This window comes from Scyliorhinus torazame, chromosome 5 (assembly GCF_047496885.1).
Source record: "Scyliorhinus torazame isolate Kashiwa2021f chromosome 5, sScyTor2.1, whole genome shotgun sequence".
NCBI classification, from domain to species: domain Eukaryota; kingdom Metazoa; phylum Chordata; class Chondrichthyes; order Carcharhiniformes; family Scyliorhinidae; genus Scyliorhinus; species Scyliorhinus torazame.
The window spans coordinates 74515561-74659739 of record NC_092711.1 but is presented as its reverse complement, the minus strand read 5'-3'; the positions used below and the strand labels follow the sequence as shown (position 1 = coordinate 74659739).

Sequence of the window (144179 nt, the reverse complement as noted above, 5' to 3'; positions counted from 1 at the left end):
CCGAACCTTTGTCCTAGATTAATCATAGATTATCATTGAATTTACAGTGCAGAAGGAGGCCATTCGGCCCCTTGAGTCTGCACCAGCTCTTGGAAAGAGCACCCTACCCAAACTCAACACCTCCACCCACCACCAAGGGCAATTTGGACATTAAGGGCAATTTATCATTGGCCAATTCACCTAACCCGCACATCTTTGGACTGTGGGAGGAAACCGGAGCACCCGGAGGAAACCCACGCAGACACGGGGAGGACGTGCAGACTCCGCACAGACAATGACCCAAGCTGGAATCGAACCTGGGACCATGGATCTGTGAAGCAATTGTGCTATCCACAATGCTACCGTGCTGCCCTTAAGAACAAATAAATCTACACTATATCATTTTCCCGTAATCCATGTACCTATCCAACAGCTGCTTGAAGGTCCCTAATGTTTCCGACTCAACTACTTCCACAGGCAGTGCATTCCATGCCCCCACTACTCTCTGGGTAAAGAACCTACCTCTGATATCCCTCCTATATCTTCCACCTTTCACCTTAAATTTATGTCCCCTTGTAATGGTGTGTTCCACCTGGGGAAAAAGTCTCTGACTGTCTACTCTATCTATTCCCCTGATCATCTTATAAACCTCTATCAAGTCGCCCCTCATCCTTCTCCGCTCTAATGAGAAAAGGCCTAGCACCCTCAACCTTTCCTCGTAAGACCTACTCTCCATTCCAGGCAACATCCTGGTAAATCTTCTTTGCACCTTTTCCAGAGCTTCCACATCCTTCCTAAAATGAGGCGACCAGAACTGTACACAGTACTCCAAATGTGGCCTTACCAAGGTTTTGTACAGCTGCATCATTACCTCATGGCTCTTAAATTCAATCCCTCTGTTAATGAACGCGAGCACACCATAGGCCTTCTTCACAGCTCTATCCACTTGAGTGGCAACTTTCAAAGATGTATGAACATAGACCCCAAGGTCTCTCTGCTCCTCCACAATGCCAAGAACTCTACCGTTAACCCTGTATTCCGCATTCATATTTGTCCTTCCAAAATGGACAACCTCACACTTTTCAGGGTTAAACTCCATCTGCCACTTCTCAGCCCAGCTCTGCATCCTATCTATGTCTCTTTGCAGCCGACAACAGCCCTCCTTACTATCCACAACTCCACCAATCTTCGTATCGTCTGCAAATTTACTGACCCACCCTTCAACTCCCTCATCCAAGTCATTAATGAAAATCACAAACAGCAGAGGACCCAGAACTGATCCCTGCGGTACACCACTGGTAACTGGGATCCAGGCTGAATATTTGCCATCCACCACCACTCTCTGACTTCTATCGGTTAGCCAGTTCGTTATCCAACTGGCCAAATTTCCCACTATCCCATGCCTCCTTACTTTGTGCAGAAGCCTACCATGGGGAACTTTATCAAATGCCTTACTAAAATCCATGTACACTACATCCACTGCTTTACCTTCATCCACATGCTTGGTCACCTCCTCAAAGAATTCAATAAGATTTGTAAGGCAAGACCTACCCCTCACAAATCCGTGCTGACTATCCCTAATCAAGCAGTGTCTTTCCAGATGCTCAGAAATCCTATCCTTCAGTACCCTTTCCATTACTTTGCCTACCACCGAAGTAAGACTAACTGGCCTGTAATTCCCAGGGTTATCCCTAGTTCCTTTTTTGAACAGGGGCACGACATTCGCCACTCTCCAATCCCCTGGTACCACCCCTGTTGACAGTGAGGACGAAAAGATAATTGCCAACGGCTCTGCAATTTCATCTCTTGCTTCCCATAGAATCCTTGGATATATCCCGTCAGGCCCGGGGGACTTGTCTATCCTCAAGTTTTTCAAAATGCCCAACACATCTTCCTTCCTAACAAGTATTTCCTCGAGCTTACCAATCTGTTTCACACTGTCCTCTCCAACAATATCGCCCCTCTCATTTGTAAATACAGAAGAAAAGTACTCATTCAAGACCTCTCCTATCTCTTCAGACTCAATACACAATCTCCCGCTACCGTCCTTGATCGGACCTACCCTCGCTCTAGTCATTCTCATATTTCTCACATATGTGTAAAAGGCCTTGGGGTTTTCCTTGATCCTACCCGCCAAAGATTGTTCATGCCCTCTCTTAGCTCTCCTAATCCCTTTCTTCAGTTCCCTCCTGGCTATCTTGTATCCCTCCAATGCCCTGTCTGAACCTTGTTTCCTCAGCCTTACATAAGTCACCTTTTTCCTCTTAACAAGACATTCAACCTCTCTTGTCAACCATGGTTCCCTCACTCGACCATCTCTTCCCTGCCTGACAGGGACATACATATCAAGGACACGTAGCACCTGTTCCTTGAACAAGTTCCACATTTCACTTGTGTCCTTCCCTGCCAGCCTATGTTCCCAACTTATGCACTTCAATTCTTGTCTGACAACATCGTATTTACCCTTCCCCCAATTGTAAACCTTGCCCTGTTGCACGTACCTATCCCTCTCCATTACTAAAGTGAAAGTCACAGAATTGTGGTCACTATCTCCAAAATGCTCCCCCACTAACAAATCTATCACTTGCCCTGGTTCATTACCCAGTACTAAATCCAATATTGCCCCTCCTCTGGTTGGACAATCTACATACTGTGTTAGAAAAGCTTCCTGGACACACTGCACAAACACCACCCCATCCAAACTATTTGATCTAAAGAGTTTCCACTCAATATTTGGGAAGTTAAAGTCGCCCATGACTACTACCCTATGACTTCTGCACCTTTCCAAAATCTGTTTCCCAATCTGTTCCTCCACATCTCTGCTACTATTGGGGGGCCTATAGAAAACTCCTAACAAGGTGACTGCTCCTTTCCTATTTCTGACTTCAACCCATACTACCTCAATAGGGTGATACTCCTCGAACTGCCTTTCTGCAGCTGTTATACTATCTCTAATTAATAATGCCACCCCCCCACCTCTTTTACCACCCTCCCTAATCTTATTGAAACATCTATAACCAGGGACCTCCAACAACCATTTCTGCCCCTCTTCTATCCAAGTTTCCGTGATGGCCACCACATCGTAGTCCCAAGTACCGATCCATGCCTTAAGTTCACCCACCTTATTCCTGATGCTTCTTGCGTTGAAGTATACACACTTCAACCCATCTCCGTGCCTGCAAATACTCTCCTTTGTCAGTGTTCCCTTCCCCACTGCCTCATTACAAGCTTTGGCGTCCTGAATATCGGCTACCTTAGTTGCTGGACTACAAATCCGGTTCCCATTCCCCTGCCAAATTAGTTTAAACCCTCCCGAAGAGTACTAGCAAACCTCCCTCCCAGGATATTGGTGCCCCTCTGGTTCAGGTGCAACCCGTCCGGCTTGTACAGGTCCCACCTTCCCCAGAATGCGCTCCAATTATCCAAATACCTGAAGCCCTCCCTCCTACACCATTCCTGCAGCCACGTGTTCAACTGCACTCTCTCTCTATTCCTAGCCTCGCTATCACGTGGCACCGGCAACAAACCAGAGATGACAACTCTGTCTGTCCTGGCTTTCAACTTCCAGCCTAACTCCCTAAACTTGTTTATTACCTCCACACCCCTTTTCCTACCTATGTCGTTGGTACCAATGTGCACCACGACTTCTGGCTGCTCCCCCTCCCCCTTAAGGATCCTGAAGACACGATCCGAGACATCCCTGGCCCTGGCACCCGGGAGGCAACATACCTTCCGGGAGTCTCGCTCGTGACCACAGAATCTCCTATCTATTCCCCTAACCATTGAATCTCCTACAACTATTGCTTTTCTATTCTCCCCCCTTCCCTTCTGAGCCCCAGAGCCAGACTCAGTGCCAGAGACCTGGCCGCTAGGGCCTTCCCCCGGTAGGTCATCCCCCCCAACAGCATCCAAAACGGTATACTTGTTTTGAAGGGGAACGGCCACGAGGGATCCCTGCACTGTCGGCCTGTTTGTTTTTTTCCCCCTGACTGTAACCCAGCTATTCTTGTCCTGTACCTTGGGTGTGGTTACCTCCCTGTAACTCTTCTCAATCACCCCCTCTGCCTCCCGGATGATCCGAAGTTCATCCAGCTTCAGCTCCAGTTCCCTAACACGGTCTTTGAGGAGCTGAAGTTGGGTGCACTTCCCGCAGGTATAGTCAGCGGGGACACCGGTGGTATCCCTCACCACCCACATCCTACAGGAGGAGCATGTAACTGGCCTAGCCTCCATCCCCTCTTACCTTACAGAATATAGCTGCTGTGTGGACTAACTAGATCTCCGCCCTCCGACTCTGCTCCCAGTCAGCTACACTTCCTGTAAACTCCTGGCTCTCTTCGCACTCTTTGCGGAAATGTCGGAAACAAAATGAAAGGAGCACCTTACTCCCTCCTCACCTAACTCCCTCGGTCACCAAACTCTCACTATCGCACTCAAAAATCACCAAATTCAGCACTCAGTGCAAACAAAGTCTGCACTGTAGGGGATCACTTTTATACTGTGAATCTAGCCTCTGAAAAACTGGCCTAATCCAATTAACTAATTAACAAGCTCCAGCTGCAAGTGCCTAGAAGTAGAAGCCTGTTTAAAGCTGATTGAAAATTCACCTTCTTCTAAACCAAACAGCAACTTTTAAGTTAATTAACTAAATAAAAGAAAGACTAAACTTTAGATAAAAATGAAGCCTTATACTCCCTCGGTCACCAAACTCTCACTATCGCACTCAAAAATCACCAAATTCAGCACTCAGTGCAAACATGGCGGGGTTTATAAAGCTAGAGCGGATTAAGTTCGTCCTAAGGGGGTCGGCTCAAGGGTTCACCAGGCGGTGGCAACCGTTCGTCGAATACCTCGCAGAAAGATAGACGGAATGGAAAAAAGAAGGCAGCAGCAGCAGCCCAGGATCGGGGGGGGGGGGGGGGGTGGGGGGAGGGGGGGGAGGAGGAACCAGAAGGACTCTCAGGGTTGTTAATATATACTGTATAATATGTATAGGTCGTTGCTACAGATAATTATATATTGGACTGTTAAATTATATTTTTGGAGAGTGTTACTTGTGACAAGGCAGTTGCCAATTAGGGCTAGTTTTCATTTTTGTTATTTATTATTTATTCATTTTTTGTTTATAAAATAGGTCATTGTTATTTGTGTTGTTATAATATTGTGCAAAGGATGCACAATGTACTGTGTTGGTTGACCAAAGATTTTCAATAAAACATTTATTTTAAAAAAAAGGAGGGTCTGAGGACAATCTTTTTCACCCAGAGTGTGGTGGGAGTCTGGAACTCGCAGCCTGAAAGGATGGCAGAGGCCGGAACCATCACAATATTTAAACGCTTTTAGATGAACTCTTGGAACAACACAGCTCACAAGGCTACGGACCAAGTGCTGGAAAGTAGGATTGAAATAATAAGAACAATCTTTATTATCACAAGTAGGCTGACATTAACACTGCTATGGAGTTACTGTGAGAAGCCCCTAGTCGCCACATTCCAGCGCCTGTTCGGGTACACGGAAGGAGAATTTAAAATGTCCAATTCACCTAAGAGCATGTCTTTCAGAACTTGTGGGAGGAAAGTGGAGCACCCGGAGGACACCCGCGCAGACACGGGGAGAACGTGTAGATTCCACACAGACAGTGACCAAATCAGGAACCAAACCTGGAACCCTAGCGCTGTGAAGCAACAGTGCTAACCACTGTGCTACCTTCGCGCACAATAGATAGATAGGTGTTTGATGGTCGGCATAGACGCGATTGGCCGGTGGGCCTCTTTCTGCGCTGTTAAACTTTGACTCTCGTATCTTCTCCATTAAGTTATCGACTACGGTACTTCAGTATTCATTCCGAGCTACAGCAGAGGCTTTCGCCACTGGATTATGGACCTTACAATTCTCAACCCTCCACCTGAAAACCAGAATTTTCTGATTCCAGAGGGACAGTAAGAGTGACACACCGCTAAGCTGATGAAAGTGAATTAATGCGAGGATGTTTAACGTGTTTTTACTGTTTCAGGTAACCCACGAACGTGGTGAAAGGACATAGAAGAACCTTCTTCAGCTCCTCTCGGAACTTGGTCTGGGCCACCGCATAGATGAAGACGTTGTTACAGGAACTGACTAACTGGAGCATGTTGGCTGTCTCCTGCAGGATGTATCGTGGGTCTTTGAAATTCAAGCTAGTGCGGTAGCCCTCACCTGTAATCCGCACGTAAAGGAAATGCCCGACATATGTGACCCACAGGAGGAGGAAGCTGAGCGAGATGGCGAAGAGCAGGACAATGGACTTCTTACGATTGGCCATCTCTGCGTCCTTGTGACTTTCAGCTCCCCGAAGCCTCCTGCGGGCTCTGCTGGCAATTAGGATGTGCCTTACAGTCAGGACGTTAAGAAGCAGGATGAGGAGAAACGGCAGAAATGGGGTTAAGATGTGGTCCAGCCAGTCATAGGCCTGCCAGGCGGGCAAAGTGTAATAGCTGGACTTAACGGCACAGAACCAGGGCACCCCGTTCACAATGTATAAGGGCTGGTAAGTGAAGTAGAAAGGGACGTTCCTGGCACAGCTCAGGCAACAGACTATTCCTATAACCGACAATGCAGTTTTCTTGGTGCAGTATCTGGTCTTCAGGCTCTGCCAACAGATGGCCACAAAACGGTCAAGAGTAAATGCCACTGTCAGCCAGACTGAGCCATCCCGGGAAAAATAGACCAGTACAGTGCTGAATATGCATGCGCGGGTAGTGGACAGGACACTCTTCTGAAAGTAGATGCGGCCAATTCGGTTGAGGATTATGGCGGTGATGATAACGAGGGTGTCACTCACTGCTATCGCCACGAGGTAGTAGGTGATGCATTTGGATAGTCCGCACCGTCCTCTGCATAATATTACGATGGTCACCAAGTTGGCTGTGAGAGATTAAAAGAGACGGTTTACCCTAGCAGACTCCAAACACCAGCTACTGCATCATCCCATTTGTTACTGGAACCATCCTTATCCTTTGCTTTTCCAACGCCAGACTCCAAATAAGGAAAAGTTTTTGGCAATTATTCAATATTCAATACAGGATTCAACAGATGTCAGAATTATCATGCGCAGAAGGAGGCCGTTCGGCCCATCGAGTCTGCACCGGCTTTTGGAAAGAGCACCCTACCCAAGGTCAACACCTCCACTCTATCCCCATATCCCAGTAACCCCACCCAACACTAAGGGCAATTTTGGACACAAAGGGCAATTTATCATGGCCAATCCACCTAACCTGCACATCTTTGGACTATGGGAGGAAACCGGAGCACCCGGAGGAAACCCACGCACACAGGGGAGGTTGTGCGGACTCCGCACAGTCAGTAATCCAAGCCGGAATCGAACCTGGGACCCTGGAGCTGTGAAGCAATTGTGCTATCCACAATGCTACCGTGCTGCCCATAAAAAGAATAGGAGGAGTGGCAATCAGTCCCATTCAAAACTAATCGCTATGGTCATCCAGTCAATCCCTGGAGATGGTGATCACATTTGTTGGAGCTGCCCTTATTCAGACAATTCCCACCCACCCATCAGCCCTACTGGCTTCCACTCAGGCAATCTCGCGGTTTAACTAATATCTCCCTTCTAATTTTAAAATCTGTCCATCATCTCACTCTACCCGATTCGTTTAACATGCTACAGCTATCTGAGATCACAGGATGCTTCCAGGTCTTGATTTTTGCAGATTTTAGCCTCTGCAGCTGTATCGATTAAGCCTTTAGCTGCCGAGACCCTAATCCCTGAAATTCTCTAAATGGCAAAATTTCTCCTTTTTGCTGTAGGAAAATCCTTAGAAACTAAACTCATTGAGAAAATGTATGTCAAATATCTCCTTTGGTCGTCCGGTATGAAAATAAATTGTTAAAGTTACTTTGAAGCATCCCCACTATCCGTACCGGAGTGTCTAAAGGGATAAATACATCATCTTCTCAAGTAAAAACTCGAGTGAACAATAAATGCTGAACTTGCCATTATTACGCGCATACAGTTAATGATTAAAATTGTAACCACCCGAAATGTACAATACTTAACATCACAGACAAAACGCATAATATATTAAAAATCTTGAATCTCCACATACCTCATTTAAAGGGTTCCGGGCGGTATGGGGGAGCAGACATGCGGCGAGTTCTCTCTCAAAGGGTCGGTGCAGCCTAAATGGGTCAAATGGCCTCATTCTCTACTGCACGGATTCTATTTGATACTCATATGTGGGATTTTGCAACTAATTCCTCAAACCTCTATAACAATGAGTGTGGCCGAGTACTACCCCACTGCACAGTAATGCCGTAACCTACCAGCCTCCCCGAACAGGCGCCGGGATGTGGCGACTAGGGGCTTTCCACAGTAACTTTATTTGAAGCCTACTTGTGACAATAAGCGATTTTCATTTCATTTTCATTTCATGATTACAAACTGCTGGAGGTCCCACTGTAGATTTGTAGAATCAATAAATGAATGTTCGATTACAATTAATCTAATTCAGCCATTATATTGTGATCATTCATCTTCTGATGCTACAGTAAGATCAGCGCATGAAGTGCATGCACTTTGTAAGTTTTACCCTGCACAACACTTAAACATTAGATCACATTTGACTACATTAGGATGGAACCAATTGTTCAGCCATATAACCGGTTAATATTCCTGCAAAGCCATTGGTTTCAAGTATTTTAGCAATCTGATTAACTATGTTTCTCCATGGACAGCATAATAATGTGAGTGATATTTTGTAATTCTCCATTGCGCAAGTGCACATAAAGGGAAATAATTCACGGTAATACGCGTAATATTATCCATATTTATGTTGGAACCAGTTGGACGTCCCCTACACTCAGACATCGCTCAATACCGGAGAAAAGAAATATTCCGATCCTGAAAAGAAAGGGAGATTTACATGAACAAGAAAGCTATTTTAAATCTATCACTTACCAGGCGCACCAATGGCAGCGAGAATGGGATCGGAAATTGCAAAGAAGAGGCCATTCGCTGGTCCATGCATCGTCTCTCAGAAACGGCAGGAATTACCCAAGCTGCAAATTTAGCTCTGCGGCGGATTCAAAGCGTCTCTCATTTATTCTGAATGAGAGTCTCCGGAGGGATAATTAAGGTGGAGCCTGCACCTTGGCTCCGGGCCAGTGAAATAACATATTCACTTACGGTTTCAGGCTTTCTAATTAGGAACGGGCATGATTCCATTCTGTAACAGTCTGACTGGTGGCGATATAACCTGAGGGTCACCACATCTCAGGAGAGGGGCTAGGTTGAGAAGGTGGGATCTTCATGAATGACCTCAGCCGGCATGGGAATTGAACCCACACTGTTAACGTCGCTCCGCATCACAGCCGCTTCGGCAATTGAGCTAAGCAACTCCATTATACACTTAGGCGAAGGTATTTGCCGATGGAAGATATTGAGCTGGGCTCCGATCTCAAATTCAAAAACCGTCTCTTCCGATATCTGCTAGGTGGCCAATTATTTCGTACATTTAGGTGTCAGATTAGTTCGTGCATTATGCTTTCATACTGCAGTATTTAAGGCTTCCCTGCTCCCTAAATATTTTAAATAGTTTGACAGATGAACTATCTGAAATCACGATTTTCGTTTTATAATAGCTCTTCTCCCGCTGTCACACACAGTGAACACAGATGGATTTCACGGAAATGATAAATAGCAACTGAAGTTAATATGCCATGTTTCTTTTAACAAGCAATAGAATACACCCGTATCTATGTTTACAAACAACACGGGAAATTAATTCCACATCACATCATTTATCATGCACATGTATTTTATTGTTTTGAACAAAATAACTGTCATCCTGCATTTTCTGTTTTATTTTCCAGCAGCAAACATTAGCCCTTAAACGCTTTGTTTTAGAGGACGTGCGTAAAGAGAATATGGAGGAATGAGCTTAATGAAAGTCAATGAAGCGAAATCAATTTAACGGCAAGCGGATCTGTGTTCACTCTGACCTTGTTCTCTCAATAGAAAGCACATTAGGGTTTGGGTACAACCACTTTGCTCGGATAGGCCCAATTCTTTTAGGGGCAGGAGCTACATTTGCCCATGCAACAAGGTAAATTACGAACATCATCCGAGTGATTCCAGGAGTTGAGGCAGTTCCTGGAATTTCAAGGGTTAAAATATGAACTAATACAGCGAGAAAATCCAGCCTTCCCTAATATTCTAAAGTGTTAATAAAATATTCGACGTTCAGTCAATCTTGAAATGTAAGAAATGCGTTAGGGACTATACGAACAAAAAGCTCCCACAAAACGTAACGTGATTATTTCAGTGACGATGCTGAAGCGCTGAGAATGGGCCCCGGACGCTTCGGAAAGACCCTCTGGTATGGAATCTTTTGCAGAATAGAGCTGCCTGCCCCTCGGAATAGGGTCTGAACCGAAATGTGGCAACTCCATCTGTCCAGCACGTCCTCAGTGCTGACACCCAAAAGCAGCCTGGATTGTGGGCTGAAGTCTATGGACTGAGAATTGAACCTACAAATTTGTAATTCAGAACGAAGAACTAACTCAGTCTGAGCATGAACAGACACTCGCAAAGGAACGCAGGTTTCTTTGGACTGGGGAGAACGCCCGTGGCTGTTCAAAAACTAAGATGATCTCTGTGTAGCGAGAGATGTGTTTTAAACTACTGTGATCTTCAACCCGCAGAAATAGAGAGCCGTGTCCCGGATTTCGCTCGAGCGATCGTTGAAGGAAACCTGTTTTCTGCGTTAGTCTGACCGGCCTTGAATCTTCCCTTAGCCAAATCCGCGTCAGTTTTCCTATTATCCCGATACAGAATAAAACTCGAAACCTGGTTTGTGTGCTGACTGTGCCAATACAGATCGGGGTTACCGAGCTTTGTTGTGATTGGATTGGATTGATTTATTGTCACTTATACCGAGATGGAATGAAAAGCATTGTTCTGCGTAATTACAGTCTATCACACTATTTTGTCAGTCACGGAGAGGGTTGCCTCAGTTTCCCGAAATAAACATGAACTGTGGGTTGTGGCAGAAAGGCCAGGATAGCTACAACACTGTCATCTACCAGGCAATGTGGAAAAATGCCCAGCTGTGTGCTGTACACAGAAACAGGACCGGTCCAACCTAGCCAATTACGCCCTATCAGTCGACTCACCGTCGTCAGCAAAGTGAAGGAAGGAGTCACCAACAGTGTTATCAGAGGGGCACTTGGATTTGAATTTGGATTTGTTTATTGTCACGTGTTCAGAGATACAGTGAAAAGTATTTTTCTGCGAGCAGCTCAAACAGATCATTTAGTACATGAAAGGAAAAGAAAATGCATAATAGGGCAACACAAGGTGCACAATGTAAAAACATAGTCACCGGCATCAGGTGAAGCACAGAGGAGTGTAGTATTAATCAGGTCAGTCCAATAGTGGGCCGTTGAGAAGTCTGGTAACAGCGGGGAAGAAGCTGTTTTCAATCTGTTTGTGCGTGTTCTCAGACTTTTGTATCTCCTGCCCGATGGAAGAAGTTGGAAGAGTGAGTAAGCCGGGTGGGAGGGGTCCTTGATAATGCTGCCCACTTTTCCCAGGCAGAAGGAGGTGTAGACAGAGTCAATGGATGGGAGGCAGGTTCGTGTGATGGACTGGGCGGCTTCACGACTCTCTGAAATTTCTTGCGGTCTTGGGCCGAGCAGTTGCCATACCAGGCTGTGATGCAGCCAGATAGGATGCTTTCTATGGTGCATCTGTAAAAGGTGGTAAGAGTCAGTGTGGACATGCCAAATTTCCTTAGTTCCGGAGTTGCCGAATTTCCTTAGTTTCACTTACTCAGCAATAACCGGCTCACGGGCGCTCAGTATGAATTCCAGGGTTCCTCAGCTCCTGACCTCATTGAAGCTTTGGTTCAACCATGGACAAAAGAATTGAATGCCAGAGGTGAGGTGAGAGTGACTGCCCTTGACATCAAAGCAGCATTTGACCGAATATGGCATCAAGGACTCCTATTTAAACTGGAGTCAATAGGAATCGGGGGGTAAATATCCGCTGGTTGTAGTCATGCCTGCAACAAGAAGATGGTTGTGGTGGTTGGAGGTAAATCATCTCAGTTCCAGAACATTACTGCAGGAGTACCTCGGTGTAGTGTCCTAGGCCCAACCATCTTCAGTTGACTCATCAACGATCTTACTTCCATCATCAAGTCAGAAGTGAGGATGTTTGCGAATGATGAACAATGTTCACCACCATTCGCGACTCCTCAGATAATGAAGCGTCCATATCCAAAGTACAGCAAGACCTGGACAATATGTAAGCTTGGCTGACAAGAGGCAAGTTACATTCGCGCCACACAAGTGCCAGGTAATGACCAGCTCCTACAAGAGAGTATCTCTGCTGTTGTAGCTCCACGTTCATTTTGCTTTCCCCGATGCCTATGTTCATGTATTTACATTGTGCATTTATCGTTTTTCGTCCATGGAATGATCTGCCTGGTCGATAGGCAGAACAATACTTTTCACTGTACCTCGATACACGTGTCCATAAATCGAAATCTAACCATCACTCCATTACATTCAGTGGCATTACCATCGCTAAATTCCACACAATCAATATTCTGGGGATCGCCATTGGTCAGAAACTGAACTGGACTAGCCATATTATTACATAGAAAATAGAAGCAGGAGTAGGTCATTCGGCCTTTGGCTACTAGGGCAGGTCAATGGTGAGGAATTGGATGGCTAGTAACACCTCCGGGGCCCCCGAAACCTGTCCACAAACTACAAGGCACAAGTTAGGTGTGTAATGGAATACTCTCCACTTGACGGGTGGAATGCAGCTCCAATAACAATCAAGAATCTCGACCACCTCGGACAAAGCAGTGTGCTTGATTTTCCCCACCCTTCCACAAACATTCAAACTCTCCACCACCGATGAGCAGTGGCAGCGGTGCGTGCTATCTACAAGGTGCACTGCAGGAACGTGCCAAGGTTCCTTAGACAGCACCGTCCAAACCTACGACCACTACCATCTAATGGGCAACAGCAGCAGAGATCTGTGAACCCCACCACCTAGAGATCCTCTCCAAGTCATTCACAACCCTCACTTGGAAATATATCGCCGTTCCTTCACTGTCGCTGGCGCAAATTCCTGGATTGCCTACCCTAACAGCACAGTGGGTGTGCCTGCAGCTCAGGGACTGCAGTGGTTCAGAAAGGCAACTCACCACCACCTTCTGCAGGGCAACTAGGGATGGGAACTAAATGCTGGCCTAACCAGCGACGCCCACTTCCCGTAAAGGAATTTTTTAAAAACACTTCATTGTAAACAGAAGCAGGGCATGGCCATGCCTATACTGCATAATATTGCAATATAACAAACGTTTCATACTACACTAGGTCCTATGCTAGGTGATGCTGTCAGCCCAAGCCTGGGTATTGTCCAGGGCTAGCTGTATTTTGGACATGGACTGCTTCATTATCGGAAGAGTCGTGAATGATGCTGAACATTGTGCAGTCTTCTGCAAACATCCCCACTTCTGCTTTTATGATGGAAGGGAGGTCCTTGATGAAGCAGTAGAAGGAGGTTGGGCCTAGGACACTACTCTGAGGATCTCCTTCAGTGATATCCTGGAGCTGAGATGATTGAGCTCCAACCACCACAGCCATGTTCATTTAACATCAGACCGTGGGCTGGATTCTCCAGTCCCCCAGCCGCGTGTTTCTCGGTGGCGCGCCATTTGCCGCGGTGAGATTCTATCTTCCTGCCGCTTATCAATGGAATTTCCCATTGAAGTCACCCCACACCGCCTGGAAACCCCGTGGGCGTGGTTGCGATGGCGGCGGGAACAGAGAATCGCAATATCCCTGTTTATATTACACAATGCGTGCCTCTGTTTATATTACACTGCACTCTGTCTCTGTTGATATTACACTGGAGACGACAACGCCTCTGATTCTTGCAGGAAGGTGTTTTCATAATGAAACTACATGTAAAAGGGAAACCTCGGCCTCCTCACGAACATGTTTCTGCGTTGCACTGAAAATCTCTGTAAAATCTGATCTATTTACATGTGCTGCTTCTAGCAATTTTCACTCGGCATAAGAGGGGCACAAGTAACTTAGAAGAATCTGCTCATCCACTTGAATGCCGGGGATGCTTTTCTGTCCTTACGCACGGCCAGTTTCTTCGTAAATAACTTTCTACCTTCTCATTTACAAATTCTCACAATTTTGTGGACATTTAAAAATTCTTGGGCCAGTATTCGTTGTCCATCGGCAAATTATTGATGCTCTGGTGTCACATGCCGGTAGGCCAATCAAGGACGACATATTTTCTTCCCTCAATAGATGAATGAACCAAATGTTTTTGAATGTTAAGCGACAATGTTTTCATGGTTGGTCATCATTAGACTTTTAATTCCAGATTTTTATTCAATTCACATTTCACCATTTGCTACAATAGAATTCGAGCCTAAGTCCCCAAACCATTAACCTGGTTCTCTGGACCAGCGACAATACCACGATGGCACTGCCTCCCTTTATAGAACCATAGAAACCCTACAGTGCAGAAAGTGGCCATTCGATCCATCGAGTCTGTACCGAACTGCTGAAAGAGCGCACCACCCAGGCCTACTCCTCCACCCCAACCTCGTAACCCTACCTAATCTGCACATCCCTGAATACTAAGGGGCAATTTTAGCACGGCAAATCCACCTAACCTACACGACTCTGGAAGAAAACTGGAGCACCCGGAGGAAACCCAAGCAGACATAAGGAGAAAGTACAAACATCCACACAGACAATCATCCAAGCCCAGAATCTAACCCAGGTCCCCTGCGCTGTGAGGCAGCAGTTTTAACATGTTTAGTGCAGACTTATGAATGATTTTCGATGATGTCTGGGGCCTGTAGCAGAAGGTGTTCACCACCAATTAGCGACAATGGTTTTATAGACATTTGAATGAGAGGAAAGCCAATTTTGTTGAACACAGGTCATGCCCAGTACTATCGGGAAAGTATTGAAATGAAATGAAAAGAAAATCGCTTATTGTCACAAGTAGGCTTCAAATGAAGTTACTGTGAAAAGCCCCTAGTCGCCACATTTCGGCGCCTGTTTAAGGAGGCTGGTATGGGAATAGAACCGTGTGGCAGGTCTGACTTGGTCTGCTTTAAAAGCCAGCTATTTAGCCCAGTGTGCTAACAATGTTGGTACTACACAGTGCTTTTTTCTCATTCATAAGACGTTTGAACACATTTTTACCTCTAATGACGTCAGGCTATTGTTTGAATTCCTATTGATTCTGTCCCAGTAAATGCTGGACTTTATAATGTGTATTTTCATATTTCACTTGATCGGATCTGTTTCATTTTAATTAGACTAGGCCCTGGTTCAATTACGACTGTACTAGATCGCGTATCAGTTCGCCTTACATTGGACCCCTTCTCTGGTGTATTTGCACTAGCATGTGACACATTAATTTTTGCGTGAGAACACGTCTCCCTGTAAATTTTGGTAGGCCTTCTCTGTAATTACTTCGATTGTCATTGTTTGCATTGGGGACGAACCAGCGTCAGTTATGACTCCAGTTGACATCAGCTAGACCAGGTTTTAGATTTTAATGCCGTAAATTATGTTTCAGTTATTACACGCAAGGCTGATTGCTTTATTAGTGTACCTGGTTGTGTCTCGAGTGATAGGAGAGTCGACTCTGTTCCTGTTGATTCTGTCTCAGAGCGCGAATATTTGTAGATTTATCTTGGCCCTGCAGTACTTATTAGTGGACTAACTCCTCACTGTTTATAATTCTTGAGGCCCTGCCCAGTTACTGGTGTATTAGACTCTATCTCTGATCTCATTACACAAAATCCCACCGCTGCTTCATAACACTAGATTATGTCCTGCATATTACATTACACCATTCAACTGTTTATATCAGTCTACTTCTATCTCAGTTGTTCGCAAATTACCTCTGTAGCTTTGACACACAACTCTGACTTCGTTTTTTGTGCACTGGAATATTTTCAGTTTTTTTAAAGATTCGGCCTTGCTTCTGATTCTACGACAGTAGAGAATGTCTCCATTTCTATTATACTGGATCCTGACTCAGGAATTATTTCATGGATGATTTGCCGTTGTTGTCTATGCATCAAGTCTCTCTATCTAACGTTACACGATGACCGTGTTTTTTCTCTATGCCCCGTGTCCGCTTATATTGCATTAGACCATATCTCACTTATTGGCAAGGTAAGATAATGCCTTTACATAATACGTAATATTAATCTTTATCAGTGTCAGAAGTATATTTACATTAACACTGCAATGAAGTTACTGTGAACATCCCCTAGTCGCCACACCCTGGCGTTGGGGTACACTGAGGGAGAATTAAAAATGTCCAATGCACCTAACAGATACGTCTTTCGGGACTGTGGGAGGAAATCAGAGCACCCGGAGGAAACCCACACAGACACGGGAGAACCTGGCGACTCCACACAGACAGTGACCCAAGTCGGGAATCGAACCCGGGACCTTGGCACAGTGAAGCAACAATGCGAACCACTGTGCTACTGTGCAGGCGTGTATCATTTCATATTTATCTGGTCCCTGATTGCTCGTATTCATTTCCATGATTTTTCACGTTAAATTCTGTACCTGTTATTACTGCCCGAAATAAAAACTAAACCCTTCCCTCCCACGTGTCAGTTATTTCTGCACTAAACCATGCCCTCACCGAGAATGGATAGGATTCTGAAAGTTCTCCCACTTATAATACCCTGGAACCTGACGCCGTCTAGATTATGTTTCCTTTTTAAGTTATTGCTTCACTGAATCACAGCCACTGTGACTTTAAGACCTTTGGGAGGGGTGGGTGGGGGAGCAGAGTGAAGGACACAGGATAATAATTGATGACGTGGAAACGGATATCGTGGATTGGAGTTGTTTGTTTATTGTCATGTGTACCGAGGTACAGTGAAAAGTATTTGTCTGCGTGCAGCTCAAACAGATCATTTGTACATGAAAAGAAAATACCTAATAGGGCAACACAAGGTACGCAATGAAAATTCATGGGCACTGGCATCGGGTGAAGCATACAGGAGTGTAGTATTAATCAGGTCAGTCCGTAAGAGGGTCGGAGTTTAGGAGTCTGGTAACAGCGGGGAAGAAGCTGTTTTTGAATCTGTTCGTGTGTGTTCTCTTTTGTATTTTCTGCCTGATGGAAGAAGTTGGAAGAGTGAGTAAGCCGTGTGGGAGGGGTCTTTGATTATGCTGCCCACTTTCACAAGGCAGCAGGAGGTGTAGATGGAGTCAATGGATGGGATGTGGGTTGGTGTGAAAGACTGGGCTGTGTTCACGACTCTCTGAAGTTCCTTGTGGTCTTGTGCCGAGCAGTTGCCATACCAGGCTGTGATGCAGCCAGATAGGATGCTTTCTATGGTGCACCTGTAAAGTTAGTGTGAAACATGCTGAAGAGCAGCAAGTGTCTCATTCTTTTCCAAGCAAGGGAAATGACAAATCAAGTCTGAGCAAACACTCCACGACATGTTGATGTAGTACCATTTCATCATCGCTTGCACAATTTGTCATACCCTCTGTCTTTATATCAGCATCGTCTGTTGATTTCTGCATTGAGCATTGAACAATACATGGCAGAAGCTGGTGGGTATCTGCTCGTGACCCTCGGACTGGTTTAATCCAACTGAATATGACTTACAGCCAGGATTACTTGCTGGGGAAATGTTCAATGTGATTTCATTTAAAGTGAACGTCATGAAATATGAACAGCAATTACATTTGGAATAAAATTAAATCTTGAATCTAACAGGTGAATTTAGCTATTTATCTCTGTGGACATCAATTCAATTATGGACAATTTTCACACACACACACTGGCCGAAGGGCCTGTTCCTGTGCTTTATTGTATACACACACACACACACTGGCCGAAGGGCCTGTTCCTGTGCTTCATTGTACACACACACACACACACTGGCCGAAGGGCCTGTTCCTGTGCTTCATTGTACACACACACTGGCCGAAGGACCTGCTCCTGTGCTTTATTGTATACACACACACACACACACACACACTGGCCGAAGGGTCTGCTCCTGTTCTGCATTGTATACACACACACACACACACTGGCCGAAGGGTCTGTTCCTGTTCTGTATTGTATACACACACACACACACTGGCCGAAGGACCTGCTCCTGTGCTTTATTGTACACACACACACACACACACTGGCCGAAGGGCCTGCTCCTGTGCTTTATTGTATACTCACACACACACTGGCCGAACGGCCTGTTCCTGTGCTGTATTGGACACACACACACTGGCCAAAGGCCTGTTGCTGTGCTGTATTGTATACACATACACAAACACACAGACACACACACACACTGGCCGAAGGGCCTGCTCCTGTGCTTTATTGTATACACACACACACACACACTGGCCGAAGGGCCTGCTCCTGTGCTTTATTGTATACACACACACACACTGGCCGAACGGCCTGTTCCTGTGCTGTATTGGACACACACACAGGCCGAAGGCCTGTTGCTGTGCTGTATTGTATACACATACACAAACACACAGACACACACACACACTGAACGCAGGCTGAACTCTGCACCCTGGCTACCTCCGAGGCGCTGTAGCATCTGACGTGAGGTGGAGTTGGACATTAAAGCCCCTATGCTTCCCTCACTGCGCCCTGGTCCATTTTCCTCCCTTAAGCACGATCAGTAATTGACAGTTTGCTCTTTTGCTAAATAAGGTGAACAAATCAGCCACGTTAATCAGCAATTCGCTGTAATTTAGATCTTTGGATCTCTGGCCGAAATTTATGAAGGTTGTCCATCAGTGGAATTGATAGATTAAAGCCAGCATGCATTTTTTCACTACCATGCTTGATTTTATTTTTGACATGAAAGAAGAGATGATTAATTAGGGTAAAGTTGTTGATGTGGTGTTAACGGACTCCCAAAAGGCATTTGTTAAAGCGTCAAACAACAAACGTGTGAGTAAAGTTGGAGCTAAGGGAGCAAAAGTGACTGTAACAATATGGATACAAAACCAACTGAATGATAGAATGCAAAGAGTGGTGATGAAGGATTGCTTATTGGAGTAAGGATTGGAGTGAAGTTGCCCAGGGACCTGCGTTGAAACCCTTGCTCTTTCTGATATGTATTCCAGTCAAGACCTTGGTGTAGAGGGCGCATATTCTAAATGTTCAGATGATACAGAATTTGTAATGCAGCCTGTCATGATCGCAGTCTAGAACTTAAAAGGAACATAGGCAGGTTGCTGCAATGGTAGGGAAGGGGACATATTACATTGTAAGCAGATATATGCCAAGATGTTGCAGAACTACCGAAGAAATTCGAGAACCAACGGATCAATTCTAACCCCTAGAGTCTTGCTGTAGATGGTGGTGGACAATTAAACAACTCACTGGCGGAGGAGGCGCCACAGATATCCCCATACTCAATGCTGGAGGAGTCCAGCACATCTGTGCAAAAGTCAAGACTGAAGAATTCACAGCAATCTTCAGCCAGAGGTGCCGTGTGGATGATCCATCTCGGAGCTCCACAGCATCACAAATGTCAGTCTTCAGCCAATACAACTCACTCCATATATCAAGAAACGACTGAAGGCACAGGATACTGACAGTAAGAACTATGGGCCCTGGCCCTGGCAATATCCCAGCAATAGTACTGAAGACTTGTGCTCCAGAACTTGCTGCAGCCCCAGCTAACGTGTTCCAGTACAGCTATAACACTGGCATCTACCCGGCAATGTGGAATACTGCCCAGTTTTGTCCTGTATGCAAGAAACAGGACAAATCCAATCCAACGAATTACTGCCCTATTGGTGTACTCCCCATCATCAGCAAGGCGATGGAAGGACTCATCCACAGTGCTATCAAGCGGCACTTACTCAGCAATAACCTGCTCATGGACACACGGTTTGAGTTTCGCCAGGATCACTCAGCTCCTGACCTCATTGCAGCCTTTGTTAAAACACGGGCAAAAGAACTGAATGCCAGAGGTAAGATGAGAATGACTGCCCTTGACATCAAGGCAGCATTTAACCGAGTACGGCATCAAGGAGTGCTAGCAAAACTGGAGTCAATGGGAATCAGGGGAAAACACTCTCCTCTGGTTGGTGTTATACCTGGCACAAAGGAAGATGATTGTGGTTGCTGGAGATCACTTATCCCAGCTCCTGAACATTATTGCAGGAGTTCCTCAGGACAGTTTTCTAGACCATCTTCCACTATTTTATCAATGACTTGTCTCCCAGCATAAGATCAGAAGTGGGGATGATCACAGTATTCAGCACTATTCGTGGCTCCTCAGATAATGAAGCAGTAAATGCAGACAATACCCAGGTTTGGGCTGACAAGTGGAAAACCTCGCGCCACACACGTGCCAGACAATAACCATCTCATACAAGAGAGGATCTAACCATCGGCCTTGGTGTTCAATGGCATGACCATCGGTGCCACCCCCGTAATCAGTACCCTGTGGCTACCATTGATCAGAAACTGAACTGGACTAGTCATATTAATACTGTGGCTACCAGAGCAAGTCGAAGGCTAGGAATCCTACGGCGAGGAACTCACTTCCTAACGCCCGAAAGCCTGCAGACCATCTACAAGGCACACATCAGGAGTGCAATTCAATGCTCTCCACTTTCCTGGATGAGGAAAGGTCCAAAAACACTCCAGAAGTTCGACACCATCCAGGAAAAAGCAGTCCACTCGATTTTCAGCCCTTCCACAAATATTCAATCCCTCCACCACCGACGAACAGTGGCAGCCGTGCGTACCATTTACAAGCTGCATTTTCGGAAATTGCCATGGTTTCTTAGGCAGCACCTTCCAAACCCAGAACTACTGCCACCTAGAAGGACAACAGCAGTAGAGACGTGGGAACCCCTCTACCTGGAGTTTCTCCTCTACGTCACTCACCACCTCGACTTGGAAACATTGGATTGGGTTGGTTTAGTTTATTGTCACGTGTACCGAGATATAGTATTGTCCTGTGTACAGTCCTGAGAGATCATGCCGTACATGAAAAGAAAATACAATGGGAAAAACATAAAATACACAATGTAAATGCATAGACATAGGCATCAGGTGAAGCATACTGGAGTGTAGTCCTGCTCTGTAGAGAAGATGTGTGAAGAGATCAGATCAGTCCATAAATCCAGCAGTCCATAAGAGGCTCCTTTAGGATACATCGCTGTTCCTTCACTCTTCCTGGGACAAACTCCTAGAACCCCTTCCCCAACAGCACTGTTGGTGTAACTGCACCTCAGGGACTTCAGCGATTCAAGAAGGTAACTCACCACCACCTTGTGAATGGCAAATAGGGATGGGCAATAAATGCTGGCCCAGCCAGCGACACACACATCCCGTAAATGAATAAAAAAGGGTCGTGCAGTAATATAATTACCAGGTTAGCAATCCAGAGGCCCGAATCAATGCTCTGGAGAAACAAATTCAAATTACACAACGGCAACCTGTGGCATTTCAATTAATTAAATTAATAAATAGGAAATAAAATTGCTTGTGTCATTAATGATAATCTTCAAACGGCCGAAATTTAGTCATCACCCATCTGGTTCATTAATGCCCTTCGGGAGACGAGATATTCCCTCTTTAACCGGTCTGTCCTACATGTGACTGTGAAAGTTCCGCGCAAGCCACTTAATTTAATCGAAGCTGCAACAGAAAGGCAAACTCGATTAAAACCGACCGAAGTGCAAGTTTTCACAAAGATGATTCACAAGCGCCTTTTCAGAATGGACTACTAATGCTGACTTTCGCCTCTGCCGTTCCCGCCGGCACGGTACTCCACCAGCCCCTTGGTGGTGGCGGCCCTGAGAGTCTGGGGCAATGGTGGAAACATGTTGGAGCAGTGGGAGCATCGGCCTGGTCTCCAATCTGCAATAATCATCGGTTTGCCCCAGGGAGGCTGGATGGAGGGTTTCGGAGATGGCAAAGAGCAGGGATCGAAAGGATGGGAGACATGTTTATAGAGGGGAGTTTTCCCAGCCTGAGGGAGTTGGAGGAAAATTTTGAATTGACGGGAGTGAATGAGTTTAGGTACCTGCAGGCACGGGACTTCCCACACAGGCAGGTCACAACCTTCCCGCTCCTACTACCCTGGGGGATACAGGACACGGTAGTTCCCAGGGTATGGGTGGGAGAAAGGAGGGTATCGGACATTTATAAAGAACTCACGGGATCAGAGGAAACGCAGAACGAGGAGCTCAAACACAAATGGGAAGAAGAGTTAGGAGGAGAGATAGACGATGGTCTCTGGGTGGACGCGTTGTGTAGAGTCAACGCATCCACAACATGTGCCAGGCTCAGCCTGGACGTTCTCCGGGCACACATAACATTGGTACTTTGGGGTAGAAGACAGGTGTGCAAGGTGTGCCGGAGGACCAGCGAACCATGTCCATATGTTCTGGACGTGCCCGAAGCTTAGGGTGTTCTGGCAGGGGTTTGCAGACATCGTGTCCAAGTTGTTAAAAACAAGGGTGCATCGAGTCCAGAGGTGGCAATTTTCGGAGTCTCTGAAGATCCGGGAATCCAGGAGGAGAAAGAGGCAGATATTCTGGCCTTTGCCCCCCTGGTAGCCCGGAGACGGAGACTATTAGCTTGGAGGGACACAAATCCCACGAAGTCGGAGACCTGGCTAACTGACATGGCTCGCTTTCTCTGCCTGGAGAAAATCAAGTTCGCCCTGAGAGGGTTAATGTTGGGGATCGCCTGGAGGTGGCAGCCGTTCGTCGACTTCTTTTGGGAAAATTAACTGGCTAGGGTCCAGTTTCGTTTAGATTAGTGTGTAAGAAAGGTGGGACCTGTGGGGGAGGAATACGGCCTTTGCACTATGTTTATATTTGTATGAACACTGTTTCTTCTGTTATTGTTATAAAATCATAAATACCTCAATAAAATGTTTATTTAAAAAAATTAATGGTGACTTTGTCAGTGATGCTAATGATCCTTTTTCGGAATATAAACAGTGCATAGTACTGCGGATTTGGGCAGTGAGCACCAGCCGAGAGAGAAACGAATTCACTTTTCATGTGGATGACCAGTTACAAAATCTCATTGATATGAATCTAAAGCGCAGGGCTGACCTCCAGAGTATCCTAAACCAATATGCATTCTTCAGCTAAAATCACAGATTAGCTGGCCATTTATCATATTTCTGTTTGTGGGAGCTTGTTGTCCGCAAATTACCTGCTGTACTTCCAACATTACAGCAGTTTCTAAATTCTTACAAAGTAGATCAGTGAGTTTTAAGTGTTTTGGAATGACTTACTGTCGGGTAAAGCGTCCCATTGATGCAAGTTCTTTCTAAATGTTAACATTTTAAAATGCAAGTAGTGAAACGTTGGAAACTCTGAGATTAATGTGATTTTAGGTCACTTCACTGACTGATGATTTCAGTTATCCAGTTCAAATGAGTAAAATCTTCAATCAGATTAACCTTCTGTGGTATACCAGCCTGTTAAAAGAAGCTTTATTGATTGTGATATCTGAACTTTCATATTGAATTCTTAATTTAAATGATTTTTTACATTTGAATTAAATAACATGTGTTCCAACGGACGTTCAAGAAGTCTCTATTCATTTTGAACCAACTGACAGTATTCTTAAAATAAATCGCTATTTTGAGTTGAAAATAATCAATAACATACCGTATCTATCTGGTTTTGCTACCATGCACACTTTATTGTAACCACGTAGTTGCTTATGTAAATAAATACAGGAACATAAGCCCAGAATAGATTGCGGCCTGACAAAAACACAATAAATATTTCCCAATTAACACAGCAGAGAAATGGCTTCAAACATTCAGATAAATTAACGGATTCCAGTAGTGAGAGTTTTTGGATATTATATGACAGTTATATGAGCGAAAAGTCACATTGATACCTTTGTTCAGAATTAAGAAAAATTATCTTTAAATGTTCGAAATATAATGACACGTAAAATGTGTTTGTGCAGTTTTCCTATGTCCCATCTCTCTGTGTCTTTCTCCTATGTGGTTCTCTGCCTTGTCTCCCCACGGTGGATCATTGACTTTAATCCACAACATGAACTCAAAATCTAGCCAATGTATACTCATTAGCGTCTAACTACGTAGATCTAATTCGATGAATTGTAATCTGTAGAGGGAGCTCGACAGTAAAATGTGCCTTGACAAACCTTGTAGTGTTTGATGGAACTTTAGAGGAAACTCTACTTCGCATATGAGCTGGATTGTACCTATTGGCGAGGATTTGATGTGGCAGTAGCACAGGAAGTTTCCCTGGCACTGACCCTACTGTACCCACCCTTGGAGGGTTTAATTGAAGAGTATAGAGGAAGCTTTATTCTGTATTTAACCTCCACTGCACCAGCCCTCCGCAGTTTCCATATGACTGTCACAGCTGAGAAACGGAGTAAATCTCCCTCTACACAGTCATATGGAAACTGCGGAGGGCTGGTGCAGCGGAGGTTAAATACAGAATAAAGCTTCCTCTACATTGAGAGTGAGAACAGCATGTGTCAGGCCTATCTGCGATACATCCATCAAAACCATTCATTGATTCCACGAACAAAATATTTCGGCATTGATGTATTGTTCATTCGAGCATCAACATTGTCATTCCTTTCTGTGTGATGTGGGGGCAGACAGTGGCACAGTATTGATGATATTGGTCTGGTAATCCAAAGGCCGAGGTCAATGATCTGGCATAAGGCAGCTGGTGGAATATGAATAAATCTGGAATACATGGTAATGGTGAACTTGGAAACACATCTGCTTCACCAGTGAAGAAAATTTGCCATTCTTTGCTGGTGTCCCTGACATGTAACTCCAGGAGGACAGCAATGTGACTGACTCTGCAACGTCTACTAATATGACCCAGCAAACCACCCACCTCAAGAGCAACTGGGGACAGGCGATAGATGCCAATCTTCCCAGAGACGCCCTAAATCCCATGGACGAAACAAGGGGAAAACACAAATATCCATGTTTATCTATTGCAAAATGTATCCTGTCTGATAGTCTGCCTTTATTTATTTCTATACATCCATCACAATGTTATGAGATATTGGAGAGATCTTCCAACAGTTTCTGTTGCCAACATGGTGTCAAAGAAGCTGGATAACTCTCCTTTCCTGAGAGATGGGAACAGTTCACATAAGACACAATTCAAAACATTGAAAATGATCTCCAGTGTTGTTGCTGGGTGAGTTTGTCTATAAATAGTCTTCATTGAAAATACTGAGAGTTTGAAGTTGGCTTGCAGCACCGAGGAACCCATGTATTTTGTTTACTGCAAAAAACCACCAGATGCTTCCTTTTCATGAGACTGCCTGGCTTCAGTCAGCTGGATTGCTGCCAAATACTGTGAGACAGATCCGCGTCAATATGAATGGACAAAGTGGGATTCAGCCACGACGAATAAATGTTGTATTCGCACCTGAAGGACACATTTTAAATGTTATTTCACAAAGATAATTATTTTTAGTGAATGCCCTGTTCAACGTGAGATTAAAAACAATCCTAAAATAGTAAACGAAGACTATGGTGTTTAATTTGTATCCTTTCCAAGTAAAATTCATTCAAGTTATTAAAGACGGTTATTCCGAACTTCATGAAGTGCGAGAGAATGAAGCGGATGCTCCCATACACAGTATCTAATGGGGTCAGTGGGATGGCAAAAATACATTTATATTAAATTAAAAGAGAATCATAGTATCGTCTGGAATATTCTCGGAGTTGTTGACTTCATTTAAACGGAGGCGTCTCTTATACCTGATCAGCACCGTGTTCTGTACAGTTTAATTTGTGCTGATTTCCATTATTATTTAACAGTCCCTCTCATTGCTGCCAATGAGTGGAGAAATGACCAGTTCATGACCTGCTTCAGTGGAAGATAAAACATTTATTCTTGAGTTATTTTATAATATTCCGCAAAATCCTGATATCCTGTGTTCCCAACACCAGTGAATGTTAGACAGCCGGTGGCCAGTAAAATTAGCGGCAATGATTTGGATGCTGAAGGAGAACTTTGCTGATCGCCGTATCCGTTCTGATTCATTAACTTTTCTGTCCAATGCTGATGCCAATTTTATGGTTCTCTGACCACTCACAGTGCAGTAACGAGGCAAACGGATTTCTTTTCCCGCTAATGTTTACAGGACTGTCTTCATCTCAGGAGAATTTCGAGAAATGCCAGAAGAAATATTGCATAATGTGAGAATTCCTTCATACCCACTGTCCCACATTGTACAGTGATAGGCACCCACACTGGAAATAGAATCACTTTGTTCATCCCGTGCATTTAGTTACAGAAACGGATAACAATTCCTCTGGCAGTTGATACTTTATTGTTGTAATGGGATAGAGACCTGAAGTGGTCCAAATCAGACTGACAGGCGATTCGTTCCCTGATACTATCATTTAATCTGTTGATGTTAATCCCCTTATATTGGCGTGTAGAAATAAAGGGGCTTAATTTACAATGAAATTAGTTTTTATTAGCAAATTCTCAGATGTAATTTTGCCACTAGGAAGAGGAGAGATATTACAAGGAATCCATTCAGACAAATAAATATTCCGATACAGATAAAATGTCAGTTTTAATCATAACCTATTGTAAATCTCTGAGTCCATTCTGTTGGGGGTGTGGAAGGTGGGACGTGGATCGAGTGTGGAAATCCGCCCCTTCTGCCGGGTATTTAAATGCCGCTCACTGGGACCCGAATCCAACAGTCCGGGAGCGGGTTTGTTCACTGAGTTCCTGACACAACCATTTCCCCCAAATGACCAGAAGGATGAGGTGGGCCATTTCTCTCAGTTTGTTGCTGACTTTCTTATCCCGTGAGTAGTTTTTATTGTCCAAGTCTCTCACTGTTACTGTCTCAGTGTTAGTCTGTCTCTAGAATGTTCCAGAGTCACCAATCATTTCACCAGCATTAATCCTCGGGCTTTTTGATATATTTTTACAGGTGTCCAGTCGGATGTTGTGTTGACTCAGCCGGAGGCAGAGACCGGGCGTCCCGGAGGCTCCCTGAGACTGACTTGCAAAGCCAGCGGGTTCAGTGTAGGCGGCTTCAGCCTTCACTGGGTCCGTTTCGTCCCCGGACAGGGTTTACAGTGGTTGCTTTACTACTATACTGCATCCAACAATTACTACGCCCCAGGGATTGAGAACCGATTTACTGCGTCCAAAGACCTTTCAAAGAACATCTTCGCTTTGGACATACGGAATCTGAAGACCAAAGACATCGCCATCTATTACTGTTCATGGCAGCCGACAACACACTGGGGTGGCGAATACTGGGGACAAGGCACCATGGTGACAGTCACGGCAGGTCAGATTCTTACATTTATTTATGCCTATTCACAAAGCTGTTGCCATTATTCCATGTTTCTGGTTATGTTCCGAATTAAATAGTTTGTTGGCGAGCGGGCTCCTTGAATTCCAGGTTGAGGTTTTATTGGACCGGGCATTTGTTTTGTTTGGAAAAATATGCATAATAGAAAAAAACAGCTGCGTCTCCATGAAACGTGTTTCAGCCGCACGGGAACACATTGGTTAACACTGTTGCTACACAGCTCCAGCGTCCCAGGTTCGAGTCCCTGCTTGGGTCACTGTCTGTGTGGAGTGCACGTTCTCCCTCTGTCTGCGCGGGTTTCCTCCGGTTGCTCAGGTTTCCACCCACTAGTCCCGAAAGACGTGCTGTTAGGTAATTTGGACATTCTGATTTCGCCCTCTGTGTACCCGAACAGGCGCCGGAGTGTGGCGACTCGGGCCTTTTCAGAGTAATTTCAGTGCAGTGCTAATGTAAGCCTACTTGTGACAATAAAGATTATTAATTGCGTGATTTGATATTTTTCTGCGGTGGAGAACATGTGACTGCGTTACTTTGAATAAGTCACATTTGTGAAACCATTTTGCGTTTCTGACTTGCTCCTGCATTGTTTCAACTCCGTGACATTGTGCGGTTAAACGTTAAGGGGTTGCATGAACTACTTCAAGCACGATTGTAGGCAGAAAACAGGCAGACGTTAAAATTAAAAATTAACATTTTCAGATATTTTGGTGCATTTATTTAATATTGTGACAATTGCAGTTTAAATAAAGACAGGGTTTACGATGCTCGTTCAGAACATACTTTGTAACTGGGGTCACAAATTACTTAATTAACAAGTTCATCAAATGGAGAGTAAAATTAATGTAATTCAAACAACTAGAATGAGCCACTATCTCTCCGTATGGAATAAAGGTGCTGTGAAATTAATATCATTATCATCAATCCCCTTTCACAATGCTGCTGTGTACTGAGCACAAACAACATGAACGGAAAACTTCAAGTTGTAAGTATTTTTTTATTATCCCTGCAAATATTTCAATAAGACATTCTGATTCCAACCAGTGTTCAGTTTCACAAGCGATTTTGAAGTAATTGTTATAGCCCTGGCTAAAACAAATAAATGAACGTTCGCCTTTACTGACATAGGAGTTTTATATTGCATTTTGGCAATATATGCATCCGGTTATGATATTCTTTGTGCGCAGCCGCAACTATATTATCCCATCAAATTTATGTGTACTTTGATAGTGAGATAATTCTAATTAACCTAATCTTAGACAGTTTTGTGAAAGTATTGTTAATAATTATGTTATGTTAATAGTTGGAGGGTGTATTTGCATATGGCTAGAGATTTGCAAGTAAAACTTGAAAGTGAGCGAATTATTTTAAATCAAAAGCCTGACAATAGCATCGAATCTGAAAGCTATACCGTCTCCTATAACTGTGCTGCACACAGGAAAGAATCAGAGCTGAAAAACTGATGATATCTGAACTGTATGGTTAGGTCTTTACTAAATATTACATTGAACAAGGAAATTGCACCTGCACTTTCTCGCAAATGACCTGAATGAATTGTTCCCAAGTTTTACATTCTTCAGTTTAATAATATATTTATTAACATATTTCCGGCAATTGTGTGAATTGTAGGAGTAATTTTGAAAAATTGCCTGAGTTATTAAATCCAGGCAGTACCGTTACCGCTCACAAACTGCGGATATATATAGGCCCAGGCAGTTTCTGATCAATAAAATTTCTGCCTGCCGTTTATATCACAGGCATTTTTTTATATTCACTCCTGTAATAATATAAATAGTTACGATTTACGACAATATTTAAATATGAGAGTCTTGTTTTGTCAACCAGCTGATATTACAGCCCATGAACCGTCCGTGCGAAGTGGCCCACGCAAAATTAGGAACTACTTAAAATAGTCCACTCAAATGCATCATGTAAACCACTTACAGAGAATTGATTGAGGTTATGGTACATGAACATCTTTACGAATATTTTAGTATTTACAAGTTTGTCGGTAAAAAAGGCCAGTTATAGGTATTGTCCATTTTAAATTCTTAAAATGTGATTAGATTTAAATAAAAATGACATATTTGCCGCAATGTTTCCCTCTGTTAATTTTATTTGTATTGCTTAACAAAGGTTAAGTGACATATTAATTCATGGGGCTGGTTTAGCACAGGGCTAATTACACGGCGCTGGTTTAGCACAGGGCTAAATCGCAGGCTTTGCAAGCAGACCAAGGCAGGCCAGCAGCGCGGTTCAATTCCCGTACCAGCCTCCCCGAACAGGCGCAGGAATGTGGCGACAAGGGGCTTTTCACAGTAAATTCATTTGAAGCCTACTTGTGTCAATAAGCGATTTTCATTTCAATTCAGATTACCCCAATTATTTCACAACGTATTAGGCAGAAACATATTTTAAAATGTCAAAATTATTTTTTATTATTGAGTACAAATCTGTTAACAAGCAAATTGACTGTAACCATAATAATTCTACATACAACTCATTCTACATACATGTGATCGCCTACAACTGAGTCATTTCAGTGAGCTCATGGTCCCGGCCGTTGGGATTCACTCTTCCCGCTGGCGGCGCACCCCGCCGGTGGCTTTCCCGACGGAGTGGGGTGGCTTCAATTGGAAACCCCATTGGCAAGTGGCAGGAGGAGAGAATCCCCCCACCAATGAACGGTGCGCCACCGAGCAAACGTTTCTCTTGGATGGGACAAACCAGTCCCAGATCTCAACGGTTATGAAGAATGTTTAATTGCATCCAAAATGAATTGAGAAAACAACACATGTATTTCGTCAACTGTAAGATGCTCAGTGAGGGGCTTTGCCTTGATTTCTTTGTTGGTTACATTCCGTTATTACTCGCCAACGCTAAGGGCATTCAAATGGTCATTGGATAGACATATGGACGATAAGGGAATAGTGTAGATGGGCTTTAGAGTGATTTCACAGGTCGGCGCAACATCGAGGGCCGAAGGGCCTGTACTACGCTGTAATGTTCGGTTAGGAAATTATTATCTCAAACCTGTGGAGCATGTGTTTTGAATATGAATGCTTCCCAGTTTGTGCGTTGCTTCCCCTGTCACTGCGTGCCTTTTGAGAACATCAAATTATCCCCAATCTGCAAAACATGATATGCTCATATTCAGGGAAACTAAATCTTTGTTTTTTCAAGATTGAATTTCAAAGGCGTTATTATTGTAGTAAATGGATCATTGATCAAACAGAGTCACACAGTTTGAATGAAATTGACAGGTTGAACGTATTTAACTGCTGGAAACTCGATTGTAGCACTGCATGTGTCTGTTGAGTTCTGTGCGCATGGTCACTGTGTTGTACCAGGAATCTTGCTGACAGTTTGTAAACCTTCCGCTTCCTTCTCCTGTATTTCAAGGCGTGAAATCGGATTCATTTCTTCAAAAAGTATGTATGATCAATGTGAAAGTTCGACTACATATTTAATTATATGCCTCAGAAATCGGACTCCAGACAGACCGGGAAAATCACACAAAATCGAGGGCCGAGCAAAGGAGATTAGATCGATTTGTAACCAATAATATTGGGACTGTTGGATTACGCAATTTGAAGTGAATTTTACTCTACATTTAACTTTTGCTCCTAGTGTTTTCTTAATGAGATAAGACCATAAGACATAGGAGCGGTAGTAAGGCCATTCGGCCCATCGAGTCCACTCCACCATTCAATCATGGCTGATTTCAACTCCATTTACCCGCTCTCTCTCCATAGCCCTTAATTCCTCGAGAAATCAAGAATTTATCAACTTCTGTCTTAAAGACACTCAACGTCCCGGCCTCCACTGCCCTCTGTGGCAATGAATTCCACAGACCCACCACTCTCTGGCTGAAGAAAATTCTCCTCATCTCTGTTCTAAAGTGACTCCCTTTTATTCTAAGGCTGTGCCCCCGGGTCCTAGTCTCCCCTGTTAATGGAAACAACTTCCCAACATCCACCCTATCTAAGCCATTCATTATCTTGTAAGTTTCTATTAGATCTCCCCTCAACCTTCTAAACTCCAATGAATATAATCCCAGGATCCTCAGACGTTCATCGTATGTTAGGCCTACCATTCCTGGGGTCATCCGTGTGAATCTCCGCTGGACCCGCTCCAGTGCCAGTATGTCCTTCCTGAGGTGTGGGGCCCAAAATTGCTCACAGTATTCTAAATGGGGCCTAACTAATGCTTTATAAAGCTTCAGAAGTACATCCCTGCTTTTCTATTCCAAGCCTCTTGAGATGAATGAAAACATTGCATTTGCTTTCTTAATTACGGACTCAACCTGCAAGTTTACCTTTAGAGAATCCTGGACTAGGACTCCCAAGTCCCTTTGTACTTCAGCATTATGAATTTTGTCACCGTTTAGAAAATAGTCCATGCCTCTATTCTTTTTTCCAAAGTGCAAGACCTCGCACTTGCCCACGTTGAATTTCATCAGCCATTTCTTGGACCCCTCTCCTAAACTGTCTAAATCTTTCTGCAGCCGCCCCACCTCCTCCATACTACCTGCCCCTCCACCTATCTTTGTATCATCGGCAAACTTAGCCAGAATGCCCCCAGTCCCGTCATCTAGATCGTTAATATACAAAGAGAACAGCTGTGGCCCCAACACTGAACCCTGCGGGACATCACTCGTCACCGGTTGCCATTCCGAAAAAGAACCTTTTATCCCAACCCTCTGCCTTCTGCCTGACAGCCAATCGTCAATCCATGTTAGTACCTTGCCTCGAATACCATGGGCCCTTATTTTACTCAGCAGTCTCCCATGAGGCACCTTATCAAAGGCCTTTTGGAAGTCAAGATAGATAACATCCATTGGCTCGCCTTGGTCTAACCTATTTGTTATCTCTTCAAAGAACTCTAACAGGTTTGTCAGGCACGACCTCCCCTTACTAAATCCATGCTGACTTGTCCTAATCTGACCCTGCACATCCAAGAATTTAGAAATCTCATCCTTAACAATGGATTCTAGAATCTTGCCAACAACCGAGGTTAGGCTAATTGGCCTATAATTTTCCACCTTTTTCCTTGTTCCCTTCTTTAACAAGGGGGTTACAACAGCGATTTTCCAATCCTCTGGGACTTTCCCTGACTCCAGTGACTTTTGAAAGATCATAACTAACGCCTCCACTATTTCTTCAGCTACCTCCTTTAGAACTCTAGGATGTAGTCCATCTGGGCCCGGAGATTTATCAATTTTTAGACCTCTTAGTTTCTCTAGCACTTTCTCCTTTGTGATGGCTACCATATTCAACTCTGCCCCCTGACTCTCCGGAATTGTTGGGATATTACTCATGTCTTCTACTGTGAAGACTGACGCAAAGTACTTATTTAGTTCCTCAGCTATTTCCTTGTCTCCCATCACAAAATTACCAGCGTCATTTTGGAGCGGCCCAATGTCAATTTTTGCCTCCCATTTGTTTTTAATGTATTTAAAGAAACTTTTACTATCATTCCTAATGTTACTGGCTAGCCTACCTTCATATTTGATCCTCTCTTTCCTTATTTCTCTCTTTGTTATCCTCTGTTTGTTTTTGTAGCCTTCCCAATCTTCTGACTTCCCACTACTCTTTGCCACATTATAGGCTTTCTCTTTTGCTTTGATGCATTCCCTAACTTCCTTTGTCAGCCATGGCTGCCTAATCCCCCCTCTGATAACCTTTCTTTTCTTTGGGATGAACCTCTGTACTGTGTCCTCAATTACTCCCAGAAACTCCTGCCATTGCTGTTCTACTGTCTTTCCCACTAGGCTCTGTTCCCAGTCGATTTTTGTCAGTTCCTCCCTCATGCCCCTGTAATTACCTTTATTTAACTGTAACACCTTTACATCTGATTCTACCTTCTTTCTTTCAAATTGGAGATTGAATTCGACCATATTATGATCACTGCCTCCTAAGTGCTCCCTTACTTTAAGATCTTTAATCAAGTCTGGCTCATTACATAACACTAAGTCCAGAATGGCCTGTTCCCTCGTGGGCTCCATCACAAGCTGTTCCAAAAAGCCCTCCTGTAAACATTCAATGAATTCCCTTTCCTTGGGTCCACTGGCAGCATTATTTACCCAGTCCACCTGCATATTGAAGTTCCCCATGATCACTGTGACCTTGCCTTTCTGACATGCACTTTCTGTTTCGTGGTGCATTTTGTGCCCCCGGTCCTAGCCACTGTTAGGAGGCCTGTACATAACTCCCATTATGGTTTTTTTGCCTTTGTGGTTCCTCAACTCTACCCACACAGACTCCACATCATCTGACCCTATGTCATTTAGTGCTATTGATTTATTTTCATTCCTAATTAACAAGGCAACCCCGCCCCCTCTGCCCACCTCCCTGTCTTTTCGATAGGTTGTGAATCCCTGGATGTTTAAATGCCAGTCCTGAACCCCCTGCAACCATGTCTCTGTGATGCCTACCACATCATACCTGCCAGTCACAATCTGAGCCACAAGCTCATCTACCTTGTTCCGTACACTGCGCGCATTTAAATATAGCACCTTTAATTCTCTATTGACCGTCCCTTTTTGTTTTCTTAGTGTGGTGGACCTTGGTTTACTGAGCCTTTCCATACACTGTGTCATATTTTGTGGGATGGGGACTATCGTAACCTCTCCTGAGTTTTGTCTTTTTGTGCTTTTTTGTATTCCTAAGCAGCTACGCTTCCCACTGATTACTTCACCTCTTGGTTCCCTGACTTTCCCTTCCCCCCCCCCCCCAATCTTTAGTTTAAAGTCCTATTGACCACCCTATTTATTCTTTTCGCCAGAACACTAGTCCCAAATCGGTTCAGGTGGAGACCATCCCAACGGTATAGGTCCTACCTGTCCCAAAACTGATGCCAGTGTCCCATGAAAAGGAACCCCTCTTTCCCACACCACTCTTTCAGCCACGTGTTAACTTCCTTGATTCTTGCCTCCCTATGCCAATTTGCACGTGGCTCGGGCAGTAATCCGGAGATTATGACCCTTGAGGACCTGTTTTTTAATTTGAATCCTAGCTCTTTATAATCTCTAAACAGGTCCTCTTTCCTAGACTTGCCTATGTTGTTGGTACCGACATGGACCACAACAACTGGATCCTCCCCCTCCCTCTCCAGTATCCTTTCAAGCCGGTCAGAGATGTCCCGCACCCTAGCACCGGGCAGGCAACATACCATGTGGGATTCTTTATCCTGCTCACAAAGGATACTATCTATCCCCCTGATAATAGAATCCCTTACAACTACAACTTGCCTATTTACTCCCTCCCCTTGAATGGCCTGCTGAACCATGGTGCCTTGGTCAGCTGACTCATCCTTCCTGCAGCCCTGTTCGCCATCCACACAGGGAGCAAGTGCCTCATACCTGTTGGACAGAGTCAAGGGCTGAGGCTCCTGAGTTCCTGACTGCTGGTTCCCTTTACCTGCCTGACTTGCAGTCACACCCTGCTGTCCCTGGCCACTGGCAGGATTTAAACTACTTATTCTGACAGGTGTGACTGCCTCCTGAAACACAGTGTCCAGGTAAGTCTCCCCCTCCCGGATGTGCCTCAGTGTTTGAAGCTCAGACTCCAGCTCATCAACTCTGAGCCGGAGCTCTTCGAGCAGCCAACACTTACTGCAGATGTGGTCGCTGCAGCTCGCAATGGGATCTGCCAGCTCCCACATCAAGCAGCTCAAGCACATCACCTGACCAGCTAATTAATTAATTAGTTTAATTTAAGTTTATGAGTTTAGCTGTGTTTTTTTTTAGTTTGGGGCAGATTTGCTATCAACCACTCAGATCACAGCTTCCCTCTGACGTCACTTTTGGAAAAAAAAACTGGAAAACAGGAAGTTACCGTTAGGTTTTTATACTCACAGAGACTGCTCCTCCTCCTCCGAACGGCTCCCGAAATTAGGCCCGAAGAAAGAGAGAGAACAAAACAGTCGGGAAAAAGCACCTTCTCCCACTCTTCACCGAATTACCTCACTGCACCAAATTACCAAATTCTCACTTGGTCTGTATCTCTCTCACTCAGGCTGTGACTCCTTGACCTGCGCAATGCTTACTAATGTGTGCTTTCTGTCTGTCTTTTATACAGACTTTAGGATGACTCACACTAAAACTTCAAAGAGAAGAAAACAATGTGTACCGTTGTGCCCCTAAACAGGCATCAGGTGACTGCCAGGTAACTGCCTCTCAGCAATTAGGGTGGGGGCAGCTTCAGCCAATCTACACTAATCTACACTGCACTTTTAACTGAAAAACAGCAAAATTAGACTTACCACTTACCTTTCCTGGTTACCTCACTGCACCAAATTACCAAATTCTCACTCGGTCTGTATCTCTCTCACTCAGGCTGTGACACCTTGACCTGCGCAATGCTCAGGTGCATAAGGAGTGAACAGACTGCATGAAAAAGTATATATTGATCTAAGCTTCGATGGCAAGGCCAGCATTTTGTGCGCTTTCCAAGTTTAGTTTCAGAAAGTATCATTGAATCCTATAGCGTCTATAGAATCCGTTCAGTACAAAAGAAGGCCATTCGGATCATCGAAAGTGTAGTTACCCTCTTAAAGGCCCACTACCCGACCTATCCCCCGAACACCGTAACCCCACCTAGCCTGCTCATGGTTGGAATGTGGTGGAACCGCGGAGCACCTGGAGGAGTCGCATTCTTAAACCGCTGAAGACAATGTGTATCAGTACTCTCAGAGTAATGTTCGGAAGCGAATTGCATGATTATCCCCAGTAACAGTGAAGAAATGGTTATATAGTTGCAAATCATGATAATTGTGGCTTGGAGGGGAATTGCAGGTTACGCTATCGTCAGCAGGAGCCATTTCACTTTCGGCTGGTGGAGGGACATGGGTTGGGAAGGAGCTGTGTCGAGTCGCTGTTGAACATCAAGCAAGAGACATTGCTCCTATGCACCGGAGGTAGAGAGAGTGAGTTTTTCAGGTGGTGGTTGTGGTACCAATTTTGCTGGCTACTTTGTCCTTGACAGCGTCGAATTTATTGAATGTTGTTGGATCGGCATCCATAGAGGCATATGGAATTTATTCAATCGTTGCCCCCCTTTGTGTCTTCTAGATGATGGTCGGTTTTGGCATAAAATTGTTGAGTTGCTCCGGGAGTTGGCGTTTTGATGGTGGATGGAGGCGGAGAGACAGGACTTGGGGGCGGTAGGGTAGTCAGAGGCAGTGGAGTCAGGAGAGGTCTTTACTCCATAATTGTCCTCTGCCTGACCTGCGCGTCTTCTCCCCACAGAATGAAAACACATTTAATCAGCTTCTAACTAAATAAGTGTGTTCGTAAACATAAATTCTCCCATTAGCCCAGTGCAATAATTCACTTTAATTGATTTTAACAATCTTTCTGAAAAATGAACATGCATGCATTTTACTGAACTAATAATGTTTTGACATTTGAGTATCAAATAATCATTCAATGACAGCGACCTGACTTTGAACGCAATTTTGTATTACTTTCAGGAAGTGAGAGTAACGCTCCAGCGAGCGGCGTCTGTTCTTGTCTGATAGGAAGCTGCAAGTTATTTTCACTCCCGAAATAGAGAATGATTAGCCTCCCATGCCAAATAACCAACGCAATAAACTTTTGTTTCTAATTATTCTTTCATTCTATTCTTTTAAATTGTTCACAGACAGAAGTAACTGGACCGAGGTGCAAGTATCTCACTAGGCCACCATACAGAGTATGAAGCCACAGAACTACATTTCTGTCACATATTTCAAGTGCTGAATTTAGTCTATAATCGGCTGTTCCATCATAAATCTAATTCCTTGAGTGCATTCCATTGACTCAGTCCCCTCAGATTAATCAGATCCCTTTATTTTAACTTAAGTTTCCATTCTTCCAAACAATATAAAGATATCAAAGAGCTGTGAGAAATTATTAAACCTTTTCTCCCATCAAATGAGAAAGTATGTGTCCAATGAGTCCTGCAGACTGGTAGAATTGTGTCATAGATAACTGAGTAATTTGGCTCACCATGCCCATTTTGACTCTAAAATAGTTCCAATTTGGACCCACAACTCGTAAATCTGTTAATTACTTGACATATCAAACCACTTTATTCATTCCAGATGTAGCGAACAGAGACAGACACAATGATCTGGATGATCTTCCCATATGCAGTAACCACTCTATAATTTTAAATGCAACATCTTCTGACTGGAGCAAAACACGTTCTGCATCACCCCGTATTTCCTAATTATTTTGTCAATTGTTTTCTTTTGATAACCAGCAGAAAGAGTTTCTCCTCAACTATTATATTAACAATATCTCATCATTTTGATCATATCTATCCAATAACCCCATAAGACACACGGTTCGAACGAGAACAAGTTAGCTGGTGTAATATCTCTATAAAATAGAACTCTCTCACACGTGACATCACCTTAGTACATCCTCTCCGTATTCTCCACAGGGATTTGACCATCTCCCTAAAATGGTGGTCAGAAGTTTTCAGAGGATAGTGTAGCCTGGTCAGTGCTTGAAAAACTTCATCATGAATTTCGCCTTGTCCGTGCTCCTATTTACAAGACCAAGTCTTCCATTCGCTTTTCAAGCCACCTTAACAACCTTCCCTGCTGCTTTCAAAAATGTTGTCAATGTGCATCCCTCTAATTCGCCACACTGACAATAATTAGTCATCCTTGATATTTCATAATGTAGAGTGTGATTACCGAATAACTCAGGTATATTAATTATCCACAAAAAACAGAAGTGTAAGTTGACCATATCAACACACTAGATGATTTCGTTCTTTTCTCTATGTAACCCATTGACGTCTACTCGAATTATGACGTTTAACGAGTGCACACGTTGATGTATACAGAAAATGTCTGCCCTGTGAGCAAACAGAAACAACTGGTAAAATAAATAATAGGGAGGACTTAGGAAGTTAGATTGTAAAATGAAATAGACTATTTAAACAATGGTGTTTTATATTTTCGACCGATGGAATTGTGCTCAATTAGTAGCATTAATTGGGTTGTCGGGGAAGGGGTGCGGGGCGAGCAAACATGAGATAGACATTCAGTAGATCTGTATAGAGAATGTATGGGAGATAAGGACTCTTTTTCAGAAGGAAATAGATAAACTAGATTAAATGACTATTCACACAAAAATCCAATTCCAGGTATTGAGGTTTGTAAAATTATCCCTTGCAACGCCAATGTCAAATTATACATTTATATGTGAAAGGAGTCATCAACCAGTTATTTCAAACATCCATTACTGTCACGAGAACAAAGAAAATTCGGATGAAATCTGTTGGAGATGTTTTGGACAACAGAAAGGGGTTCTTCTTACTGGAATTCAAGAAGTTATTTCCCCAAATCAGATGTTGGTATACAAAATACATTGTGTTGAAATAAACATGGAAACATTTAAGGGCGAAAGGATTACAATTTCTAAACGCTTGGTTGTTAGGACCGGCTATGGCCTGTCAAAAAGTAAGTGGAATGTATAATACTTTGGTAAAATTGAACTTTTGAAAAGGAAGATCAAAGGCATGATCAACTAAATAGCTTTTGTCCCAGACATTATATTTCATAATTTACAATGCTGTTATTCTTTATGAGCATGCAGTGATTTGTTTTAAATATGTGATAACTTGTATGACTATGAGTAACATCTGTAATGAAGAAAAGTAAACCGATCCAAATTAAAACATTTTTTCCTCTGAAATCAATAGTGAGCTGCAATTGTATGACCACTGCAATGTAGTACTACGCCCCAAACATTTTCCTCGATCTTGATGAGAGATGACCTAACCAGAGTAATATAATGAGAAGTTATGGCAGTTCTCCAAAAGCTTTGACCAAGAGGAATGTTTACGGCAACTTTTAAAATGGAATGACAGATGAAATTTAATATCAAGAATGGGAAAATCTGTGCGGATGTCAGGAGGCTGGTAGTAAATGTATGTCGGAGGTGTTCAATGGACAAAATGTGGAACAGTCTAAAACGAAAATATTTGGGGAGTTAAGTGAGTTTCTCAACAGCAAACAAGATCTGAAGAAAATCGACGATTCAATGTTTCGAATTCACTCGGGAAAGCAATCTCATGGTCAGAACGCACCTTTCGGAATCATGGCCTTCATTTTCTGCAAGACTGGAATTATTTGAAGGTGTTTTACACTTGGTCTCACAACCCACTTTAGCACAAAGGGCACTGCAGGTCATGATTAGAAAATGTTGGAATTGCTTTATCTTGTCCTCAGGTTTAGAGTTGTAGGGCAATTTTATAAGTATTCATTGCCAAGCAGTGGAGTTATTATTTTTTGAGGGTGATGGGGGTTGGAGTGGACAGGTGTCAATTTCAATAAGGCCAGTTTCCAATGCAACAACCTGACGACGAGAAAACACTTTGTTGTTCACGAAAATGTAAATATTTTTGAAATGGTAGTTGCAATATTTGGAAAATGTTCTGCTCTTCTATTTTAATCCAACGAAGTCCATGTCATTCAGCTAAAATCAACATGTTTTTAAATGTGTTCGAGGCAGAGAAAGTGAACATGTGAAGAACAATGCATAATGGAACTGATGAAAATTCAAATGCGGATGTAGACATTAGTGTCAAAATAATGGAATAGGGCAGCACAGTGGCGCAGTGGTTAGCATTGCTGCCTCGTGGCGCCGAGGTCTCAGGTTCGATACCGGCGCTGGGTCACTGTCCGTGTGGAGTTTGCACATTCTCCTCGTGATTGCGTGTGTTTCGCCCCCACAACCCAAAAATGTGCAGGGGAGGTGGATTGGCCACGCTAAATTGCCCCTTAAGTGGAAAAAATGAAGTGGGTAATCTAAAATTTTTTTTAATGGAATAAATGTATAACTATAGCCTAATTTTAAGTTGTTTGGTTACTAATTAAGGGCAAATAATAGGATCTGACATGGTCAATCCGTCTTTCTTTTCCAGCGACACCGTCTCCGCCCACTCTCTACAGCCTGGTCTCCTCCTGCCAGCAACGTAACACCGACGGCTCTGTGACCTACGGCTGTTTGGCGATGGACTATTCCCCAGAAATCACCAGCCTTACCTGGAAGAAAGATGGGCAGCTGATCACCACTGGATTGAAGACTTATCCGGCAGTGAGAAACGTAAAGGGAACCTACACCCTGAGCAGCCAGTTAACCATCACCGAGTCAGAGGGGAGATGCAGCAAAATCAGCTGTGAGGTTCGACACAGCGGCTCAGACAAGAGCATTGAAATGAAATGTAAGTGTTGTGGAAACAGTACAAAATAGGAAATCTATGAATACCTTGTATAAGGTCTTGGTTATAACGCGGTTATAGTAATCAGTATGTCCTGATGCCAGGAAAATCCAGGTTAGAGTCTGTTGACCACAAAAAACTGGAATGTATAACAGCTCATTTTATTTATTCTGAATTTCGTCTACAAGAAATATCTAACACTTGTTTTTGAAGGTCCTAAAAATGACAAACCTCCAAATCTTGTCCTCACTGTGAGTTCCAATGAAGAAATCACACGCACTAAATTTGCAACCATCGTCTGTTCAATCATTGATTTCCGTCCAAAGTCAATGACGGTGAAGTGGCTGAAGAATGGACAACCCATGGCTTCAGGATTTGTCACCTCTCCCGCCTGTGAAGTGAACGGGAACTTCTCGGCGAGCAGTCGGTTGACAGTCGCCGCTGGGGACTGGTTCAGCAAAGCGGCCTATACCTGCCAGGTCACCCATAAAGGGCTCACACAAAGTCGGAATATCGGCACATCTGAAGGTAAGAGATACAAACCGAGGAAATATTGATCATTCTATGCTGCGATGTTAAGCATAATGCAGAATTTAATTAAGCTACAACAACTTCTAATTTACTTTCATGTTCTTTGTGCTTCACTCTGATGTAAGAGCTGTATTAGATTGCTGAACATTCAGGATTTAATCACATCAGCAAAGACATGTTCCCTCTAGTTTGACGTAATTTAGTGGCCGAGTTTCAATCATTATTAACTTGCCTGGATAATGCAGCTCCAACGACACTCGAAGCTTGACACCATCCAGGACAAAAGAGGCCGCTTGATTTGCACCCTGTTCACAAACATTCAGTTCCCCCACCGCCGACATAGAACAGCAGCCGTATTTAGAATATGCATGATGCAGTTTGCACATTCTCGCCGTGTCTGCGTGGGTTTCAACTCTACAACCCAAGGATGTGCTGATTAGGTGGATTTGCCACGCTAAATTACCCTTGAAAAGATTTTTTTTAAATAATCTACAAGATGCACTGTAGGAACTTACCGTGCCTCTGTTAACAGAACCTTCAAATCCCACGACCGCTACCATCGTGAAGGACAAGTGCAGCAGGATGACTACCTTCTGGAATTTGCCCTCCAAGTCACTCACCATTTTAATTCAGAAGAACGGATGACTGCACAATTCAGCACCATTCGTGACTTTCAGATAATGAAGCAGTTCATGTCCAAATGCAACAAGACCAGAACAATATCCAGTATGGGCTGACAAGTGGCAAGTTGCATTCGCGACCATCTCCTACAAGAGAGGATGGAACCACCTTTCTTGACGTTCAATGGCATTATCAGCACTGAATCCCTCGCAATCAACATTCTGGGAGTTACCATTGAATCCCACAGTGAGCAACTTACCTCCTGATTCCCCAAAGCCTGTCCACCATTTACAAGCCACAAATGAGGAGTGTAAAGTAATACTGTCCACATGCCTGGATGAGTTCAGCTCCAACAGCACTCAAGAAGCTCGACACCATCCAGGACAAAGCAGCCCGCTTGATTGATCCTCCTTCCACAAACATTCAAACCCTCTACCACCGAAGAACAGTGGCAGCCGTGTGTACCATCTACAAGATGCACTGCAGTAACTCACCAAGGTTCCTCAGAAAGCACCATACAAACCCACAACCACTGCCATTTAGAAGGACAAGAGCAGCAGATACCTGGGAACCTCACCACCTGGAGGTTCCCCTCCAAGTCACTCACAACCCTGACTTGGAAATATATCGGCGCTCCTTCACTGCCGCTGGGGCAAAATCCTGAACTTCCTCCATAACAGCACAGTGGATGTACTTACACCTCAGGGACTGCAGCGGTTCAAGGCAACTCAACACCACCCTCTGCAGGGCAACTAGAAATGGGCAATAAATTCTGACCTAACCAACGACGCCCACATCACGTAAATGAATAAAAAAAGAACATCTCGACCTCGAAATTTCTCACCATCCCTTCACTGTTGCTGGGGCAAAATTCTGGAATTCCCTCCATAATAAGACTGGGGATATCTACACCACATGGACTACAGTGGTGCAAGAAGGCAGCTGACCTCCACCTCTCAAGATAAATAATGGATAGGCAATAAATGCTGGCCTAGCCAGAGACGCCGACATCCCGTTGATTTCTGGAACCGTTTACTGGTAACAGCTTCTGTTCAAAGCCTTGGAAAGTGCATTTCTAAAATGGGTGTTGCGTACTGACCAAGCTGGTGTACCATTGTGTATTGAAGAATTAAGGAATTGTTAAGGGTTGATACATCGAGGTTGTTATAGTTTCCTTTAGAAAGTGAAGGCTGAATACTGCTGTCCTGATTCTAAAGATGGAACTTGGGTTGATTTTAATTTGTCATTCACAGAGCCTGCCCCTTGCACTGATGTCTCAGTAACAATACTGCCACCACCAATAGAACAGGTCTTACTGGAGGCGACTGTAACCTTAACCTGTGTCATTTCGAATACTCCTTATGGAGTCAACGTGTCCTGGAGCCAAGAGAAGAAGCTGCTGAAATCAGGGATTGCTGAACAGCCTGGGGCAGATGCTGAGAGTGTGGTCAGCAAATTAAACATCTCGACGCAAGCCTGGCTGAGTGGGGCTGTGTTTGACTGCGAGGTGAGCCATCAGGATCTGCCAACGCCCTTAAAAAAATCCATCCACAAAGAAGAAGGTGAGATTGAAGCAAAGGCCTGTCCCTTATATTTAGTGTTTAATGGACCACATTGGTAATTGTTACTTCCAATAACGAAATCCTCCGAAAGCGCAGATCATAGATTTAAGGAGAAATTGGATAAGTGAACGAATGAGAAAGGAACAGGAGGATTTAACACTGTAACAAATAAGGTGTCGAACCTGAACAGAAGCATCGAGCAGTTGAGCCGAATGGCCTGTTTCTATGCTTTAATTGCGATTCAATTGTCATAGAAATACAGTAAATTGGAGCAGGGGGAGGCGGCAATTGGGCCATTCATTATGATCATGGCTGATCACCCAATTCAGTAATCTGTGCTGGCTTTCCCCCAATGTCGTTTGATCCTTTTAGAGCCATACCTGACATTGTCTCGATAATATGCAGCGTCTTGGCTTCAACTGCTTCCTATTGCAGCGAATAACACTGTCTTACCACTCTCTGGGTGAAACAAGGTTTCCTCCTTTCATCCTAAAAGGTGCCTTAGACTATGACTCTGCTTGTGAACAACCCACCATCGGGAATATCCCTCATGCATCTACGCTGCCTAGTCCTATTGGGATTTTATAGGTTTCCATGAGATGCCCCCCTCATTCTTCTGACCTCCAGCGGATATAGAGCATAGAACATACAGTGCAGAAGGAGGCCATTCGGTCCATCGAGTCTGCACCGACTCACTTAAGCCCTCACTTCCACCCTATCCCCGTAACCAATAACCCCTCCTAACCTTTTTTTGGATACTAAGGGCAATTTAGCATGGCCAATCTACCTAACCTGCACGTCTTTGGACTGTGGGAGGAAACCGGAGCACCTGGAGGAAACCCACGCAGACGTGGGGAGAACGTGCAGACTCCGCACAGACAGTGGCCCAGCAGGGAATCGAACCTGGGACCCTGGCGCTGTGAAGCCACAGTGCTTACCACTATGCTACAGTGCTGCCCTATAATCCTAAATGACTCTACCTCTCTTCATACATCAGTCCTACCAGCCCAGGAATCAGTCTGGTAAACTGTATCTGTGCTCCCTCTACAGCATGGAAATCTTTGCTCAGATCAGGAGACCAAAACTGCACAGACTATTCCAAATGTTCCCCCGCCAAAGAACTGTAGAATTGCAGCAAGACATCTCTGCTCCTGTACTCGAATCCTCTCGCGGTAAAGGCCAACATAGCATTTGCCTTCTTCAGCGCCTGATCACTTGCATGCTTACCTTCAGCGCCTGGTATACGAGAACACCCAGATCTCGTTGCACATGTCTCTCTCTTAATTTATAGCCATTCAGATCATAATCTGCCGTCCTGTTTTTGCTATCAAATTGGATAGCTTCATGTTTATCCACACTGCACTTCATGTGCCATGCATTGTCAACTCACTTAGCTTGTCCAAATCACATTGACGCATCTCTGTATCCTTCTCACAGCCTACCCTCCCACACAGCTCGGTGTCATCTGCAAGTTTGGAGATATTGAATTTATTTCCCTCATCAAAACCATGAATATTTATTGTAAATATCTGGGCTGCAAGCACCGATCCCTATAGTTCGCCAAATGTCACTGTCTGCCATTTGGGAAAATTCAATCCTATTCTGTTCTTGGTTCCCAAACAGTTTTATATCCATCTCAATATACTAACCCCAAATCGATGCGCTTTAATTCTATACACGAATATTTTATATGGACTTCGTTGAAAACCTTTGTAAAATCTAAACGAAGCGCAGACACTTGCTCCCCCTCAATAACTGTACTCACTGCATCCTCAAAGGATTCCAGTAGAATTGTCAAGCACAAATTCCATTTCGTAAATCCATGCTCACTGTCCGATTCTGCACTGTTTTTCAAATCCACTGCTACAAACTCTTCGATACATAGAAACGTGCATAGAAAATAAAAGCAGGAGGAGGCCATTTGGCCCTTCGAGCCAGCTCCCCCATTCATTGTGATCATGACTGATCATCACGTCCAATACCCTGATCCTGCCTTACCCTATATCCCTTTGCCCCAAGAGGTATATCTAATAACTTCTTGAAATTACACAACAATTTGGCCTCAACTACTTTCTGCGGTAATGAATTCCGCAGATTCAGCACTCTCTGGGTGATGAAATGTCTCCTCACCTCAGCCCTCAAAAGGTTTATCCCTTATCCTCAAACTATGACCACTAGTCCTGGACTCATGCACCATCGGGAACTTTCTTTCCAAATCTACACTGTCAAATCTTGTTAATATTTTGTAGGTTTCAATGAGATCTTCTAACCTCCCTTGAATTTCATCCTAACTGACTTAACTCTCTCCTCGTATGACATCGCCATCCCAGCAATGATCTCGGTGAACCTTTGCTGCACTCCTCCATAGCAAGTACATCCTTGCTCAGATAAGGACACCAAAACGGCAAACAAAACCCCAGGTTTGGCCTCAGCAAGGCCCTAAACAATTTCAGTAAATCATCTATACTCCTGTACTCAAATCCTCTCGCTATGAAGGACAACGTAACATTTGCCTTCTTTACTGCCTCCTGTACCTGCGGACTTACTTTCAGCGACTGATAATGGGTCGAGAACTTGCATCAATGCCGACGTCAAGCCGACTGGTCAATAATTCTCTTTTCTATTTACATCCCTATGTAAGTAGTGGGGTTACATTAACTACCATCTAATCTGGAAATGCGTGGCATGGTAGCACAGTGGTTAGCACTGCTTCTTCACAGCGCCAGTGTCTCAGGTTCGATTCCCGGCTTCGGTCACTGTTTGGAAGTTTTCCTCGTGTCTGCGTGGGTTTCCTCCGGGTTCTCCAGTTTCCTCCGACAAATCCCGAAAGACGTGCTTGTTAGGTGAATTGGAAATTCTGAATTCTCCCTCAGTGTACCCGAACAGGCACCGGAGTGTGGCGACTAGGGGCTTTTCACAGTAACTTCATTGTAGTGTTAATGTCAGCCTAACTTGTGACACTAATAAAAGATTATATGATTATTATATTAAAAACTGTTCCAGAGACAATTGAATATTGGAAGGTGACAACTAATACACCTACCGCTTCTAGGGTCACTTCCTTCAACATTCTCGGATGTACATTATCAGGCCCGGTGTCTATATGGACCATCAATCCTATCAATTTACCTAAAACCATTTATCTACTCATGTTAATTTTCTTCAGTTCCTCCCACCCACCAGACCCTGTGTTCCCCAACATATCTGGTATGTTATTTGTATCCTCCGTTGTGAATGCAGAACCAACGCATTAATTTAGTTGGTCAGCCAGTCCTTTGTTCCCAATTATAAATCCCTCTGTTTTTGACTATAAGGGAACTACATTTATCTTCACCAATTTTTTTCGCGTCACATACCTGTCGAACGTTTTACAGTCAGTGTGTATGTTCCCCGTAAACTTACTCTCGTCCTCTGTTAAGCTCTCCTGAATCAAACTGTTGGTTCTCTTTTGCGGAATTCTAAACTGCTCCTGGTTCTCAGGTCTGTTGTTTTTCCTGGCCCATTTGTATGCCACTTCCTTGGATCTAATACCATCACTGATTCCGTTGTACACCACCGTTTGGTCATCTTTCTCCTTTTACTTTGCGCCAGACAGGAGTAACGAATTGTTGCAACCACCCTACGCTCTTAGAATATTAGCCATTTCCTATCCACCGTCATTCCTTTAAGTAACGTTTCCCAATGTCTTATAGCTAACTGGCGCCTCATACCATCCACGTTTCCTTCATTAAAGTTCAGGACCCTATTCTCAAACTCAACTACGTCACTCTCCATCCAGATGCAAAATTCTATCATTTTATGGTCGCTCATCCCCAAGGCGTCTCGCACAACTATATTTCAAATTATTCCTTTCATGTTACACAACATCGATTCTAGAATTATCTGCTCTCAAGTTGGTGGTTCAACGTATTGGTTCAGAAAACCATCCTGGATATATTCCAGGAATTCCTCTACAGTCCGATGGTCCTTTTTGATCCTGTTCGTAGATTTCTCTGCCTGTCACTTTTCTTATTCCCCTGACTGTTGTTAGTTCTTGTTCATGATTCCCCCTTCTCTAACTACTTGCATATATTCCCACACCCTTGTCATTTTAGTTTCAGCCCTCCCCAACCACGCTAGAAAATGCTCCCCCAAGGACATTGGTTCTGTCCTGCCCATTTGTAACCCATCCAGTTTGTCCTGATCCCACCTCCTCCGGAACCGCCCCGAAGTCCACAGCATCTTAAACCCTCCCACTCGCGCCATATTGTCAGCCATTTATTCATCCTATATATCCGGATATTTCGACGATGACAAGCACATGGCACTATTATTGATCCTGAGATCACCATCTTTCAAAGGCTAGTTCTCAACTTTTTACGTAACCCCTATATTTTGATTTTTAGGACGTCATGCATTTTTGTACTTATGTCGTTTGTGTCAATATGTACCGTGACCACTAGCTGTTGACCCAGAATGTTCTGTAAATGCTCCTGGACATTCTTGACCCGAGCACCAGGGAGGCAATACCTTGCTGAATTCGCGTTTGCGGCCACAGAAATGCCTACCTATTGCCTTCCCTTGAAAGACAGAATTCCCGATAGCTATTGCACTTCCACACTTCTTACTCCTCCTCTGTGCAGCGGAGCCAACTGAGGGGTAATGGATTTGGCTGTTGCCCTGTTACCCAGAGAGGTAATTCTCCTCAACCGTATCCAAAGTGGTACGTCAGTTTTTATGGGGAATGGCCACAGAATGAACTACCTGTCTAGTCCCTTTGCTCTTGATGTTGGTTACCCATTCCGTTCCTGCCCGTGGAGCCTGTGCTTGCGGTGTGACCACCTCGCTATTCGCGCTATCCACTTCACTCTCCGCCTTAAGGATGCACCACAGTGTCCCCAGCCGCCTCTTGGTCTCCGAACCCAGATTTCCAGGAGCTGAAGCTGGAGGCACTTCCTGCTCACATGCTAGCCCCTGGCAATGGAAATGTCCCCAGCTTCCCACGTGGAGCACAAGGAGAAAACCCACGCCATTGGTTCTTCTGCTAAGACCTTTAAATGAAACCTTTCGTGGATGCTTGATGTCAGACAATAACCATTATTCTCGGGCACTTCTCTACTGGTCCACGTTGCTACATACTATTTCCCTTATAACCACAAAAAGTCCTCACAAACTATAAGTGATAAAAACAGTAAATATTTACCCGACGTTACCCACTACTTACCAACTGCTCTCCCTTTAGCCTCTATTGTTGCAGCAGGGTCAGGCCATTCTCTGAATATTTTTTTTAAATTAGAAAGCAAACACAAAATATGAAAAAGGCAGCACTTTCCTCTCTGCATCGAATTCCCACTGTGCTCCTAATTCCCGATACCCACACTCACCCTGGCTGTGTCTCGTACTGAAATAGAACTGAGTTATGATGAGATGACTCATTGACCAATAGCAATCATGGTCAACTGACTCACTCGTTAGGTCTCATATGATTGGCAGATAACTGTCACCAACTCTCTGTTTCCAGAGAGACGGACTGCACCCGCCCATACACCGGGCTGGATAACAGGACAAACAGCAAAGAGGGACATAAAAACATGTTAAACTGAGGGCACTGCACATTCCTTTCACACCTAGCCACCTGCTCCAATGTCTCTGGAATTATTATTTAAAAAAAAACATTTATTGTATTTTTTCTGCAGCGCAAATTCCGCGGGAACCGTCCGTCTCTGTCCTCCTGCCCTCGGCTGAAGACGTCTCCGCTCAGAGATTCGTCTCCCTCAGCTGCTTAGTGAGAGGTTTCTCCCCCCGAGAGATCTTCGTCAAGTGGACCGTCAATGACAAGCCGGTGAATCCCGGGAACTACAAGAACACCGAGGTGATGGCGGAGAACGGCAATAGCTCCTTCTTCATGTACAGCCTGTTATCCATTGCAGCGGAGGAGTGGGCCAGCGGCGCTTCTTACTCCTGTGTGGTGGGACATGAAGCCATCCCCTTGAAGATCATCAACAGAACGGTTGATAAATCCAGCGGTAAACCCAGTTTTGTGAACATTTCCCTTGCATTGATGGACACCGTTAATTCATGTCAATGAGATTCAATCAGACACATTTCGAATCTTAAATAAAATGCAATAAAGGCCTTTCTTTTAAAACTGAGCTATATGCACAATCGCTCACTTAATCCTGTGTAAATATGTCACGGAAAGAATTCTCTGCCTGAAGTCGGAAATTCACCTTCCTCTGGCACAAGTTTTACATCCACCGCTCCCAGTTCAGATACACCACAGATTAGAGATGTATTGGAATTCATTCATTACATGATTCCACAGAGTATTTTCTGTAACATTCCTCCTGCTGAATTCGGACAATTTTCTATTACTGAGAGACAGCTGCAGCAAATTGAAATGCTGGTGTCCCTGGTTCGTTCATTATCTATCACTCAGAATTGGGGTCAGTTTAGCATCGTGTGCCTAATGGGAATGGAGTGATGGCCAGATGGGAACACGTTCTGCTCCTCATCAAAGAGAGTAGAAGCGTTAATTTGTTAACCCTCTGCTCCAAACTGGAGAGGATAATTGACGCTGCAACCTCGAATCCCAACTCAGGCAGCAGAGAGAGCGCAAGGATGGATTGTTAAGGGGCAGCACGGTAGCATTGTGGATAGCACAATTGCTTCACAGCTCCAGGGTCCCAGGTTCGATTCCGGCTTGGGTCACTGTCTGTGTGGAGTCTGCACATCCTCCCCGTGTGTGCGTGGGTTTCCTCCGGGTGCTCTGGTTTCCTCCCACAATCCAAAGATGTGCGGGTTAGGTGGATTGGCCATGCGAAATTGCCCATAGTGTCCAAAATTGCCCTTAGTGTTGGGTGTAGTTACTGGGTTAGGATGGAGGTGTGGACCTTGGGTGGGGTGCTCTTTCTAAGAGCCGGTGCAGACTCGATGGGCCGAATGGTCTCCTTCTGCACTGTAAATTCTATGAAAATTAACCCAGTGCATTAACACTTCCTTGATCGGGGTCAGGGGCGTTGACAGCAATTATCAACCCATTGTAATCACATTTCTCCATCAGAGTGACGAAGAAGGGCAAATGTTTACACAATGTTTTTCGAATTCCCTACGAAGGAGTTAATCATTTAACTCGCATTCTGCACCAGAGGGAGGGGAAAGGACAATTATTACTGAAGGAGACAAACACTCCCTCGATACATAATCGGCTTCTAGCTCACTATGCGGCCGACGATCCCAACCTTTCCACTTGTGTTGGAGATGTTCATATTTAAACATTCCAGAAATTTTGCAAAATCTTATCACAGATAATCATATTCCAACCGGTTGAACTCCAATAGTCTATCCTCCAGGGCGTTTTCACAGTTCTGTGATTTATGTTTCCAAAGCTAGTCCTGTGATTATTTTGGGATATTTCAGCAGATGTCATATTGCATCTCTCAAATAACGCACTTTTGCACAGAGCTGTGAATACTATTCCCTACAATGCACGCCACCAGGACCAGGCATTGCTATTGGTGAAACTTGTAGCAAAAAATCAAAAACACGCACATGCAAACACACGCACAAACACAACCGCAGATAATATGCCATCACAAGCATGCACGCATGCAGGGACCCACAAAGGTAAACATTAACAAATGCACTTGCAAACCCGAACGAACACAATAACGTAGACATGAAGACAAATACTATCTTGGGAAATGAACACATATATGGACACGAAGAGGCACACACAGCGACATGCATTTAATCGATAAACTAACATTAACAAATTCACAGTGACACACATAGGCGCAGATGTTAACAGACATGCAGAAGCACACAAATATATATGGCAAAAACAGACGTTACCACATAAGTCCAAGGGGCGGCACAAATTGCCACAGTGGTTAGCATTGCTGCCTCACAGCGCCAGGGCTATGGCCTTGCATGACTGTCTGTGGGAATTTGCACATTCTCTCCTTGTCTGTGTGAGTTTCCTCCGTGTTCTCCGGTTTCCTCCCACAGCCCATAGATGCGCCGATTGGGTGGATTGACTATGCTTACTTTGCCCATTAGTGTCCAAAGATGTGCAGGTTAGGTGGGGTTACAGGGATAGGACAGGTTAATCGGCTTAGGTCGGGTGGTCTTTCGGATGTTCGGCGCAGACTTATGGACCGAATGGCCTCCTTCAGCCCTTTCGGCCTTCTATGAATAAACAATTTAACAGGATCATACGGTCAAAAATATTAACATACACACAAATGGAAGCTCGAATGCGTACAAAAAGTCATTATTGCAAATCCAGACACATAAACAGAGGTAAATGCAAAGATCAATTTGTAAACATATATCAGCACAGAAACACAGTAACGAGAAACACATAATTCAGATCATACATGTTCATTGATAGGCTACCACAATGCGCACACACAGATGCATGAATATATCCATCAATCCTCATTAGAATGTTTCCGACACTCATTAGAACTCATACAAACACAAGTGCAGAATAATGCAAATGAAACGATACTGATGCATATTAGAGAGAGAGAGAGAGCGAGAGTGAGAGAAAGAAAGAGAGAAAGACGAAGAGCAATATCAGAATTCTGACGGACATTTTTCACAGCAACATTCGACAACAATTGTCGTTAAATGACACTGATGCGCAACACCCAGATAACAGATAACAACTGATTTTATTTAATGATATACCAACCATTTCCATCACACAAAAAAGCATGCGTGAACTCTGTTCGAATAGCTCTATTCACTGTCTTGTCTTAAGTAGTGATCCGAAACTATCATTACGGTGACCATTATCAATGTGTAAACCTTCTTCTGTATCTCACCATAATATTCCCTGATGATAGACCATTTAACAATTGATTCACAATGAAGTTGCACCTGAAGGTGAAGAAAAAATACATGTTGGAACACAGATATATCATTGTTTGCTGTTACTGCTTGTTTTGTGAGCCAGCGCCTGTAGATATTGGAAGATGCAAGGTTACAGGATGTTCCTATATGTGCTACATTTGATCCAGCAGCAACAAGAGCGGGACTCATTGCAGCGTTTTGATGGGTCACCCAGATCAGTTCAAGGGTCAATGAAGATCCGTGCAAGGGAGGCAGAGGCGTAGCGGTATTGTCACTGGACTAGCAATCCAGAAACCCAGGGTAATGCTCTGGGGACGTGGGTTGGAATGCCACCAGAGCACATGGTGGAAAATGAATTGAATAATAATCTGAAATTAAAATACTAATAACGACCATGAAACAATTGTTGATTGTTGAAAAAACCCCACCTGGTTCACTATTGTCCTTCAGGGAAGGAAATCTATCATCCTTACGTGGGTCTACATATGACTCCAGACCCACCGAAATGTGGTTGACTCTTAAACTCCCTCTGGGATGGGCAACAAATGCTGACCCAGCCAGCGACACCTACATCCCACGAACGAATCCAGAAAATCTGCAACAGGATAATAGGTTCCATGCACATAAACTGCTGCTGTCAATCACGAGAAGGTGAGTTGACAGGCTCAAAACTAGGAAGGCAGAACCACAGGCAAGTGGACTTAATATATGTTAGAGCACGCGCCGAACCTCCACATCTTTGGATTGTAAGTCGGAATATAAGTTGAGTAGGATATACAGAGGAACAGGTGGCTATAGATAGGTTAAGTGACTGTCGTTACGACCAGAGAATATAATGGTAATTGGGAAATTGTCAAATGTTTGAGGAACAAATTAAAAATAAGCATATTATCGAAAGTGTGAGAGATTGCAGAGCACTGCGATTTAGAGAGAACTGTTTTTCTTCGAGTATGAAATGCAAACTGTTAGTATGCAGTTACAGCGAGGAATCGGAAAAAAACGAATATAATGTTATCATGTGGGTAATTGAATAGAAAAGTAGCGAGGTAAAGCATCAGTTTTACAGAGCATTTGTGAGATCAATTGCGCACAATCCTTTGTATAAGGACGGGAGTTATCCTTCCCTAGGATCGGTTCATGGTCATAACTAGACTTTTAATTTCATATTTTTATTCAATTCAAATTTCACCACCTGTCATGGTGGGATTTGAACCCGGGACCGCAGATTACATTCCTGGTTTCCTAGCCCAGTGACAATACGACTACGCCACCCCCGCTCCTTGCTGAAGAAAGGATGTAAGTTCTATAGAAGCAATGTTTGCCAGAGACTACCATGAATACCACCGGTTATTTTATGATGAAAGTTTATATACGCTAATGTTATATGCACTGGAGATTAAAAGCATAAGAAACAAGTTAATTGAAACACATATAATCCTAAGGTGGCTTGACATGGTCGATGTGGAAAGGATATTTACTCTTCTGGGACAATCGGGAATGAAGGTCACTGTTCAGATATAAGAGGTCGCCAATTTCAGGTAGAGGTGAGGGGGATTGTTTTGTCTCTCAGAAAGTCGTGAGTCTTTGGTACTCACTGCCTCAAAAGCCGATAGAAACGTAGTCTTTGAATGTCTTTGCTACAAAGATAGATAGATTCTTGAGAAGCAAGGAGTAATACGTTTATTGGATGAGGCAGGAATATGGGGGTGAGGATAGAGTCAGATCGACCATGATCTCATTTAATGGCCGAGCAGGTGGTCGGGGTTGAGGGACCTCCGCCAGTTCCCAGGATGCATAGCTCGGGAGAAGACCTGGAGAGCTGAAAAGGCAGCAGATGTGTGGTGGCTTCCTGATGCGCGTCGAGAAGCCAACGGTTACCCTTTGGAAACATGGCGATCTTCTATATCTGGCTGAGAGTTGGTGCTGGAGTTTAGCCTCAGGAATCCAGGGGAACGTTGTCGCAAGAAGTGCGATTGAAAACTTGGCAGGCGAGAAGTCGTGGAAGCAGTCCGAGGGATTTACACAGTAACTTCATTGCAGTGTTAATGCGAGCCTACTTGTGCCAATAATAAAGATTACTATTATTAGAAGGAGCGAATTTTAAAGGCAATTCAGAGGTTCGATATTTGGAAGAGAGTGCTCGATTTCCCTCTTGAGGGGAGATAGTGTGAACCAGTATTGTGTAACACATAATTAATAAGGCCGCCTGGCTGTGTTGTGCAGGGTTCTGTGGAATCTATGTTCGTCGCATCGACCATGCATTGTGCAATTTTATGTGTTCGACTGCAGATTACCTGTTAATTCAAATGTGCCATGTGTTGATTCTGAATGTTTTTGATTAAGATAGGTATTACAAATAACCACACTTCTTTGACTTTGTGGAGTGATGCTTAATTTGTTTGTGCAAAGACTGTGGGTTTTTATGGCTTGGGGTGTACATGGGATAAGAAACTTTGCAAACTTTAAACCGAATCATACCAAAACCCTGGTGGTCTGATCTAGGATCATAACAGAACATATTTATAGAATACAGCGGTGGTATTAAGTATTAGGTATGTATTGATAAGAGAGATTAACTTAGCATGTTGATACCGTTTGAAAGTTTAATTATAGAACAAATTGCATCTTAAGGAAACTAAAAGAGGAAGTAGAACAACATTTGGATTATAACCGACTGAAATACATTTCCACTTTCCCATCTCCGTAGACATTACAGGCCACATCTGGATTGAAGACGACGGGGATGATAATGGTAATATTGGGACAACCGCTTCCACATTCATCACCCTGTTTGTCTTCAGCATATTCTATAGCACAGCAGTCACTCTGGTGAAGGTGAGAAGATTCAATCCATTCACTCTACCATCTGTCCACATTCTACAAGTTTCATTTAAAAAGAAATTAGATAACTGCAACGGATCACTAAATATCAGCTTCATTCTATTATTTTTCATACAGATCGAGTGATCAGTTGATGTTCGGCCGCCGTTCATTTTCCTCAGTGTTTATAGGCACCTCTGGATTACAATAATAAACATATTCTCTTGATCACTCTTAAAGAAAGCGGTTTTTATTTGATGATGCCAGGTCTTTTTGTGAAGAGAGAAACATCCTGCTGAAGTTTTCCATTTTGCACATCCAGAATCTTCGGAATCATACCTGTGTTTTCAGCAATATTCAAGTCCGGTGTGACCAAGCGACTGTTTGGATTCGTAATCTGTAGTTGAAAAGAATCATGAATTGGACCTCTTGCGTGATTTTGTTTTGTTGTTCATTTTTACGGCATGTCGGTTTTGCTGGCAAGGCCACCATTTGTTGCCCAACCATAATTGCCCTTGAGAAGGTGGTGGTGAACCATCTTCTTGATCCGTTAACAGTCCATGGGGAGCAGATTCACCCACTTTGGTATTGGGGAGGGAGTTATCGTTATACCGTTAACGTAACTTAGATTTTCACTTTAGTTTCAGTTAATGTGCTAATAAATAGCTGTTCTCACTCCTGTGCTCAGATGTTTCTTCCTTTTATGTCGCAGTTATATGTGCTCCCTGGTATGTTACAGGTGTAGATAGTGCTGGCCGCTCAGAGCCCATGTGTTCATTTCTCAATTACTTTCTAAGCTGTTGTATCCTCTTTGTGAAAGTTTGAAACAGACGTTCTCCCGAACATACTCTGTATGAATTTGGCAATAAAGTGTTACATTAATTAACTTCAAATTCTTTGTATTTCTTTTCCTACGGTTCCTCCCCAGCTCTCTAGTTCCCCCCCCCCCCCCGCCCCGCCTCCCTCCCTCGCGCACACACACACTGCTGGATCATGGCGGCCCATCACTTTCACATGATTTTATCAGAAAATGCAGAGGCAGAATGACCACACAGCCAGAAGAACCTCTCTGAACTCTCTCATATGATTATTCGTCAAATTCACATGGCAGGTTCTTGTAAAGAGCAACACACTGATCCATTGCAGCCCTATACAGAACGGAAATTGGAAAATTGAAACTGCCAGTACACTGTCGCAGTCAAACGCTTACGGTGCAGGCACAGCATGGGTTTAAATACAGAGTTACGCGGCTGTAGACTGTGCCAGCATACATTCCCAAGGCACTTTCAAGTTACCCGGAGTTCCAATTTACCCATTTGGGTTGTTGGACACCCTCGGATCTAATATCAGCAGGGTTTTAAGAACATAAGAACTAGGAGCAGGAGTAGGCCATCTGGCCCCTCGAGCCTGCTCCACCATTCAATGAGATCATGGCTGATCTTTTGTGGACTCAGCTCCACTTTCCGGCCCGAACACCATAACCCTTAATCCCTTTATTCTTCAAAAAACTATCTATCTTTATCTTAAAAACATTTAATGAAGGAGCCTCTACTGCTTCACTGGGCAAGGAATGTTGTCATTTATCTCAAGAGGCTTGGAATATAAAGGCAGGGATGTACTTCTGACGCTTTATAAAGCATTAGTTAGGCCCCATTTAGAATACTGTGAGCAATTTTGGGCCCCACACCTCAGGAAGGACATACTGGCACTGGAGCGGGTACAGCGGAGATTCACACAGATGATCCCAGGAATGGTAGGCCTAACATACGATGAACGTCTGAGGATCCTGGGATTATATTCATTGGAGTTTAAGAGGTTGAGGGGAGATCTAATAGAAACTTACAAGATAATGAATGGCTTAGATAGGGTGGACGTAGGGAAGTTGTTTCCATTAGCAGGGGAGACTAGGACCCGGGGGCACAGCCTTAGAATAAAAGGGAGTCACTTTAGAACAGAGATGAGGAGAAATTTCTTCAGCCAGAGAGTGGTGGGTCTGTGGAATTCATTTCCACAGAGGGCGGTGGAGGCCGGGACGTTGAGTGTCTTTAAGACAGAAGTTGATAAATTCTTGATTTCTCAAGGAATTAAGGGCTATGGAGAGAGAGCAGGTAAATGGAGTTGAAATCAGCCATGATTGATGGTGGAGTGGACTCGATGGGCCGAATGGCCTTACTTCCGCTCCTATGACTTATGGTCTTCAGTCAATTTACTTGACTTTCAGCCAGAATATTAGCCCCTATAAATGGGCTGGAGTTTGTTATCAGCAGAAAGAGACCCAAATGAATATGGTTCAGTCCTGAATGTGAGGAACAGCAAAATCCAATCACTGTGGTTACTTGTGGCCTCGTTGGTGTCTCAGCAGGTTGGGTGAAGTAGTGAATCCCTTCCCACACTCTGAGCAGGTGAATGGTCTCTCCCCAGTGTGAACTCGCTGGTGTGTGGACAGAGCGGATGACTGAGTGAATCCCTTCCCACACTCGGCGCAGGTGAATGGCCTCTCCTCAGTGTGAATTCGCTGATGTACAGTGAGGTGATATGATCGTCTGAACCCAGTCCCGCAGTGAGAGCACCTGAACGGTCTCTCGTCAGTGTGAACACGTTGATGGCTCATCAGATCCCCAGAACTTTTATAGCACGTCCCGCAGTCTGGACATTTAAACGGTCTCTCATCAGTGTGAACTTTCTGGTGTCTCAGCAAGTGGGCTAAAATAGCAAATCCCTTCCCACACTCTGAGCAGGTGAACGGCCTCTTCCCAGTGTGAATTCGCTGGTGATTCTGCAGGTTGGATGAATCACTGAATCCCTTCTCACACTCTGAGCAGGTGAATGGTCTCTCCCCAGTGTGAATTTGCTGGTGTCTGGACAGAGCGGATGACTGAGTGAATCCCTTCCCACACTTGGGGCAGGTGAATGGTCTCTCCCCAGTGTGAATTTGCTGGTGTCTGGACAGAGCGGATGACCGAGTGAATCCCTTCCCACACTTGGAGCAGGTGAATGGTCTCTCCCCAGTGTGACTGCGTCGATGAGTTTCCAGCTGGGATGGGTAAGTGAATCCTTTCCCACAGTCCGCACATTTCCACGGTTTCTCCTCTGTGTGACTGCATTTGTGGCTTGTGAGGTCTGATGATCGACTGAATCCCCGTCCACACACATAACACGTGTACGGTTCCCCCGCACTGTGAACGATGCTTTTTCCTTCCATGTTCAAAGTACGATGATATTCAGGATATGATAAATTGAGGATTCTGTCAGATCCTGATGTGATGCTTGGTTTGAGTTTCCGGACTTTGAAGCCTCCCCTTCGAACACCCTGTGAAACTGATTTAAAACAGAAAATAGGGAGTGAGAGAACCCACAAAAACACAAAGGCAGGTTGTGAAATTGAGCAGAATGAATCTGGTCATTTGTGGGGCCGGCACTGGGAAAAAGTGACCATGAAAACTGCTGGATTGTCATAAAAACCTAACTGGCCTCTTTGGGAGGAGAGGGAAAGAGGTGAAGAGGGATTTTGTATATCTACAAGTCATACTAAAGAGAATAGTTGGCAACGCAAATTCGACCTTGAGCTTCATAAACAGTAATATTGACACCAAAACTATGCTTCCGGTGGCATGGTGATTAGCACTGCTGCCTCTCAGCACCAGGGACCCAGGTTCAATTCCGGCCTTGGTGACTGTCTGTGTGGGGTCTGCACTTCCTCCCAGTGTCTGCGTGGGTTTCCACCCGGTGCTCAGGTTTCCTCTAACAGTCCAATGAAGGGAAAGTTAGGTGGATTGGCCTTGATAAATTGCCCCTTAGTGTCCAGGGATGTGCAGGTTAGGTGGGGCTATGGGGTTACAGGGACAGGGTAGGAGTGTGGGCCGAGGCAGGGTGCCCTTTCAGAGAATCAGTGCAGACTCGATGGGCTGAGTGGCCTCCTGCACTGTAGGAATTCTATGAGTCCAATTCTATTCGATGAATCTTTATAAAGCTTTGGTCACCACTTTTCAGGAAGGATCTGAAGGTTCTTGGAGAAGGTGCAGAGGAGATTTACCAGAATGGTTCCAGCAAAGGAGGTTGAGGGGAGATTTGATTCAGGAACTCAAGATTATGCCAGATTTCTATCAGGTGTACAAAGAAACTCTGTTTCCATTCACTGGTCGTCCAAGAACTAGGGACAAAGATGTAAAGTTTTGGGTAAAACCTGGATTGATCTATATAAGATCCTGAGGGGTTTTGGCAGGGTGGATGTGGAGAGGATGTTTCCTCTTGTGGGGGAATCGAGAACGAGGGCACCACTGTTGCAAAATAAGGGGTCACCCATTTCAGATGGAGATGAGGATTTTGTATTCTCTTGAGGGTTGGAAGACTTTGGAACTCGTGTCCTTAAAAGGCAGCGGAAGCAGAGACCTTGAATATTTTTAAGGCAGAGCTGGATAGATTCTTGATGAGCAAGGAGGTGAAAGGTCATCAGGGGTAGGCAGGAATGTGGAGTTAACGTTAGAATGAGATCAGCTGCAATCTTATTCAATGCTGAGCAGGCTCGAGGGGCCGAGTGGCCTGTTCTTAGATTGTATGTCAAAGGTACGGGAGATATGAGGTGATATGAGATTTATGTTTTTACACAGCGAGTGGCAATGATCTGAAACTTGCTGCCTATGAGGGAGTTTGAAAATAGACGCAATGAACGATTTGATTTCAAAAGGAAATTGGATAGACATCTGAGGGAAATAAACCTGCGAGGATACAGGGAGAGAGCAGGAGAATGGCACTGACTGGATTGCTCCAGAGAGCTAGCATGGACTCAATGGGCCGAATGCCCTTCTCTGTGCCATCATGCCTCTGACTCCTTTGTGTAATCTAGTTTTGTAATTTAACCCCAGGGGGTTCAGATATCACTCAGGTAAATCTGTGCTACACTCCCCCCGAGGCCATTCTATCCTTCCTCAGGTTTGTTGCCCAGAACTGAACACAGTTCACCAGGTTTGGTGAAACCAGGGTTTGTGAATCTCGGGGCTTTTCCAGTCACACTGAGACCTGAAATCTTCCCTCACAGACAGAACAGTCAAACCTTTTACCTTCCACACCCAGATGCTGCTGAAATTCAGTTTCTAATGAATCGAGTGACTCTGTCAGATCGCGATGTGATGTTTGGTTTGCTTTTCCCGTCTGTTAAACCTCTACTTCCAGAATCTTGTAAATTTACAGAAACCTCACAGTCAGTTTAGGATAGAAATTCACAACATTCTCTCCTCGCCAACTTTGATTAAACGTATTCCTGGAGGTTTGATCACATGATCTGCCCCCATCCCCCAGCCATTAATCGGTCAACACATCCATCCTTGTGACACACTGCCTTCCTCGGCCAATTGGGAAGCAAAATGACTCATTACCTTACAGGACAGTTACTGTCCTAACGATTTTCCAGACACCCAGGTATGAATCTCACGAACGCAGGGAGTGGAGTTGGTGCAAACTCAGGCTGGAGCAGCTTCGGAACAGTAAATATAAATAACTTACCTCAGGGATTCACGGCCTATTCGGCAGGGAGCGGATTTGGCCCGAATCCGGGGAGGAGGAGCTTTGAACGGTAAATATAAATAACTTACCTCAGAGTAAAGCTGATTGGCTTGTTGGGAATCTGCTCTAAATTTGAGAAACTGGAGTAATTAACTAAGTAGGGAGTAACTCGGAGATCAGTAACTAGGAGATTGCTGTTTATGTCTATAATCAACGATTTGGATGAGAATGTACAAGACATTCATAGAATTTACAGTGCAGAAGGAGGCCATTTGGCCCATCGAGTCTGCACCAGCTCTTGGAAAGAGCACCCTACCCAAGGTCAACACCTCCACCCTATCCCCATAACCCAGTAACCCCACCCAACACTAAGGGCAATTTATCATGGCCAATCCACCTAACCTGCACATCTTTGGACTGTGGGAGGAAACCGGAGCACCCGGAGGAAACCCACGCACACACGGGGAGGATGTGCAGACTCCGCACAGACAGTGACCCAAGCCGGAATCGAACCTGGGACCCTGGAGCTGTGAAGCAATTGTGCTGTCCACAATGCTACCGTGCTGTTGGGGCTTGGGTCACTGTCTGTGCGGAGTCTGCACATCCTCCCCGTGTGTGCGTGGGTTTCCTCCGGGTGCTCCGGTTTCCTCCCACAGTCCAAAGATGTTAGGTTAGGTGGATTGGCCATGATAAATTGCCCTTAGTGTCCAAAATTGCCCGTCGTGATGGGTGGGGTTACTGGATTATGGGGATAGGGTGGGGGTGTTGACCTTGGGCGGGGTGCTCTTTCCAAGAGCCGGTGCAGACTCGATGGGCCGAATGGCCTCCTTCTGCATGGTAAATTCTATGACATCTATGACAGGATCAGTAAGTTTGCAGATGACACTAAAATAGGTGGTATTGTCGGCAGTGAGGAAGGTTATCAAAAATTGCAGCAGGCTCTTGATCAGTTGGGAAAGTGGGCCGAGAAATGGCAAATGGAATTCAATACAGATAAGTGTGAGGAATTACATTTCAGAAATCAAGGTAGGACTTTCACAGTGAATGGTAAGGCCTGAGGGTGTATCATGGAACAGAAGGATCTTGGAGTTCAGGTGCACGGTTCTCTAAAGGTGGAGTCACAGGTAGATAGGGCAGCACGGTAGCACAGTGGTTATCACAGTTGCTTCACAGCTCCAGGATCCCCAGTTCGATTCCCAGCTGGGTCACTGTCTGTGCAGAGTATGCACGTTCTCCTCGTGTCTGCGTGTGTTCTCCAGTTTCCTCCCACAGTCTAAAGATGTGCGGGTTCGGTGGACTGGCCTTGCTAAATTGCCCTTAGTGTCCAAAAAAAAGGTTAAGTGGGAGTTACTGGGTTACGGGGATAGGGTAGATAAGCGGGCTTGAGTAGGGTGCTTTTTGTAAGGGTCGGTGCAGACTCGATGGGCCGAATAGCCTCCTCCTGCACTATAAATTCTCTGAAGAAGGCTTTTGGCGTGCTGACCTTCATCAGTCAGGGCACTGAGTATACAAGTTGGGAAGTTATGTTGCAGTTGTACAGGACGTGGGTGAGGTCGCACCTGGAGTATTGTGTTCAGTTTTGGTCGCCTTGCTGTGGGAAAGATGTTATTAAACTGGAGAGAGTGAAGAAGAGATTTACAAGGATATTGCCAGGACTCAAGAGACTGAGTGAAAGGGAGAGATGGGACAGGCCAGGACCTTTATCTTTGGAGCGTAGGAGACTGAGGGGTGGTCTTATCGAGATGTATAAGATCATGAGAGGCATGGACAGGGTGAATACACTCAATCTTTTTCTCAGGGTTGGGGAATCGAGAACTAGAGGGCTTTGGTTTAAGTTCAGAGGGGAAAGAATTAATGGGAACCTAAGGAGCAATGGTTTTACACAGAGGATAGTACGGAATGAGCTGCCGGAGGAAGTAGTTGAGGCAGGGACATTGACAACATTGAAAAGGCATTTGGACAGATACATGGATAGGCAAGGTTCGGAGGGATGTGGGCCAAATACAGGCAAATGGGATTGGCTTAGATGAGCTTTTTGATTGGCATGGACCAGTTTGGGCTGAAGGGCCAGTCTCCGTGCTGTAGATTCTATGAACCCCAAATCTCTTTGGACACCCACTGTACTTAACCTCTTTCCATTTAGAAAGTACTCAGTTCTAACCTTTTTTGGTTCCAAACAGATAACCTCACACTTGTTTACATTGCCACAATCTTGCCCATTGACCTTGTCTGTCAGTATCTTCTTGCAATTTAATGCAAGAGTTAAGTGGGAGTTACTCTATGATGCCACCGAACTTTGTATCATCAGCAACACAGAGGGGCTGGTTTAGCACACTGGGCAGGCCAGCAGCACGGTTCAATTCCCGTACCAGCCTCCCCGAACAAGAGCCAGAATGTGGCGACTAGGGGCTTTTCACAGTAACTTCATTTGAAGCCTACTTGTGACAAGCAATTTTCATTTCATTTATTTCACAGTGCAGAAGAGGCCCTTCGGTCCATCGAGTTTGCACTAACACATGATATACCTGACCCACCTACCTAATCCCATTTACCAGCACTTGGCTCATAGCCTTCAATGTTATGACGTGCCAGTCTTCATCCAGGTACTTTTTTAGAGGATGTGAGACAACCGTCTCTACCACCCTCCGAGGCAGTGCATTCCAGACCCTCACCACCCTCTGCGTAAAAACATTTTTCTTCAGTACATGTGTCAATAAATCTAACCCCACTCTCTGTTGTCTGTTGGTTAGCCAATCCTCTATACAAGCTAATATATTATCTCTCAACCCCGTGGGATTGTACCTTATTACCCTTTGTGTGACACCTTATCAAATGAATTCTGGGAGTCCAAATACATCTACAGGACCCCATTATCCACTTGACTTGTTACATCTTCCAAGAACTGCAAGAAATGAGTCAAACGCGATATACCCTTCACAAAACCACACTGACTCTGATGGATTGCAGTTTGACTTTCCAAATGTCCAGATACTGCTTCCTCAATAATAGATTCTAACAGTTTTCCAACAACAGACTTTAAACTAACTAGTTTCCTACTTTCTGCCTTTTTGACCTAATCCAGTGACATTGGAGATTTTCTCAGTGACCCTCAGTCACCATCACTGAAACGAACTTTAAATTCCAGATTTTATTAATGTTCTGTGTCCCCAGAACATTCTCCTGTCTCTCTGGGTGACTAATGCAGTGACATTGTCACTGGGTCAGTGTCTTCCCCCCCCTGGTCTCTGTGAGGTTGTTTGTGGAGAGAAGCCGGAAGTGGCGGACAGTGAGAGTGGAGAATGTTCATTGTTCAGCTCTGGGGCCGCACTCGGGATTTGAAAACCCCGCCCCCCAACACTGACCTCTCACCTGACACCTCATAATTCCCGGACAATGATTGACGGCATCACGCGACCAATAGGAGAAGGGTGGACGGGTCCGGCTTGGGGGGGGGGGGGGTTGGAAGTGACTGGTCCTCCAGCCAATAGGAGTGAATCAGGGGCGGGACTGGGCCGAGTGAAGCATGCGCAGTGTGATTAATGGCGACGCAGAAAAGTTTCTTTCTCGGATCCAGAATCCGTGAAGGTGGGAAACCGGGACGGAGGGAGAGCTGGATCATGCGGGTTGTTAGGCACGCTTCGTAAACATGTTACATAAACTGAACATCTGACAAAATAAACCACCGGTACCTGGGGATCTGAGCGGAGGCTGCAGCTTTGTTACAGACGAGCCTGTGCACCCGCCATCTTTATTTGGTACTGGCAGCGGTGCGCATGCGCCTTTGTTATTTGGCTCACTGGCATTAGTGCGCACGCGCACCCGCACCCACCATCTTTATTGGGGCACGAGCAGCAGAGCGCAGGCTCAATCGCCATCATTGTTGGGGGCAACATTTTTGTAATTTGTCTTCATGACAGACTTTCACTCTGAGTTACAAATTCTTATTTATGGGGCAGAATATATGCCGAGGGCAGTGACAATAATTCGAATTTATATTGTGACTTGAACAGAATATAACTTTTAAGACTCAGAGAAACGTTACAAAATAACAATTGACACTGAGCCACATGAGGAGATATTAGATTTTAAGGAGAATCTTAATGGAGGAAATTGAGTCAGAGAGTCGGAGAGTTTTAAGGAGGAAATTCCTGAAATTGAGGCCTTGGCAACTCAGTAATGGTGGAGAGATTAAAATCAGGAATTCTGAAGTGGCTGGAATTAAATGAGTGCAGCGATCTCAAAGGGGTGTGTGTGGAGGAGATTACAGTGATCAGGATGATCATTATCATGGAGGAAAAGAATGAGAAATTTAAACTTCTGTGTGCCTTTTAAAAGGAAGCATTTGCAGATCAGTGGGCACAGGGGCTGGTGTGAGTAAGCACATGGGTAGCAGAGTTTGGGATGGGATGGAGGGGGTTGTTTAATGTTGCAGTCCGGCTGCGAGTGCGTTGGGATAATTTGTTTGAGAGGTATCAGAAGAATGGATGATGGTTTCTGCAGCAGATGAACAGAGACAAAGGTGGAGTCGAGCTGTGTTCCTGAGGTGGAAATTGGCAATCTTGGTGACAGTGTGGATATGTGGTCAAGAGCTCATCGAGGGGTGAAATATTTCACCATGGTTGTGAACAGTCCGCTTCAGCCTCAGACATTGGACAGGGATGAAATTGGTGGCAAGGGACTGGAGTTTGTAGCGGGGATGAAAGGGAATGGGTTCAGCCTTGTCAATATTTAAATGGAGGAAAGTTCTGCTCATCCGGCACTAGATGTCACACAAGTTCAACAGTGTGTGTCTTGGAAAGGAACTTGCAGGTGGTGATGTTCACATACATCTGCTGTCCTGCTCCATCCAGGTGGTGGTGGTTAAGGGTTCAGGAGATTCTGTCAAATTGTGATTCAGTTGTTGGTCCATTGCTTGCTGTTACCCTCACTCCTTTCTCACTCTCTCCCTTTCCATCAATCTTTTTGATTTTCTCTCTCCCCCACTACTCGCTCTCTTTCTCTCACTCTGTTTCTCATATTAAATTCTCTAGCCCAGAGGGTTGTGGATGTTAATAATAATCATTATTGTCCCAAGTAAGCTTACATTAACATTGCAATGAAGTTACTGTGACCATCAGTGAATATATATAAGGCTGAGATGGTGAGATTTTTAGTCTCAGGAAGTCAAAGGACAAAGGGAGCTAACGGGAAAGTGGAATTGAAGACTGAGATCAGCCACAAATGTGTTCAATGGCAGAGCAGGTTCGAAGGGCCAAATGGTCTACTTCTGCTCCTATTTCTTGTGTTCTTGCAGAGGCCCAAATCTTGTGTGGGCTCAGACCGGGTGGCAGGTTCCCTTCCCTGAAGGACATTAACAAACTAGTTCACTTTTCACAAAAGGTTCAACAGTTTTCATAGTCACTTTCCCAGTGCCGGCCCCACAAGTTACCAGATTGATTCAGCACAATTTCACAACCTGCCTTTGTGTTTTTGTGGGATCTCTCTCTCCCTTTTGTTTGTTTTAACTCAATTTCACAGGGTATCAGCAGGGAAGGATGTGCAATTGGGAAACTCCAACCAAACACCACATCAAAATCTGACTGTTGTATAACTGATCGGAACCTGAATATCATCAGATTTTGAACATGGAAGGAAATAGCACAGTTCACAGTGGGGAGAAACCGTACACATGTTTTGTGTGTGGACAAAGCTTCAGCCAATCATCTGGTCTGTCAAAACACAAGCGCAGTCACAGCAGGGAGAAACCATGGAAATGTGGGGACTGTGGCAAAGCGTTCAATTACCCATCTGACCTGGCAACCCATCGACACATTCACACTGGGGAGAAGCCTTTCACCTGCCCCGAGTGTGGGCGTGGATTCACTCAGTCATACAGCCTGTTGATGCACCAGTGAGTTCAAACTGGGGAAAGGCCTTTCACTTGTCCAGAGTGTGGGCATGGATTCACTCAGTCATCCCAACTGCTGACACACCAGCCGATTCACAATGATGAGAGACCTTTTAAATGCAGAAAATGCGGGAAGTGCTTTAAAAGTTCTCGGGAACTGGTGTCCCATCAGCATGTTCACACTGACGAGAAACTATTCAGGTGCTCTGACTGGGACTGGGTTCAGACGATTATCTCAACTCACTCTACACCAGCGGATTCACACTGGGGACAGGCCATTCACCTGCTCCCAGCGTGGAAAGGGATTCATTCACTCAGGCAACCTGCTGAGACACCAGTGGGTTCAGAAGTAACTGATGTGATTGGATTTTGCTGTTAATCACATCCAGGACTGAAGCATGTTCATTGGACTCGGGTTGAACTCATATTTATAAACGCTAATCCAGTTATAAGGGATAATATTCTGGATAAAAGTCAATTATTTAACACAAGTGTGTCGAATCTTTTAACATCCCATCACAAGTTAGTTCTGTTTGAAGGTCTCCCTCGCCCCTGTCTCCTCCATCCTCACCTCAAGTGTGTGGAGTTCATGAAGCTTCTTTCTCACTGAGATTGAGACAATCTGATGAGCTGCCTCTGCTGCTTTCCTCTCTACCAATGGGCCAAATTGTCTCGAAAATTCCACCTGGTCTGAGCTCTGAACTCCTCTTTCTCCAATTTCTCTCCTACCCCCTATCTTCATCAGAGCTCATCTTCATCAGAGCTCATCTTCTCCATTAGACCTGCCTCCTGCGCCAGGGTCCTGGGTTCGATTCCCGGCTTGGGTCATTGTCGGTACGGAGTCTGCACGTTCTCCCCGTGTCTGCTCCCAGGGTGTTCCTGTTTCCTCCCACAAGTCCCGAAAGACGTGTTTGTTAGGTGAATTGGACATTCTGAATTCTCCCTCTGTGTACCCGAACAGGCACCGGAGTGTGATGACTATGGGCTTTTCACAGTAACTTCATTGCAGTGTTAATGTGAGCCTACTTGTGACACTAATAAAGGTGTTTGATTATTACTATTTCACCACATTCTCACAAAACTGCTGACCATTCACCTTCTCCATGTTGTGTGATATTGTTCATAGTTCTCTCTCTTCGTCCTGTCGCTCATCTTTAAATGCACCATCATCACCCATCCTAAAACAATATTTAACCCCACCATCATTGCAACTACCACATCAAAACCTCCCTTTCCTCTCCAACTCCTTGTACTCGGTGTCCCCCAAGGATCTATCCTCGGCCCCTCCATTTTCTCATCAACACGCTTCCAGTAGGTGACATCATCCAAAAGCACCGTGTTAGTTTTCACATGTACACTGACGAGACCCAGCTCTACCTCACCCCCATCCCTATCCATTCCTCCACTGTCACTCAATTATCAAACTGCTTGTCCCACATCCAGTACTGGATGAGCAGAAATTTCCTCCAATTACAAATTGGGAAGATCAAAGCCATTGTCTTCAGTCACCATTACAAATTCCGTTTCCTAACTCCCGAGTCCATCCCTCTCCCTGGGAACTGTCTGAGGCTGAACCACACTCTGCACAATCTCCGGGTCAGATCTGACCCCAAGTTGAGATTCTGACCCCATATCCACACCATGACTAATACCAGATATTTCAATCTCCATAATGTCACCTGTGTCCATCCCCACCCTAACTGCTGCTGAAACCTCATCCATGCCCCTGTTACCTTTTGACTTGATAACAGACAAACTCTGTCCTCTCCCCGATCCAATTAGTTTCCAATGAGTCGATTCTGTGGAATGGAATGTCTCATCAGCGTTTCCACGGTGACCTTTCTGCAGTGAAGCGCCTGCTTGAGTTTATAATTCAGACTAAACTTCTCTCTCCCAGAACACACATTATATCAGAAACTGGATGTCAATGTATTTCAGCCATGTTATGTTAATATCTCCCAAACCCTAAAAGGAGTTTCAGATACACAAACGTTTAAATGTGGGAGGACAAGTTGATAAAATGTTTAAAAAACACATGGGATCCAAGGTTTTATAATTCTGGGTGTGGGGTTCAAAAGGACAGAGGTCATGTAAACCTGGACAAATCATTGGTTCGGCAGCAGTTGGAATATTAGATCAGGTTTTGGGGATCTTACACAAGGAAGGATGTCAAGGCCATGGAGAGGGTGTAGAAGAGATTCACTGAGATGATAGGTTTGCACTGAGTGCTGAATTTGGTGCTTTTTGAGTGCTATAGTAAGAGTTTGGTGACCGAGGGAGTTAGGTGAGGAGGGAGTAAGGTGCTCCTTTCATTTTGTTTCCGACATTTCCGCCAAGAGTGCGAAGAGAGCCAGGAGTTTACAGAAAGTGTAGCTGACTGGGAGCAGAGTCGGAGGGCGGAGATCTAGTTAGTCCACAGGGCAGCTATATTCTGTCAGGTAAGAAGGGATGGAGGCTAGGCCAGTTGCATGCTCCTCCTGTAGGATGTGGGTGGTGAGGGATACCACCGGTGTCCCCGCTGTCTATACCTGCGGGAAGTGCACCCAACTTCAGCTCCTCAAAGACCGTGTTAGGGAACTGGAGCTGAAGCTGGATGAACTTCGGATCATCCGGAAGGCAGAGGGGGTGATTGAGAAGAGTTACAAGGAGGTAACCACACCCAAGGTACAGGACAAGAATAGCTGGGTTACAGTCAGGGGGAAAAAAACAAACAGGCAGACAGTGCAGGGATCCCTCGTGGCCGTTCCCCTTCAAAACAAGTATACCGTTTTGGATGCTGTTGGGGGGGATGACCTACCGGGGGAAGGCCCTAGCGGCCAGGTCTCTGGCACTGAGTCTGGCTCTGGGGCTCAGAAGGGAAGGGGGGGGAGAATAGAAAAGCAATAGTTGTAGGAGATTCAATGGTTAGGGGAATAGATAGGAGATTCTGTGGTCGCGAGCGAGACTCCCGGAAGGTATGTTGCCTCCCGGGTGCCAGGGCTAGGGATGTCTCGGATCGTGACTTCAGGATCCTTAAGGGGGAGGGAGAGCAGCCAGAAGTCGTGGTGCACATTGGTACCAACGACATAGGTAGGAAAAGGGGTGTGGAGGTAATAAACAAGTTTAGGGAGTTAGGCTGGAAGTTAAAAGCCAGGACAGACAGAGTTGTCATCTCTGGTTTGTTGCCGGTGCCACGTGATAGCGAGGCTAGGAATAGGGAGAGAGTGCAGTTGAACACGTGGCTGCAGGAATGGTGTAGGAGGGAGGGCTTCAGGTATTTGGATAATTGGAGCGCATTCTGGGGAAGGTGGGACCTGTACAAGCAGGACGGGTTGCATCTGAACCAGAGGGGCACCAATATCCTGGGAGGGAGGTTTTCTAGTACTCTTCGGGAGGGTTTAAACTAATTTGGCAGGGGAATGGGAACCGGATTTGTAGTCCAGCAACTAAGGTAGCCGATATTCAGGACGCCAAAGCATGTAGTGAGGCAGTGGGGAAGGGAACACTGACAAAGGAGAGTACTTGCAGGCACGCAGATGGGTTGAAGTGTGTATACTTCAACGCAAGAAACATCAGGAATAAGGTGGGTGAACCTAAGGCATGGATCGGTACTTGGGACTACGATGTGGTGGCCATCACGGAAACTTGGATAGAAGAGGGGCAGAAATAGTTGTTGGAGGTCCCTGGTTATAGATGTTTCAATAAGATTAGGGAGGGTGGTAAAAGAGGTGGGGGGGGGGGTGGCATTATTAATTAGAGATAGTATAACAGCTGCAGAAAGGCAGTTCGAGGAGTATCACCCTATTGAGGTAGTATGGGTTGAAGTCAGAAATAGGAAAGGAGCAGTCACCTTGTTAGGAGTTTTCTATAGGCCCCCCAATAGTAGCAGAGATGTGGAGGAACAGATTGGGAAACAGATTTTGGAAAGGTGCAGAAGTCATCGGGTAGTAGTCATGGGCGACTTTAACTTCCCAAATATTGAGTGGAAACTCTTTAGATCAAATAGTTTGGATGGGGTGGTGTTTGTGCAGTTTGTCCAGGAAGCTTTTCAAACACAGTATGTACATTGTCCGACCAGAGGAGGGGCAATATTGGATTTAGTACTGGGTAATGAACCAGGGCAAGTGATAGATTTGGTAGTGGGGGAGCATTTTGGAGATAGTGACCACAATTCTGTGACTTTCACTTTAGTAATGGAGAGGGATAGGTACGTGCAACAGGGCAAGGTTTACAATTGGGGGAAGGGTAAATACGATGTTGTCAGACAAAAATTGAAGTGCATAAGTTGGGAACATAGGCTGTCAGGGAAGGACACAAGTGAAATGTGGAACTTGTTCAAGGAACAGGTGCTACGTGTCCTTGATATGTATGTCCCTGTCAGGCAGGGAAGAGATGGTCGAGTGAGGGAACCATGGTTGACAAGAGAGGTTGAATGTCTTGTTAAGAGGAAAAAGGAGACTTATGTAAGGCTGAGGAAACAAGGTTCAGTCAGGGCATTGGAGGGATACAAGATAGCCAGGAGGGAACTGAAGAAAGGGATTAGGAGAGCTAAGAGATGGCATGAACAATCTTTGGCGGGTAGGATCAAGTAAAACCCCAAGGCCTTTTACACATATGTGAGAAATATGAGCATGATTAGAGCGAGGGTAGGTCCGATCAAGGACAGTAGCGGGAGATTGTGTATTGAGTCTGAAGAGATAGGAGAGGTCTTGAACGAGTATTTTTCTTCTGTATTTACAAATGAGAGGGGCGATATTGTTGGAGAGGACAGTGTGAAACAGATTGGTAAGCTCTAGGAAATACTTGTTCGGAAGGAAGATGTGTTGGGCATTTTGAAAAACTTGAGGATAGACAAGTCCCCCGGGCCTGACGGGATATATCCAAGGATTCTATGGGAAGCAAGAGATGAAATTGCAGAGCCGTTGGCAATGATCTTTTCGTCCTCACTGTCAACAGGGGTGGTACCAGGGGATTGGAGAGTGGCGAATGTCGTGCCCCTGTTCAAAAAAGGGACTAGGGATAACCCTGGGAATTACAGGCCAGTTAGTCTTACTTCGGTGGTAGGCAAAGTAATGGAAAGGGTACTGAAGGATAGGATTTCTGAGCATCTGGAAAGACACTGCTTGATTAGGGATAGTCAGCACGGATTTGTGAGGGGTAGGTCTTGCCTTACAAGTCTTATTGAATTCTTTGAGGAGGTGACCAAGCATGTGGATGAAGGTAAAGCAGTGGATGTAGTGTACATGGATTTTAGTAAGGCATTTGATAAGGTTCCCCATGGTAGGCTTATGCAGAAAGTAAGGAGGCATGGGATAGTGGGAAGTTTGGCCAGTTGGATAACGAACTGGCTAAGCGATAGAAGTCAGAGAGGGGTGGTGGATGGTAAATATTCAGCCTGGATCACAGTTACCAGTGGCGTACCGCAGGGATCAGTTCTGGGTCCTCTGCTGTTTGTGAGTTTCATTAATGACTTGGATGAGGGAGTTGAAGGGTGGGTCAGTAAATTTGCAGACGATACGAAGATTGGTGGAGTTGTGGATGGTGAGGAGGGCTGTTGTCGGCTGCAAAGAGACATATATAGGATGCAGAGCTGGGCTGAGAAGTGGCAGATGGAGTTTAACCCTGAAAAGTGTGAGGTTGTCCATTTTGGAAGGACAAATATGAATGCGGGATACAGGGTTAACGGTAGAGTTCTTGGCAATGTGGAGGAGCAGAGAGATCTTGGGGTCTATGTTCATACATCTTTGAAAGTTGCCACTCAAGTGGATAGAGCTGTGAAGAAGGCCTATGGTGTGCTCGCGTTCATTAACAGAGGGATTGAATTTAAGAGCCGTGAGGTGATGATGCAGCTGTACAAAACTTTGGTAAGGCCACATTTGGAGTACTGTGTACAGTTCTGGTCGCCTCATTTTAGGAAGGATGTGGAAGCTTTGGAAAAGGTGCAAAGAAGATTTACCAGGATGTTGCCTGGAATGGAGAGTAGGTCTTACGAGGAAAGGTTGAGGGTGCTAGGCCTTTTCTCATTAGAACGGAGAAGGATGAGGGGCGACTTGATAGAGGTTTATAAGATGATCAGGGGAACAGATAGACAGTCAGAGACTTTTTCCCCGGGTGGAACAAACCATTACAAGGGGACATGAATTTAAGGTGAAAGGTGGAAGATATAGGAGGGATATCAGAGGTAGGTTCTTTACCCAGAGAGTAGTGGGGGCATGGAATGCACTGCCTGCGGAAGTAGTTGAGTCGGAAACATTAGGGACCTTCAAGCAGCTATTGGATAGGTACATGGATTACAGTAAAATGATATAGTGTAGATTTATTTGTTCTCAAGGGCAGCACGGTAGCATTGTGGATAGCACAATGCTTCACAGCTCCAGGGTCCCAGGTTCGATTCCGGCTTGGGTCACTGTCTGTGCGGAGGCTGCACGTCCTCCCCGTGTCTGCGTGGGTTTCCTCCGGGTGCTCCGGTTTCCTTCCACAGTCCAAAGATGTGCAGGTTAGGTGAATTGGCCAATGATAAATTGCCCTTAATGTCCAAAATTGCCCTTGTTGTTGGGTGGAGGTGTTGAGTTTGGGTAGGGTGCTCTTTCCAGGAGCCGGTGCAGACTCAAAGGGCCGAATGGCCTCCTCCTGCACTGTAAATTCAATGATAATCTATGATTAATCTAGGACAAAGGTTCGGCACAACATCGTGGGCCGAAGGGCCTGTTCTGTGCTGTATTTTCTAAGACTCTAAGATCCCAGGGAAGAGAGGCTTTAGTTACCAGGAGAGATTAGAGAAACTGGGGCTCTTTTCATTCGAACGAAGGCTGACTGTAGATCAGAGGGTGGGGGGTTCGATTCCAGCCTTGGGTGACTGTGTAAAGTTTGCACTTCCTCCCTTGTCTGCGTGGGTTCCTTCCGGGTGCTCCGGTTTCCTCCCACAGTCCAACGATGCACAGGTTAGGTGGATTGGCCATTCTAAAAGATTTCCCCTGAGTGGCCAAAGGTTAGGTGAGGTTCTGGGGATAGGGTGGAGGAGTGGTCCCGAGTGGGGTGCCGCATTGGAGGGTTGGTGCAGACTTGATGGGCCAAATGGCCTCCTTCTGCACCATAGTGATTCTATGGAACTGAAAAAGTCTCATATGAAATATCAATCAGACTGTACAACAATGTTCAAGACCCTCACTGTCCCTCTGGGCCTGCGGGGTGTGCGTGTTTGTGGGAAGGGGGGGACGGGGGACGGGGGACGGGGGGGACGGACGGGGCGGGGGGACGACGACAGTGGACGCACCGGTGATGGTCTCTCTTAGCTCTGAATGAAATGTTATTTTTAAAGTGAAGGGTGTCTGTACTGGAAAAGCTGAGTACCAAGTGCCAGCTTGAACCATTCTCCAATCAGTTACAGCGCAGCTCCCTCTACATTGCCCCATGAAACACTCCCAAGGCAGACACAAAATGGTGTTAGATACAGAGTAAATCTCCCTCGATGCTGTGCCCATCAAACACTCCCACAATAGGTATAACACAAGGTTAGATACAATGTATATCCTCCTCTGCACTGTCCCCACCAAACACTTCCAGGACAGGTACAACACAGAGTTTGATACAGAGTCAAGCTCCAGTTACACTCTATCATCAAACACTCCCAGGCCAGGTGCAGCACGAGGTTAGATTCAGAAAAAATCTCCTTATAGACTGACCCCATCAAACACTCCCAGCATAGGTACAACACAAGAGTTAGATACAGAGTAAAGCTGCCTCTCCACTGACCCCCATCAACCACTCCCAGGACAGGTACAACACGGGGTTAGATACGGAGTAAAGCTCCAGTTCCCCTCTATCCTCAAACACTGCCAGGTGCAGATACACAGGCAGGTTAGCAAAACCAAGGGGCTGGTTTAGCACGCTGGGCTAAATCGCTGGCTTTTAAAGCAGACCAAGGCGGGCCAGCAGCAAGGCTCAATTACCGTACCAGCCTCCCCGAACAGGCGCCGGAATGTGGCGACTCGGGGCTTTTCACAGTAACTTCATTGAAGCCTACTCGTGACAATAAGCGATTTTCATTTTCATTTCATTTTCAAAACCATTCCTGGATGCCAAGTATAGGAGAGACAGTATGGAAGGTATGGCGAGCTGGGACTGTTAAAATTTGGTTTTGGGATCGCAGATTACCCACAAAGTGGAGTGGGGGAATGGGGTTAGATCAAGCTTAAAGCACATCCAGGTAGGTAAATCCCTGGAAACTGATGAAATGTATCCCAGGACGTTGTGGAAGGCTAGGGGGGGGGGGGGGGAATTGCGGGTCCCCTAGCAGAGATATTTGAATCGTCGACAGCCACAGGTGAGGTGCCTGAAGATTGGAGGGTAGCAAATGTTGTGCCTTTGTTTAAGAAAGGCCAGAGGGAAAAGCCTGGGAACTACAGACTGGTGAGCCTCACGTCTGTGGTGGGTAAGTTGTTGGAAGGTATTCTGAGAGACAGGATCAACCGGCATTTAGAGAGGCAAGGACTGATTCGGGACAGCCAGCATGGCTTTGTGAGTGGAAAATCATGCCTCACAAATTTGGTTGAGTTTTTTAAAGGGGTATACAACAAGGTAGATGAGAGCAGTGCAGTTGACCTTGTCTACATGGACCTTAGCAAGGCCTTTGACAAGGTACTGCTTGGTAGGTTGTTGCACAAGGTTAAATCTCACGGGATCCAGGATGAGGTAGCCAATTGGATACAAAATTGGCTTGGCGACAGAAGCCAAAGGGTAGTTGTAGAAGGTTGTTTTTCCAACTGGAGGCCTGTGACCAGCGATGTGCCTCAGGGATCAGTGCTGGGTCCACTGTTATTTGTTATTGAAATTAATGATTTGGAGGAGAATGTAGGAGGCATGGTTAGTAAGTTTGCAAATGACACCAAGATTCAGTGAAGAATGTTATTTAGGATTGCATCAGAACTTGATCAATTGGGCCAGTGGGCCGATGAATGGCAGATGGGAATTAAATTTAGATAAATGTGAGGTGATACATTTTGGTTGATCGAATCGGGGCAGGACCTACTCAGTTAATGGGAGGGAGTTGGGGAGTGTGAAAGAACAAAGAGATCGAGGAGTACAGGTTCATAGCGCCTTGAAAGTGGAGTCAGACGTGGACAGGGTGATGAAGAAGGCATTCGGCATACTTGGTTTCATTGGTGAGAACATTGAATATAGGAGTTGGGATGTCTGGCTGAACTTGTGCAAGACATTGGTATGGCCACATTTAGAGCACTGTGTACATTTCTGGTCCTATTATAGAAAGGATATTATTAAACTAGAAAGAGCGTGGAAAAGATTTACTCGGATGCGACCAGGACTTGATGGTTTGAGTTAGGAGAGGCTGGATAGACTAGGAATTTTTTCCCTGGAGAATAGAAGGCTTAAGGGTGATCTTACAGAGGTCTGTAAAATAATGAGGGGCATAGATAAGGTAGATAGTCAACATCTTTTCCCAAAGGTAGAGGCGTCTAGAACTAGAGGACATAGGTTTAAGGTGAGAGGGGAGAGATACAAAAGAGTACAGAGGGGAATTCTTTTCACACAGAGGCTTGCGAGTATCAGACAGTTCTATGGGAAAGCTGGGTATAGAGGGTTATGGGCCAAATGCGGGCAATTTGGACGAGCTCAGTGGTAAAAACTGGGCGGCATGTACAAGTTGGGCCGAAGGGCCAGTTTTCATGCTGTAAACCTCTCTGACTCTATACAACTGCAGCAAAACATCCCTACATTTATATTAGATTTTCTTTGCAATAAACAATATTCCACTGACCTTCCGAATCACTTGCTGTACCTGTAGACTAACTTGGGATCGGGCACCGGGATCCCTCTGTACCTCAGAGTTCTGCAATCTCCCTCCATTTAAATAATAGTTTTATTTAACACTTCCTGACAAGGTGGACAATTCACATTTTCCAAAGTTATGCTCCATTTGTCATTTGCCCACTCACTTAACCTATTTGTAGTCCTTTGCAGACTCCTTAAATCCACCTCACAAATTACTTTCCTACCCGTCTTTAAGCATCAGAAAATTTAGCCGCCATTCAATCCCGTCATCCAACACATTCATACAGATTGTAAATGGTTGAGAGCCCAGCACTGATCCTGGTGACATTCCGCTTGTCACATCTTACCCACCCAGAAATGACCCATTTATACCTACTGGCTGCTTCCTGTTCGCTAACCAATCCTCTATCCATGCTGATATGTTGCCCCCACACCATGAGCTCATATTTTGTGTAATAATCTTTGATGTGGCTCCTTGGGAAATACCTTCTGCAAATCCAGACAAAGCACATCTACAGGTTCTCCTTTATTCACATCCCTTGTTACTTCCTCAGAGAACATTGATAAATTAGTCAGTCACGATTGATTCCCTGAACCCATTTTCAAACAGTGTCAAAAGAAAATTCAAATCCCCTCTACCCCTCCGGCTCCTTTGCCAATTACCTTAGAGGGACTCATTTTCTGTTAACCTCTCACCCACTTTCCTGAAAGTGAGCAGATTTAATCAGGAAATGTCCAACAAATTCAAACATTTTCCTGTTAAAAGATTATTGACGAAACAGAACATGGTTAAAAAAAACTAACAGAAAATTACTTGAGGATCAAAGATAACCAGAGTAACAGAATGTTCACAATATTCTGGTCCCAAATGGTTTCCCTTCGACTCCTCTGTACCCTGTTCCCATGACTCCCCGCTTTGGACAAGGGGGCACTGAACCCTGGGGGTAACATCACCATCAGCACCGGTCACCCTCGCCCCTGAACCCCGATTGGTTGTTGGTGCAGTTCCCAGCCGGTCCTCCAGCACCTTCCTGTCTCTATTAGCGACACCCATGGCAGTTTCCCAATGTGGCACAGGTCCCGTTATTCTCAGCTAAATTCAGCCCTCAGCTCCATCAACTGGCTGTCAGTGACATGAGCAATAGAGACAGAAAGGTGCCAGAGGGTCAAATAGGAAGACAAAACTTGTGGATTTGGACCCCCATAAAGTTCAGCAACTTCTTATAAAAAATTCAAATCCCCAGTCAACAAATTAAAGGATCACACGACGGGACTTCAAGTTTTATGACTTTTAATACAACAAACAAACAAACTAGAAGCTACTTTAACTTGGAAACCTACACATAAACTATAAAATAGAACTTTCCCCTTTTACATAACCGACAATCACACTCCACGATTATAGTTAATCTGTCTTGGAAGTCGAAATTTAATTGTCTCAGAACCTGTCCAAAGTGATGATTCATTCCCGAGGATTTACTTCAGTTCTTCAACCAAGACACTGAGAAACAAAGGGAGAATAGAATAGAATGTGAATTGGCAAAATACATAAAGATTGACTGTTAAAGCTTCTGTGGCTACATAAAAAGGAAACGTTTGGCTCAGACAAAGGTTTGTCTGTTCCAGATAGAGTCAGGAGAATTTAGAATGAGAAATAGAGATCTCTCCAGCCACCTCGTTGAACACTCTGGGATGTAGATCATCAGCTTTTGGGGATTTATTCACTTTCAACCCCTGGATAACTGGGGCTCTTTCTGGGGAAGGTGGGACCTCTACAGACAGGATGGTCTACATCTGAACCTGAGGGGCACAAATATCCTGGGGGGGGAGATTTGTTAGTGCTCTATGGGGGGGTTTAAACTAATGCAGCAGGGGCATGGGAACCTGGATTGTAGTTTTAGGGTAAGGGAGAATGAGAGTATAGAGGTCAGGAGCTCAGATTTGATGTCGCAGGAGGGGGCCAGTGTTCAGGTAGGTGGTTTGAAGTGTGTCTACTTCAATGCCAGGAGTATACGAAATAAGGTAGGGGAACTGGCAGCATGGGTTGATACCTGGGACTTCGATGTTGTGGCCATTTCGGAGACATGGATAGAGCAGGGTCAGGAATGGATGTTGCAGGTTCCGGGGTTTAGGTGTTTTAGTAAGCTCAGAGAAGGAGGCAAAAGAGGGGGAGGTGTGGCGCTGCTAGTCAAGAGCAGTATTACGGTGGCGGAGAGGATGCTAGATGGGGACTCATCTTCCGAGGTAGTATGGGCTGAGGTTAGAAACAGGAAAGGAGAGGTCACACTGTTGGGAGTCTTCTATAGGCCTCCAAATAGTTCTAGGGATGTAGAGGAAAGGGTGGCTAGGATGATCCTGGATAAGAGCGAAAGTAACAGGGTAGTTATTATGGGAGACTTTAACTTTCCAAATATTGACTGGAAAAGATATAGTTTGAGTACATTAGATGGGTCGTTTTTTGTACAGTGTGTGCAGGAGGGTTTCCTGACACAGTTTGTTGACAGGCCAACAAGAGGCGAGGCCACGTTGGATTTGGTTTTGGGTAATGAACCAGGCAAGGTGTTGGATTTGGAGGTAGGAGAGCACTTTGGGGACAGTGACCACAATTCGGTGACGTTTACGTTAAGGATGGAAAGGGATAAGTAGACACCGCAGGGCAAGAGTTATAGCTGGGGGAAGGGAAATTATGATGCCATTAGACGTGACTTGGGGGGGATAAGGTGGAGAAGTAGGCTGCAAGTGTTGGACACACTGGATAAGTGGAGCTTGTTCAAGGATCAGCTACTGCGTGTTCTTGATAAGTATGTACCGGTCAGACAGGGAGGAAGGTGCCGAGCGAGGGAACCATGGTTTAACAAAGAAGTGGAATCTCTTGTTAAGAGGAAGAAGGAGGCCTATGTGAAGATGAGGTGTGAAGTTTCAGTTGGGGCGATGGATAGTTACAAGGTAGCTAGGAAGGATCTAAAGAGAGAGCTAAGACGAGCAAGGAGGGGACATGAGAAGTATTTGGCAGGAAGGATCAAGGAAAACCCAAAAGCTTTCTATAGGTATGTCAGGAATAAGCGAATGACTCGGGAAAGAGTAGGACCAGTCAAGGACAGGGATGGGAAGTTGTGTGTAGAGTCTGAAGAGATAGGCGAGATACTAAATGAATATTTTTCGTCAGTATTCACTCAGGAAAAACATAATGTTGTGGAAGAGAATGCTGAGCTCCCGGTAAATAGATTAGATGGCATTGAGGTACGTAGGGAAGAGGTGTTGGCAATTCTGGACAGGCTGAAAATAGATAAGTCCCCGGGACCTGATGGGATTTATCCTAGGATTCTCTGGGAGGCCAGGGAAGAGATTGCTGGACCATTGGCTTTGATTTTTATGTCATCGTTGGCTACAGGAATAGTGCCAGAGGACTGGACGATAGCAAATGTGGTCCCTTTGTTCAAAAAGGGGAGCCGAGACAACCCCGGCAACTATAGACCGGTGAGCCTCACGTCTGTAGTGGGTAAAGTCTTGGAGGGGATTATAAGAGACAAGATTTATAATCATTTAGATAGGAATAATATGATCAGGGATAGTCAGCATGGCTTTGTGAAGGGTAGGTCATGCCTCACAAACCTTATCGAGTTCTTTGAGAAGGTGACTGAACAGGTAGACGAGGGTAGAGCAGTTGATGTGGTGTATATGGATTTCAGCAAAGCGTTTGATAAGGTTCCCCACGGTAGGCTATTGCAGAAAATACGGAGGCTGGGGATTGAGGGTGATTTAGAGGTATGGATCAGAAATTGGCTAGCTGAAAGAAGACAGAGGGTGGTGGTTGATGGGAAATGTTCAGAATGGAGTTCAGTCACAAGTGGAGTACCACAAGGATCTGTTCTGGGGCCGTTGCTGTTTGTCATTTTTATCAATGGCCTAGAGGAAGGCGCAGAAGGGTGGGTGAGTAAATTTGCAGACGATACTAAAGTCGGTGGTGTTGTCGATAGTGTGGAAGGATGTAGCAGGTTACAGAGGGATATAGATAAGCTGCAGAGCTGGGCTGAGAGGTGGCAAATGGAGTTTAATGTAGAGAAGTGTGAGGTGATTCACTTTGGAAGGAATAACAGGAATGTGGAATATTTGGCTAATGGTAAAGTTCTTGAAAGTGTGGATGAGCAGAGGGATCTAGGTGTCCATGTGCATAGATCCCTGAAAGTTGCTACCCAGGTTGATAGGGTTGTGAAGAAGGCCTATGGAGTGTTGGCCTTTATTGGTAGAGGGATTGAGTTCCGGAGTCAGGAGGTCAAGTTGCAGCTGTACAGAACTCTGGTACGGCCGCATTTGGAGTATTGCGTACAGTTCTGGTCACCGCATTATAGGAAGGACGTGGAGGCTTTGGAGCGGGTGCAGAGGAGATTTACCAGGATGTTGCCTGGTATGGAGGGAAAATCTTATGAGGAAAGGCTGATGGACTTGAGGTTGTTTTCGTTGGAGAGAAGAAGGTTAAGAGGAGACTTAATAGAGGCATACAAAATGATCAGGGGGTTGGATAGGGTGGACAGTGAGAGCCTTCTCCCGCGGATGGAAATGGCTGGCACGAGGGGACATAGCTTTAAACTGAGGGGTAATAGATATAGGACAGAGGTCAGAGGTAGGTTCTTTACGCAAAGAGTAGTGAGGCCGTGGAATGCCCTACCTGCTACAGTAGTGAACTCGCCAACATTGAGGGCATTTAAAAGTTTATTGGATAAACATATGGATGATAAAGGTATAGTGTAGGTTAGATGGCTTTTGTTTCGGTGCAACATCGTGGACCGAAGGGCCTGTACTGCGCTGTATTGTTCTATAACCCCATTCATTTCTCCAGTACGACTTCTTCACCAATACTAATCTCCACCAGTCCCTTGGTTCTCTGGTGTTTTGGGGACAATTTATGTATCTTCCTCTGTGAAGACAGACATTGTTTAGTTTCTCTGCATTTCCTCATTCCCCATTCTAAACTCTCCTGTCTCTGCCTGGAATGGACCCACATTGGTCTTTGCTAATCTTTTCCTTTTCACATTCCTGCAGAAGCTTTTCCAGTCGGTTTTTATTGCTCTCATCAGTTTCTTGGTCCTCCTTTGCTGAATTCTAATGGATCTCATGGAATCTTTAACTTTTCTTGTTAGTCACGGTTGCATCACTTTTCCTGTTGGATTTTTGTTCCTGAAAGGAATCTATATTTGTTGTGTATATGGGAAATAAAAGTTGCAAAAATCCCAGAGGACCATAGGCTGCTCTCCCTTTGACAGAGAGAGAGCTGACTGGAGGTGATTTAATCTGAGGGTCAGCACACCTCAGGCAAGGGGCCTGGTTGAGAAGGCGAGGCCTTCATGAATAAACTCAGCCTGTATGGGAGTTGAATCCTCTTTGTTGGCCTTGCTCTGCAACACAAACCAGCCGTGCAGCCAACTGAGCTAACCGACCCCTGATAAATATGTAATAATTCCTTAAATATTAGGTATTCACTGTACCAATCAGTTTCCCAGTCCACCTCAGGCAACTTGACGCTGATAACCTGATAGTTTCCTTCTGTCAGGGACACCCAGATAACTTAAACAAAGTAACCATGTAACCACCAGGGCCCATCTCCATGGCAACGTGGCATGATTTGGGGGGTTTGAAACAGAAATGGAAACTAAATATCTTCAAACTTCCAAACATCCTTTCACTCTGATTTCCTTGTGCAATTTTGAAGCCAGGTTTTAGCAACCAGGCTCAAAGAGAATCAGCCCACCGGAGGCAAGGTGGTGAGACCGGCCAGTCCAGCATAAAGAAACCCTCCGACCATCCCACTGACCACCTGTCAGAATTAACAAAATGCAGTCCTGGGTGTAGAGCAGAAACAATAACAGCAGAATCCAAGCCCTGTAATCGATTATGAAATTGTTGGTGTCACAGCAAGTCCAATGAAACATGCAATCACGTCTCACATTGAGAAGTGGATGGCCTCTCCCCAGTGTGAACTCGCTGGTGTCTCCGCCGGTTGGATAATAGAGTAAATCCTTTCCCACACTGAGAGCAGGTGAATGGCCTCTCCCCAGTGTGAACTCGCTGGTGTGTCTGCAGGTGAGATAACTGAGTGAATCCTTTCCCACACTGAGAGCAGGTGAATGGCTTCTCCCCAGTGTGAACTCGCTGGTGTGTCTGCAGGTGAGATAACCGAGTGAATCCCTTCCCACACTGAGAGCAGGTGAATGGCTTCTCCCCAGTGTGAACTCGCTGGTGTGTCTGCAGGGTGGATAAATGTGCAAATCCTTTCCCACACTGAGAGCAGGTGAATGCCTCTCCCCAGTGTGAACTCGCTGGTGTGTCTGCAGGTGAGATAACTGAGTGAATCCCTTCCCACACTGAGAGCAGGTGAATGGCCTTTCTCCAGTGTGACTGCGTCGATGAAGCTCCAGCAGAGATGGGGCTTTGAATCCCTTCCCACAGTCCCCACATTTCCACGGTTTCTCCATGTTTTGGGTCTCCTGACGTCTCTCCAGGCAGGACAATCAGTTGAAGCCTCGTCCACAACACGAGTACGGTCCCTCCCCGCTCTGAATATTGTGATGTTTTTCAGATTGTGTCACTGGTTAAAGCTCTTTCCTCAGTCAGTTCACTGGAACACTCTCACTCGGGTGTGTGTTGTGTGGATCTCGGTGCTTTTCCAGTCACACTGATGTTTCCACAGTCAGTTCACTGGAACACCCCCACTCGAGTGTGTGTTGTGTGGGTCTCGGTGCTTTTCCAGTCACACTGATGTTTCCACAGTCAGTTCACTGGAACTCTCTCACTCGGGTGTGTGTTGTGTGGGTCTCGGTGCTTTTCCTGTCACACTGATGTTTCCATAGTCAGTTCACTGGAACACTCTCACTCGGGTGTGTGTTGTGTGGGTCTCGGTGCTTTTCCAGTCACACTGATGGTTGAAATATTTAGCTGACTGTTCGGGGAAACATTTCTCCTTCTAGATTCAAAGCCCGATGATATCCAGGTTCTGAGGAAATAAGTGACTGTCAGATCGAGACGTAACGTTTGAGATTTCTGTCTGTAATTCCTCCTCGTCTAATATCCTGTAAAAACAATTTACAAAATTCATCACTGTCAGCACAGGATAGAAACTCAGAACAGACAATTCTAGTTTCTATGTCACTTTTTTTCCTCTCTCTTATTCCCCGAAAGCTGTAAATGTCCATCCCACACATTCCCTCCATTCTCACTCTGCTGTATCTCATATTGACCCTCCTAATTCTCCTGAAGGTGCTGATTCAGGTTGATTGACAAATCCAAGCGCACAGCTTCCTGTCCAGGAGATCATAACAAATATGAGCTGCAGTCGGCCATTCGGCCCATCGAGCCTGATCCATTCAATGGGACCATTGGCTAATCTACCTCAGCACCGTTTTCCCACACTATCCCTCATATCCCTCGACATCTTCAATATCTAGAAACCGATCAGTCTGTGTCTTGAAAATATTTGATGACTGAAGCTCCAGAATCCTCGGGGATAGAGAATACCAAATCTTCACCACATCGTCGAGTAAAGAAATCCCTTCTCATCTCAGCTTTCTCTCCATTTACCTGCAAGTTCCGCATAACACTCAACATCCTCATCAATCAGATTTCTGACTGGGAGTGGGGTGGCGTCAGGCATGCGGTACAGGTGCGGGAGTAGCTGCTTTTCCACAGGTTCTGGTGCCACTAACCTACAATCTGACACTTATCCTGATTGCCTGGCACTCATCTACCTAATCCTTGAATTCATATTTGTTATCGTGTCCCTGGAAGATTTCAGGGTTCGGATTGGTAGGATTATGCTGGAAAACGTGAAGAAATGCATTGATAAAACAGCACAGGTGGATTCAGTGGGAATGGAGCCGCCTTTTCAACATGGCGGCCTGACCCTCAGGAGGTCTCTCGACCGCTAGGAGGTCTCTCGACCCCACGCTCTCTGGGGCTCTCTGGGAGGCGGCAAAAATGATGACTGTCAACATTATCCGTGTTACTGACCAGAGGCGGAGCATGCTGACTCAATATCTGTGAGCTCATGAGGCCCAGCTCCAAAACGCCATGGAGAGGCTCGATGGTCCGGAGGAGAGAATCCTGAACATTCAGCAAGATGCTTCCGTCGAAATTCAATCCTTTGAAAACCAGTCAAGTGGCTGGCGGAGGTCCTGGAGAACTGAGGTTCGGAGAAAAAACATCTGAGTCATTGGCCTGTCAGATGGTCATCATAGAATTTACAGTGAAGGAGGCCACTCAGCCCATCGAGTCTGCGCCTTGGAAACAGCACCCCACCCAAGCCCATACCTCCACCCCATCCCCGTAACCCCACCTAACCTTTCATTTGGGCACGAAGGGCAATTTATCGTGGCCAATCCACCGAACCTGCACATCTTTGGACTGTGCGAGGAAACTTGAGCACCCGGCGGAAACCCATGCAGACACGGGGAGAATGTGCAGACTCCGCACAGATAGTGACCCAAGCTGGGAATCGAACCTGGGACCCTGGATCTACCACTGTGCTACTGTGCTGCCCATAAATTATGATATTTTCTGTCCATTTAGTGTGGAGAGTAAGACTCCCGTTAGGTTCTTCGAGGATCGACTGCCACGTTTTCTCGAGCTGGATGTGAAGCCTGGGCATTCCAAATTAGAAAGGGAGCATCGGTCTTTGAGGCCGAGGGATAGTTTTCATCCCAGGCCTGTAATCATTCGCTTCCACAACTTGAGAGAATGTCCTGGAGAGGGAACAATGAGGTGGAACCTGGCTGCAGGAAGGAGTGAGGATTTACTTCTTCCAGGAATTTCGGCAGCAACACAAACGAAGCGTCGAGGCCTCGATGAGGTTCAAAGGCAACGCAAGGCTGTGCGGCGTGAATTACGTTATGCGTTATCCTGAGACCCGAAAAATGGTATCCAACAACTCCGTCAAGTCTTTCAATAATCCAACTATTACCTTGGCCTTCATGAAATCCATGAAGGGCAAGGATCTGAAGGGATGGTTTGCAGCTCGAACTAACTCAGGTGCTAATCAGGACTCTTCGCCCTATCATGGTATCGTTGTCTGAATTTCAGAATCACAGAAATACACACAGGGACAGGAGTAGGCCATTCATCCCCTCGCATCTGTCCTGCCATTTAGTGAGATCATGGCTGATCTGTGACCTAACTCCATATCCCTGAATATCTTTGCTTAACAAAACTCTACCTCCGATTTAAACTTAACAACTGATCCAGCTTCACCTGCTGTGTGTGGGAGAGAGTTCCAAACCTCTCCCACCCTGTGTGTGAAGATGTTCTTCCGAACATCTCTCCTGAACGGTCTAGCCCTAATTTTTAGACAATGATCCCTAATTTTAGAATCTCCAAACAGTGGAAATAGTTGATCTTTATCTACCCTGTCTTTCCCTGTTAATATCTTAAATACATCAATTAGATCACACCTTAAATGTCTAAATTCCAGCAAAAACAGGCCTAAATTGTGGTTAAAACTTTGGGTCCGAGTCTCTGCAATCTCTCACTCGCCTCCCACAGCATCCTGGGACACAATTCATCCAGAGCTAGTAATCTAATAAACTTACTGGGCGGCACGGTAGCATAGTGGTTAGCACTGCTGCTTCACAGCACCAGGGATCCAGGTTCGATTCCGAGCTTGGTTCTCTGTCTGTGTGGAGTCTGCACATTCTCCCCGTGTCTGCATGGGTTTCCTCCAGGTGCTCCGGTTTCCTCCCACAAGTCCCAAACGATGAGCTTAGTAGGTGAATTGGACATTCTGAATTCTCCCTCTGTGTGCCCGAACAGGCGCCGGAGTGTGGCGACTGGGGGATTTTCACAGTAACTTCATTGCAGTGTTAATGTAAGCCTACTTGTGACAATAATAAAGATTATTATGAATGGGCCAAAGGGCCTCTATCCGTGCTGTAAAGAGAGGGACTTTATAGAGAAACTGCCAAAGCCTCAACGCTCACCAGCTCTGAGGACACACCTTAGCTCCCTTTCCAATCTGAAAGCAACCTGAGCTGGATTTACATTCCCCTTAATTGACCATTGCTGGGTGATAATCCTGTACTTCCTCACCTCACACCACTGTGACAGCACCTTCACTACACAGACTGCAGCAACTGACCAAACATCACCTTCCCAGTTATTCCTGAAGGCACCACCTTCCCAACCTGGCCCCTTGTCCGAGGTGCGGTGATCCTCAGGTCACATCACCGCCGGTCAGCTCTCTCCCGGGACGCCCTGGTTCACAGCCGCCATCTTGGGGAAACAGAGCGCATGCGCTGGCGTCTTGGCGATGTAACAGTTAGTAGGCGGGGCCTGAAGATTTCTGTTCTCCAGCCGGGTCCTAGCGCCCGCAGAGTTCGTCTTTGGTAAACAGGTTCCAAAAAATTTCACCCACTCCCAAACTGAAGTTGATATTTGTGGCCTGGAGGTGTCTGTGGATCGCGTATACATTCAGTGTGAGAGGCTGCAGCCTCTGTCTAGTTACCTGAAGGCGGTTATACAGCGTTTGATTACATTTCATGATCCTTTCCAGTTCATTATCGGGATGTTTGTGTGATATTTTCTTACCCTCAGAGTGATTTTACTTTATTTGAAATACATTTCAGCAGCAGGCTCACTGGTGATTTTTAAACCGAAGATGGTTATTTATTGTCACACAATTTCCCTGGATGTTTGAACATCTCAGTCTGTCTTATTCACACTCACTGACACATAAACAGAAATTAGATACAGATCAAGTTGAAGCTGGAATGATGAAAATGGAATGTAGACTGCAGTCTTTATATTGCTGCAGGTCTGTTGTCTTCTTGTTGAGCTAATCCTTTAGTTGGAGTGAAGCGTTTTTAGAAACAAATAATTCTCATGAGTCTCTGAAGCTTCTTGTAGATGAATAGCCAGGAGGTTGGTTCTCAGGTGGACTTGGAAGCTGGAATAAGTACAGTACTGTGGCTGCACTGGGAGACATTCAGCTCTGCTGGTTCAGCTGGTTCCTGGTGCTTCAGATGCTTCTCACACACACATTTTCTTTGTTCAGGGTTTATTATACTGCATCCCTGACAATTAACTGCAGAGTTAAAACTCTGAGATCCAGAACACCCCGATACAATAGCAGTTTACGATGCTCACTCACGCTTATCTCTGTCCAAATTCGAGCTCATTCTCTGGTGTTCAATCTGGCTCTTGGAGACCGACAGTCCAGAGATTTCATGCTCCTCAAATGCTGGTTCATCCTGACACAACGAGACATTTAAACTTCGCAGGTGGCTGCAAAGTTTCCTTATTCGGGACCGTGTTTAATTAAATATTGGCCACAGAATCGAATATTACCCACAGTTTAATGTCCATAATAACCTGTTAAGTTGCAGCCATCATGACAAAGTTTGTGGATCTTACAGTCTATAATATCTAGTATCCTTGTGCTGAGCGTGACATCCTGAATCTACTCTTGAGTCTTATTAAAACAGTGCATTGTAGCTGGGTGGTGTGGGCGGCACGGTAGCACAGTGGTAATGAAATGAAAATCACTTATTGTCACAAGTAGGCTTCAAATGAAGTTACTGTGAAAAGCTCCTAGTCGCCACATTCCAGTACCTGTTCGGGGAGGCTGGTACTGGAATTGAACCGCGCTGCTGGCCTGCCTTGGTCTGCTTTCAAAGCCAGTGATTCAGCCCTGTGCTAAACAGCCCCTGCACTGTTATCACTGTTGCTTCACAACTCCAAGGTCCCAGGTTCGATGCCAAGCTTGGATCACTGTCTGTGTGGAGTCTGCAAGTTCTCCCTGTGGGTTTCCTCCGGGTGCTCCGGTTTCCTTCCACAAGTCCCGAAAGACATGCTGTTGGGTGAATTGGACATTCTGAATGCCCCCTCTATGTACCCAAATATGCGCCGGAGTGTGGTGACTAGGGACTTTTCACAGTAACTTCATTGCAGTGTTAATGTAAGGCTACTTGTGACAATAAAGATTATTATTAATATTATTATGGAGGCGGGTGGGTGGTTACTCTGGCTGCCGACCGCTGTTCTGTGGTCTTGTCTATTCCCAGTGGCCCTGCAGAGGGAGCATGCGCTATCCACCAGAATGTTTGACACCTTCCACAACCAGTGGACACCTCAGCGGACAGAGTGTTTCAGAGACACTGGGAACAATATTCTGGTTCAGTTAGGAAGGTTCCCAACACTTTTGTTGGGGCTTCTAGCTGATTTTGGTCTTTTATTTTGACTGGGCCCCATGCTTGGGAAAAGCAAGAGAGGAAAGAAGGTTCGATAGAAACTAAAATGATCTGTTTTGAATTTCTATCCTATTCTTAAAATGATAATTTTTGTAAACTTCTTTTTCAGGCATTAGAACGGGAGGATTGGCATCTGGGCAACTCGAACCAAATATAACATCGAGATCTGACAGTCACTCAATTCATTAGGATCTAAATATCACAAACTGTCAATGTGCTTCTGTTCTGACTGTGGGAAGAGATTTCAAACATCAGTGTGACTGGAAAAGCCCCGATACACACACACCCGAGTGGGAGTGTTCCAGTGAACTGACTGTGGAAAGAGCTTTAACCAGTTACACCGCCTGAAAAATCATCTTGTTTCCTCTTGTGGGAGAGTCTAAGACCAAAGAGCATAATCTCAGAGTAAGGGATCTCAAATTTAGGACAGAGATGAGGAGACATTTCTTCCATCAGAGGGCAGTGAATCTGTGGAATTCTTCAGCTGGCATTCTGCCTCTGGAGTTTACCAAAATAAGGCAAAGGTGAAGTTGGCTTTACCCGGATGGGCCGCTTGGTGGCGCAGTGGCGCTTTCACTGAGGGGCCATGAGTTCAGTAACATCCCAGACAGGATTGGTGAGAAATACCTGTCTGGGAAAGGGGAGAAAACTATATAATCGGGGAAATGGAGCGCTCCCGAAGTACCTTAGAGAAAGGAGTTCGGCAAAGCCTTATTTTCTTCATTTTTCATTCAATATTTATTACAATTTCAGAGAAAATATTACAGAAAAGCTTATTTTGAATTAACAAAAGGGAACATAATGATTGAGGGTCACACTGAGAACAGAACACATGCCCTCTGAGCTGCCAAATGTATGTACAACTGTAACAGACATCAGAAAGAGAGAACAGGAGCTCAACATAAAGGGAAGGCAACTGTTGTAAATAAGGTACGAGATAAGTTACTTATTTAGACATGACATTGAGAGAAATTATTAGCTACAATTACATTACAGCCAAAATTATCTCGTACATTTCAAACTGAAAAACAGAAATACTGTCCATGATTGTCTCAGTTACAGATGCAGAATAATAAACTGAGAGAATTTTACTGTGAGAGTCACCAAGAGGAGATATTGTATTTCTGTCACACGCACATCACAATAAACAGTTGAGGAAAATCTACAGCGTCCGAAAGTCAACCGATCACTTGATCTGTAAACGAGAGAGAAAATGACGAAGCAGATGTTTATGATCTGGGACATTGATGTTAGAGTTTTTAATCAATCAAACATTTAGAGATTTTTGAAACGGCTTCTGTCAGTTTGAAGTGTGAGTGGATTGAATCTTCTCACCTTCACCAGAGTGACTGCAGCGCTGTAGGAAATGCTCAGGAAGAACAGGGTGTTGAATGTGGAAGCGGTTGTCCAGATGTTCCCGTTATCATCCTCATAGTCTTCAGTCCAGGTGTGGTCTGTGGTATCTACGAGGATAGAGCAAATAAATATAATCAGATTGTTTATTAATCCAGGATATATTTTTAATATTCTCGCTTCATTTTCTCCCGCTGCGAATTCATTCTTTAATATATTTGTCATTGCATATCTACTGTTGAGTTTGTGACACTCAGAAATCGATCTCTGTAACTTTTTTCTTCCAAGTAAGGGGCAAGTTAGCGTGACCAATCCACCTACCCTGCACATCTTTGGGTTGTGGGGTGAGACCCACGGGTCACGGAGAAACTCCACTGGGACAGAGACCCAGGAGCGGGATCAACCCCAGGTCCATGGCGGCGTGAGGCAGCAGTGCTATCCATTATGCCACCGTGCCGCCATTGCCTGATGTTTGTGTTTGTTCTTTATCTTTTGTGTCTGTGTAGATGCGAAATTCGTGTTTTGATTTACTCCTCTGTTGTGTGTCCCGATGTCTTTTTAAGTGTCATTGTGTGTGTTCATGTGTCAATGAGTATTGATCTGTGTATTTGTGTGTCAGCGCCTGTCTGTGAACTTTGTTTATCTTCTGTTAATCTGTATGTATGAGTGTTTTATTGTGTGTGTTTGTGTGTTGAAGTCTATGTTTATATATTAATGCCTGTGTTAATATAAGTTTATACTTCCCTGCCCAGTAATGAAAGTGTTAATGTGTCTTTATACGTTCAACATGCATGTCAGTGTCTTAATGTTTGTGTCTGGATAAGTGCGTTTATGTGTGTGTGTGTTGATGCGTGTATTTCATCATAGAATCATCATCATATAATCCCTACTGTGCCGAACGAGGCCATTCGGCCCATTCAGTCTGCACCGACCCTCCGAAAGAGCACTCTACCTGGACGCATGCCCCTGCCCTATCTCCAGAACCTCGTAACCCCACCTAACGTTGTGGGCACTAAGGGGTAATATAGCATGGCCAATCCACCTAACCTGCACATCCTTGGACTGTGGGAGGGAACCGGAGCACGCGGAGGAAACACGGACACGGGACAATGTGGAAACTCAACACGGACAATCACCCGAGGCTGGAATTGAACCCGGGTTTCTGGCGCTGCGAGGCAGCAGTGCTATTTATGCGCTGATGGTTGTTCATAACTATCTATTGATGTGTATTGATGACTCTCTGTGTATTCATGTGTGTTCGTGTTAATGAGTGTAAGTGTATGCTAATATGTGTCCACCTGATTAGTGTGCTAACGTGGATTATTGTCTCTGTTTGAATGGAAATATTTCTGTCATCGTGAAATTCTGCTAATGTACATGTTATTGGTTACATTTGTGTTTCATATTCTTCAGTCAATCTGCTTGTCTCGTTTCATATGTTTGTGTATCTGTGTGGACATGTGGTTGTATGTGTCTGTGTACATTTGTGTACCCGCTTGTGTGTGTGGATTTGTGTGTGAATGTGCACGTGTGTCTGTGTGTATAAACATGTGCTTTCTTGTGTTTAGGTGCAGGTTTGTGAATTTTTGCGTGTGTTTTTGTGACAAAATATGTGTGGTTCGTTATGCCTGGGTGTATGTTTATGCATGTGTTTCTATGTGTGTCTATGTATGTGTTTGTGTCTACGTGTGAGCGTGTGTGGGTCTGTGTGCATGTATGTGTAGTGTTTGTGTCTTAATCTGTCTGTGTATTTGTATCAGCTGCCTGTAGCGTTGCCATTTGTGGGTATTATTGGTACCTATGTAGAATATGTTGAACTTTCTGCTTATAAATGTGTTTTCTGTGAGGTGCACGCTGCCATCAGGTGACCGAATGCAAAAATACAAGGAGGTGCCTCAGGAGAGAACAGTGAAAACCCAGGGAGAATTCAATCACCAGTCTGGATTTGGATTATGGGGAATCGGGTTTTAGCATACTGATAAGACGAACAAGAGTGCTAAAACAATTATGTTGCACAAATAGATACTTTCAGACATCTTTATCATTATGGCCTTTGAAACCCTTCAGCCAGTAAGCTCCATGCCGTCTTGTAATGTCAGTAACTGAGTTCTTAGTCTAGAGAACCGTTTACTTCCAAACTCCCTGCTTGGGGACTGGGAAGATATTGAGTTAATAATCTCCCTCTCTCTGGTCAGCTCAGCAAATTGCCTTTGGGATCTCCCTGCTGGAGGTGGAGATACAGAGAGTTCACTCATCACCTTCCTCCTCTTTTGGTCGGGAATGTGGAGGTAAAATGGGTTAGTATTGCCCCTTTGCTGGGGAAGTGTGGGTACAGTGGATTAAATAATGCCCACCCACCTCTCTTTGTTGGGGAAGTGGGGAGACAGTGGATTAACAATTTCCCTTTCCCCTCTCTTTGACTAGGGATTATCGGTCTATGTTTCTGTGTGACCCTCAATTCAGTTCCCAGTGGGTGTGATGCAGCAACTTAAAGCTGACATTAATTTTAATGGGATGGACAATGAGAGAAGCAGGAACACCGAGATCTAAATATGATGTGTTTGTTTGTCTGAAATGGGAAAGTATCCGATTTCTCCTCAGCGGGAGGAAAGTCAATGAAGATATTTTGCTGAATCCTGGAATGAATGAGTTTTGCTCTGTCTCAAACCCAGGGTGTATCTGAGCTGGGAGCACTGGTTGTATGAGACTTGGGGACCAGACCTGTAGAAATCCGGGTCACATTGAACAGATCTGACCTTAGCAAAGTGGAAGCACCATTAATTAAGTGGCTGTGCATTTAAATCACAATTGGAGGAAAAAGCCTTTATTATTTTTATTTTAGTTGCAAATATAACCAATAGATACTCATTGACATGAATTAACGGTGTCCATCAGAGCGAGGGAAATGTTCACAAAACTGGGTTTACCGCTGGATTTATCAACCGTTCTGTTGATGATCTTCAAGGGGATGGCTTCATGTCCCACCACACAGGAGTAAGAAGCGCCGCTGGCCCACTCCTCCGCTGCAATGGATAACAGGCTGTACATGAAGAAGGAGCTATTGCCGTTCTTCGCCATCACCTCGGTGTTCTTGTAGTTCCCGGGATTCACCGGCTTGTCATTGACGGTCCACTTGACGAAGATCTCTCGGGGGGAGAAACCTCTCACTAAGCAGCTGAGGGAGACGAATCTCTGAGCGGAGACGTCTTCAGCCGAGGGCAGGAGGACAGAGACGGACGGTTCCCGCGGATTGGGATCTGCAGAAAATGTACAATAAATGTCAATAAAATGGGGAATTCCGGAGACATTGGAACCGCGGGTTAGATGTGAGAGAATTGTGTTTTGTGTTGGATTTTAAAGGTTTCCATTTCCCAGTTTGGGATCTGTCCGGTTTCCCAGCTCGGAGCTGAGGTGGACACAAGCCTTTACCCTGAGAATTTACGGATAATGGATTCGAAAGTTTCAGAAAGCGTACAGCAGGGAAACAGGCCATTCGGCCCGCCTGTTCTGTGCTGGTGTATAAACTCCACTCCAGGCTCCTCCCACCTTACCCCAAGAGCATTGGGAAGAACACCCTTATTGAAAAGGGAGGGAATCAAAAACGGGTAACTATAGGCCAGGGACATTAATAGCTGAGCATTTAAGCATACAGAGTGTAATCAAGCTGGGTCTGCCCGGCTTCGTGAAGGGTAAATCATGCCTGACAAATTTATTGCAATTCTTTGAGGTGATAACGAGAAGGCGAGAGAGAGGGGGACCAGTAGATGTGATATACATGAATTTCAAAACTGTGTTTAATAAGTGAATGTACTATTGCCATGGCTGCAGATACAAAAATGGAAAGGTAAGTGGTGAGGTATACAGAATATCCACAGAGGGCCAGAGATAGCGTAACTTACTGAGTAAAAACTTGGCAGATGAAACATAATGTAGGAAAATGCGAGGTTAGACACTTTAGTAGGAGGAAGAACATAACGGAATATTATTTAGATGGAGAAAGACTGTAGAAAGCTAAAGTAACGGGGGAATTGGGGGTCCTCGTGCAGAAACCACACAAAGCAAGTTCTGCAGGTAATATGGAGACAAACTGAATGTTGACATTTATTTCAAAGGGAATAGAATATAAACATGGGGAAGTCGAGCTAAAACTATACAAGGCATTAGTTAGACTGCACCTGGTATACTTTGAATAGTTTTGGTGCCCTTATCTAAGGAAGACAATTGGTTTTGAAGGCAGTCCAGAGAAGGATCACGAGGTTGATCCCGAGTATGGAGGGATTTTCTTATGGGGAGAGGTTAAGTAGGCTGGGTTTTACTTATTGGAGTTTAGAGGAATGAAGGCAGCCGAATCGAGACATGAAAGATTCTCAGAGAGCTTCTTAGGAGGTTGTTTTCCCTTGTGGGATTTCTGTTTATTTTTCAATGCCTGCCGATTTTCCTGCCAAAAGCTTTTTTCAAAGAGATTGAGGGAAGGATTACTTTGTTCATATGGGGAGGGAAGGTGGCCAGAGTTAGAAAGGTGCTGCTACAGAGGGGAAGGCAGGCAGGGGGTTTGGGTCTTCCGAACCTGATGTATTACTACTGGGCGGCGAATGTGGAGAAGGTGCGGAGCTGGGTCAGTGGGGTTGATTCCCAGTGGATCAGAACGGACGAATGGAGGACAGTTTGTGCAGGGGGTCCGGATTGAAAGCACTAGCATCAGCGCTGCTCCCGATGGCCCCGGGGAAATACTCAGGGTGTCCCGTAATAATAGCTTCATTGAGAATTTGGAGGCAGTTTTGCCAACACTTCGGGTTGGGGGCAGGGTCAAGGGAAATGCCGATTCAGGGAAACCACAGATTTGAGCCAGGGAAGTGGGATGGAAATTTTCGGAAATGGGAGGAGAAGGGGATTAAGACACCAAAAGATTTGTTTCTTAGGGGTCGGTTTGCAAGTTTGAAGGAGCTGGAAGCGAAGTATGGGCTGGGGCAAGGGGAAATGTTTAGATACATGCATGTTCGGGATTTTGCCAGAAAGGAGAGACAGAGCTTCCCGGTGGAGCAGGTCTCCACATTGCTGGAGGAGGTGCCGATGACAGGGGGACTGGAGAAGGGGGTAGTGTCGGCGGTTTACAGAGCTATTTTGGAAGAGGAGAAGGCACCACTGGAAAGGATCAAAGCAAAGTGGGGGGAAGAGTTGGGCGAGCATATGGAGGAGGGGTTCTGATGTGAGGTGCTCCGGAGAGTGAATGCCTCCACCTCATGTGCAAGTTTGGGGCTGGTACAGCTGAAGGTGGTATACAGAGCACACCTCACGAGGGCGAGGATGAGCCAATTCTTTGAAGGAGTAGAAGATGTGTGTGAACGTTGCGGGCGGGCGGGTGGGGGGGGGGGGGGGGTGCTGCTAATCATGTTCATATGTTTTGGTCCTGTCCAAAGCTAGAGGAGTATTGGAAGGAGGATTTTAGGATAATTTCTAAAGTGATGCACGTGAAACTGGCCCCTATTCGGGGTGTCGGACCACCCAGGGTTGGAAACGCGTGCGGAGGCAGATGTTGTAGCCTTCGCCTTGTTGATCGCCCGAAAGCGGATCCTGATAGGTTGGAGAGCAACCGCTCCACCCTGTGCCCTGGCGTGACGGGGGGACCTATTGGAATTCTTGACTCTTGAGTAGGTTAAGTTTGAACTGAGGGGAAGGATGGAGGGGTTCTACAATTCATAGGCATTATTCATTATGCACTTTCAAGAAGCAGATAACATAGAACATTAGTTGAGGCGGGTGGGTGGGAGGGTTGGGGGGAGGGTGTGTGTGTGTGTTAATGGCGACTATGGGTGATCCCTAATTCCTTTTTGTCATTTGTTTGTGTGAACATGCGGGCTAATGTTTGGGGTTTGGTGGGAGGATGGGATCGTTGTTATTGGTATGGGGATTGACATATTTGTTACTGATTATTGTTTATTGTTGGTGGGTGTAAGTTTGGGAGAAAATGTGAAAAAGGAGGAGAATAAAAAAAATATTTTAATTTTTTTTAATAAACAGTGCCAGTGACTGTGAAAGACCCCTAGACGCTACATTCCAGTGCCTGTTTGGGTACGCAGAGGGAGAATTCAGAATGTCCATATTACCTAACAGCACGTTTCGGGACTTGTGGGAGGAAACCGGAGCACCCAGAGGAAAACCCACGCAGACACGGGGAGAACGTGCAGACTCCGCACAGACAGTGACCCAAGCTGGGAATCGAACCTGGGACCCTGGAGCTGTGAAGCAACAGTGCTATACACTGTGCTACCATGCCGCCCATCCCACCCAGCAACAATACACTGTTTTAATCAGACCCAAGAGTAGATTCAAGATGTCACGCTCGGCACAAAGATACTAGATATTATAGACTGTAAGATCCACAAACTCTGCCAAGGTGGCTGCAACTTAACAGGTTATTATGGACATTAAACTGTGGGCAACATTCGATTCTGTGACCAATATTTAGTTAACACGGATCTGAGTAAGGAAACTTTGCAGCCACCTGTGAAGCTTAAATGTCTCGTTGTGTCAGGATGAACCAGCATTTGAGGAATATGAAATCTCGGGACTGTTGGTCTCCAAGTGTCATATTGAACACAGGAGAATGAGCTCGAATTGGGGCAGAGATAAGCGTGAGTGAGCATCGTAAACTGCTATTGTATCGCGGTGTTCTGGGTCTGAGTTTTAACCCTGCAGTTAATAGTCAGGGATACAGTATAATAAACCCTGAACAAAGCAAATGTGTGTGTGAGAAGCATCTGAAGCACCAGGAACCAGCTGAACCAGCAGAGCTGAATGTTTTCCAGTGCAGCCACAGTACTGAACATATTCCAGCTTCCAAGTCCACCTGAGAACCAACCTCCTGGCGATTCATCTACAGAAAGCTTCAGAGCCTCGTGAGAATTATTCGTTTCTAAAAATGCTTCACTCCAACTAAAGGATTAGTTCAACACGAAGACAACAGACCTGCAGCGATATAAAGATTGCAGTCTACATTCCATTTCCATCATTACAGCTTCAACTTGATCTGTACCTAATTTCTGTGTATGTGTCAGTGAGTGTGAAAGAGATGAGGAGCTGAGATGTTCAAACATCCAGGGAAATAGTGTGATAATAAATAAACTTTATTCCTTTAAAAATCATCAGTCAGCCTGCTGCTGAAATGTATTTTAAATAAAGAAATATCACTCTGAGGGGAAGAAAATATCACATAAACATCCTGATAATGAACTGGAAAGGACCACTAAGTGTAATCAAACACTATATAACCCCCTTCAGGTAGCTAGATAGAGGCTGAACCCTCTCACACTGAATGTCTACGTGATCCACAGACACCTCCAGGCGAAAAAACATCAGCTTCAGCCTGGGAGTGGGTGAAACATTAAAAAAACCTATTGCCGTTTAACAGTTCGCCGGGCACTAGGACCCGGCTGGGAACAGAAACCTTCAGGCCCCGCCCACTAGCTGCAGCATCACCAATACGCCAGCGCATGCGCCCTGCTTCCCCAAGATGGCGGCTGTGAACCAGGGCCTGGTCCCGGGAGAGAGCTGACCGGCGGTGATGTGACCTGAGGATCACCGCACCTCAGGCAAGGGGGCAGGTTGGGAAGGCGGTGCCTTCGGGAATAACTGGGAAGGTGATGTTTGGTCAGTTGCTGCAGTCTGTGTAGTGAAGGTGCTGTCACAGTGGTGTGAGGTGAGGAAGTACAGGATTATCACCCAGCAATGATCAATTAAGGGGAATGTAAATCCAGCTCAGGCTGCTTTCAGATTGGAAAGGGAGCTAAGGTGTGTCCTCAGAGCTGGTGAATGTTGGGGCTTTGGCACTTAATCTATAAATTAATTCCCTCCCTCCCTCTACCACCTCTACCTTTAAAGTCGTAAAATTTTACAGCACGGAAAGGGCCCCTTCGGCCCATTCACAATCTTTATTATTGTCACAAGAAGGCTTACATTAACACTGCAATGAAGTTACTATTAAAATCCCTGAGTTGCCACACTCCGACACCAGTTCGGATGCACTGAGGAATAATTCAGAATGTCCAATTCACCTAAGAAGCTGGTCTTTCGGTACTTGTGGGAGGAAACCCACGCAGACACGGGCAGAATGTGCAGACTCCGCACAGACAGTGACCCAAGCCAGGAATCGAACCCAGGTCACTGGCGTTGTGAAGCAGCAGTGCTAACCACTATACTACTGTGCCGCCCATAAGATTATTAGATTACTAGGTCTGCATGAATTGTGTCCCAGGATGCTGTGGGAGGCCAGGGAGGAGATTTCAGGGGCTCTGACCCAAACTTTTAATTTCTGGCCACGAGGGGAGTTGCCAGGTGACTTGAGAACAGCTAATGTGGTCCTATTATTTAAGAAAGGTTGTTGAGATAAGCCAGGGAACTGCAGTCTAGTGAGTCTTACATCAGTGGTCGGGAAACTATTGGAGAAAGTTCTGATGGACTCTATTTCCACTTGGAGAGGTTTGATCAGGAATAGTCAGCATGACTTTGTCAGAGGGAGGTCATGCCGAACAAATTTGATTGCATTTTTTGAGCATGTGACCAGGTGTGGAGATGGGGGTTGTGCAGTTGATGTAGTTTACATGGATTTCAATAAAGCTTTGGACAAGATCCCACATGGAAGACTTGCGGATAACTCAAAGATTGGCCAGATGGTTAACAGTGAGGTTGAGTGTCTTGGGTTCCAGAAAGATATAGACGGAATGGGCAGAAAAGTGGCAAATGGAACTGGAACCCTAAAAAGTGAGGTGACACACTTTGGAAGGGGTAATGTGACAAGGAAGTATTCAATGAACAGCATGACACTGGGAAGTTCTGAGCAACAAAGGGACCTTGGCGTGTTTGTCCAGAGATCTCTGAACGTGGAAGGGCAGGTTAATAGGGTGGTGAAAAAGACATATGGGACATTACTGTGAGCATTTCTGGTTGCTACATTATAAGAACGAGAACTACAAGCAGGAGTAGGCCATCTGGCCCCTCGAGCCTGCTCCACCATTCAATGAGATCATGGCTGATCTTTTGTGGACTCCGCTCCACTTTCCAGCCCGAACACCATAACCCTTAATCCCTTTATTCTTCAAAAAACTATCTTTATCTTAAAACCATTTAATGAAGGAGCATCTACTGCTTCACTGGGTAAGGAATTCCATAGATTCACAACCCTTTGGGTGAAGACGTTCCTCCTAAACTCAGTCCAAAATCTACTTCCCCTTATTTTGAGGCTATGCCCCCTAGTTCTGCTTTCACCCACCAGTGGAAACAACCTGCCTGCATCTATCCTATCTATTCCCTTCATAATTTGATATGTTTCTATAAGAGCCCCCCTCATCCTTCTAAATTCCAACGAGTACAGTCCCAGTCTACTCAACCTCTCCTCATAATCCAACCCCTTCAGCTCTGGGATTAACCTCTTGAATCTCCTCTGCACACCCTCCAGTGCCAGTATGTCCTTTCTCAAGTAAGGAGACCACAACTGAACACAATACTCCAGCTGTGGCCTCACTAACACCTTGTACAATTGCAGCAGAACCTCCCTAGTCTTAAACTCCATCCGTCTAGCAATGAAGGACAAAATTCCATTTGCCTTCTTAATCACCTGTAAACCAACTTTTTGCGACTCATGCACTAGCACACCCAGGGCTCTTTGCACAGCAGCATGTTTTAATATTTTATCATTTAAATAATAATCCCTTTTGCTGTTATTCCTACCAAAATGGATAACCTCACATTTGTCAACATTGTATTCCATCTGCCAGACCCTAGCCCATTCACTGAGCCTATCCAAATCCCTATACAGACTTCCAGTATCCTCTGCACTTTTTGTTTTACCACTTATCTTAGTGTCGTCTGCAAACATGGACACATTGCCCTTGGTCCCCAACTCCAAATCATCTATGTAAATTGTGAACAGTTGTGGGCCCAACACTGATCCCTGAGGGACACCACTAGCTACCGATTGCCAACCAGAGAAACACCCATTAATCCCCACTCTTTGCTTTCTATTAATTAACCAATCCTCTATCCATGCTACTACTTTCCCTTTAATGCCATGCATCTTTATCTTATGCAGCAAACCTTTGTGTGGCACCTTGTCAAAGGCTTTCTGGAAATCCGGATATACCACATCCATTGGCTCCCCGTTATCTACGGCACTGGTAATGTCCTGAACAAATTCCACTAAATTAGTTCGGCACGACCTGCCCTTTATGAACCCATGCTGCATCTGCCCAATGGGACAATTATAGGAAGGATATGATTGGAGACAGTGCAGAGGAGATTCACCAGGATGTTGCACGGGATGGAACATTTATGAAGAGAGGTTGGATAGAACAAACAAAGAACAAAGAAAGTTACAGCACAGGAACAGGCCCTTCGGCCTTCTCAAACCTGCACTGATCATGCTGCCCGTCTAATCTAAAACCTTCTACTCTTCTGGGGTCCCCCATTCTATTCATCTATTTGTCAAGGCGTCCTTAAATGCCACTATTATACCTGCTTCCACCACCACCTCTGGCAGTGAGTTCAAGGCACGCCCTACCCTCTGTGTTAAAGAATTTCCCTCGTACATCTCCTCTAAACTTTGCCCCTCTCACCTTAAACCTGTGTCCCCTAGTAATTGACTCTTCCACCCTGGAAAAATGTTTCTGACCATCCTCTCTGTCCATGCCCCTCATAATTTTGTCGACTTTTGTCAGGTCACCCCTCAACCTCCGTCGTTCCAGTGAGATCAAACCAAGTTTCTCCAACCTCTCTTCACAGCTAATGCCCTCCATACAAGGCAACATCCTGGTAAATCTTTTCTGTACTCTCTCCAAAGCCTCCACATCCTTCTGGTAGTGTGGCGACCAGAATTGAACACTATGTTCCAAGTGTGGCCGAACTAAGGTTCTGTAAAGCTGCAACATGACTTTTCAATTTTTAAACTCAATGCCCCGGCTGATGAAGGCAAGCATGCCGTATGCCTTCTTGACTACCTTCTCCACTTGCGATGCCATACTCTTAATGGTTCTGCCATTTGCTGTATATTTCCCCACTGTATTAGACCTTCCAGAATGCATTACCTCACATTTGGCTGGATTAAACTCCATCTGCCATCTCTCTGCCCAAGTCTCCGACCGATTTCTATCTTGCAGCATCCTCTGACGGTCCACATCACTATCCGCAATTCCACTAACCTTTGTGTTGTCTGCAAACTTACCAATCAAACCAGTTACATTTTCCTCCAAATCACTTACATATACTACAAACAGCACAAGTCACAGCAGTGATCCCCACGAAACACCACTAGTCACAGCCTTCCATTGCTACCCTCAGTCTTCTATGACCGAGCCAATTCTGTATCTATCTTACCAGTTCAGCTCTGATCCTGTGTGACTTCACCTTCTGTACCAGTCTGCCAAGGGGCTTACGACCTTCATCAATCATCTCCGTCACTTCCTCAAAAAACACTATCAAGTTAGTGAGACACTACCTCCTCTTCACAAAACCGTGCTGCCTATCACTAATACGTCCACTTGCTTCGAAATGGCAGCAAATCCTGTCTCGAAGAATCCTCTCCAACAATTTCCCTACCACTGATGTAAAGTTCACCGGCTTGTAATTTTCTGGATTATCCTGCATTTTCCTTTAAATTTTCTGGGTTATCCTTAGGTTTGGGTTGTTTTCATTGGAGCCGAGAAGGGGGCCGGTGCATGTGTGTGTGTGTGGGGAGGGGGGGGGGGGGTGGTGTGACCTGATCGAGGTGTACAAGATTATTAGGGGCTTGGACAGGGTGGATAGGGAGCAGCTGTTCCCCTCAGTTAAGATCAGTCACGAGGGACACAAGTTCAAGATGAGGGGAGAAGGTTTAGGGGGGTTTTGAGGAAAAGCCTTGTTACCCAGAGGGTGGTGACAGTTTGGAACCCACTGCCTGGGAGGGTGGGAGAAGCGGGTTGCCTCACATCCTTTAAACACTTGGCACGTCATAACATTCAAGGCAATGGGCCAAGAGCCAGCAAATGGAATCAGGTAGGTCAGGTGCTTTTCATGTGTCGGTGGCCATTCAGACTCAATGGGCCGAGGGGCCTCTTCACTGTTGCTGTTGATACAAAGTTCGGTGGCATCGCAGACAGACTAGATGATAGCATAAAATTGCAAGAAGATATTGACAGACTCGGTGAATAGGCAAATTTGTGGCAAATGGAATTCAAAATAAACAAGTGTGAGGTTATACATTTTGGACCAAAAAAGAATAGAAAAGAGTACTTTCTAAATGGAAAGAGGTTCGGTCCAGTAGATGTCCAAGCTGCAAACCATTTCTCCCAATCCTGGCCCTTCATGGATTTAATGAAGGCCAAGGCAATCATTGGATTATTGAAAGACTTGACGGAGTTGTTGGATACCATTTTTCGGGTTGCAGGATAAAGCATAACGTAATTCACTCCCCACAGCCTTGAGCTGCATTTAAACTTCAACAAAGTCTCGAAGCTTCGTTTGTGTTGCTGCTGAAAAGTCCTGAATCCTCACTCCCTCCTGGGGCCAGGTGCCACCTCTCCGTACCCGTCTCCAGGACCTTCTTTCAAGTTGTGGAAATGAAAATGAAATGAAAATCGCTTATTGTCACAAGTAGGCTTCAATGAAGTTACTGTGAAAAGCCCCTAGTCGCCACATTCCGGCGCCTGTTCGGGGAGGCTGTTACGGGAAGCGAATGTTTACAGGCCTGGGATGAAAACTATCCCTCAGCCTCAGAGACAGGATACGATGAACCCTTTCTAATTTGAAATGCCCAGGCTTCAAATCCAGCTGAGAAAACGTGGCAGTCGGTCCTTAAAGAACCTCACGGGAGCCTTACCCTCCACACTGAATGGACAGAAAATAACAGAATTTATGGGCAGCATGGTAGCACAGTGGTTAGAACAGCTGCTTCACAGCACCAGGGTCCCAGGTTCGATTCCCGGCTTGGGTCAGTATCTGTGCGGAGTCTGCACGTTCTCCCCGTGTCTGCGTGGGTTTACTCCGGGCTCTCCAGTTTCCTCCCACAGTCCAAAGATGTGCAGGTTAGGTGGATTGGCCACGATAAATTGCCCTTAGTGTCCAAATAAAAGGTTAGGTGGGGTTACTGGGTTCCGGGGATGGGGGGGAGGTATGGGCTTGGCTGGGGTGCTGTTTCCAAGGTGCAGACTCGATGGGCCGAGTGGACTCCTTCTGCCCTGTAAATTCTATGATGAGCATCTGACAGACCAATGACTCGGATGTTCTTTCTCTGACCCTCAGTTCTCCAAATCCTCCAGGACCTCCGCCACGCCACTCGGCTGGTTTTCAAAGGATTGAATTCTTGCCTCCGTCGAGGAGGCATCTTGCTGAACGTTCAGGATTCTCTCCTCTGGATCATCGAGCCTCTTCATGGAGCTTTGCAGGTGGTGCTCACAAGCTCACAGATATTGAGTCAGCACACTCCGCCTCTGGTCAGTAACACGGATAATGTCGGCAGCCATAATTTTCGCCGCCTCCCAGAGCCCCGGAGAGCGCGGGGTCGAGAGACCTCCTGAGGGTCAGGCCGCCATGTTGAAAAGGCGGCTCCATTCCCGCTGAATCCACCTGCGCTGTTTTATCGACGCATTTCTTGATTCCTTTTGGCAGAATCCTACCAAACTAAACCCTGACATCTTCCAGGGACACGATCACAATATTAATTCAAGGATTAGGTAGATGGGAGCCGGGCAATCAGATAAGTGACAGATTATAGGTGAGTGGTGCCAGAACCTGCGGAAAAACAGCTACTCCAGCTCCCATATCACAAACCCGACATCCCCCCCCTCACACAGACTTCTAATTGATGAGGGTGTCGAGGGTTATGGGGAACTGGCAGGTAAATGGAGAGAAAGCTGAAATGAGGAGGGATCTCTTTACTCAAGGATGTGGTGAAGCTTTGGAAATCTGTACCCCAGAGGATTTACAGTGCAGAACGACACCATTAGGCCCATTGACTCTGCATCACCCTTGGAAAGAGCACTCTACTTAAGCCCACACCTCCACCTAGCCCCGTAACCCAATAACCCCATCTAACCTTTTTGGACACTAAGAGCAATTTAGCATGGCCAATCCACCTAACCTGCACATCTTTGGACCATGGGAGGAAACCGGAGCACCCGGAGGAAACCCACGCAGACACACCGAGAACGTGTAGACAGTGACCCAAGCCGGGAATCGAACCTGGGACCCTGGAGCTGTGAAGCAACAGTGCTAACCACTGTGCTGACCATTGTGATAGGGGGATAGTGCAGGAAAACAGTGCTGAGGTTGGTCAGCCAATGATCCCATTGAATGGTTCAGGTTCGATGGGCCGAATGGCCGCCTGCAGTTCATATTTGTTGTGATCTGGACAGGAAGCTGTGAGCTTAGATCTGTCAGTCAACATGAATCAGCACCTTCAGGAGAATTGGGAGGGTGAATATTAGATACAGCAGAGTGAGAATGGAGGGAGATTGTGTGGATTGGGAGATTTACAGCTTTCGCGGAATAAGAGAGAGGAAAAATGTTCCATAGAAACGAGAATTGTCTGTTCTAAGTTTCGATCCTGTACTAACAATGATGAATTTTGTAAATTGTTTTTACAGGATATTAGATGAGGAGGAATTACAGACAGAAATCTCAAACATTCCGTCTCGATCTGACAGAGTCACTCGATTCCTTGGAACCTGAACATCATCGGCCTTTGAATCTAGAAGGAGAAATGTTTACCCGAACTGTCACCTAAAGATTTCAAACATCAGTGTGACTGGAAAAGCACCGAGACCCACACAACACACACCCGAGTGAGAGAGTTCATAGACTCCCAGAATTTACAGTGCAGAAGGAGGCCGTTTGGCCCATCGAGTCTGCACCAGCCCTTGGAAAGATCACCCTGCCTAAGCCCAAACCTCCATCCTATCACCGTAACCGAATAACCCCACCCAAACTTTTTCGATATTCAGGGCAATTTAGCATGGTCAATCCACCTTACCTGCACATCTTTGGACTGTGGGAGGAAACCGGAGCACCCGGAGGAAACCCATTCAGTCACAGGGAGAACGTGCAGATTCCGCACAGACAGTTCCAGCGAACTTACTGTGGAAAGAGCTTTAACCAGTTCCACAGCCTGAATAAACATAACATTCACAGCTGGGAGAGACCAGACCAGTGTTGTGTCTGTGGAAGAGGCTTCAATTGATCATCCAACCTGGAGAGACACGAGGAGACCCATAACATGGAGAAACCGTGGAAATATGGGGACTGTGGGAAGGGATACAGAGCCCCATCTAAGCTGGAGACTATTCGACGCAGTCACACTGGGGAGAGGCCATTCACCTGCTCTCAGTGTGAGAAGGCATTCAGTCAGTTATCTAACCTTCAGGCACACCAGCGAGTTCACACTGGGGAGAGGCCATTTACCTGCTCTCAGTGTGGGAAAGGATTCTGTGATTCGTCCCGCCTATTGAGACACCAGCGAGTTCACACTGGGGAGAAGCCATTCACCTGCTCTCAGTGTGGGAAGGGATTCACACAGTTACCCAACCTGCAGAGACACCAGCGAGTTCACACTGGGGAGAGGCCATTCACCTGCACTCTGTGTGGGAAGGGATTCACTCAGCCATCCAATCTGCAGACACACCAGCGAATTCACACTGGGGAGAGGCCATTCACCTGCACTCAGTGTGGGAAGGGATTCACTCAGTTATCCACCCTGAAGACACACCAGCAAATTCATACTGGGAAGACACTGTTCACCTGCTCTCAGTGTGGGAAGGGACTCACTCGGTTATCTTACCTGCGGAGACACCAGCGAGTTCACACTGGGGAGAGGCCGTTCACCTGCTCTCAGTGTGGGAAGGCATTCAGTCAGTTATCTCACCTGCGGTCACACCAGCGAGTTCACACTGGGGAGAGGCTGTTCACCTGCTCTCAGTGTGGGAAGGGATTCACTCAGTTATCTCACCTGCAGACACACCAACAAGTTCACACTGGGGAGAGGCCATTCACCTGCTCTCAGTGTGGGAAGGGATTCAATCAGGTATCCACCCTGCAGTCACACCAGCGAGTTCACACTGGGGAGAGGCCATTCACCTGCTCTCAGTGTGGGAAGGGATTCACTTAGTTATCCACCCTACAGTCACACCAGCGAGTTCACACTGGGGAGAGGCCATTCACCTGCGCTCTCTGTGGGAAAGGATTTGCTGAAGTATCCACCCTGCGGAGACACAAGCGAGTTCACACTGGGGAGAGGCCATTCACCTGCTCTCTATGTGGGAAGGGATTCACTCAGTTACCCAACCTGCAGAGACACCAGCGAGTTCACACTGGGCAGAGGCCATTCACCTGCTCTCAGTGTGGGAAGGGATTCACTCAGTTATCCCACCTGCGGAGACACCAGCGGGTTCACACTGGGGAGAGGCCGTCCACCTCTCAATGTGAGACAGGATTGCTTGCTTCAGTGCACCTGCTTTGACACCAACAGTTTCACAATTGATTACAGGGGTTGGATTCTGCTGTTATTGTTTCTGCTCTACATCCAGGACTGCATTTTGTTCATTCTGACAGGTGGTCAGTGGGAATGGTCGGAGGGTTTCTTTCTGCTGGACTGACCGGTCTCACCACTTTGCCTCCAGTGGGCTGATGCTCTTTAAGCCTTGTTGCTAATACCTGGCTTCAAATTGCACAAGGATCACAGTGTGAAAGGGTGTTTGGAAGTTTGAAGATATTTAGTTCCTATTTCTGTTTGGAACCCCCCAAAGCATGCCACACTACCATGGAGATGAGCCCTGGTGGTTACATGATTCTTTTGTTTAATTTATCTGGGTGTTCCTCACAGAAGAAAACTATCACGGTATGAGGGGCAAGTTGTCTGAGGTGGACTGGGAATCTGATCGGTACAGGGAATACCTAATATTTAAGGAATTATTATACATTTATCAGGGGGTCGGTTAGCTCAGTTGGCTGGATGACTGGTTTGTGATGCAGAGCAAGGCCAACAGTGAGGATTCAACTCCCGTCCTGGCTGAGTTTATTCATGAAGGCCCCGCCTTCTCAACCAGGCCCCACGCCTGAGGTGTGCTGACCCTCAGGTTAAATCACCTCCAGTCAACTCTCTCTGTCAAAGGTGAGAGCAGCCTATGGTCCTCTGGGATTTTTGCAACTTTTATTTTGCATATATACAACAAATATAGATTCCTTTAAGGAACAAAAATCCAACGGGAAAAGTGATGTAACCGTGGTGAACAAGAAAAGTTAAAGATTCCACGAGATCCATTCAAATTCAGCAAATGAGGATCAAGAAACTGTTGAGAGCAAACCGGCGAGAAACATAAAAACCGACTGGAAACCTCTCCAGGAATGTGAAAAGGAAAAGATTAGCAAAGACCAATGTGGGTCCATTCCAGGCAGAGAGAGGAGAGTTTAGAATGGGGAATGAGGAAATGGCAGAGAAACTGAACAATGTGTGTCTGTCTTCACAGAGGAAGATACAGAAATTGTCCCCAAAACACCAGAGAACCAAGGGACTGGCAGAGATTAGTATTGGTGTAAAAGTAGTACTGGAAAAATTAATGACACTGAAAGTGAATAAATCCCCAAAAGCTGATGATCAACATCCCAGAGTGTTGAACGAGGAGGCTGTAGAGATCTCGATTCCTCATTCTAAATTCTCCTGACTCTATCTGGAATGGACAAAACTTTGTCTGAGCCAAATGTTTCCTTTTTACGTAGCCAGAAAAACCTTTACAGTCTATTTTTATGTATTTTGTTAGTTCACATTCTATTCTCCCTTTTCTTTTTCCTCGGTGCCTTGGTCGAAGAACGGAAGTAAATCCTCGAAAATGAATCCTCACTTGGACAAATTCTGAGACAATTAAGTTTCGACTTCCAGGACAGAGTAACTATAATCGTGGAGTGTGATTTTAGATTGTGTAACAGGACAAAGTTCTAGTTTATAGTTTAATGTGTAGGTTTCCAAGTTAAAGTAGCTTCTAGTTTGTTTGTTGTATTAAAAGTCATAAAACTTGAAGTGCTGTCGTGTGATCCTTTAATTTGTTGACTGGGAATTTGATTTTTTTCTAAGAGGTTGCTGACCTTTACGGAGATCCTAATCCACAAGTTTTGTCTTCCTATTTGAGCCTCGGGCACCTTTCTGTCTCTATTGCTCGTGTCAATGAGAGCCAGGTGATGGAGCTGAGGGCTGACTTTCGCTGAATTTGGCTGAGAATAACGGGGCCTGTTCCCCAATAGGGGAACTGCCATGGGCGTCGCTACTAGAGCCAGAAAGTTGCTGGAGGCCTGACTGAAATGAAATGAAATGGAAATCGCTTATTGTCACAAGTAGGCTTCAAATGAAGTTACTGTGAAAATCCCCTTGTCGTCACATTCCGGCGCCTGTTCGAGAGGCTTTTTCGGGAATTGAACTGTGATGCTGGCCTGCCTGGGTCTGCTTTAAAAACCAGCGATTTATCCCTGTGCTAAACTGGGAACTGGACCTCCAACAATTCAGGTTTTTTTGGGGGGGGGGGGGAGGTGACAGGAGTGACGATGATGTGACCCCCAAGGTTCAGTGCCCACGTGTCCCAAGCTGGAAGTCACGGGAACAGGGTACAGAGGAGCTGAAGGGAATCCATTTGGGACCAGAATATTGTGAACATTCTGTTACTCTGGTTGTCTTTGACCCTCAAGTAATTTTCTGTTAGTTCTTTTAACCATGTTCTGTTTCATCAATAAACCTTTAACAGGAAAATATTTGAATTTGTTGGACTTTTCCTGATTAAATTTGTTTACTGAAGTGGGTGAGAGGTCTTGGCAGGCTCTTTAACAGAAAGTGAGTCCCTCTGAGGCAATTGGCAAAGGAGCCAGAGGAGTAGAGCAGATTTGATTTTTCTTTTGACACAGTGTTTGAAAATGCAGTTCAGGGAATCAATCGTGACTGACGAATTTATCAAGGTTCTCTGAGAAGTAACAAGGGATGTCAATAAAGGGGAACCTGTAGATGTGCTTTATCTGGATTTCCAGAAGGTATTTCCCAAGGTGCCACATCAAAGGTTATTACACAAAATAAGAGCTCAGGGTGTGGGGGCAACACATCAGCATGGATAGAGGATTGGTTAGCGAGCAGGAAGCAGCCAGTCGGTATAAATGGGTCATTTGTGGGTGGGTAAGATGTGACAAGTGGAATGTCACCAGGATCAGTGCTGGGCTCTCACCCATTTACAATCTGTATGAATGTGGTGGATGACGGGATTGAATGGCGGCTAAATTTTCTGATGCCTCAAAGACAGGTTGGAAAGTAATTTGTGAAGTGGATTGAAGGAGTCTGCAAGTCAACACCATAATCCCAGCCAAACTCCTATCAAAGCTCCAAAACCTAGGACTTGGCTCCCCACTCTGCAACTGGATCCTCGATTTTCTGACCAACAGACCACAGTCCGTAAGAATGAACAACAACACCTCTGCGCAGCATGGTAGCATTGTGGATAGCACAATTGCTTCACAGCTCCAGGGTCCCAGGTTCGATTCCGGCTTGGGTCACTGTCTGTGCGGAGTCTGCACATCCCGCGTGTGCGTGGGTTTCCTCCGGGTGATCTGGTTTCCTCCCACAGTCCAAAGATGTGCGGGTTAGGTGGATTGGCCATGATAAATTGCCCTTAGTGTCCAAAATTGCCCTTAGTGTTGGGTGGGGTTGCTGGGTTATGGGGATAGGGTAGAGGAGTTGACATTGGGTAGGGTGCACGTTCCAAGAGTCGGTGCGGACTCGATGGGCCGAATGGCCTCCTTCTGCACTGTAAATTCTATGATTAACAATAGTCCTCAACACCGGCGCCCCGCAAGGCTGCGGACTTAGCCACCTACTCTACTCCCTGTACACACACAACTGCGTGGCAAAACCTGGTTCCAACTCCATCTACAGGTTTGCTGATGATACGACCATAGTGGGCCGGATCTCGAATAACGATGAGTCCGAATACAGGAGGGAGATAGAGAACATAGTGGAGTGGTGTAGCGACAACAACCTCTCCCTCAATGCCAGCAAAACTAAAGAACTGGTAATTGACTTCAGGAAGCAAAGTACTGAGCACACCCCTGTCAGCATCAATGGGGCCGAGGTGGAGATGGTTAGCAGTTTCAAATTCCTCGGGGTGCACATCTCCAAAAATCTGTCCTGGTCCACCCACGTCGACGCTACCACCAAGAAAGCACAACAGCGCCTATACTTCCTCAGGAAACTAAGGAAATTCGGCATGTCCACATTGACTCTTACCAACTTTTACAGGTGCACCATAGAAAGCATCCTATCAGGCTGCATCACAGCCTGGTATGGCAACTGCTCTGAAGCAAGAAACTTCAGAGAGTCGTGAACACCGCCCAGTCCATCACACAAAACTGCCTCCCGTCCATTGACTCCATCTACACCTCTCGCTGCCTGGGGAAAGCGGGCAGTATAATCAAAGATCACTCCCACCCGGCTTACTCACTCTTCCAACTTCTTCCATCGGGCAGGAGATACAGAAGTCTGAGAACACGCACGAACAGACTCAAAAACAGCTTCTTCCCCACTGTCACCAGACTCCTAAATGACCCTCTTATGGACTGATTTCATTAACACTACACCCTGTATGCTTCATCCGATGCCAGTGCTTTTGTAGTTACATTGTATATGTTGTGTTGCCCTATTATGTATTTTCTTTTATTCCCTTTTCTTCCCATGTACTTAATGATCTGTTGAGCTGCTCGCAGAAAAATACTTTTCACTGTACCGAGGTACAGTGACAATAAACAAATCCAATCCTATCCAAAGGACTACAAATAGGTTAAGTGACTGGGCAAAAAACTGACAGATGGAGCACAACTTGGGAAAATGTGAATTGTCCACTTTGTCAGGAAGTATTAATAAAACAACATTATTTAAATCTGAGGTACAGAGGGATCGGGGTACCCAATCCCAAGTTAGTCTGCAGGTACAGCAAGTGATTGGGAAGGTCCATGGAATATTATTGTTTATTGCAAAGGAAATCTAATATAAATGTAGGGATGTTTTGCTGCAGTTGTACAGTCATAGAGGTTTACAGCATGAAAACAGGCCCTCCAGCCCAACTTGTCCATGCCACCCAGTTTTTACCACTAAGCTCGTCCCAATTGCCTACATTTGGCCCATACCCCACTATACCAGCATTCCCACATAACTGTCTAAATGCTTGTACCCACCTCTACTACTGCCTCTGGCAGCTCGTTCCAGATACTCGCCACCCCCTGTGTGAAAAGAATTTCCCCTCTGGTCTCTTTTATATCTCTCTCCTCTCATCTTAAACCTATGCCCTCTAGTTTTAGACACCCCTACCTTTGGGAAAAGACGTTGACTATCTACCTCATCTATGCCCCTCATTATTTTACAGACCTCTATAAGATCACGCCTAAGCCCCCTATGCTCCAGGGCAATAAGTCCTGGTCACATCCGAGTAAATCTCTTCTGCACTCTTTCTAGTTTAATAATATCCTTTCTATAATAGCACCAGAACTGTACACAGTACTCCAAGTGTGGTCTTATTAATGTCTTGGACAACTTCAGCAAGACGTTCCAACTCCTGTATTCAATGTTCTGACCAATGAAATCAAGTATGCCAAATACCTTCTTCTTCACCCTGTCCACCTGTGACTCCACTTTCAAGGAGCTATGAACCAGTAATCCTCGATCTCTTTGTTCTATAACTCTCCCCAACTCCCTAACATTCACTGAGTAGGTTCTGCCCTGATTCAATCTACCAAAATGCATCACACTCACAGTTATCAAAACTGGTACTAACAACATAGGCAGGATGGGGCATGAGGTCCTGCAGCAGGAGTTCAGGCAGCTAGGCAGAAAGTTAAAAGACAGGACCTCTAGGGTTGTAATCTCACGATTACCCCCTGTGCCACGTGCCAGTGAGGCGAGAAATAGGAAGATAGAGCAGCAAAACATGTGGCTAAACAGCTGGTGTAGGAGGGAGGGTTTCCGTTATCTGGACCACTGGGAGCTCTTCTGGGGCAGGTGTGACCTATATAAGGACGGGTTGTATCTAAACCGGAGAGGCATAAATATCCTGACGGCGAAGTTTGCTAGTGTCACACGGGAGGGTTTAAACTAGTATGGCAGGGGGGTGGGCACAGCAGCAAAAGGTCAGAAAGTGAGAGCATTGAGGGAGAACTAGGGAATAGGGACAGTGTGGCTCTGAGGCAGAGCAGACAGGGAGATGTTGCTGAACACAGTGGGTCTGGTGGCCTGAAGTGCATATGTTTTAATGAAGAAGTATTACGGGTAAGGCAGATGAACTTAGAGCTTGGATTAGTACTTGGAACTATGATGTTGTTGCCATTTCAGAGACCTGGTTGAGGGAAGGGCAGGATTGGCAGCTAAACGTTCCAGGATTTAGATGTTTCAGGCGGGATAGAGGGGGATGTAAAAGGGGTGGCGGAGTTGTGCTACTGGTTAGGGAGGATATCACAGCTGTACAAGGGGAGGACACCTCAGAGAGCAGTGAGGCTATATGGGTAGAGATCAGGAATAAGAAGGGTGCAGTCACAATGTTGGGGGTTTACTACAGGCCTCCCAACAGCCAGCGGGAGATAGAGGAGCAGATAGGTAGACAGATTTTGGAAAAGAGTAAAAACAACAGGGTTGTGGTGATGGGAGACTTCAACTTCCCCAATATTCACTGGGACTCACTTAGTGCCAGGGGCTTAGATGGGGCAGAGTTTGTAAGGAGCACACAGGAGGGCTTCTTAAAACAATATGTAGACAGTCCAACTAGGGAAGGGGTGGTACTGGACCTGGTTTTGGGGAATGAGCCCGGCCAGGTGGTAGAAGTTTCAGTAGGGGAGCATTTCGGGAACAGTGACCACAATTCATTAAGTTTTAAAGTGCTGGTGGACAAGGGTAAGAGTGGTCCTAGGGTGAATGTGCTAAATTGGGGGAAGGCTAATTATAACAATATTAGGCGGGAACTGAAGAACATAGATTGGGGGCGGATGATTGAGGGCAAATCAACATCTGACATGTGGGAGGCTTTCAAGTGTCAGTTGAAAGGAATTCCAGTTAGGAAGAAGGATAAATACGGCAATTTTCGGGAACCTTGGATAACGAGAGATATTGTAGGCCTCGTCAAAAAGAAAAAGGAGGCATTTGTCAGGGCTAAAGGGCTGGGAACAGACGAAGCCTGTGTGGAATAAAAGGAAAGTAGGAAGGAACTTAAGCAAGGAGTCAGGACGGCTAGAAGGGATGACGAAAAGTCATTGGCAAATAGGGTTAAGGAAAATCCCAAGGCTTTTTACACATATATAAAAAGCAAGATGGTAGCCAGGGAAAGGGTTGGCCCACTGAAGGATAGGCAAGGGAATCTATAAGACCATAAGACATAGGGGCGGAAGTAAGGCCATTCGGCCCATCGAGTCCACTCCACCATTCAATCATGGCTGATTTCAACTCCATTTACCCGCTCTCTCTCCATAGCCCTTAATTCCTCGAGAAATCAAGAATTTATCAACTTCTGTCTTAAAGACACTCAACGTCCCGGCCTCCACCGCCCTCTGTGGCAATGAATTCCACAGACCCACCACTCTCTGGCTGAAGAAATTTCTCCTCATCTCTGTTCTAAAGTGACTCCCTTTTATTCTAAGGCTGTGCCCCCGGGTCCTAGTCTCCCCTGCTAATGGAAACAACTTCCCTACATCCACCCTATCTAAGCCATTCATTATCTTGTAAGTTTCTATTAGATCTCCCCTCAACCTCCTAAACTCCAATGAATATAATCCCAGGATCCTCAGATGTTCATCGTATGTTAGGCCTACCATTCCTGGGATCATCCGTGTGAATCTCCGCTGGACCCGCTCCAGTGCCAGTATGTCCTTCCTGAGGTGTGGGGCCCAAAATTGCTCACAGTATTCTAAATGGGGCCTAACTAATGCTTTATAAAGCTTCAGAAGTACATCCCTGCTTTTATATTCCAAGCCTCTTGAGATGAATGACAACATTGCATTTGCTTTCTTAATTACGGACTCAACTTGCAAGTTTACCTTTAGAGAATCCTGGACTAGGACTCCCAAGTCCCTTTGCACTTCAGCATTATGAATTTTGTCACCGTTTAGAAAATAGTCCATGCCTCTATTCTTTTTTCGAAAGTGCAAGACCTCGCACTTGCACACGTTGAATTTCATCAGCCATTTCTTGGACCACTCTCCTAAACTGTCTAAATCTTTCTGCAGCCTCCCCACCTCCTCCATACTACCTGCCCCTCCACCTATCTTTGTATCATCGGCAAACTTAGCCAGAATGCCCCCAGTCCCGTCATCTAGATCGTTAATATATAAAGAGAACAGCTGTGGCCCCAACACTGAACCCTGCGGTACACCACTCGTCACCGGTTGCCATTCCGAAAAAGAACCTTTTATCCCAACTCTCTGCCGTCTGCCTGACAGCCAATCGTCAATCCATGTTAGTACCTTGCCTCGAATACCATGGGCCCTTATTTTACTCAGCAGTCTTCCATGAGGCACCTTATCAAAGGCCTTTTGGAAGTCAAGATAGATAACATCCATTGGCTCTCCTTGGTCTAACCTATTTGTTATCTCTTCAAAGAACTCTAACAGGTTTGTCAGGCACGACCTCCCCTTACTAAATCCTTGCTGACTTGTCCTAATCTGACCCTGCACTTCCAAGAATTTAGAAATCTCATCCTTAACAATGGATTCTAGAATCTTGCCAACAACCGAGGTTAGGCTAATTGGCCTATAATTTTCCATCTTTTTCCTTGTTCCCTTCTTGAACAGCGGGGTTACAACAGCGATTTTCCAATCCTCTGGTACTTTCCCTGAATCCAGTGACTTTTGAAAGATCATCACCAACACCTCCACTATTTCTTCAGCTAGCTCCTTTAGAGCTCTAGGATGTAGTCCACCTGGGCCCGGAGATTTATCAATTTTTAGACCTCTTAGTTTCTCTAGCACTTTCTCCTTTGTGATGGCTACCATATTCAACTCTGCCCCCTGACTCTCCGGAATTGTTGGGATATTACTCATGTCTTCTACTGTGAAGACTGACGCAAAAGTACCTATTTAGATGCTCAGCTATTTCCTTGTCTCCCATCACAAACTTACCTGCATCATTTTGGAGCTGCCCAATGTCAACTTTTGCCTCCCGTTTGTTTTTAATGTATTTAAAGAAACGTTTACTATCATTCCTAATGTTACTGACTAGCCTACCTTCATATTTGATCCTCTCTTTCCTTATTTCTCTTTTTGTTATCCTCTGTTTGTTTTTGTAGCCTTCCCAACCTTCTGACTTCCCACTACTCTTTGCCACATTATAGGCTTTCTCTTTTGCTTTGATGCATTCCCTAACTTCCTTTGTCAGCCATGGCTGCCTAATCCCCCCTCTGATAACCTTTCTTTTCTTTGGGATGAACCTCTGTACTGTGTCCTCAATTACTACCAGAAACTCCTGCCATTGCTGTTCTACTGTCTTTCCCACTAGGCTCTGCTCCCAGTCGATTTTCGTCAGTTTCTCCCTCATGCCCCTGTAGTTACCTTTATTTAACTGTAACACCTTTACATCTGATTCTACCTTCTTTCTTTCAAATTGGAGATTGAATTCGACCATATTATGATCACTGCCTCCTAAGTGCTCCCTTACTTTAAGATCTTTAATCAAGTCTGGCTCATTACATAACACTATGTCCAGAATGGCCTGCATCAGAGATTAGCGTGCACAATTAAAGCACATGGGATTAAGGGTAGTGTGTTGAGATAGGTAGAATATTGGTTGGCAGACAGGAAACAAAGAGTAGGAATTAATGGGTCTTTTTCAAATTGGCAGGCAGTGACTAGTGGGGTACCGCAGGGATCGGTGCTCGGGCCCCAGATATTCACAAGATATATTAATGATTGACAAAAGAAATTTAAAGTACCCAATTATTTTTTTCCAATTAAGGTGCAATTTAGCGTGGCCAATTCACTTACCCTGCACATCTTTGGGTTATGGGGGTGAGACTCACGCAGACACGGGGAGAACTTGTCTCCACACAGAGTGGCATGGATTGAACCCTAGTCCTCAGCTCTGTGAGGTAGCAGTGCTAACCACTGCACACCCAATATATTAACGATTTAGATGAGGGAACGACATGCAATATCTCCAAATTTGCAGATGCCAGCAAGTTGCGTGGGTGGGTGAGCTGCAAGGAGGATGCAGAGATCCTTCAGTGTGATTTTCACAAGTTGAGTGAGTGGGCAAATGAATGGCAGATACAGTATACTTTGGAGAAATGCGAGGTTATCCACTTTGGTAGCAAAAACAAGAAGGCAGACTATTAGCTGAATGGCCACAAATTAGGAGAGGGAATGTGCAACAAGACCTGGGTATCCTCGTACACCAGTCACTGAAGGTAAGCATGCAGCTATAGCAGGCGGTAAAGAAGGCAAATGATATGCTAGCCTTCATTGCGAGCGGATTAGAGTACATGAGCAGGGACATCTTGCTGCAATTATACAGGGCCGTGGTGAGGCCACATCTAGAATAGTGTGTGCAGTTTGTCTCCTTATCTGAGGAAGGATGTTCTTGCTCTAGAGGGAGTGCAGCGAAGGTTTACCAGACTGATTCCTGGGATGGTGGGACTGACATACGAGAGATTGAATCAGCTAGGATTGTATTCGCTGGAATTCAGAAGAATGGGGGATCTCATAGAAACCTATAATATTCCAACAGGACTTGACAGGGTAGATGCAGGAAAGGTATTCCCGATGGTGGGAGTATACAGAGATCGCAGTCTGAGGATACGGGGTAGACCATTTAGACAGAGATGAGTAATTTCTTCAACCAGAGAGTGGTGAGCCTGTGGAATTTGTTACCACAGGAAATAGTTGAGGCCAATACATTATTTGTTTTCAAGAAGCAGTTAGATATAGCACTTAGGGCGAAGGGGATCAAAGGATATGGAGAGGAAAGCGGGATGAGGCTATTGAGTTGGATGATAAGCCATGATCATAACGAATGGCAGAGCAGGCGCAAAGGGCCAAATGGTCTCTTCCTGCTCCTATTTTCCATGTTTCTATGTAATCCCTTCCCACACTAAGAGCAGGTGAATGACCTCTTCCCAGAGTGAACTCGCTGGTGTGTCCGCAGGTTGGACGGATTACTGAATCCCTTCCCACACTGAGAGCAGGTGAATGGCCTCTCCCCAGTGTGAACTCGCTGGTGTGTCTGCAGGGTGGATAACCGAGTGAAACACTTCTCACAGTGAGAGCAGGTGAACGGCCTCTCTCCAGTGTGAATGCGACGATGAGTCTCCAGCTCAGATGGAAATCCGTATCCCTTCCCACAGTCCCCACATTGCCACGGTTTCTCCATGTTTTGGATCTCCTCGTGTCGCTCGAGATTGGACAATCAGTGGAAGCCTTGTCTACACACCAAACATGTGCACTGTCTCTCCTGACTGTGAATGGTATGACATTTTTTCAGGCTGTGTAATAGTTGAAGCTCTTTCCACAGTCAGTTCATTAGAACTCTCTCACTCGGGTGTGTTGTGTGGGTCTCGGTGCTTTTCCAGTCACACTCACGTTTAAAATCTTTTGAAGCCGACAGATCGGACAAACATTTCTCCTTCTCGCCGATGATATTCAGAGCCCGATGATATTCAGAGCCCGATGATATTCAGAGCCCGATGATATTCAGAGCCCGATGATATTCAGAGCCCGATGATATCCAGATCAGAAGGAATCTTTGAGTTTGTCATGAGTTTGATGTGATGTTTGAGACTTCTGTCTGCAATTCCTCCTCTTCCAATATCCTTCAAAAAGAATTTATAAAAATTATCATTGTTGGTACAGGACAGAAATTCGGAGCAGACAATTCTGAGGGGCTGTTTCGCACAGAGCTAAATTGCTGGCTTTTAAAGCAGACCAAGACAGTCCAGCAGCACGGTTCAATTCCCGTAACAGCCTCCCCGAACAGGCGTTGGAATGTGGTGACTAGGGGCTTTTCACAGTAACTTAATTTGAAGCCTACTTGTGACAATAAGCGATTTTAAGACCATAAGACATAGGAGCGGAAGTAAGGCCATTCGGCCCATCGAGTCCACTCCGCCATTCAATCATGGCTGATTTCAACTCCATTTATCCGCTCTCTCTCCATAGCCCTTAATTCCTCGAGAAATCAAGAATTTATCAACGTCTGTCTTAAAAACACTCAACGTCCCGGCCTCCACCGCCCTCTGTGGCAATGAATTCCACAGACCCACCACTCTCTGGCTGAAGAAATTTCTCCTCATCTCTGTTCTAAAGTGACTCCCTTTTATTCTAAGGCTGTGCCCCCGGGTCCTAGTCTCCCCTGCTAATGGAAACAACTTCCCTACGTCCACCCTATCTAAGCCATTCATTATCTTGTAAGTTTCTATTAGATCTCCCCTCAACCTCCTAAACTCCAATGAATATAATCCCAGGATCCTCAGATGTTCATCGTATGTTAGGCCTACCATTCCTGGGATCATCCGTGTGAATCTCCGCTGGACCCGCTCCAATGCCAGTATGTCCTTCCTGAGGTGTGGGGCCCAAAATTGCTCACAGTATTCTAAATGGGGCCTAACTAATGCTTTATAAAGCTTCAGAAGTACATCCCTGCTTTTATATTCCAAGCCTCTTGAGATGAATGACAACATTGCATTTGCTTTCTTAATTACGGACTCAACTTGCAAGTTTACCTTTAGAGAATCCTGGACTAGGACTCCCAAGTCCCTTTGCACTTCAGCATTATGAATTTTGTCACCGTTTAGAAAATAGTCCATGCCTCTATTCTTTTTCCAAAGTGCAAGACCTCGCACTTGCCCACGTTGAATTTCATCAGCCATTTCTTGGACCACTCTCCTAAACTGTCTAAATCTTTCTGCAGCCTCCCCACCTCCTCCATACTACCTGCCCCTCCACCTATCTTTGTATCATCGGCAAACTTAGCCAGAATGCCCCCAGTCCCGTCATCTAGATCGTTAATATATAAAGAGAACAGCTGTGGCCCCAACACTGAACCCTGCGGGACACCACTCGTCACCGGTTGCCATTCCGAAAAAGAACCTTTTATCCCAACTCTCTGCCGTCTGCCTGACAGCCAATCGTCAATCCATGTTAGTACCTTGCCTCGAATACCATGGGCCCTTATTTTACTCAGCAGTCTTCCATGAGGCACCTTATCAAAGGCCTTTTGGAAGTCAAGATAGATAACATCCATTGGCTCTCCTTGGTCTAACCTATTTGTTATCTCTTCAAAGAACTCTAACAGGTTTGTCAGGCACGACCTCCCCTTACTAAATCCTTGCTGACTTGTCCTAATCCGACCCTGCACGTCCAAGAATTTAGAAATCTCATCCTTAACAATGGATTCTAGAATCTTGCCAACAACCGAGGTTAGGCTAATTGGCCTATAATTTTCCATCTCTTTCCTTGTTCCCTTCTTGAACAGCGGGGTTACAACAGCGATTTTCCAATCCTCTGGGACTTTCCCTGACTCCAGTGACTTTTGAAAGATCATCACCAACGCCTCCACTATTTCTTCAGCTAGCTCCTTTAGAGCTCTAGGATGCAGTCCACCTGGGCCCGGAGATTTATCAATTTTTAGACGTCTTAGTTACTCTAGCACTTTCTCCTTTGTGATGGCTACCATATTCAACTCTGCCCCCTGACTCTCCGGAATTGTTGGGATATTAGTCATGTCTTCTACTGTGAAGACTGACGCAAAGTACCTATTTAGATGCTCAGCTATTTCCTTGTCTCCCATCACAAAATTACCTGCATCATTTTGGAGCAGCCCAATGTCAACTTTTGCCTCCCGTTTGTTTTTAATGTATTTAAAGAAACGTTTACTATCATTCCTAATGTTACTGGCTAGCCTACCTTCATATTTGATCCTCTCTTTCCTTGTTTCTCTTTTTGTTATCCTCTAACAGGTTTTTGTAGCCTTCCCAACCTTCTGACTTCCCACTACTCTTTGCCACATTATAGGCTTTCTCTTTTGCTTTGATGCATTCCCTAACTTCCTTTGTCAGCCATGGCTGCCTAATCCCCCCTCTGATAACCTTTCTTTTCTTTGGGATGAACCTCTGTACTGTGTCCTCAATTACTACCAGAAACTCCTGCCATTGCTGTTCTACTGTCTTTCCCACTAGGCTCTGCTCCCAGTCGATTTTCGTCAGTTCCTCCCTCATGCCCCTGTAGTTACCTTTATTTAACTGTAACACCTTTACATCTGATTCTACCTTCTTTCTTTCAAATTGGAGATTGAATTCGACCATATTATGATCACTGCCTCCTAAGTGCTCCCTTACTTTAAGATCTTTAATCAAGTCTGGCTCATTACATAACACTATGTCCAGAATGGCCTGCATCAGAGATTAGCGTGCACAATTAAAGCACATGGGATTAAGGGTAGTGTGTTGAGATAGGTAGAAAATTGGTAGGCAGACAGGAAACAAAGAGTAGGAATTAATGGGTCTTTTTCAAATTGGCAGGCAGTGACTAGTGGGGTACCGCAGGGATCGGTGCTCGGGCCCCAGATATTCACAAGATATATTAATGATTGACAAAAGAAATTTAAAGTACCCAATTATTTTTTTCCAATTAAGGTGCAATTTAGCGTGGCCAATTCACTTACCCTGCACATCTTTGGGTTATGGGGGTGAGACTCATGCAGACACGGGGAGAACTTGTCTCCACACAGAGTGGCACGGATTGAACCCTAGTCCTCAGCTCTGTGAGGCAGCAGTGCTAACCACTGCACACCCAATATATTAACGATTTAGATGAGGGAACGACATGCAATATCTCCAAATTTGCAGATGCCAGCAAGTTGCGTGGGTGGGTGAGCTGTAAGGAGGATGCAGAGATCCTTCAGTGTGATTTGCACAAGTTGAGTGAGTGGGCCAATGAATGGCAGATACAGTATAATTTGGAGAAATGCGAGGTTATCCACTTTGGTAGCAAAAACAAGAAGGCAGACTATTAGCTGAATGGCCATAAATTAGGAGAGGGAATGTGCAACAAGACCTGGGTATCCTCGTACACCAGTCACTGAAGGTAAGCATGCAGCTACAGCAGGCGGTAAAGAAGGCAAATGATATGCTAGCCTTCATTGCGAGCGGATTAGAGTACATGAGCAGGGACATCTTGCTGCAATTATACAGGGCCGTGGTGAGGCCACATCTAGAATAGTGTGTGCAGTTTGTCTCCTTATCTGAGGAAGGATGTTCTTGCTCTAGAGGGAGTGCAGCGAAGGTTTACCAGACTGATTCCTGGGATGGTGGGACTGACATACGAGAGATTGAATCAGCTAGGATTGTATTCGCTGGAATTCAGAAGAATGGGGGATCTCATAGAAACCTATAATATTCCAACAGGACTTGACAGGGTAGATGCAGGAAAGGTATTCCCGATGGTGGGAGTATACAGAGATCGCAGTCTGAGGATACGGGGTAGACCATTTAGACAGAGATGAGTAATTTCTTCAACCAGAGAGTGGTGAGCCTGTGGAATTTGTTACCACGGGAAATAGTTGAGGCCAATACATTATTTGTTTTCAAGAAGCAGTTAGATATAGCACTTAGGGCGAAGGGGATCAAAGGATATGGAGAGGAAAGCGGGATTAGGCTATTAAGTTGGATGATAAGCCATGATCATAACGAATGGCAGAGCAGGCGCAAAGGGCCAAATGGTCTCTTCCTGCTCCTATTTTCCATGTTTCTATGTAATCCCTTCCCACACTAAGAGCAGGTGAATGGCCTCTCCCCAGTGTGAACTCGCTGGTGTGTCTGCAGACTGGATAACTGTGTGAATCCATTCCCACAGAGGGAGCGGATAAATGGTTTCTCCCCAGTGTGAACTCGCTCGTGTTCCAGGAGGTTGGACGAATTAACAAATCCCTTCCCACACTGAGAGCAGGTGAACGGTCGCTCCCCAGAGTGAACTCGCTGGTGTGTCCGCAGTTTGCACGGATTACTGAATCCCTTCCCACACTGAGAGCAGGTGAATGGCCTCTCCCCAGTGTGAACTCGCTGGTGTGACTGCAGACTGGATAACTTTGTGAATCCATTCCCACAGAGGGAGCAGGTAAATGGTTTCTCCCCAGTGTGAACTCGCTGGTGTGTCCGCAGGTTGGACGAATTAATGAATCCCTTTCCACACTGAGAGCAGGTGAATGGCCTCTCCTTGGTGTGAACTCGCTGGTGTGACAGCAGGGTGGATAACTGTGTGAATCCATTCCCACAGAGGGAGCAAGTGAACGGCTTCTCCCCAGTGTGAACTCGCTGATGTCTCTGCAGGGTGGCTGAATCACTGAATCCTTTCCCACACTGAGAGCAGGTGAATGGCCTCTCACCAGTGTGAACTCGCTGGTTTGTCTGGAGGGTGGATAACTGTGCGAATCCATTACCACAGAAGGAGCAGGTGAATGGCCTCTCCCCAGTGTGAACTCGCTGGTGTGACTGCAGGGTGGCTGAATCACTGAATGCCTTCCCACACGGAGAGCAGGTGAACGGCCTCACCCCAGTGTGAACTCGCTGGTGTCTCTGCAGGGTGGCTGAATCACTGAATCCTTTCCCACACTAAGAGCAGGTGAATGGCCTCTCCCCAGTGTGAACTCGCTGGTGTGTCTGCAGGGTGGATAACCGAGTGAAACACTTCTCACAGTGAGAGCAGGTGAACGGCCTCTCTCCAGTGTGAATGCGACGATGAGTCTCCAGCTCAGATGGAAATCCGTATCCCTTCCCACAGTCCCCACATTGCCACGGTTTCTCCATGTTTTGGGTCTCCTCATGTCGCTCGAGATTGGACAATCAGTGGAAGCCTTGTCTACACACCAAACATGTGCACTGTCTCTCCTGACTGTGAATGGTATGACATTTTTCAGGCTGTGTAATAGTTGAAGCTCTTTCCACAGTCAGTTCATTAGAACTCTCTCACTCGGGTGTGTGTTGTGTGGGTCTCGGTGCTTTTCCAGTCACACTGATGTTTCCACAGTCAGTTCACTGGAACACTCTCACTCGGGTGTGTGCTGTGAAGGTTTCGGTGCTTTTCCAGTCACACTGATGTTTCCACAGTCAGTTCACTGGAACACTCTCACTTGGGTGTGTGCTGTGAAGGTTTCGGTGCTTTTCCAGTCACACTCACGTTTAAAATCTTTTGAAGCTGACAGATCGGACAAACATTTCTCCTTCTCGCCGATGATATTCAGAGCCCGATGATATCCAGATCAGAAGGAATCGTTTGAGTTTGTCATGAGTTTGATGTGATGTTTGAGACTTCTGTCTGCAATTCCTCCTCTTCCAATATCCTTTAAAAAGAATTTATAAAAATTATCATTACAGGTACAGGACAGAAATTCGGAGCAGACAATTCTGAGGGGCTGTTTCGCACAGGGCTAAATTGCTGGCTTTTAAAGCAGACCAAGGCAGGCCAGCAGCACGGTTCAATTCCCGTAACAGCCTCCCCGAACAGGCGTTGGAATGTGGCGACTAGGGGCTTTTCACAGTAACTTAATTTGAAGCCTACTTGTGACAATAAGCGATTTTAAGACCATAAGACATAGGAGCGGAAGTAAGGCCATTCGGCCCATCGAGTCCACTCCGCCATTCAATCATGGCTGATTTCAACTCCATTTACCCGCTCTCTCTCCATAGCCCTTAATTCCTCGAGAAATCAAGAATTTATCAACTTCTGTCTTAAAGACACTCAACGTCCCGGCCTCCACCGCCCTCTGTGGCAATGAATTCCACAGACCCACCACTCTCTGGCTGAAGAAATTTCTCCTCATCTCTGTTCTAAAGTGACTCCCTTTTATTCTAAGGCTGTGCCCCTGGGTCCTAGTCTCCCCTGCTAATGGAAACAACTTCCCTACGTCCACCCGATCGAAGCCATTCATTATCTTGTAAGTTTCTATTAGATCTCCCCTCAACCTCCTAAACTCCAATGAATATAATCCCAGGATCCTCAGACGTTCATCGTATGTTAGGCCTACCATTCCTGGGATCATCCGTGTGAATCTCTGCTGGACCTGCTCCAGTGCCAGTATGTCCTTCCTGAGGTGTGGGGCCCAAAATTGCTCACAGTATTCTAAATGGGGCCTAACTAATGCTTTATAAAGCTTCAGAAGTACATCCCTGCTTTTATATTCCAAGCCTCTTGAGATGAATGACAACATTGTATTTGCTTTCTTAATTACGGACTCAACCTGCAAGTTTACCTTTAGAGAGTCCTGGACTAGGACTCCCAAGTCCCTTTGCACTTCAGCATGATGAATTTTGTCACCGTTTAGAAAATAGTCCATGCCTCTATTCTTTTTTCCAAAGTGCAAGACCTCGCACTTGCCCACGTTGAATTTCATCAGCCATTTCTTGGACCACTCTCCTAAACTGTCTAAATCTTTCTGCAGCCTCCCCACCTCCTCCATACTACCTGCCCCTCCACCTATCTTTGTATCATCGGCAAACTTAGCCAGAATGCCCCCAGTCCCGTCATCTAGATCGTTAATATATAAAGAGAACAGCTGTGGCCCCAACACTGAACCCTGCGGGACACCACTCGTCACCGGTTGCCATTCCGAAAAAGAACCTTTTATCCCAACTCTCTGAGATCAACGACCTTCCCAAAACAAAAAAATCTATCCGGGAGTACACTTTATGGACGTGGGAGAAGAAGGAATACTCCCTAGCCCTGGGTCTAAGAAATCGCCATGGATCCACTCCCCCCATTTGGTCCATAAACCCCTTAAGTACCTTGGCCGCTGCCGGCCTTCTTCCAGTCCTTGAGCTGGATCTATCTAGCCCCGGGTCCAGCACCGTATTGAAGTCCCCTCCTAAAATCAAATTTCCTGCCTCCAGGTCCGGAATACGCCCCAGCATCCGTCTCATGAACCCCGCATCGTCCCAATTTGGGGCATACACATTAACCAACATGACCTCCATTCCCTAAAGCCTACCACTCACCATTACATATCTACCTCCACTATCTGCTACGATGTTCTTTGCTTCAAATGCTACCCGTTTCCCCACCAAAATGGCCACCCCTCTGTTCTTTGCGTCCAGTCCTGAGTGGAACACCTGTCCCACCCATCCTTTCCTTCGCCTAACTTGGTCCGCCACCTTTAGGTGCGTCTCTTGGAGCATAACCACGTCTGCCCTTAGTCCTTTCAAATGCGCGAGCGCTCGGACCCTTTTTATCAGTCCATTCAGGCCTCTCATGTTCCACGTGATCAGCCTCACTGGGGGGCTACCTGCCCCCCTCCCGTGTCGACTAGCCATTACCTTCTCTAGGCCAGTCCCATATCCTGCCTCTGCGCTCCCGCTCGCTCCCCCAGCGTCGCATTCCGCCCCCGACAACCCTCTCTTTAGCCATTTCCTTTTGGATTTCCACAGCAGCAACCCAGTTGTCCCCTTCTCCCCCCCCCCCCCTCCCGCTGGATCCCTATCTAGCTTGATTGCTCCCCCCATATCACTTCCGTAAGTCAGCTGACTTCAACTGACCCCGGCTACTCCTGCTCGCTCCTCGGCCCCCCCGGTGTGAGGGAACTCCCATCCGCCTTGCGCCTGTTTTCCCGCCTTATTCTTTCTGGCGCGGGAACATCCCTTTACCTGACCCGCCTCTTATGGCACAGCTCCCTTTCCCCTCCCCCTCTCCTTCCCCATTCTCTGACTATGTCCCGCCTTTCCCCTCACCGGCGCCCACATTTCCCCAGTGACCCCCCCTTCCCTGTTTACTTCCCGATTAACTTTCACCATCCCATTAACAAAAACAATAATAACAACAATAACAGTTCCCTGCAGCATCAGTCCCTCAGTTCCGGTCCAGTTTCTCTTCATTGATGAAGGACCATGCTTCCTCCGCCGTCTCGAAATAATAGTGTCTCTCCTGATGTGTGACCCATAGTCTTGCCGGCTGCAGCATCCCAAACTTCACCTTCCTTTTGTGCAAAACCTCTTTGGCTCGGTTGAAGCTCGCCCTCCTTCTCGCCACCTCCGCACTCCAATCCTGGTAGATCCTTACCGCCGCATACTCCCATCTGCTACTCCGCACCTTTTTAGCCCATCTCAGGACCTCTTCTCTGTCCTTAAGGCGGTAGAATCGCACGATTATCGCCCTCGGTGGTTCTCCCGCTTTTGGTCTTCTCGCCGGGATCCGATTTGCCCACTCCACCTCCATGGGGCCCGCAGGGGCCTCAGCACCCATCAGTGAGCTCAGCATCTTACTTGCGTACGCTCCACAGTCCACTCCTTCCACACCCTCCGGGAGACCTAGTATCCTAAGGTTCTTCCTTCGCGCTCCATTTTCAAGGGCCTCAATCCTATCAGCACACTTTTTATGAAGTGCCTCGTGCGTCTGAGTCTTGACTGCCAGGCCCAGGACCTCGTCCTCAATACCTGATACCTTCTGCTCCACCACACGAAGTTCAGTCTCCTGGGTCTTTAAAGTCTCCTTAAGCCCCTCAATTGCCTGTAACAACGGGGTCATTACCTCCTTGTTCAGCAGGTCCTCGCACCGTTTCACCACCTCGTCCTGCTCAGGCCCCCATGTCACCTGTGGTTTCTCCGCCGCCATTTTGTTCCACTCCCTCTGACCTTCTGGCTGCAGATTCTTCTGGCTGCAGCCGCCGCCGCCGGTTTTTCCCTCCGTCGTTCGGGGGGGACGGGGGGGGGACTCCCTTCCCTCGCGCCTCGCACCGGGTTTTACGGCCGTCCAAGTCCCCGTTGGGGCTCTTAAAAGAGCCCGAAGTTCCGTCGGAGCTGGAGCCGCCGAAAAGTGCGGCTAGCTCATCCCTGCCGCAACCGGAAGTCTGGCAACGCTAAATTGCCCACTAATTGTAAAAAATGAATTGCGTACTCTAAATTTATATTTTAAAAAAAAGAAGAGACAATCCTTTTTTCAAATAAATTTCGAGTGACCAATTATTTTTTTCCAATTAATGTGCAATTTAGCATGGCCAATCCACGTACCCTGCACATGTTTGGGTTGTGGATGTGAGACGTACGCAAACACGGGAAGAATGTGCAAACTCCACACGGACAGTGACCCAGGGCTGGGATCGAACACGGGTCCTTGGCACCGTGAGGCAGCAATGCTAACCATGGTGCGAGCAGAGACCATTCTTTTCGTCAGGCAAATAAATGCGTCAACCTGTTAAGGCGATGGGTGGGAGGAGTTGGAAACACTTTGTGGAGCCGCGAACCTACATGAAAATATTTTTTCCCCAATTAATGTGGTTCAAGTTTCGGCTCAAATCATCAATGAGGACTCTGATCTCTGGCAAGGAAGGAAACCCTGACAGGTGGGCAGGGAGGATTCACAAACACCCGCTGGAGGCCCCAAACCCCCATAAGACCCATTGATTTTATTGTCAGTCTGCAGACAGGAGCTGGCGAACTGAACCCAGGCAGAGGAGAGGGAGGGAGAAAACTGGGAGTGGAGGAAAGAAATGATGCAGATGGTGAGATGGGTTTGGATTTCAGCCCAGGGAGGAGGGAGAGTGTGTGGGACGGGGAAAAATGTCCCAGAGAAACTAGAATTATCTGTTCAGAATTTCTTTCCTGGATTGACAGTGATGGCATTCGTTTATTTTTAATTTTAAAAAAATTTAGCGAGGCCAATTCACTGACCCTTCACATCTTTTTGGATTGTGGCAGTGAGTCCCACACAGACACAGGGAGAATGTGCAAACTCCTTACGGACAGTGACACAGGGCTGGGATCAAACCCGGATCCTTGGCTAACGACTGAGCCACAGTGCCTGGCCCTAGTGATGACTTATTTAAACTTCTTTTTCAGGATATTACAAGGGGAGGATTTACAGATGGAAACACAAATCAAACTTCACATCAAGATTTAACAGAGTCACTCCATTCATCAGGACCTGAATATCATTGGCCTGTGAATGTGGAAGAATAAATGTTTGTCTGTTCTGTCTGTAGGAAAAGATTTTCTTCTGAAAAAAATAAATTTAGAGTACCCAATTTATTTTTCCAATTAAGGGGCAATTTTAGCGTGGCCAATCCACCTACCCTGAACATCTTTGGGTTGTGGAGGTGAGACCCACGCAGATACGGGAAGAATGTGCAAACTCCACAGAGACAGTGACCCGGGGCCAGCATCGATACCACATCCTCCGCGTCATAGGCAACAGTGCTAACCACTGCACCACCGTGCCGCCCCTAGGGTTGTGTTTTTCTGACATGGGTTTCCGTGTGGCTGAACAGAGCCACACATGGGGTCAGACATCTGTTGAGTTCGTGGGATCCATGGAGCAGAATTTGCTTGTTTCTTTCCTTCTCTGTTGCTAGAGGGGCAATGGGAGGTCAAGTACCAAGACAAAGGGTAATGCAGTTTGCTGGCCAGGTTGTCTCCATTCTGAGCAACGTGGAATAAGCTTCTCCCAATAATTGAAAATATTGCCCCCAACAAACATGGCGGCCGCACATGCGCTCTCCTGCTCATTGTCCCGAGTAAAGATGGCGGTCGTTATTCCGAACCGATCACCAGACCCTCTCGTTCCCGCTCCGTGAAATGCGATAACTAGGTTTTTCCGGGTATGGGCTTGCACAACATGTTTAATAAACTTTTACACCCACCAGCCACACCTATCGCTCCCTGCGTTGCACAATATTCCTCTTATCCTTTGTGGATCCGAGATAAAATCATCTCTCCATCGCCATTACCCGCACTGCGCATGCTTCATTCTAAGTCCCATCCTCATTCACTCCGAATGGTTGGAGGATCATCCGCTCCCGCTCGGTCCTCCAGTCCCGCCCCCTCTTCCTATTGAGCCGGAGCTGCCGTCAATCACTGCCCATTGTGATGTGGGCATGCGCAGTGCGGCTCATGTCCAGAGACAGAGCGGTCTCGCTCCGTACGCGCGCGCCCAGTCCCACACTTCGTCCACCCGGGCCTGTGTCAGGAAAAAGCCCGAGCAGCTTTCACCAGTTCAGCTTCGGAATCGGGGGTTGGACGGGGTTTTTATGAAGCCGCCCGACACATGCGCCGGCTCCATCTCTCCCTCATGACATATCCGGCGGTATCAGATCGACTGAGAATTTCCAAACAACCGGAGCTACTCCAGGCACTGCGCATACGGTCGTCATGTCCGGGGAGTGATTGACGGCAGCTCCGGGCCAATTGCAATAGGAGGCGGGAGTGGAGGACCCAACGGGTCCTCCAAACAATTGGAGGAATGGGGGGCGGGGCTGAGCGCGGATCTCCCTCATTGGCTGAAACTCTGCATCATTTTGAAAACTGATTTGTCTCAACTCCAGAAGAAAATTGGACCTTTCTGTTTGTGGCTTTAAACGGATTCTTCATGTTGTTGCAGGAAAGTGGGGTCTGTGGAATGTTAGGTTTTACACAGCACACGGTCAGCCTGCGGTTTCACGCTGGGTAAAGAACCTGCAAACAAGGCAAGAGAATAAACAATTAATGGTAGGACCCTAGAGGATCAGAGGGACCTTGGTGGGCATATCCATCGGTCCCTGAAGACAGGAGGTCAGATAGAAAAGGTGATTAAAAAGGAATATGGAATACTTGTCTTTATTAACTGAGGCATAGAATATAGGACCAGGGAGGTTATAATGGAGCTGTATAAAATGCTGGTTAGACCACAGCTGGAGTAGTGTGCGCAGTTCTGGAAGGAAGTGATTGCACTTGAGAGGATGCAGAGTAGATTCACCAGGATGTCCTGGGCTGGAGTATTTCAGCTAACAAGAGAGACTGGATCGGCTGGGAGTTTTCCTTGGTGCAGAGATGGCTGAGGCGGTCCTGATTGAGGTATATAAAATTATTCAGTGAATTAGTGGTGAATAGATGGCGTGAATAGGAAGGACCCTTTCCCCTGCGTGGAAGAGTCAATAACCAGTGGGCATAGGAGGAAACTTTCCCCTTACTGGAGGGGTCAATAAGCAGGGGCATAGATTTCAGGTAATGGCAGGAGGTTTATAGGAGATGCGAAGAAACACGTTTTCACCCAGAGGGTGGTGGGAATCTGGAACTCACTGACTGAAAGTGTGGTAGAGAATGTAAACTTCACAACATTTAAGAAGTATTTAGATGAGCATTTGAAATGCCATTGCATGGAAGGCAACAGACTAAGTGCTGGAAAATGGGATTAGAGTAAATCGGTGCTTGATGGCTGGCGGAGACACGATGGGTCAAAGCGCCTCTTTCACTCCTGGAAAAACTCTCTGACTCTAATCATACCATTCAAATCAATGGAATTCTCAGCAACCTCATTGGGGAGGAAGGTTGCTTACACCTAATGATAAGCAGCACTCATTTGAAATCCATATTGACTATTCATTGTTATGTTTATCTTTCCCAGATTTTAAAAGTTCCTTCCTTTACTCAGGATTCAATTATTTACCAATGTGAAGCTAATTGTTTCATAATTTCCTGGGCATGTTCTGTCCGCCATTTTAAATATAGGAATTACATTACTGAGCTGCCTGTCTTTTAGAACTGAACATTTTTAATGAATTATTAAATATGAGCAGTAATGTCTCTCCCCTAGAATCTTTAAAAATACGTGGAAGTAATCCATTTGGATCAGGGGCTTTATCCCCTTTGAGTTTGATTAGTGTAATCAATAATCACCTCATCATTCAATGTCCTGTTGACCTGTTCTATCTCCTTGGGAAACAATGATGCAAAGTAATTATTTAATATTTCTGTTATTTCTCTATTGTTCCTAGTGGTATTATCCTGTCTGAACCTTAATGCTCCGGAATGCTTCACAGCGCCAGGGTCCCAGTTCGATTCCCAGCTTGGGTCACTGTCTGTGCGGAGTCTGCATGTTCTCCCTGTGTCTGTGTGGGTTTCCTCCGGATGCTCCGATTTCCTCCCACAAGTCCCGAAAGACATGCTGTTGGCAATTTGGACATTCTGAATTCTCCCTCAGTGTACCCGAACAGGCCCCAAGATGTGGCGACAAGGGGCATTTCACAGTAACTTCATTGCAGTGTTAATGTAAGCCTCTATGTGACAAGAAAGATTATTATTATTTACTTTCCTCCTAATGTTAACTGGCTGGAGTTTAATCTTCAAAATATATGTTGGTTTTTGTGATGGCAGGGTCCCTTTTGAATTCATCATCTGTGAACTTATCCTTCGATTTAAAAACTCCCAAAGAAACTGGTGAACAATAAAATTATGAATTTTTACTTCAGTCCTAAGTTGTTTTTGTAAAAAAACTCTACAATTCAGTGTCTGAACGGTTCCTCTGATTAACATCTCCAATTAGAAAATGCTGATTAATCCTCACTGACTGACACATTCTTCACAGTGACATCTCCATTATGAAAGTAATTATCAATTAAAATAAAGCAGGTCAATATTTTGCAAGAACATCAATGAAAATAAAAATAAATAATCTTTATTGTCATAAGTAGGCTTACATTAACACTGCAATGAAGTTACTGTGAAAATCTCCTAGTCGCCACACTCCAGTACCTGTTCAGGTGAATGTTCAATTCACCTAACAAGCACCTTTCGGGGAGAACGTGCAGATTCTACATAGGCAGTGACCCAAGCGGGAATTGAACCCGGGACCCTGGTGCTACCACTGTCCTACCATGCCGCCCTAATGATGCTGTTTGATGCGCACGTTGTCATCATAGTGACTGATTGGCAGCAGACTCTTGCCAGTCATTATGGTCAATGCTTATCACATAAGTGGGGAGTGAACTTGAGTCGAGGAAATTCAGAGACCGAGAAGGCAGCACCCAGTTATTAGCCTTGGCCAGAACATCCGCTTTTTCAGCATTGTTTCTCCAGAGCTATTAAATCTCGATTGTCTCACAGGAAAGAAACACAGGTTGAGGTGCTGTTGGAGATCCTGGTGCATCCTCAGCCACCAATAGTAATTATATATAAAATAGAGGACTTGAAATAGATGAAGGTAGGTGATATGATCAATAAGTTTGCAGATGGAAAATTGTTGGTGTAATAACTGGCGAGAAGAAAAGCCTTAAATTACGGGATGAAACAGATGGGCTGGTCATATGGGCAGAACAGTGGCAAATGGAATTTAACCAGAAAAGTGGTAGCTCTTGTACAGAATCAGTACAGATACGATGTGCCGAGTGACTTCCATCTGTGCTGGATCATTCCAGAAAACACTCAACATTCAGTATCACGAGCAAGAGAGAAGAAGATGGAAGAATTACTGATTCTGGAATTGAACCCAACAAGAGTTTGCATCTTCTGGGGAGGAGAGAGGAAGGGCCCATTGGGAAAAAAGAACTTAAGTTCTGCATTGTTCCACAGGAGAGCAGCATTTAATCATTTTGAGAAATGGAGATCAGCGGAATATTATTATTGACAATAATTTTTTTGATTATTTTTAGAAATTGGTAACCCAAGTTATTTTGTATTGACTGTTTACAGTTTCAATGGTGCGGCGGTTACCCAACATTCCCTGCGGCTGTGAATGTGCCCTATTCACGCCCCAGGAGCCCACTGCGCAGACGCAATGCTGGGCTGTATCAGAGCATGCGCAGTGTCACTTGCTCGGACGTCTGCGAGTGCGGGAACGGCTGTTTCGGGCGGAGAGACTCGGTGAGGCGGAGGGAGGAATGGACCCGGGAGGGGAGGGAGTGAAGGCTTCATAAACACCCCCTGCTGGTCACAAGGCCGGAATAAGACCCTGAAAAATCCGCGTTTGTAGCTGCGGAGCTTTTATCCGGTATCAGGCCCAGATCTACGGCCACCATCTTTGTTTCGCTCCGGCTGAGGGGCCATCTTGATGACGTAACAGAGGCGGTGCTTCAGGATCCGATGACCAGGAAAGAAAATCATTGTCTCGATGATTGACAGGCCTCTCCAGAGTGGGGAGGTGGGAATGCCATGTGTGGCAATCCGGAGAACAGAAGAATAATAACATCAGAATTAGCAGCAGGGACACGCCATTCGGCCTATTGACACTGCTCTGCCATTCCATAAAGGCATGGCAGATCCAAATTGCATTTTCCTGCCTTCCCCAAAAAACCTTTGACTCACTAGTCGATAACAAAAGACTAACTTAGCTTTGACTATACTTTGACCCAGCACCACTGCTCTCTGGGAAAGAGAATTCCACAAACTCAGCTTTGACAAAGAGTTATCCAAACTCAAAACGTTAGCTCCCTTTTCTCTCCCCAGATACAGTCAGACCTGCTGAGATTGTTCAGTATTTTCTGTTTTTGTTTCAGATTCCAGCATCTGCAGTAATTTGCTTTTATCCACAGACTGATGACCCTCTGAGAGAAGACATTTCTTCTTATCTCAGTATCAAATTGGAGAACTCTTATCTTTAAATTGTCCCCCTTAGTTCTTGGATCCCCATGTGGGAATATATTCTTTCAGCAAAACCCCTCAGAATCTTAGATGTTTCAATACGATCACCTCTCTGAACTTCTGAGTTCTTCTGAACTCCATCGGTACAGACCAAACAGGCTCAATCTTGCTCCATAAAACAAACTCTCCTATCCCAGGAATCAGACAAATGAAACTTCACTGAACTGCCTCCAAAGCAAGTAGAACCCGCATTAAATAATCCTGGGACATGAGCATTGCTGTCTCACGGCACCGAGGTCCCAGGTTCGATCCCGGCTCTGTCCGTGTGGAGTTTGCACATTCTCCCCGTGTTTGCGTGGGTTTCACCCCCACTACCCAAAGATGTGCAGGGTAGGTGGATTGGCCATGCTAAATTGCCCCTTCATTGTAAAAAATGAATTGGGTACTCTAAATTTTTTTTAAAAAAGTAATCCTGGGACTGGCAACAAGGGGGGGAGAATGTTTGGAATTTCTATTCTGGACTCGAAGAGTGATGGATTTTGGAAACTCCTTTTCATAGATTATCATAGAATTCACAGTGCTTTTACCGGGGGTTAGGGGAGGATTTACACCCAGCAACTCAAACCAAGATAAATGTTCTCTGATCTTAATTTCTAACCTTGACTAGCATTTCTGACCATTGTCATTTCCTTTGACAGCTGCTTCCAAAGCTTCTGATATCTTTCCAGCCGAAGGTTGCAGCAGGAGATTTTAAACTTGAAAACACTGAAATTGTGACAGACGTGAGTATTATTATTATTAATAATGATAAATTTAGACTACCCAATTATTTGTTTCCAATTAAGGGGCAATTTAGCATGGCCAATCCGAAGCTGGCACTCCCACTGCAGACTTTGGTGTTGCGAGGTTGTTGCTGTGGTGAAAAGTGGCTGCTGCTGTTGCTGTTCTCTCTATTGCTGTTGCTGCTGCTCTCTCTCTCTCTCTCTCTCTCTCTCTCTCTGCTGCTGTTGCTCAGTTTGCTGCCTGTTTTCAGTGCTGGTTGCTGCTGAGTTGTCTGGAGGAAGGAGAGGGGATAGAAGGAAGGAGAGAAGAACAACAACAATGAGGCGACTTCAACAACAAGGTGGGAGTAAACCCCTTTGGACTGCGTGTTGCTGGCCCCCCTCCCGGGTTGAGGGCCCAGCCCATTCTTCCCAACTGATAACATCTGCCTTCAGCGAGGATAAAACCTTCCTTATTCTATCCGCTGTGCTTGTCCCGGGACAGGGGGTTCGAGTGGGCAGTGTGTTTGCTGAGCCCCCTCCCGGACTGAAGACCCCACACACCAGCAGGTAGGAGGTCATTGGGTGGTCGTTCCAGGGTGGGAGCACGGACTGTGTTTTTGCTGAGTCCTACTTGGGCCGAAGACCTCGCGAACCAGAGCCACTTCACTCCTTGTGAACCTGCTTCTGGGCCTGGCCAAGCACGTCAGTTATAGGTCCAGGCAGTGGGCGACCTAGGGGGTCATCTGACCAGACTGTTTGCCCCTTTTCCGCGGCTACATTCGCAGGTGGGTGTCCCTAGTTGGGGGTGAAACCCACGCAGACACTGGGAGAATGTGCAAACTCCACAGGGACAGTGACCCAGGGCCGGGATCGAACACGGGTCCTGGGGCTGTGAGGCAGCAGTGCTAACCACTGTGGCATGGTGGTTAGCACCGTTGCTTCACAGCGGCAGGGATCCGGGTTCGATTCCCAGCTTGGGTCAGTGTCTGTGCAGAGTCTGCACGTTTTCCCCGTGTCTGCTGTGGGTTTCCTCCGGGTGCTGCGGTTTCCTCCCACAAGTCCCGAAAAACGTGCTTGTTAGGTGAATTGGACATTCTGAATTCTCCCTCTGTGTACCCGAACAGGCGCCGGAGTGTGGTGACTTGGGGATTTTCACAGTAACTTCATTGCAGTGTTAATGTAAGCCTACTTGTGACACTGATAAATATTATTATTATCTGGAGCAATCCAGTCAGAGTCATTCTCCTGCTCTGTCTCTGCACCCTCACAGCTTTATTTCTCTCGGGGATCTATCCAATTTTTAAAAAAATATATTTTTTGTGTCTTTTTAGTCTATTTCCAAACTCCGTCCTAGGCAGCAAGTTTAAGGTCATTGCCACTGGCTTTGTAAAAACATTCTTCCTCACACCTCCTGGACCATTTACATGCATAGATACGGAGCAACGTCGAAAATAGGAGCAGGAGGAGACCAAAGGACAAAGAAAACTACAGCACAGAAACAGCCCCTTTGGCCCTCCAAGCCCGTGCCGACCATGCTGCCTGTCTAAACTACAATCTTCTACACTTCCTGGGTCCGTATCCCTCTATTCCCATCCTATTCATGTATTTGTCAAGATGCCCCTTAAATGTCACTATTGGCCCTGCTTCCACCAGCTCCTCCAGCAGCGAGTTCCAGGCACCCACTACCCTCTGTGTAAAAAAACTTGCCTCGTACATCTACTCTAAACCTTGCCCCTCGCACCTTAAACCTATGCCCCCTAGTAATTGACCCCTCTACCCTGGGGAAAAGTCTCTGACTATCCATTCTGTCTATGCCCCTCATAATTTTGTAGACCTCTATCAGGTCGCCCCTCAACCTCCGTCGTTCCAGTGAGAACAAACCAAGTTTATTCAACTGCTCCTCATAGCTAATGCCCTCCATACCAGGCAACATTCTGGTAAATCTCTTCTGCACCCTCTCTAAAGCCTCCACATCCTTCTGGTAGTGTGGCGACCAGAATTGAACACTATACTCCAAGTGTGGCCTAACTAAGGTTCTATACAGCTGCAACATGACTTGCCAATTCTTATACTCAATGCCCCGGTCAATGAAGGCAAGCCTGCCGTATGCCTTCTTGGCTACCTTCTCCACCTGTGTTGCCCCTTTCAGTGACCTGTGGACCTGTATTCCTAGATCTCTCTGATTTTCAATACTCTTGAGGGTTCTACCATTCACGGTATATTCCCTACCTGCATTAGACTTTCCAAAATGCATTATCTCACATTTGTCCAGATTAAACTCCATCTGCCATCTCTCCGTCCAAGTCTACAAACAATCTAAATCCTGCTATATCCTCTGACAGTCCTCATCGCTATCCGCAATTCCACCAACCTTTGTGTCGTCTGCAAACTTACTAATCAGACCAGTTACATTTTCCTCCAAATCATTTATATATACTACAAACAGCAAAGGTCCCAGCACTGATCCCTGCGGAACACCACTAGTCACAGCCCTCCAATCAGAAAAGCTCCCTTCCATTGCTACTCTCTGCCTTCTATGACCTAGCCAGTTGTGTATCCACCTTGCCAGCTCACCCCTGATCCCATGTGACTTCACCTTTTGTACCAGTCTACCATGGACCAGGGACCATTTGGCCCTTCGGGCCTGCTCCACTATTCATTACCATCAGAGCTGATTAGGCTCAATAGCCTAATCCCGCTTTCCCCCCCCCCCCCCCATATCCTTTGATCCCCTTCACCCTCAGTGCTTATCTAACTGCTTCTTGAAAACATGCACTGTTTTGGCCTTAATTAGTTCCTGTGGCGATGAATTCCATCGGCTCACCACTCTGGGTAAATAAATTTCTCCTCATCTCTGTCCTAAATGGTCTACCCCGCACCCTCAGACTGCGACTCCTATTTCTGGACACACCCACTATCAGGAACATCCTTCCTGAATCTACTCTGACTCGCCCTGTTTTTTTTTAACATCAATTTAGAGTGCCCAATTTTTATTTTTGCAATTAAGGGGCAATTTTAGCATAGCTAATCTACCTACCCTGCACATCTTTGGATTTGTGGGGGTGCGACCCACACAAACACAGGGAGAATGTGCAAACTCCACACAGACAGTGACCCGGGGCTGTGATCGAACCCGGGTCCTCGGCGACAGGAGGTAGCTGTGCTAACCACTGCGCCACCCACTTTTTAAAAGTTTCTCTGAGATTACCCCTCATTCTTTTAAACTCCAGCGAATACCATCCGAACCAATGCAACCTAATCTGCACATCTTTGAACTGTGGGAGGAAACCAACACAGACAAGGGGAGAAAGTGCAAACTCCACACAGTCAGGGTGGGAATTTAACCCAGGTCCCTGGTGCTGTGAGGCAGCAGTGCTAAGTACTATGACACCCCCTGTCTTGCGACCCTCAAGGGAAAAACAAATCCTTATCCCCATCTGAAATGGGTGACCCCTCATTTTGCAACAGTGATCCCCTTGTTCCAGATTCTCCCACAAGAGGAAACATCCTCTCCACATCCACCCTGTCAAAACCCCTCAGGATCTTGTATCGTTCACTCCAGGTTTTACCCAAAACTTTAAATCTGTGTCCCGACTGCTTGTACGATTAGTGAATGGAAACAGAGTTTCTTTGTCCACCCGATGGAAATCTGGCATAATCTTGTGTCTCTGAATCAAATCTCCCCTCAACCTCCTTTGCTGGAACCATTCTGGGAAATCTCCTCTGCACCTTCTCCAAGAACCTTCACATCCTTCCTGAAGAGTGGTGACCAGAGCTTTATAAAGATTCACAGAATAGAATTAGAACCATAGAATTTCTACAGTGCAGAAGGAGGCCATTTGGCCCATCGAGTCTGCACTCCTTCTCTGAAAGGGCACCTTGCCTAGGCCCACACCCCTACCCTGTCCCTGTAACTCCATAGCCCCACCTAACCTGCACATCCCTGGACACTAAGGGGCAATTTATCAAGGCCACTCCACCTAACTTTCCCTTCTTTGGACTGTTGGAGAAAACCTGAGCACCGGGTGGAAACCCACGCAGACACGGGGAGAAAGTGCAAACTCCACACAGACAGACACCAAGGCCGGAATTGAACCCGGGTCCCTGGTGCTCTGAGGTAGCAGTGCTAACCACCGTGCCGCCAGAAGCATAGTTTTGGTGTCAATATTACTGTTTATGAAACTCGAGATCGAATTTGCTTTGCCAACTGCTCTCTTAATATGTCTTGTAGATATACAAAATTCCTCTTCACCTCTTTCTCTCTCCCCCCAAAGAGTCCAGTTGGGTTTTTACAACAATTGAGCAGTTTTCATGGTCACTTTTTCCAATGCCGGCCCCACAAATGACCAGATTCAATCAGCTCAATTTCACAACCTGCCTTTGTATTTTTGTGGGTTCTCTCTCATTCCCTATTTTCTGTTTTGAATCCGTTCCACAGGGTGTTCGAAGGGGAGGCTTCAAAGTCCGGAAACTCAAACCAAGCATCACATCAGGATCTGACTGAGTCCTCAATTTATCATATCCTGAATATCAGCGGAATATCATTGAGCATGGAAGGAAAAAGCATCATTCACAGTGCGGGGAAACCGTACACGTGTTGTGTGTGTGGACGAGGATTCAGTCAATCATCAGGCCTCACAAGCCACAAATGCAGTCACACTGAGGAGAAACCGTGGAAATGTGCGGACTGTGGGAAAGGATTCACTGTCCCATCCAAGCTGGAAACTCATCGACACAGTCACACTGGGGAGAGACCATTCACCTGTTCCAAGTGTGGGAAGGGATTTACTAAGTCATCCCACCTGCTGAGTCACCAACGAGTTCATACAGATGAGAGACCATTTCAATGTCCAGACTGTGGGAAGTGCTATAAAAGTTCTGCGGAACTGATGCGCCATCAACCTGTTCACACTGACGAGAGACCGTTTAGTTGCTCTGACTGTGGGACTGGGTTCAGACGATCATCTGACCTCACTGCACATCAGCGAAGTCACACTGGGGAGAGACCATTCACCTGCTCCGAGTGTGGGAAGGGATTTACTATTTCAGCCCACCTGTTGAATCACCAGCGAGTTCACACTGATGAGAGACCATTTCAATGTCCAGACTGCTGGAAGTGCTATAAACATTCTGGGAATCTGATGAGCCATCAACGTGTTCACACTGACGAGAGACCGTTCAGGTGCTCTCACTGCGGCACTGGGTTCAGACGATCATCTCACTTCATTGCACATCAGCGAATTCACACTGGGGAGAGGCCATTCCCCTGCTCCAAGTGTGGGAAGGGATTCACTCAGTCATCCGCTCTCTCCACACACCAGCGAATTCACACTGGGGAGAGACCATTCACCTGCTCCGAGTGTGGGAAGGGATTCACTCAGTCATCCGCTCTGTCCAGACACCAGCGAGTTCACACTGAGGAGAGACCATTCACCTGCTCCGAGTGTGGGAAGGGATTCACTCAGTTATCCCACCTGCTGAGTCACCAACGAGGCCACAAGTAACCACAGTGATTGAATTTTGCTGTTACTCACATTCAGGACTGAACCATATTCATTTGGGTCTCTTTCTGCTGATAACAATTCCAGCCCATTTTTGGGGCTAATATTCTGTCTAAAAGTCAAATAAATTAGATTTGTGTCAAATATACAGTGTGTTGAAACTTTTTAATTACTCTGACACAAGTTAGTTCCTTTTGAAGTACTCGCGCTCTCCCCTGTCTCTTCCACCCTCACCTCCAACAAGAAGTGAGGAGCTTGTTGAGCTTCTTTGTGACTGAGATTGAGTAAATCCGATCAGCTGCCTCTGCTGCTTCCCTCCCTTCCACGAGCCCACCGGATCAATCTGTCTCTAAATTTCATCCTTTCCCGAGCCCTGAACCCACATCTTTCTCTAGTTTCTCTCCCATCTCCCCTCATGCCCTCTCGGAGCTCACCTTGTCCATGAGACCCAGCTCCTGCTCCATCGACCCTATTCCCACTGAGCTACTGATCAGCCAACTGTGTCCATGGATATTGTCAACATTTCTCTCTCATCAGCTACTGTCCCTCTGTCCTTCAAATCTGCCATCATCACCCCCTCCTCAATAAAACAAACCCTTGACCCTGCCATCCCTACAAATTACTGCCCCATCTTCAACCTCCCTCTCCTCTCTAAACTCTTTGAACATGTTGTCACCTCCTAAATCCTTGTCCATCTTTCCCAGAACTCCCATGTTTGAACCCCTTCAATCAGGTCTCTGCCCTGTCACAGTGAAATACAAGAGACAAACAGAATCTTACCCGGAGAGAAAGACAGATAATCCGGGAGCTTGGATCCAACACGGATACGTGCATAAGACCAGAAGAAAAGGACAAGCACAGTCATTTTTTAAAATTTAGAGTATCAAATTATATTTTTTTCCAATTCAGGGGCAATTTAGCGAGGCCAATCCACTTAACCTACACATCTTTGGGATGTAGGGGTGAAACCAATGCAGACACAGGGAGAACATGAAAACTCCACCGAGACAGTGACCCATGGCCAGGTTGGAACCCAGGGCCGGGATCGAACCCAGGTCCTCAGTGCCGAATAGCGCAGTCATTATTGAGAAACAACAATACCTGCTGGAGACAGACAGACAATAGAACAGCACGAATCACAACACCAAACTATCTGGACCCATATACCCGAGACAGGAAGGAGAATTGGAGACAGACTGGAAGAACTCAAAGATTCCAGACACATTAACCAAAAACAGATGGAATATCTGAGGTACGACAGGCCAAGGAAGTTCTACCTGCTCCCTGAAATACACAAACACCAAACGCATGGACAATACCAGGGAAATACCCCCACACAGACCCATCAGATCAGACTGAGAGAGAAAATCCGACAGAACAGCTGAAACATCAACACACTGCTCCGAGTAGTTTCTAAAATAAATTTAGAGTACCCAATTCATTTTTTCCAATTAAGGGGCAATTGAGTGTGACTAATCTACCTACTCCGCACATCTTTGGGTTGTGGGAGCGAAACCCACGCAAACACAGGGAGAATGTGCAAACTCCACACGGACAGTGTCCCAGAGCCGGGAACGAACCTGGCACCTCGGCGCCGTGATGCAGCAATGCTAACCACCGTGCTGCCCCTGGTCCGGGTAGTTGATGGTATAATGGTTCAATAAATATAATTTGTGGATTATAATTTGTGGATTAAAAACGTAAAAACAGGAAATAATATTTACTATTGTCACAAGTAGGCTCACATTAACACTGCAATGAAGTTGCTTTGAAAATCCCCTAATCACCACACTCCGACGCCTGTTCGGGTACACTGAGGGAGAATGTCCAAATGACCTAACAACACGTCTTTCAGGTCTTTGGGAGGAAACTAGAGCACCCGGAGGAAACCCACGCAGACACGGGGAGAACGTGCAGACTCCGCACAGACTGACCCAAGCCGGGAATCAAACCTTGGACTCTGGAGCTGTGAAGCAACAATGGTAACCACTGTGCTAAGGTGCTGCCCTATGCTGGATGAATTCAACAGGTCTGGCAGCATCATAGAATCCCTGCAGTGCAGAAGTAGGCCATTAGGCCCATCGAGTTAGCACTAACCCGACAAAAGAGCATCCCACCCTGGTGTAATTACCCTGTCCTCTCCCCATAACCTCAAAAGGAGAGGCACAAGGACACCGGCACCATGGACAAACCGTGGAAATGTGGAGACTGTGGGAAGGGATTCATATCCCCGCCTGTGCTGGAAATTCATCGGCGCAGTCACACCGGGGAAAGACCATTCACCTGCTCCGAGTGTGGGAAGTGGTTCATTCGACTAACCCACCTTACTACACACCAACTTGTTCACTCTGACACCAGAACTTTTAAATGTTCCGACTGGGAGAAAAGCTTTAAAAGAATAGAAAATCTGCTGATACACCAGCGGGTTCACACCTGGGAGAGACCGTACCCCTGCTCTGAGTGTGGGACGAGATTCACTCAGTTAACCAGCTTTCTGTTACACCAGCGAGTTCACACTGGGGAGAAACCAGTTGCCTGCCCCAAGTGTGGGATGGCATTCACTCAGTTATGCAAACTGTTGGATCACAAGTGCGTTCACACTGGGGAGAGACCATTTACCAGCCTGGAGTGTGGGAAAGGATTCATTCAGTCTGCCCACTTCACTTCACACCAACGTGTTCACTCTGACATGAGACCTTTTAAATGTTCCACCTGTGAGAAGAGCTTCAAAGGCAAAATGGATCTGCTGATTCACCAGCGCAGTCACATTGGAGAGCGGCCGTTCACCTGCTCTATGTGTGGGAAGGGATTCACTCAGCATTCCCTCCGGCTGAAACACCAGCGCATTCACACCAGGGGTGGAGGGGTGGGGGGGGGGGGAGCGTTCATCTTTTCCCTGTGTGGGAAGGGATTAATTCGGTTATCCACTCTGTTGATGCACCAGCGAGGTCACAAGTGCCTCCAGGACTCTCCTGGGTGGATGCAGTGATATCAGAGTGTGGGTGGCGCTGGGCTGTCTGTCTTCACTGCAGCTCTTTGATAAACACCCAGTTCTTTTTTTTTTTTGTAAACTTTACTGTTTATTAAATTAATTCACCCACCTTAAGTTTTTTCACAAACTTGAATGAGAAACAGTCTTATCAACTACAACAAATTTGTGAGATGTTCTCACAAGAGAAAGTAAACTTCAGGTAGTTGTACTCCACCCGATTTTCTTTTGACAGGATCGTTAGCAGCTTTTAGGCAGAGATTTATCATTTTTCTATGGTATTCTAAAGGGAAAATTTGACAGCCAAGTATATTAACTAGCCAGGTCATTTTGCCCGACAGAAACAAAATGTTTTTGAAAGGTGAGGATTAAGTTTTTGTTGAAATCAACAAAAAGTTCTTAAACTGTGACCACCTGAATGATTTTACCACTACATTTTTTTAATTTTTATGAAGCATTTGGTCAAACAATAATTACCCAATTCAGAGACTGAAACGAAGAGCATCTCGCTACATCTTATTCACATCTTCAAGACTGGCATTAATTTTAGGAAGTCCCAACTATACACGATATTCTTTTCTCGCAAATTCTAAATGCGTGTTTTAGAACATAGAACATAGAACGATACAGCGCAGTACAGGCCCTTCGGCCCACGATGTTGCACCGAAACAAAAGCCATCTAACCTACATTATGCCATTATCATCCATATGTTTATCCAATAAACTTTTAAATGCCCTCAATGTTGACGAGTTCACTACTGTAGCAGGTAGGGCATTCCACGGCCTCACTACTCTTTGCGTAAAGAATCTACTTCTGACCTCTGTCCTATATCTATTACCCCTCAGTTTCAAGCTATGTCCCCTCGTGCCAGCCATTTCCATCCGCGGGAGAAGGCTCTCACTGTCCACCCTATCCAACCCCCTGATCATTTTGTATGCCTCTATTAAGTCTCCTCTTAACCTTCTCTCCAACGAAAACAAACTCAAGTTCATCAGCCTTTCCTCATAAGATTTTCCCTCCATACCAGGCAACGTCCTGGTAAATCTCCTCTGCACCCGCTCCAAAGCCTCCACGTCCTTCCTATAATGCAGTGACCAGAACTTTATGCAATACTCCAAATGCGGCCGTACCAGAGTTCTGTACAGCTGCAACATGACCTCCTGACTCCGGAACTCAATCCCTCTACCAATAAAGGCCAACACTCCATAGGCCTTCTTCACAACCCTATCAACCTGGGTGGCAACTTTCAGGGATCTATGTACATGGACACCTAGATCCCTCTGCTCATCCACACTTCCAAGAACTTTACCATTAGCCAAATATTCCGCATTCTTGTTATTCCTTCCAAAGTGAATCACCTCACACTTCTCTACATTAAACTCCATTTGCCACCTCTCAGCCCAGCTCTGCAGCTTATCTATATCCCTCTGTAACCTGCTACATCCTTCCACACTATCGACAACACCACCGACTTTAGTATCGTCTGCAAGTTTACTCACCCACCCTTCTGCGCCTTCCTCTAGGTCATTGATAAAAATGACAAACAGCAACGGCCCCAGAACAGATCCTTGTGGTGCTCCACTTGTAACTGAACTCCATTCTGAACATTTCCCATCAACCACCACCCTCTGTCTTCTTTCAGCTAGCCAATTTCTGATCCACATCTCTAAATCACCCTCAATCCCCAGCCTCCGTATTTTCTGCAATAGCCTACCATGGGGAACCTTATCAAACGCTTTGCTGAAATCAATATACACCACATCAACTGCTCTACCCTCGTCTACCTGTTCACTCACCTTCTCAAAGAACTCAATAAGGTTAGTGAGGCATGACCTACCCTTCTCAAAGCCATGCTGACTATCCCTGATCATATTATTCCTATCTAGAATATTAT

The 144179-nt window shown here is 45.7% G+C and overlaps 3 protein-coding genes, 3 long non-coding RNA genes, 2 pseudogenes and 1 gene segment (V, D, J or C); 3 read left to right on the top strand and 6 right to left on the bottom strand.

Moving 5' to 3' along the window:
- Positions 1-5980: 5980 nt before the first annotated feature.
- On the bottom strand, positions 5981-8999 carry LOC140422619 (probable G-protein coupled receptor 139). Its single transcript, XM_072507624.1, has 2 exons — positions 8930-8999; positions 5981-6882 (listed from the first exon to the last, which is right to left on the bottom strand). The coding sequence occupies exons 1-2, from the start codon at positions 8997-8999 to the stop codon at positions 5981-5983; spliced, it is 972 nt and encodes a 323-aa protein (XP_072363725.1).
- Positions 9000-26769: 17770 nt separating this feature from the next.
- Positions 26770-49450, top strand: LOC140418472 (Ig heavy chain C region-like). The segment is given in 6 exon segments: positions 26770-26867; positions 26996-27361; positions 40309-40608; positions 40819-41133; positions 43011-43319; positions 48995-49450. Coding segments are annotated over 6 exon segments (1740 nt in total).
- Positions 49451-51960: 2510 nt separating this feature from the next.
- On the bottom strand, positions 51961-60150 carry LOC140418486 (uncharacterized). Of its 2 annotated transcripts, none has more exons than XR_011945076.1 (2): positions 60031-60150; positions 51961-52187 (listed from the first exon to the last, which is right to left on the bottom strand). It is a non-coding gene; the product is annotated as an uncharacterized lncRNA (long non-coding RNA). The 2 variants fall into 2 exon arrangements; XR_011945075.1 differs by having other exon boundaries at positions 60038-60150.
- LOC140418480 (uncharacterized) lies at positions 54750-64229 on the bottom strand. The gene is made up of 3 exons (XM_072501953.1): positions 64169-64229; positions 57317-58298; positions 54750-55377 (listed from the first exon to the last, which is right to left on the bottom strand). Exons 2-3 carry the CDS (start codon positions 58180-58182, stop codon positions 55338-55340), a joined length of 906 nt encoding a protein of 301 aa, XP_072358054.1. The 5' UTR covers positions 58183-58298; positions 64169-64229; the 3' UTR covers positions 54750-55337.
- A 13179-nt stretch (positions 64230-77408) lies between these two features.
- Positions 77409-86367, bottom strand: LOC140418484 (uncharacterized). 2 transcript variants are annotated; one of them, XR_011945073.1, is made up of 3 exons: positions 86206-86367; positions 84136-84307; positions 77409-83198 (listed from the first exon to the last, which is right to left on the bottom strand). It is a non-coding gene; the product is annotated as an uncharacterized lncRNA (long non-coding RNA). The 2 variants fall into 2 exon arrangements; XR_011945072.1 differs by lacking the exons at positions 84136-84307; positions 86206-86367 and adding an exon at positions 85710-85825.
- Positions 86368-92525: 6158 nt separating this feature from the next.
- Positions 92526-128456, bottom strand: LOC140418487 (uncharacterized). Its single transcript, XR_011945077.1, has 3 exons — positions 128341-128456; positions 122895-123057; positions 92526-92974 (listed from the first exon to the last, which is right to left on the bottom strand). It is a non-coding gene; the product is annotated as an uncharacterized lncRNA (long non-coding RNA).
- On the top strand, positions 101595-107748 carry LOC140418473 (uncharacterized; annotated as a pseudogene).
- LOC140418478 (uncharacterized) lies at positions 120119-122543 on the bottom strand (annotated as a pseudogene).
- Positions 128457-132227: 3771 nt separating the features above from the next.
- LOC140418479 (uncharacterized) lies at positions 132228-139441 on the top strand. Its single transcript, XM_072501952.1, has 3 exons — positions 132228-132313; positions 133729-133812; positions 138233-139441. The coding sequence occupies exon 3, from the start codon at positions 138345-138347 to the stop codon at positions 139296-139298; it is 954 nt and encodes a 317-aa protein (XP_072358053.1). The 5' UTR covers positions 132228-132313; positions 133729-133812; positions 138233-138344; the 3' UTR covers positions 139299-139441.
- Positions 139442-144179: the final 4738 nt, after the last annotated feature.

Coding starts and splice junctions, on each gene's coding strand:
- LOC140422619 (XM_072507624.1), bottom strand. CDS start 8,999: ATGCATGGACCAGCGAATGGCCTCTTCTTTGCAATTTCCGATCCCATT. Junction 6,883..8,929: donor CGCTGCCATTGGTGCGCCTG/GTAAGTGATAGA, acceptor AATCTCTCACAG/CCAACTTGGTGACCATCGTA.
- LOC140418480 (XM_072501953.1), bottom strand. CDS start 58,182: ATGGAAGGAAAAAGCATCGTTCACAGTGCGGGGGAACCGTACACGTGT. Junction 55,378..57,316: donor AGACACCAACGAGGCCACAA/GTAACCACAGTG, acceptor TTTCAACTACAG/ATTACGAATCCAAACAGTCG.
- LOC140418479 (XM_072501952.1), top strand. CDS start 138,345: ATGGAAGGAAAAAGCATCATTCACAGTGCGGGGAAACCGTACACGTGT.